This window comes from Salmo salar, chromosome 20 (genome assembly GCF_965601325.2).
Source record: "Salmo salar chromosome 20, fSalSal1, whole genome shotgun sequence".
NCBI classification, from domain to species: domain Eukaryota; kingdom Metazoa; phylum Chordata; class Actinopteri; order Salmoniformes; family Salmonidae; genus Salmo; species Salmo salar.
Window position 1 is genome coordinate 19,658,465 of NC_138310.1, and position 126,914 is coordinate 19,785,378.

Below are 126,914 nucleotides of genomic sequence, written 5' to 3' on the forward strand. Positions count from 1 at the left end.
TCTCCATAGAGGGCGCCATATACACAGGTTTGCATTTATTGTGATGAATCTTGTCCTGGAGGCAGCTCTGCAGAGTGGTCAACAGCTGGCCTATCCACAAAGTTATAAAATCTGATTATAAACATAATCACAGTACTAACCATAGGCCTAACCTTAAGACCAAAAAGCTTATTTTTGTTTCATGCATTTTTTACAATATGGCCAATTATGACTTTGTGGCTAGCCTATCTAGAGGAAACCGCTCTGTCTTCAGGACAAGATGATTAACAATGAACGTCAACCTGCACCATATACATTGAGTGTAAAAAACATTAGGAACACCTTCCTAATATTGAGTTGCAGCCCCTTTTGCCCTCAAAATTTGTCATGCACTCTACAAGGTGTCGAAAGCATTCCACAGGGATGCTGGCCCATACTGACTCCAATGCTTCCCACAGTTGGGTCAAGTTGGCAGGATGTTCTTTGGGTGGTGGACCATTATTGATACACACGGGAAACTGCTGAGGATGAAAAAGTGTTACAGTTCTTGACACACTCAAACCAGTGCGCCGGGGACCTACTAACATATCCCGTTCAAAGGCATTTAAATATTTTGTCTTGCCTTATTCACCCTCTGAATAGCACACATACAAAATCCATGTCTCAATTGTCTCAAGGCTTAAAATTCCTTCTTTAACCTACAGTTATGCTACGTACAGGGCATTTTCTTCTCTCTCATTCACTTCCACAGTAGCATCTGCCTTCATCACCTCTGACATAGTGTCTCAACCAAGCACTATGCTGTGTATGTATGAGCTCACTGACGCGGCGAACCTGTTCATGAAGGACTGATACTATACTGAAAAAGGAATTCTGAATTGGCACTCTTTAGTAGCTCATAGTGGATAGATGGGTCACCTCCCCTATCCCATATTTTTCCTTTATAAGTGACTTGGAAAGATTTTTATGTAGTTGTAATGTGCTGTTTTTGTTGAAATCATGTAAAGATTACATTTTTATATTGTTATTGTTATTATTTGTATTTTTGGATGTCTTCAGATATCATATTTCTTTTATTTTTAGAACTGTAATATGTCTCTTACATGTTACAAAGTACAAAAATAATAAAAGCTTGACTGTAGAAAGTCGAAAAAGTAAATCATTGAAGTGGATTTAACAGGTGGCATCAATAAGGGATCATAGTTTTCACCTGGATTCACCTGGTCAGTCTATGTCATGGAAAGTGCAGGTGTTCCTAATGTTTTATACACTCAGTGTACAAAGCAATCCTGGAGAGGAATATATTCTCATGCAGTTTTATGTTTACAGCTCCAAGTAGAATAAAAAACATGAGCTGGCGCTCACCCAGAAAAATTATTTTATGTAGAGGTGCTGACTAACGGCAAATAAACTATAAGCTATAAAAATAAAGAGAGTCGCACACTCTATATATAGTCGCACACTCTAACCCTGTCCCTAGACCCTAACCCTGTCCCTAGACCCTAACCCTGTCCCTAGACCCTAACCCTGTGCCTTCTATCACCCTAACCCTGTCCCTAGACCCTAACCCTGTCCCTAGACCCTAACCCGTGTCCCTAGACCCTAACCACTGTCCCTAGACCCTTAGCCCTGTGCCCTAGACCCTGAACCCTAACCCTGTCCCTAGACCCTGAACACCTGTCCCTAGACCCTAACCCTGTCCCTAGACCCTAACACTAACCCTGTCCCTAGACCCTAACCCTAACCCTGTCCCTAGACCCTAACCCTGTCCCTAGACCCTTAACCCTGTCCCTAGACCCTAACCCTGTCCCTAGACCCTAACCCTGTCCCTAGACCCTAACCCTGTCCCTAGACCCTTAACCCTGTCCCTAGACCCTAACCCTAACCCTGTCCCTAGACCCTAACCCTGTCCCTAGACCCTAACACTAACCCTGTCCCTAGACCCTAACCCTGTCCCTAGACCTGTCCGTAGACCCTAACCCTGTCCCTAGACCCTAACCCTAACCCTGTCCCTAGACCCTAACTCTGTCCCTAGGCCCTAACCCTAACCCTGTCCCTAGACCCTAACCCTGTCCCTAGACCCTAACCCTGTCCCTAGACCCTAACCATAACCCTGTCCCTAGACCCTAACCCTGTCCCTAACCCTAACTTTGTCCCTAGACCCTAACCCTGTCCTTAGGCCCTAACCCTGTCCCTAGACCCTAACCCTGTCCCTAGACCCTAACCCTGTCCCTAGACCTTAACCCTGTCCCTAGACCCTAACCCTGTCCCTAGACCCTAACCCCAAGCCTGTCCCTAACCCTAACCCTAGACCCTAACCCTGTCCCTAGACCCTAACCCTGTCCCTAGACCCTAACCCTGTCCTTAGGCCCTAACCCTGTCCCTAGACCCTAACCCTGTCCCTAGACCCTAACCCTGTCCCTAGACCTTAACCCTGTCCCTAGACCCTAACCCTGTCCCTAGACCCTAACCCCAAGCCTGTCCCTAACCCTAACCCTAGACCCTAACCCTGTCCCTAGACCCTAACCCTGTCCCTAGACCCTAACCCTGTCCCTAACCCTGTCCCTAGACCCTAACCCTGTCCCTAGACCCTAACCCTGTCCCTAGACCCTAACCCTAACCCTGTCCCTAGACCCTAACCCTGTCCCTAGACCCTAACCCTGTCCCTAGACCCTAACCCTGTTCCTAGACCCTAACCCTGTCCCTAGACCCTAACACGGTCCCTAGACCCTAACCCTGTCCCTAGACCCTAACCCTGTCCCTAGACCCTAACCCTGTCCCTAGACCCTAACCCTGTCCCTAGACCCTAACCCTGTCCCTAGACCCTAACCCTGTCCCTAGACCCTAACCCTGTCCCTAGACCCTAACCCTGTCCCTAGACCCTAACCCTGTCCCTAGACCCTAACCCTAACCCTGTCCCTAGACCCTAACCCTGTCCCTAGACCCTAACCCTGTCCCTAGACCCTAACCCTGTCCCTAGACCCTAACCCTAACCCTGTCCCTAGACCCTAACCCTGTCCCTAGACCCTAACCCTGTCCTTAGGCCCTAACCCTGTCCCTAGACCCTAACCCTGTCCCTAGACCCTAACCCTGTCCCTAGACCTTAACCCTGTCCCTAGACCCTAACCCTGTCCCTAGACCCTAACCCCAAGCCTGTCCCTAACCCTAACCCTGTCCCTAGACCCTAACCCTGTCCCTAGACCCTAACCCTGTCCCTAGACCCTAACCCTGTCCCTAACCTTGTCCCTAGACCCTAACCCTGTCCCTAGACCCTAACCCTGTCCCTAGACCCTAACCCTAACCTTGTCCCTAGACCCTAACCCTGTCCCTAGACCCTAACCCTGTCCCTAGACCCTAACCCTGTCCCTAGACCCTAACCCTGTCCCTAGACCCTAACACGGTCCCTAGACCCTAACCCTGTCCCTACACCCTAACCCTGTCCCTAGACCCTAACCCTGTCCCTAGACCCTAACCCTGTCCCTAGACCCTAACCCTGTCCCTAGACCCTAACCCTGTCCCTAGACCCTAACCCTGTCCCTAGACCCTAACCCTGTCCCTAGACCCTAACCCTGTCCCTAGACCCTAACCCTAACCCTGTCCCTAGACCCTAACCCTGTCCCTAGACCCTAACCCTGTCCCTAGACCCTAACCCTGTCCCTAGCCCCCCAGCCCTAACCCTAACCCTGTCCCTAGACCCTAACCCTGTCCCTAGCCCTAGCCCTAACCCTGTCCCTAGACCCTAACCCTGTCCCTAGGCCCCTGTGTGTTCTAACATCTAGCAACTCATATTCCTGTTGTCAACCTAGAACAAAAATATAGTCATATCCATATTCAAATCATAGTCAAAGAACAGACAAACACACTAATGTCATCACTGTGGTGATGATGATGATGATGGTGATGATGGTATTGATGATGATGATGATGATAATGATAATGATGATGCGAAGCTACTATACTGAAAAATCTTGAAGCAACGATTGTTTTTATACATTTATCTCGTATATAAGAGAAAGAGCATTAAATGAATATGGATGATTGAAGGCAGCTGCTTAATCCATGCCTGTCGGCCTATTAAACGTGTCCCATTCCTATGCTGTATGTAAAATAACAAAATATGGCGTTATCATCCTCAGCCAATGGGTGGATATTTGTAATAGTTTGCTGTTGACGTCAGCAACGTGGGGCGCGCATTCCAGGGAGGGAAGAAGGTGGCGCCATCGGGCTCGTGCTCTGCTCGAGTGGGTATTTTGGATATCTGGCACAGGCCTTATAGCTTCTGCAAAATGCCTCGGATGTAAAGGGGCCAACTATTATGGGGTACTGGGACCCCGCCGCAACGGGGTGGACAGACCGACCGCTGTTGAGAGTTCGTCAAGGCGGTTAACGCGGGGACAAAGCACGCTGGACCGACAATCTTTACATACAAGATAGCCAGCAACAGACATCAAGAGGCTTGTCTTCAACTCAGCTGCATAGGAGGCGGCACTGTTTGCAGGATTAAAGGGAGAGCTTGGTCTTCCGAGTGTGAGGGACGTATTAGTCAGACAAGTTAGCAATTGCCGTGATTTTGATACCAAGGAACCGTATCTATGGAGATATTATCTACAAAAAGAGGATCCGGTCATCCCGACCCAGTTACAGAGCGGGTTCAGCCGGAATAAATCAATTGGTTAATCTCTTTTATTTTTGTCCGCCGGGCGGCGATGTCAGCTTTCTACCTCGACCGGCACACATCTACCGCCGCGATTTCAGCACCACCCGAACTGGACAGCGACTGCATGGCGCACCTGCTAGATCAGGGCAACAAAACCCCACAAGAAACGGGAGGATTTCAGGGCCACTCGCTGCTACACACCGGGTCTGGAGGCCTCGGGATGGCGTTGGAAGAGGAATTAGCCATGCTTACCGGGGAGCAGGACGAGGAGGAGGAGGAGGAGGAAGAGTTATCCGAATTGGAGTCGCCTGTAATGGGACAGAATACAGACTTTTTGTTGCTCTTTCGTCAAAAGGAGAAGGACTTGGTTTTAGCTGCTAAACTCGGCAAGGCACTGCTAGAGCGAAACCAAGACCTGACTAAGCAATATGAGAAAATGAACAAAGATCTTAACGATAAACTTGAGGTAAGAAGCTAGTAGTACAAACACACACTGACAAATACTGTAGGCTACCATCATGCCAGATTCGTTTTTCAATTCATAGTTGTTTTGGTCATCATTATTCAATTAATGTGGAGTTAAGCAGTGTATGTAAACACGTTGAACTGATTAAGACTGTCCCCCATTATTGGTAATGCTGTTGAGCAGACTTCACTCTTTAAACAACTGTCTTGACAGTGTTTTCAGACGGTCTACAACTTACAGTACAGCTACAAACATCTCCACACAGTGTCATAACAGTCTAATGCCTCTCTCATGAAATCAGATTCTGGGAGCAAAACAGTACTCTTAAAGCAGACTGAGGTCACTCAATTCTTACAATGACTTTTTATTTCAATGATTTGGCTGTCTCACACAGACAGCACTGCAACAGTTAGAGAGGAGTTCACAACATCTTGCAGTGTCACTAAAGCCCTCAAAACCCATAGATGTCTGATTGATTTTTCATGCTGACAGCAGAGCTTTTGTCCTTCATATCTGAACCCTCTCACACCACTGCACTTGGCCTGGACTGGAACAAGTCTAATCCCCTGGAAATGTCCCATGGGCATGGCCTATTGTATCTACTGTAGGATACATCTGCTCACAAAACTGATCTCTAACAACACGGTACTATGCTATGACCCAGTGCACAATATTCATCAAGCTATTTCAAAGCTTTTTAGGGGCAGTTAATATTGTTCTTTATCCTTTTACCAACTTCGTTTTGCCAACCGTGTTTTACTCCCGATGAGGCCTCTTTGTTCAGGACTGATCACCCAGCATGCCCTGTGACCAGCCATGCCACCCATCCCATCCTAACCCCCCATACCCTAACCCCCTTGTGCTCTCATTAAAAGCCCACCCTCATCCCCTCACCCCCTGCCTCAGCCTTATCAAGCTATGGATAGAAAAAAAGCTGAAGCTTTGTGCTATCCTTTCAAAATCCAAGGACTAGTACTAGTCTCAGGCCTAACCTAGTCCCTTCAGTCCAGTATCACCTCTAACCCTGTCCCTTGTCTCCCATCACCCACAGCACCTAGAGCAGGAGAAGCACGAGCTGCGGCGGCGGCTGGAGAACAAGGAGGGGGAGTGGGGGGACCGCGTGGCGGAGCTGGAGACAGACGTCCAGCAGCTGCAGGGAGAGCTGGAGCGCCATCAGGTCCAGCTGAGAGAGGCCGACCGCGACAAGTCCACGGCCATCAGGGAGCTGTCAGAGCAAAACCACCGCCTGCTGGAGCAACTCAACCGAGTGAGTGGAGATAACTGTCTGTCTGTCTGTCTGTCTGTCTGTCTGTCTGTCTGTCTGTCTGTCTGTCTGTCTGTCTGTCTGTCTGTCTGTCTGTCTGTCTGTCTGTCTGTCTGTCTGTCTGTCTGTCTGTCTGTCTGTCTGTGGACCACTGGGACTCAACACTGGAGGTCTCAGTTTGCTGTGTTCATTTCTGGAGAGGGTACACCTATGTTCTCATATAGTATGCGTACATGCACATACATACACTCTGCTTCAATCTCTTCCCCCATGTCTCCATCTCATGCCTCCATCTCTCTCTCTCACACATCAATATATGCTAAGTCATGGAAATTAAAGTGGAACGTTCCCCTCTTAAACCCTGAATAATTTAGAATGATTGGGCTGGGGCGGCATACTCCTTATGCAACCCCCCTGTCAATATTGATAAGTAACTACAGGCTGTTGAAACAGGGTGACTGGGAGACTGGAGGAGGTAAAGGTTCATTCAGGACCACATCCACTTTGTAGAGAGTGATGGAAGTGTGAGGAGAAGCTGTCATTAGAACCAGGTATAAACAGGGCTATCATCCTTCCTCATCCTGATATTGTCCTGATCTTGTCCGTTTACACTTGTAAAATTTGATCACAATCAGATCACAATGTGTCTTTTAATCGTCTACACCTGTCTAAATATATGGGCACAATCCGAATGTGGACAAGTTCCGGACAAAGGACACATAATTAGCAGCAGGTATAAACAGGGCTATTGATTCGACTCTATTCATGGCCCGGTTGGATTGATGGAGCTGAGCAACAGCAGGTAATACTGTTGATTAGACTCCCCTAAGAAGATGGATTTACTACAGCCTTCAGTCAAATCACTCAATCCTTACTAATGAGGGAAGCATTGCCCTGACAGCCTAAATCCCAATGAAAACTAAACGAAACTTAGGTCAGGAGGGGAGTACACAGCGCTTCTACCAACTTGAGTCGAGGTACAGCAAAAATCCCATGACTATCTGGAAAAACATCTGGTAAAAACTATTTTTCAGATAAACAAATAGATGTAGTTGGTCCGCACTCAAAAATATATTGCATAAAGCATTTCAGCGTGTACTATCCCAGATGCAGTGAAAATAATTTTCAAAAATGTAATTATGAAGTAAGCTTTAATGCGACATCTTTTTGAGTGCGCACCCATTACACCTTTTTGTTTATCTGAATTTGCGGGTTTTACGCACCTAGTGGACATTCAATTCAGGACAAAAACACTCAATATTTCATGAATGTATTATCCTCTACGTCAACAGAGTGTTTGAAATGATTTTACTGGTGCTCATCTTGCCACTAGCCTCTCATACCAGTCTGAGGCATCCCTATAGGCATGACGTCAATACACATAGCTGTTACTAAAAGAGACTAGCTTTCCACTCACGTGTGTCATGCTTCTGTGTGTGCTGCAGGGATATATCGATACCTAAAAGCTAGAACACCTAAACCTTTGAAAGTTGGTTAAGGTTGTTAAATGGAGAAAGCTTTGTGTTGACTGCATTCAGATAGAGGACCAGTCTCCATTTTAAAGGCCCCAGGAGATAGGTGGGTTTTGCCTGCTTAGGTGACACCGGTGACAGTGTTGTGGGTGTGGGTAACACTGCCTGTGGTGTGGTGCTGTCTGTCCTGGGAATAGATGTGAGCTGCAGTCAGGCAGATGCTGCTTCCTTCCACAGCCCAGCAGGGAGAGAGCTAGCTAGCTGTCAACGGCTGTTTTTAGCCCTGGCTGTATGCAGATAGAGTAGCAGCACCACTGTGTCATACAGACCTGCTCTCCCTCTCATTTCCATCTCTGATCAGATTAAAGTGAATTACCTGTCATCCACCATCAGTCTCTGACCATGGAGGGGTCGCTGAACTGGTCTGTTGCTATGGATCCTGCTAGGTACTTAACATAATTAAGTTGCAGTTGATTTAAAAGCAGCCCTGGTTGAAATTAAATCTGGGTAGATCTTTTGGTGTAGAGACTTGTGTAGGGCTTGGGGAGGGGGGGGGGGGGTTCTGGACCTTTATGAGCTAATGGTATTCATGAGCCCCAATTGAGAGTATTGATCTGGCCTGCGTGATTCAATGCTGTCGGATTCCAGGGAGACCTCCTGTGTAATAAAATGAAAGGGGTCAGCCATGTTAGTCTCTCTGTTACTAAGCAATGGCCTGCTTACTCCACGGCTCTGAGTACACCTCCTCCTAGTGAACCCACACCACCCTGACTCTGGGAACCTCCCCAGTAGTAGAGCCACCAGAGACAGGACTACTATTAGGATCCAAGTAGGTTTGTGTGTATGGATAGCCCTAACCAAAGACATGGATTAGGAGATATTTTTGCTTTGTAATGACATTCTTTGTAGCATTAGTAGGGATAAGGATGCTAACAGTTCTATCGACAGACAGACCTTAGTCTGGTAATATTCACTGCAAAACAAACACCCATCCGTTAATTTTCAAGGTTCTTTAGGTTCTATTCTTTAATATATATTCTCAAGCTTTAGCTCCACTCCGGACACAGTGTGTCCACTGTCTTCCAGTCTAAAATCTAGCACCCTCCCTGTAAGTGACAGAAATAAGAGGTAATCTGTTGCAGGCTGCATTAGAGAGCCTATAAAATGGTTAGAATCCTATCATGTGGTTGACAGCTCTTCAAAGGGCCATTCTCAAAATAAAGCTTTAAAGATTACACTCACAACAACAATGCACTCATAAAAACAGATTTGAGAGAGGAACCAATTGTCTGCTGGAATCAGGTCTCTGATTGGATGCAGCAGAAATTAGCTTGTTGTGGAGGGGCTGGCCACAGGAAGTGATGTAAGACGCCGTGTGTAAAATGCAGCATTGAAGGGATTAGGTCATAATCCTGTGTAATAGCCTTTCCTTATGAATTAAATCAGCAGCCAGAACAACAACACTGCTCCATACTGTGCTCACAGCTAATTAAAAAACTGTCACTCAACTGTTTTGTTTGGGTGGAGAAGAGTCTGTGTGTGAGCCATTGCCCCTCATGTCAAAGGACAGTGCAAACCTGGCACCAATACACTAGGACACCATTCTCTATGAGCTAGACTTAAATCTACGAGAGCACACACGTCACTAACATACAGTGCATTCGGAAAGTATTCAGACCCCTTGACTTTTTCCACAGTTTGTTACGTTACGGCCTTATTCTAAAATTGATAAAATAAAAATGTTCCTCATCAATCAATACCCCATAATGACAAAGCGAAAACAGGATTTTAGAATTTTTGCAAATGTATTAAAAAGAAAAAACTGAAATAACTTATTTACATAAGTATTCAGACCCTTTGCTATGAGACTTGAAATTGAGCTCAGGTGCATCCTGTTTACATTGATCATCCTTGAGATGTTTTTACAACTTAATTGGAGTCCACCTGTTGTAAATTAAATTGATTGGACATGATTTGGAAAGGCACACATCTGTTTATATAAGATCCCACAGTTGACAGTGCATGTCAGAGCAAAAACCAAGCCTTGAGGTCGAAGGAATTGTCTGTAGAGCTCCGAGACAGGATTGCGTCGAGGCACAGATCTGGGGAAGGGTACCGAAACATTTCTGCAGCATTGAAGGTCCCCAAGAACACAGTGGCCTCCATCATTCTTAAATGGAAGAAGTTTGGAACCACCAAGACTCTTCCTAGAGCTGGCTGCCTGGCCAAACTGAGCAATCAGGGGAGAAGCACCTTGGTCAGGGAAGTGACTAAGAACCCGATGGTCACTCTAACAGAGCTCCAGAGGTCCTCTGTGGAGATGGGAGAACCTTCCTGAAGGACAACCATCTCTGCAGCACTCCACCAATCAGGCCTTTATGGTAGAGTTGCCAGATGGAAGCCACCGCTCAGTAAAAGGCACATGACAGCCCGCTTAGAGTTTGCCAAAAGGCACCTAAAGACTCTGGTCTGATGAAGATTCTCTGGTCTGATGAAACCAAGATTAAACTCTTTGGCCTGAATGTCAAGCGTCACGTCTGGAGGAAACCTGGCACCATCCCTACGGTGAAGCATGGTGGTGGCAGCATCATGCTGTGGGGATGTTTTCACCGGCAGGGACTAGGAGACAAGTCAGGGTCGAGGGAAAGATGAACGGAGAAAAGTATAGAGAGATCCTTGATGAAAACCTGCTCCAGAGCGCTCAGGACCTCAGACTGGTGCGAAGGTTCACCTTCAACAGGACAACGACCCTAAGCACACAGCCAAGACAACACAGGAGTGGCTTCGGGACAAGTCTCTGAATGTCCTTGAGTGGTCCAGCCAGAGCCCAGACTTGAAACCTATTGAACATCTCTGGAGTGACCTGAAAATAGCTATGCAGCAACACTCCCCATCCAACCTGACAGAGCTTGAGAGGATCTCCAGAGAAGAATGTGAGAAACTCTCCAAATGCAGATGTGCCAAGTTTGTAGTGTCATACCCAAGAAGAATCAAGGCTGTAATCACTTCCAAAGGTGCTTTAACAAAGTACTGAGTAAAGGGTCTGAATACTTACAGTACCAGTGAGAAGTTTCTTTATTTTTACAATTTTCTACATTGTAGAGTAGTAGTGAAAACATCACAACTATGAAATAACACATATGGAATCATGTAGTAACCAAAAAAGTGTTAAACAAATCAAAATATATTTTATATTTGAGATTCTTCAAAGCAGCCACCCTTTGCTTTGATTTCAGCTTTGCACACTCATTGTATTCTCTCAACCAGCTTCATGAGATAGCCACCTGGAATGCATTTAAATTAACAAGTGTTCCTTGTTAAAAGTTAATTTGTGGAATTTCTTTCCTATTTAATGCGTTTGAGCCAATCAGTTGTGTTGTGACAAGGTAGGGGTGGTATACAGAAGATAGCCCTATTTGGTAAAAGACCAAGTCCATATTATGGCAAGAACAGTTTAAATAAGCAAAGAGAAACGACAGTCCATCATTACTTTAAGACATGAAGGTCAGTCAATCCAGAACATTTCAAGAACTTTGAATGTTTCTTCAAGTGCAATCGCAAAAACCATCATGAGCTGTGATTGAACTGGCTCTTATGAGGACCGCCACAGGAAAGGAAGACCTAGAGTTACATATGCTGCAGAGGATAAGTTAATTATAGTTACCAGCCTCAGAAATTTCACCCCAAATAAATGTTTACAGAGTTCAAGTAACAGACACACCTCAACATCAACTGTTCAAAGGAGACTGTGTGAAAGCAGGCCTTCATGTTCGAATTGCTGCAAAGAAACCACTACTAAAGGACAGCAATAATAAGAAGAGATTTGCTTGATCCAAGAAACACGAGCAATGGACATTAGACAGGTGGAAATCTGTCCTTTGGTCTGATGAGTCAAAATTTGTGATTTTTGGTTCCAACCGCCGTGGCTTTGTGAGACGCAGAGAAGGTAAATGGATGATCTCCACATGTGTGGTTCCCACCGTGAAGCATGGAGGAGGAGGTGTAATGGTGTGGGGGTGCTTTGCTGTTAGTGATTTATTTGGAATTCAAGGCACACTTAACCAGCATGGCTACCACAGCATTTTGCAGCAATGCGCCATCCCATCTGGTTTGTGCTTAGTGGGACTATCATTTGTTTTTCAACAGGACAATGACCCAACACACCTCTAGGCTGTGTAAGGGCTATTTGACCAAGAAGGAAAGTGATGGAGTGCTGCCTCAGATGACCTGGCCTCCACAATCACCCGACCTCAACCCAATTGAGATGGGTTGGGATGAGTTGGACCGCAGAGTGAAGGAAAAGCAGCCACCAAGTGCTCAGCATATGTGGGAACTCCTTCAAAACTGTTGGAAAAGCATTTCAGGTGAAGCTGGTTGAGAGAATGCCAAGAGTGTGCAAAGCTGTCATCAAGGGAAAGGGTGGCTACTTAGAAGAATCTGTTTGTTTAACACTTTTTTTGGTTACTACATGGTTCCATATGAGTTATTTCATAGTTTTGATGTCTTCACTATTATTCTACAATGTAGAAAATAGTAAAAATAAAGAAAAAGTAGTTGTACAAACTTTTGACTGGTACTGTATGTAAATGTGATATTTCAGTCGATTTTTTAAAATATAAATTATATAAATATAAATTGTGGGGTATTGTGTGTAGATTGATTAGCAAAAAAAAAGATTGAATCCTTTTTAGAATTAGGCTGTAATGTAACAAAATGTGGAAAAGGTCAAGCGGTATGGATACTTTCCGAATGCACCGTATTCATCACCCACAGAACACAGCCACGTAGAGACACAGACACACTCAGTGTATTACTCATACAGACGTAAAGAAAAAACACCTACAGTAAACCCAGTGGTGTCTGGTAGGCTGGGCTGGGGTGTGAACATGGCAAATCATCTAGGGCAGGGTTCCTCAACTGGCAGGCCAAATGTATTTGATTTTATTGTTGGACATAAGACTGTAAAAACACCAGCAAATCAGTGATTTTAATTTTGAGAATCTGTTCCAAAGTATTCTCACGTGTAGTAGAGAGATTCAGGTAACTGGAAAAATAAAGGAAATACCATCACAAAGTGTCTTAATAGGGCATTGGGCCACCATGTGCCAGAACAGCTTCAATGCACCTTGGCAAAGATTCTGAAACTCTTCTGGAGGGATGTGGCATCATTCTTCCATGAGAAATTCCATAATTTGGTGTTTTGTTAGTGGTGGTTGAAAATGCTGTTTCTGGCACCGCTCCAGAATCTCCCATTAGTGTTCAATTGGGTTGAGATCTGGTGACTGAGACGGGCATATGGTTTCCATAGTTTTCATACACATCAAGCCATTCGGTGACCATTCGTGCCCTGCGGATGGGGGAATTGTCATCCTATGGGGGCACAGCCATGGAAGCCAAAATAATGGCCTGCCCAGCATTTTTATACATGCTCTAAGGATGCTGGGATGTTCATTTCTTAATAAACTTAGGAAACACACTTGTGTGGAAACAACACCTGCTTTAAATATACTTTGTACCCCTCATTTACTCAACTGTTTCCATGATGTTGGCAGTTACCTGTGTATGTGATCGTATTTGTAATTTTTATTAGGATCCCCACTAGCTAACGCCGTAACGCTAGCTAATCTTCCTGGGGTCCAACACCAATTAATAAGACATTACAAATCAAGACTTCACAAACATTCAACAAGTAGACCATACAGACAATTAAAATACCTGACAGGAAACACACTTAACATTCAGTTAATGCTTTCTATTTCCTGTCCAGTCATTTGGTCTATCACATTAGATGTTCCTTTATTTGGGATGGATTTCCTTTTTTTCCTGAGATATATGGATTGGTAAAGAGTTCTGTTCAGCTATGGCTCTGTATACAAATGTAAGCAAGGTTTGAAATGATTGTTTTAGTCAAAAATTATATATGTTTGGGCTTCTTGCAGTCTACATCAACAACAAAAAACTAACTGTAATGAGCTGACTGTATTACCAAGGGCCATGGCTCTGTTCTGCATCGTTCCTGTCACAGGTCTCTGTTCTAATAACCACCTGTATACAACACACGCGTCTCCAGGCCATCAGTTGTGATGAGGATCAGAAACACGTGCTGCTGCTCCCATACTCTGTCTGTAGCCATCAGGGATTCTGACAATAGAGCTTCACAGACAGTGATCATTGTTAATGTCAAACTGGAAGACTGACTGATGACATGTTTTAGTGGATTTCATCATCTACACTCTTAGAATTTGTGGTGTCGTGTCTGTGACTATCATTAAATGGAAAGACTGTTATTTTATCAAATCAATTCTCTATGTATAATTATTATTATGTGATTAAACTAATCGTATAAACTTTAATTAACTAGGAAGTTAGGGCACCACGGGAAAATGTTTATAGCGACTCTATTTCCCGAATCAACTCTTCAGATATTTTCAAATCTTATTGAGTACAGTCTTGTATTAATGTATTGTTATTACCTCATCAGTTCTCATTAGTGAACATCGCAAACCCTTGGATATCTGCACGAACCCTAGCCTCCATAATGAATCAGCGATATACAAATTGGCTTAATTATTTATTTACTAACTAACTAAACAAATCACAGAAATACATAAATGAACAATATGGTCATTGGTTACTAACACAATGCATTGATAAGTCCCTAGTCGACTAAACCGGTATGACGGCTTGGTAGACAATGGAAAGGGGTGGGGACAGATAAAGAGCGGGTGAGACCAAATGGATTCACTACACACAATTCATAATTATATTAATTGAAATGCTAATCCTTTGCACATGATCGGCCGCTCATTCAAAAATAATTACAATGTATATATTTACACCCGTATGTCATGGTTGTCTTCTCTGTTGGAATCGCCGTTAAGTCTGCTGGAGAGTCAGTTCATCAGAGAGTCTCTGGTTAACTTCCCCAGAAGTCACAATGTCTTTCGTGGTTGTAGCTTTCTCAGCGGCTCTGGATAGTGTCTGTTGTAATGGATACGTCAGGCGTACAGATGGTCGTTGCATAGAATAGATACTTCTGCAGTTGTCGGTATTCTCGTACTAGACTTACAAAATTTCCAGCTGTAGACTAGTAATTCTACATCTAGGATTTGCTCTTATTCTGTAGTGATCGATAGTCTCAGAGTTTAACCATTTCCAGCCGTGTAGCCAAAGCTCCACGTTGTATGGTCTTCGTTGCCGATAGAGTTGTAGTTCTTAACCATTTGACATGTAGCGTCAGCTGCATGTTTTCTAGTCTGATGGCCTATAGAGTTGCAGTTCTTAACCATTTGACATGTAGCGTCAGCTGCATGTTTTCTAGTCTGATGGCCTATAGAGTTGCAGTTCTTAACCATTTGACATGTAGCGTCAGCTGCGTGTTTCCTAGTCTAATGTACATTTGGTCAGGAGTGGGTTTTATACACTTCTGAGAAAGGGGCGGTCCATGACGCCTGCGTAATGTCTATACGCACGTGGGCTTGGCCACTGATTTGGTTAACTTGATATGAAAACCCATATTTTGTCATTTAGAAGGTTAACATCACATTACATCTTTTCACAAATAGCTTTATGTTTAATCACATACGTTTCACAATATTTAGATGTAAACCCCATAATTAAGAAGTGTACACAACCAAAGACACAGTAATGAGTGTTTCCTGTCCTTCATGAGATCACCAAATGAAACACACTCGTCATGACTGTCCCTTAAGTGTCCACGGACCACTCCCACATTCTCAAAAATAGAAATATTGTTTAATTATTCAAACTTTTGATGTCCAAGGGTCTCTCTGTGTTCCACAGTTTACATTCCAATCTCGAACACTACAGAGCACATTGGCAGCGTATTTTATGACCGCCATAAAACAGCCGACTTCCCGCTCTCCCCCTCTACGAGAGAGAGCACGCTGTAGAGCGGACCCACTGTAACATGATCCTTCAGATCGTCATAGGAGAGTTATGACAGTGGTGACTCGAGAAACCTTGGAGATCCTTAAGGAACCCCTTCAGATAGATATGTTTAGGCCACCCGTGGGAGTAAGTGTCATTCCTGTTAATCTGTTCTGTTTTATTGTCATCACATGTTAAGGTTGAACACTGACAGTTTTGTAGCTTTAATGTGGCTTTCATAGGTGTATGAGTTCCTTGAGCCTATGCAAATCCCAAAATTGGAATAGTTACCACTTTATTACTATGTGCAATCATGTTAATATCGAATCAAATTTTATTTGTAACACGCACCGAATAGAGGTGTAGACCTGACAGTGAAATGCTTACTTACAAGCCCTTAACCAACAATGCAGTTTTAAGAAAAATAAGTGTTAAATAAAAAAATAGATAAATAAAAATAACAAATAATTAAAGAGCAGCAGTAAAATAACAGTAGTGAGGCTATATACAGGCTGTACCGGTACAGAGTCAATGTGCGGGGGCACAGGTTAGTTGAGGTAATATGTACATGTAGGTAGTGTTAAAGTGACTATTCATAGATAATAAACAGAGAGTAGCAGCAGCGTAAAAAGGAGGGGACAATATAAATAGTCTGGGTAGCCATTTCATTAGCTGTTCAGGAGTCTTATGGCTTGGTGGTAGAAGCTACTAAGAAACCTTTTGGACCTAGACTTGGCGCTCCGGTACTGATTGCCGTGCAGTAGCAGAGAGAACAGTCTATGACTTGGGTGGCTGGAGTCTTTGACTCCTTTAGGGCCTTCCTCTGACACCGCCTGGTATAGAGGTCCTGGACGGCAGGAAGCTTGGCCCCAGTGATGTAGTAGGCCGTACGCACTACCCTCTGTAGTACCTTGCGGTCAGAGGCCGACCAGTTGTCATACCAGGCAGTGATGCTACCAGTCAGGATGCTCTCGATGGTGCAGCTGTAGAACTTGTTGAGGATCTGAGGACCCATGCCAAATCTTTTCAGTCTCCTGAGGGGGAATAGGCTTTGCCATGCCCTCTACACGACTGTCTTGGTGTGTTTGGACCATGATAGTTTGTTGGTGATGTGGACACCAAGAAACTTGAAGCTCTCAACCTGCTCCACTACAGCCCCGTCGATGAGAATGGGGGCGTGCTCGGCCATCCTTTTCCTGTAGTCCACAATTATCTCCTTTGTCTTGATCACTTTGAGGGAGAGGTTGTTATCCTGGCACCACCCGGCCGGGTCTCTGACCTCCTTCCAATAGGCTGTCTCATCGTTGTCTGTGATCAGGCCTACCAGTATTGTGTCGTCGGCAAACTTAATGATGGTGTTGGAGTCTTGCCTGGCCATGCAGTCATGAGTGAATACAGGAGGGGGGTGCAGGAGGGTTTGGCTGTGCTGTACAGGCAACCCAATGTCAGGTTGCTACACAGACCCCCTGACATGTACACACATTGACTTGTGAGTCATCTTCAACCATACGTGTATACTGTAGCTTGACCTGTACAGTATGTTATGTTCAGGGGTTCCTTGTTACCTACCCTCACCACCTGGGGGCGGCCCGTCAGGAAGTCCAGGATCCAGTTGCAGGGAGGTGTTTAGTCCCAGGGTCTTTAGCTTAGTGGGGAGCTTTGAGGGCACTATGGTGTTGAACACTGAGCTGTAGTCAATGAATAGCATTCTCACATAGGTGTTCCTTTTGTCCAGGTGGGAAAGGGCAGTGTGGAGTGCAATAGAGATTGCATCATCTGTGGATCTGTTGGGACGGTATGCAAATTGGAGTGGGTCTAGGGTTTCTGGGATAATGGTGTTGATGTGCGCCATGACCAGCTTTTCAAAGCACTTCATGGCTACAGACGTGAGTGCTACGAGTCGGTAGTCATTTAGGCAGGCTACCTTAGTGTTCTTGGGCACAGGGACTATGGTGGTCTGCTTGAAACATATTGGTATTACAGACTCAGTCAGGGACAGGTTGAAAATGTCAGTGAAGACACTTGCCAGTTGGTCAGTGCATGCTCGGAGTACACGTCCTGGTAATCCGTCTGGCCCTGCCTTGTGAATGTTGACCTGTTTAAAGGTCTTACTCACATCGGCTACGGAGAGCGTGATCACACAGTCGTCCGGAACAGCTGATGCTCTCATGCATGCTTCAGTGTTGCTTGCCTCGAAGCGAGCATAGATGTATGAATATTACATTAGAATATGTAATATGCACACACATTCAAGGGCAATTGAAATTTGCAGTGAATAAACTCAACAGGATGAACAGGAAGGACGTTTACTCTAATGGGTGGAAGCCACGCCTCCACTCTTCTGATAGGCTGCCTCCTCTACAATATATTATTAAAAAGGTTCAAAGTTCAACCCCTCCCATCACAAAAAGGTTCCTGTTTAAACCTTTACACAGGGGTTTCTCGAAGACTCATTTCAGAGGGGTTCCTTAAGGAACCTTTTGGAACTAGAGGTTTCCCCTGTGTGACAATTTTTAGAACCCCAAAAGATTCTTCCAGGCTCCTTTACTTCTAAGAGTGTGGGTCCATACACTAGAGTACACTGCTATGACTAAGGAAAATGCCAGAAATATGGCCACCAAGTCACACAGCTCCACCAGTCATTTCTCGCTCTCTCTGGTTGCTATGACAACCCGGGTGTCACATGTGAGATTCCATGTGTTGCCATGGAAATGTGCTCTGCATCACTGTGTGCTGTACAGCCAACCCAATGTCAGGTTGCAACACAGACCCCCTGACATGTACACACATTGACTTGTGAGTCATCTTCAACCATATGTGTATACTGTAGCTTGACCTGTACAGTATGTTCTGCTTCCTGAGGAGAGGGCAGAGAGAGAAAGAGGGAACAGATAAGCCATTGGAAATCCCTGACTTAATTAGCTATGTTAAAAAATAAGAGGATACAAGTGCCCTACCCCCTCTCAGTTTCACACCCATAGGCAAGAACATTAGACCGGAAACCTCAGAAAATCTGTTATGTTCTTGTATTATACATACGCTATGGATTAGGTATGTATGTAGCAAAGATATGTTTCCTATCAAAGACTAGTGTAAATGAAAAAGTTTTGAGAATCTTGTTATTCTCCCTTTGAAACAGAATGACTTGGCACACGTTACCTTTGTGTCCGGACTCTGGAGGAAGAATGAGCGTTACGCTTGTCTCTCAGTTGATTGAGCCTTAGTTTGTTGGCCTGGATTCTGTTGCAATAGTCCGTTTTCCCCCCATGTACTGATAATGCTTGATCTGGGATCTGAGGATTTGACGCTCAGATTAAGGGAAATATCAGTAAATCTGGCAAACCACGGTGAAATATCCTGTTTCTCCTGTGATCTCAATCTGCCAGGCGCAGTGTGATACTGGGTCAAATGTCACGTTCCCACTGTGACTGGGCTCTGTATAGACATCCACTGAGGAGAGATACATCAGTCAGGTCAGAGAAGAAGAGCTGTATGCATCATCCTGGCCTGGTTAGGAGAATGTGAAGCACATTCCGAATGGCAGAGTAGAGCTGGTGTCTTGTACACTATGTCTGAATGTCTATAAATGCATCAAAGTAAATATGATTCTGCATTTAGTGTAGGCTATATATCATTCATCCCATGCATCACTGGGGACAACAAGGTGCCATTATGAAAAAGGGGTACATGGACTTGGATGTGGAAGTGATTCAATACTTGTGAAAGAGCCACAACATTTTTTTTCCTTCTTGTTGTAAGCACAGTGCACGGACCAAACTCTTCCTGTGTTGGAGCAGTGGTATGGTACAACTGAAAGTGTCTAGTTTACAGATTGTTCTGCCCTTGGTTACCCAGACAAAATACGTAAATAATACAACCCCTCTCTGAGTTATTTAAGGACACAAGTGCATCAAGTGTGAATGGAAGTCGCCCATTTTTTACAGCAGACATTACAGAGTGGACATCTCTCCTCACCTTTAAAAGCGTTCCAAAAAACACTGCGCCATGCTGGTTTACAGACCTCGAACAGCTGTCCAATGGAGAAAACATTACCCTCTCACCTAAATCTTCAATTCACTTACAGTAGACTTAGTAGAAAAGATAACACTGTTTAGGACTCTGTCTAAAACACGGACATGGCATTAGAGAGTGGCTGTAGCCTTCTTCTGACCTGTCTCATGCAGTCAGTACTCACCAAGGCCTCACCGGTCACCACTGTGGCCAACACTGCAACCACTGACTGAAATAACCTATAAACATCACACTGCTACCTAGGTCCTAGAGGCAAACATATCGAAAATCCTGCCACGGATATTATCTTTGTAGCAAACCCATGTAGAGATTTGATTCAACCTGGTTCTTATTTGTCAGAGGTAGTATACACCTGACCTTTGATTGTGGACAGGAATCAACCTGTTGGACGAGTGTTCTCTAGAATCTCTAATGAGGACACAGATCTATTAGATTCTAGATACTGAAGTGCCATGATGGAGTGAAATACTGTAGTCAGAGAATTGTGTAAACGCATCGTACAGTGTGTACAGGCAGTTTATCATATCTCTATATTCTCAGTAAGATCTGTTAAGTTGAATTTGTCTCCAGTGAATAAATCAATGATTGCTTTGTTATATGGCATTTATATTTGTCAGTGCAGAGGCTGGAGAGGAGTGAGTGAGTGAGTGGTATCCCGGATTCCACCGTCCATTACCATGGCAGGGATGATGACAATCAGAGTCTGGGCTTCCTGAGTGCAGCCTCACTTATGCTAATGAAGTTCTGTCGGTCTGACTTTACGATCTGCACTTGGCCGGTAGGCAGTGGGGTGATCAGAACAGTCCAATGATCTCAGCCAGGGAAGGGGCTTCTCCTGCACTCTGCTGCACTCAGAAGGAGGGGCCCAGCTCCAAATGAAACATTCCAGATTCTAAAGGCCAAGAGTTAATCAAACCTGTGCTTTCACAGGAACAGTTATACTGTGCAGCTGAATGTACCAGTTCCGGGAACACTGGTGACTCAGAGGTAACATTGTGTCAAATCAAATAGCACTTGAAGCATTTACAATGTTGGTTACTCACTCAGAACGTGTCTCATCATGGGCTCCCGGTGGCGCAGCGGTCTAGAGGCATCACTACAGTCCCTGGTCCGTATCCAGGCTGTATTGCATCCGGCCGTGATTGGGAGTCCCATAGGGCGGCGCACAATTGGCCCAGCGTCGTCCGGGTTTGGGCGGGGTAGGCTGTCATTGTAAATAAGAATTTGTTCTTAACTGACTTGCCTAGTTAAATAAATGTTAAATTAAATAAAAATGTATAAATTGCGCAATGTGAACTATGTAAGGGGCATTAGTGTGTGTGGACAATATGTTGTGAACATTTCATTGTGTGTGAGTGTGTCAGTATTGTTGTGCATAAGGAGCGATGTCAGGCTGCTCTGAATCAAGCGCTGGAAGGATGAGTTATGTTCCCATAGCTGTGGTGAACACTAGGCTCCTTGCTGAGAGACGCACTCAAAGCAGCAACAAACAACAGGAGTTGCTCTACACTGAACAACAGACTGCATTATACTGAACTGTTCTGAATTAGGACTTTACAACACTACCCTTATGCACTTTGTATTATATGCAGAAGATGTTTATTTGTAATCTGGTAATGCCCACCATAAAGTTGAATTGTTTTAATAACATGTTATTCAATGATTTCTTAATGTCTTTTGTGCTAACACCCTATGTCTGGGGTGTGTTTCGTCTCCAGGCTACAGAGGTGGAGAGGCAGCTGTCCACTCAGGTCAACTTGTTACGGGATGACTTCAGAGAGAAGAGCGTCTCCACCAACCAGCACATGACACGACTAGAGAGCCTACAGGCTGAGGTGAGACTAGTGAGCCTACAGGCTGAGGTGAGACTCGTGAGCCTACAGGCTGAGGTGAGACTAGTGAGCCTAAAGGCTGAGGTGAGACTAGAGAGCCTACAGGCTGAGGCGAGACTAGTGAGCCTACAGGCTGAGGTGAGACTAGTGAGCCTAAAGGCTGAGGTGAGACTAGAGAGCCTACAGGGGTTACCGGCTGAGGCGAGACCAGAGAGCCTACAGGCTGAGGCGAGACTAGTGAGCCTACAGGCTGAGGTGAAACTAGTGAGCCTAAAGGCTGAGGTGAGACTAGAGAGCCTACAGGGGTTACCGGCTGAGGCGAGACCAGAGAGCCTACAGGCTGAGGTGAGACTAGTGAGCCTACAGGCTGAGGTGAGACTCGTGAGCCTACAGGCTGAGGTGAGACTAGTGAGCCTACAGGCTGAGGTGAGACTCGTGAGCCTACAGGCTGAGGTGAGACTAGTGAGCCTAAAGGCTGAGGTGAGACTAGAGAGCCTACAGGGGTTACCGGCTGAGGCGAGACCAGAGAGCCTACAGGCTGAGGCGAGACTAGTGAGCCTACAGGCTGAGGTGAGACTAGTGAGCCTAAAGGCTGAGGTGAGACTAGAGAGCCTACAGGGGTTACCGGCTGAGGCGAGACCAGAGAGCCTACAGGCTGAGGTGAGACTAGTGAGCCTACAGGCTGAGGTGAGACTCGTGAGCCTACAGGCTGAGGTGAGACTAGTGAGCCTAAAGGCTGAGGTGAGACTAGAGAGCCTACAGGGGTTACCGGCTGAGGCAAGACCAGAGAGCCTACAGGCTGAGGCGAGACTAGTGAGCCTAAAGGCTGAGGTGAGACTAGAGAGCCTACAGGGGCTACCGGCTGAGGCGAGACCAGAGAGCCTACCGGCTGAGGCGAGACTAGAGAGTCTACAGGGGCTACCGGCTGAGGCGAGACCAGAGAGCCTACCGGCTGAGGCGAGACTAGAGAGTCTACAGGCTGAGGTGAGACTAGTGAGCCTACAGGCTGAGGTGAGACTAGTGAGCCTAAAGGCTGAGGTGAGACTAGAGAGCCTACAGGGGCTACCGGCTGAGGCGAGACCAGAGAGCCTACCGGCTGAGGCGAGACTAGAGAGTCTACAGGCTGAGGCGAGACTAGAGAGCCTACAGGCTGAGGCGAGACTAGAGAGCCTACAGGCTGAGGTGAGACTAGAGAGCCTACAAGGGCTACCGGCTGAGGCGAGACCAGAGAGCCTACAGGCTGAGGCGAGACCAGAGAGCCTACCGGCTGAGGCGAGACTAGAGAGTCTACAGGCTGAGGCGAGACTAGAGAGCCTACAGGCTGAGGCGAGACTAGAGAGTCTACAGGCTGAGGCGAGACTAGTGAGCCTACAGGCTGAGGCGAGACTAGAGAGCCTACAGGCTGAGGCGAGACTAGAGAGCCTACCGGCTGAGGTGAGACTAGAGAGCCTACCTGCTGAGGCGAGACTAGAGAGCCTACAGGGGCTACCGGCTGAGGCGAGACCAGAGAGCCTACAGGCTGAGGCGAGACCAGAGAGCCTACCGGCTGAGGCGAGACTAGAGAGCCTACCGGCTGAGGCGAGACTAGAGAGCCTACCGGCTGAGGCGAGACTAGAGAGTCTACAGGCTGAGGCGAGACTAGAGAGCCTACAGGCTGAGGCGAGACCAGAGAGCCTACCGGCTGAGGCGAGACTAGAGAGCCTACCGGCTGAGGCGAGACCAGAGAGCCTACCGGCTGAGGCGAGACTAGAGAGCCTACCGGCTGAGGCGAGACTAGAGAGCCTACCGGCTGAGGCGAGACTAGAGAGCCTACAGGCTGAGGCGAGACTAGTGAGCCTAAAGGCTGAGGTGAGACTAGAGAGCCTAAAGGCTGAGGTGAGACTAGAGAGCCTACCGGCTGAGGTGAGACTAGAGAGCCTAACGGCTGAGGTGAGACTAGAGAGCCTACAGGCTGAGGTGAGACTAGAGAGCCTAAAGGCTGAGGTGAGACTAGAGAGCCTACAGGCTGAGGCGAGACTAGAGAGCCTACAGGCTGAGGTGAGACTAGTGAGCCTAAAGGCTGAGGTGAGACTAGAGAGCCTAAAGGCTGAGGTGAGACTAGAGAGCCTAAAGGCTGAGGTGAGACTAGAGAGCCTACAGGCTGAGGCGAGACTAGAGAGCCTACAGGCTGAGGTGAGACTAGTGAGCCTAAAGGCTGAGGTGAGACTAGAGAGCCTACAGGGGCTACCGGCTGAGGCGAGACCAGAGAGCCTACAGGCTGAGGCGAGACCAGAGAGCCTACCGGCTGAGGCGAGACTAGAGAGTCTACAGGCTGAGGCGAGACTAGAGAGCCTACAGGCTGAGGCGAGACTAGAGAGCCTACCGGCTGAGGCGAGACTAGAGAGCCTACCGGCTGAGGCGAGACTAGAGAGTCTACAGGCTGAGGCGAGACTAGAGAGTCTACAGGCTGAGGCGAGACTAGAGAGCCTGCCGGCTGAGGCGAGACTAGAGAGCCTGCCGGCTGAGGCGAGACTAGTGAGCCTACCGGCTGAGGCGAGACTAGAGAGTCTACAGGCTGAGGCGAGACTAGAGAGTCTACAGGCTGAGGCGAGACTAGAGAGCCTGCCGGCTGAGGCGAGACTAGTGAGCCTACCGGTGAGGTGAGACTAGAGAGCCTACCGGCTGAGGCGAGACCAGAGAGCCTACCGGCTGAGGCGAGACCAGAGAGCCTACCGGCTGAGGCGAGACCAGAGAGCCTACCGGCTGAGCCGAGACTAGAGAGTCTACCGGCTGAGGAGAGGCATTGGGCGGAGTCATTTTTAACTGTCTCAAAAATCAATACCTTCCTTAAAATGTATTTCAACTTAACAGATATTACCTATGAAATATATCCCCAGTCATTATCAAAAGTGTTGTTTATTTAAAATGTTCTTTTAAAATGCTGTGTGGGTTTGAAAAAGTATAATCCTGAGATATCAGAATATGCACACCTCAAGTTGTGCTTGCTATCAAACTAATTCAAACAGTTGAGTTAAGTGAACAAATATACAAATCTGTTTTTCCTCCTTTTCTATCAATCATTCCCTGTTCCCCTCCTCTAATACCGTGATTGAATCCTTCCTCTTGACTGGAGCAGCAAGGTCTGGAAGTGAGTGGTTATATTGGTTTGTCTGCATGCTGCATATCGCATGTGTGTACATGTCCCACTGTACTGCTATGGAGCGTGAGATACTGTAGCCTACCAGGGGAATACACAGTAATATCAGTAATGTGTAATATCAGCCATCTAGCTCAGGGTCATAGGATGATACCATGACATACATTACAGTATATAATATCTCTCAGCCTCCTCTTTTAAAGTGGATCTTATTGGAGAGGGATAACCCACTGCGCAGACCGCGCTGTAATTGGGTGAAAACAATACCGGTCTATATTTAGCTCAGATATACTGCAATGTCTGGGTGTTCGCAGGATTGCAACGGGCTTTCTTAATGTGACAAGGATGAATATGTCACAGTCCTGCTAGACAAAGAAAACCACAGCAATGTCAACCAAAATGTCTGAAGGACACACGGGGAACATAAAGCTACAAAGACGTCCACACGATGGCAAAGTCAGTGAGCTGAGCTGTACACGCAATGTCAGCCTCCTGCGTTGTGAAGGAGATCAACAGACGTAGGTCAAAGCATGGCTGGGGGAGAACAAGAAAGAACAAGAGCTGATTGTTTAGTGGAGTAAGCTGCTCAGGCGTCCACCGAACATATTACACACAAACTCACCTTGTATCTCTAGAAATGTGCGGTGTTCGTGCAATGTTAGCCTTCAGTCCACTGTACAGTATAGACTGATGAAGGAATAGACTGTTATCAGGTTTATTTGGAATAACAACTTATCACAGAGACATTCCTGTATGTGAGGGAGGCAGAAACCGCCTACTCCTAATCGCCTATGCTAGGCAACAAACATTCTTTGGACCAGGGGGAGTACTTTAAACTTCTGGAACATTTGAACTCTCCTCAGAGTCAGGAAGGAAACAGGTTAACACTAGAGGGCTAACACTGAGTGCAGATAGCTACCAAAACAGTTTCTCCTATCTGCCCTTGGTTCCCATAGCACAATGTGTAACTTGGCTACTGGGGTTATGTATTTTGTCAGATTAAGATGCTGTCGGAGCGTAAGAGAGAGCTGGAGGATCAGGTTAACGCCGTACTAGAGGAAAACGAGCTACTGCAGAACACTGTTGACGACCTGAGGGAAGGGACGCTAGTGCTGGAGAAACAGTACCACGAGAAGGTCTTACAGGTACCATCTCTGACAGTCTTTAGGGGTTTTGATAGAACTGTTCTACTGTGTCATAATATTCCAGTGTAATATGTGAGTGTGTATGTTGGTGTATAGATATCTGTACAGTACGAGTATTTCTCAGTGTGTTGTGTTGATCTGTATGGTATCAGGGCTCTGTGTTGACCACTGTGTTGACCAGTTTGTTGACTGCTGTATTGCTGTACATGTCCAGTTACGGCAGAGCCAGCTGGAGCTCCAGGAGGTCCGGGTGTCCCACAGACATCTGAGTGCCCGCTTTGAGGAGTTCACAGAGGAGAGAAGTCTCCAAGGCCTCAGCCCACACCCTGCCAGCCTACTCTGTGAGATAGAACAGAGCATGGAGCAAGAGGAGCAGGAACAAGAGCGGGAGCAGGTACACGCATGCACAAACACCGTTGATGAGATAGAGTGGCATACAGAGAATCCTTGTTATTCTATAAGTGATTTACAGTGTATCACGCAATGGTGATATAGTGGTGAGCATAGCTGTCTTCCAAACAATTGGCCTGGATTCGATTCCTGGCCATCGCAGCCAAACACTTTATGTGGACGGCAGGTAGCCTAGCGGTTAGAGCATTGGACCAGTAACCAAAGGTTGCTAGTTTGAAACCCTAAGCAGACAATGTCAAAAAAATTATTATTATCAGTGGTCTTTGCTAAGCAGCTTTCCCCCTCTGTCTCCAGCTGCGTCTCCAGCTGTGGGAAGCCTACTGCCAGGTGCGCTCTCTCGTCTCCCACCTGCGAGGCAACGACATCACAGACTCAGCCCTGTCCACAGACTCCTCCATGGACGAGTCCTCTGAGACATCGTTAGCCAAGGACGTTCCCATGGGGAGCCTGCATGCCAGTCTACTGGAGCTACGCAGACTCACACAGAACCTGCTAGACGGCAATGAGTCCACGGTACGGACCTTTCACACAGATATATGAAAAATACTGACCAGATATACTTTACACTGAGTGTAAAACATTAGGAACACCTTCCTAATATTGAGTTGCACGGCAGCCCCTTTTGCCCCCAGAACAGCCTCAATTAATCGGGGCATGGACTACAACATGACTCCAATGCTTCCCACAGTTGTGTCAAGTTGGCTGGATGTCCTTTGGGTGGTGGACCATTCTTTATACACACAGGAAACTGTTGAGCGTGAAAACCCAGCAGCGTTGCAGTTCTTGACACACTCAAACCGTTGCGCTTGGCACCTACTACCATACCCCGTTCAAAGGGCACCCTCTAAGTGGCACACATACACAATCCATGTCTCAATTGTCTCAAGCCTTACATTTTTTTATTTAACCTGTCTCCTCCCCTTCAGCAACACTGATAGAAGTGGATTTAACAGGTGGCATCAATAAGGGATCATAGCTTTCACCTGGATTCACCTGGTCAGTCTATGTCATGGAAAGAGCAGGTGTTCCTAATGTTTTTTACACTCAGTGTATAGTTCCTCCGTGCTTCTAGTAAAGAGTGTGAACTATTCGATACACACTCACAACAAGTCAAAATTACAACTGAGTGGAATTCACAATATACTGAACCTATGTGTGTGTTGTTGTGGTTGTGTGTGAGCAGGGTTCTCGGCGGAGTGACGAGGAGGCTCTAGAGGACCAGGTCCGAAAGCTTGGGGAAGAGCTGAGAGGAGTGAGAGAGCTGTACGAAGCAGAGCAGGACAGAACACGGAGCAGCCAAGAAGAGGTTCTGCAGCTCCATAATCAGGTACTACTGCACACAGAGCTTTATCATCGCTGTTGTTCTCCAACAAGATCACTTCAGCACAGCCTTGTTATTCAAGCAAGACACATTCGGTGGGATTTCTTATTGATGAGGCTGACAATGTGTCTGATAAGGGTCGCCTATGTCATTCCTCCCCTGTCCTGCAGATGGCGATGCTTTCTGTGGAGATGTGCTCTGTACAGGAGGAGAGTGAGCGTATGAGGGCCATGTCTGAAGCACGAGACCCCAGTGAACAGCTCCAAAGTGCTATACAAGACCGAGATGACGCTATTTCCAAGTAAGACCACACAACATAACTCATCATCTGGGCACAACCAAATTGTATGTGCTTCCTGTGTCAAACCACTACCATGTAATAGACTAGCATATAACAACAATTAGTCTTTTTACATTCATCTCCAAATAAGCAAACCAGCCATAAACTGTCATTCAGCAGAATAAGAGCAAAGAGAGGTGTGGTCTGTCTCTAAGCTGTGTGTCTGTCTGCCTAACAGGAAGAAAGTGGTGGAGATGGAGCTGGCCAAGTGTAAGATAGATATCATGTCTCTGAACAGCCAGCTCCTGGACGCCATCCAGCAGAAGCTGAACCTATCACAGCAGCTGGAGGCCTGGCAGGTGGGTCAGAGGTCAGGGTTCATCAGGGGGCACGCTAGGCCACTCATAGTGTGAGCTATTATTTGATTCGATTTAAAAACACAATTCAGCCACGTGTATACACTGTGTTTAAAATAATCGAGGGTAACGCAATAATGTTTAGCAACTTATTTCCATTGTTACTGAATGGACTGCCAAATTGAATGGGCTGTCAAACAGAGATATATAATAACAGATATGAATATGTATCTGAATGACAACATGTATAAATGATTACATTCACACAGTAATTATCATTCTTAATATGTACTGTATTTTATTCATTAAATAAGAGTATACTAGCGGACTGAAAATGTGTGTATGGTGATCTTTTCCACACCACATCCTGTCCTCTCCTCTAACTTACCACTGTCCTGTGTGTGTGTGTGTGTGTGTGTGTGTGTGTGTGTGTGTGTGTGTGTGTGTGTGTGTGTGTGTGTGTGTGTGTGTGTGTGTGTGTGTGTGTGTGTGTGTGTGTGTGTGTGTGTGTGTGTGTGTGTGTGATAACATGTACAATACTGTACGTACTCTGAGTCGTCAATTTACACGAGTGTCTAAGGAACTAATACACTCCTCAATGAAATCTCAATGAGTTTCAACCATGGGTTTTCATTGAACATACTGCAAACAATTAAGCAAGTAGGACGAGTAGCTACCTAACTAAATTGAGGACTCAGTGTATGACTTTCCCTTCCCATCTTCACCCGTAACTAGCAGCTCTTTCCTCTCTCTTTCCCTGGCTGCAGTTTGCATCCTCAGGGCTCTTTACTGTGTGGCTCTTGTGGTTTCTGATCTAGTGGCCTTTCTCAGCTTCCGTACCACCCTTTCTCCCCTGTGGTACCCCCCTCCTGCCTTAGAGGTGAGCTTAGGTGTGCCATCTCGGCCTGATCCTGTCCTGTGCCACTCTTCCATGCCATGCTGAGCCATTCCATGCCATGGCCTGCTGAATCAACAGAAATGCGCTCACCCATTCTAACCCATTTGATCACCCAAAACCAGCCACTTCCATGCCAATCTGTCACGCCTTCCTTCTGCCTTCTGTTTCTCTTCTCTAAAAACCCTTGTCCTCTTTAACATCCCCTCACATTCCCTTTATCTCTCTATCGCTCTACTGTGCTCACACCCTCTCTCTCTCGGTCACTCATTCATTCTGTCTTTCTCTCTCTTAGGATGATATGCACAGTATGATTGATCAGCAGCTCATGGAAAAGCACCAGGAGGAGTGGAGGGTGACCCCCTACTCCCTCGCTGGGTCCTCCGGGGCCCCCTCCGGCCAGTCCTCCAGACGAGCCCATCGCCTCTCCGATGGAGACAAGCGGCTCTTTTCCTTCTTCAAAAAGAACTGAGCGCCTCTGGACTGGCCCGAGTAAGCAAGAGAGAGAGAAAAAGAATCATTCAAATAGAGCGCAGAGGGAGAGAAAATAAAGACAAAGACCGAGTGGCAGTGATACACACTATTAGACGGGGGGGGGGGGCTAAAGAGGTTCAAGGGTCATTTTGCACTTTATCTGTCCCATCATGTCCTACCTTAAACATGTTGAAACAGAGAGTTAAGGCACTTAAAGAAGGAGTGAGCAACACTGTTAGGGCTCACTCACACCAGTAGCGCTTTCTGGCCGAGAGTACTTGGTACCTCCTGAACGTAATTTGAGAACCGAGTGCGCACCGATTTTACATGTGGAAAAAGTTGTCAGTCAGACGTCTATAGCGGGTGGTCCCTAAAACACACTGAACGATCGACAGATGAACGCTAGATCCACATTAGATCCACATTCAGTGTGATGTGTGCGAGCGTTTACACATGCAGAGGCCTTGGCTCCCATCCCATAAACACCCATTGGGCTTACATATATTTCAAAGAGGACGGTTCCCCAGTAGTGCCTCCCAGTGTCTCTACCCCACTTCCAAAACCCCAGACTGGGAGTGTATGTATACGGTAGGGCTGGCTCCTGTGCCCTGCCACATGCCAAGGTGTCTGGGGAGAAGGTGTTCAATAAGGGACTCACCAAGGCGTTGGGGTGGAGGGAATAGGACAGTGGGACAGGGATCTGGGTAAGGGAACATTAATTGAGGGACAAGAACCAGCCTCTGGTTGGGAAGCAGCATTGTTACAGCTAACTCCAACATGTTCTCAGCTTTATTCATATATTCAGGGATTTACAAAGAGGCCTTATTCCCAATCAATCCAATGGATGGATTTCTTTCGGTTGGTATGCACTTCACAATTATGGTCGTGCCATAGCATTGGTTATTAGAGTTAACACAACACACCAAATGTCCATCATTGAATATCACTGAAGTGTAAATGTATAGATCAAGCCACAGTAAATCCATAAACATAGCACTTTATGCATATCAATCATAAGTTTACCTCAGATACTCAATACTGACTGAGCAACCAGTGCATGACCAAGGGAGAGTTACATTTACCAAGCACTGAATGTATGAAAACCAGCTTATCTAAAGTGATGATAGGACTGTTTCAGGTCCATGGACATTTCTACACAGGCCTCTTGTTAGTCTCTGACGTCTGAATAAATCTCTGGGCCGCTGGCGTTAGCTGCAGCCTCTATCCAGGTGGACTTTTTCTACAGTTAGAATGTCACGTTTTGCGTACGTTTGACGTACAAAAAAAGTATTTTCAAACATTGTCTGTACAATGGCCATCATCATGTATATTCCTCCTAGCTGACCAAATCCTCCGAACTGTTTACATTAGCTTGAGAAAGGAGAAGTCTAAACGGTCTCTCAATACGTCTGCAGTGCCTAACTTTGGCAAGTCAAAGGCATCCATATTGCGCTACAGTTAATTGTCAAATGACCATTAATTGGAACACAAATGTAGATGATATTGATTTAGTAACCTACTCAGTCAGGTACCACCAATCCAGTTTCACAGGAAAACCTATTGACAGGGCCTACAGAGTGCTTTAGCTATAGTATCACAGTAATACTGCCATTCCCATTGGTTCAAAGCTTATGATAGTGGACACTTCATTTTCAAGCTTCCATAATGGCCAGACAAACAGTCACCTCCAAAATGATTGGCACCCTTGATAAAGATGAGCAAAAAAATACAGTATAAAATAAATAATACCAAAATTGTATGCTCAATAAATGTGAAAATTATATTATTTTATAGTAATACAATTGCTTAGAGTAAAATATTTTGTTCAACAAGTAATTAACAAAAAATCTCAAAAAGATAGGTGTCTAAATTATTGGCACTATTTTCAATACGTCCTCTTGTGAGGATAACAGCACTTATCTTTTTTCTGATATTTTATGAGATCATTCCTCCATACAGGATCATTCCAGAACCTTGAAAGATCCATCCACATTTTACAGTAGGTACGAGGTTCTTTTCTGCATATGCATCCTTCATTCGAGGCCAAACCCACCACTGGTGTGCGTGGCCAAAGAGCTCTGTTTTAGTCTCATTCAACCATAGCACCCACTTCCTATCCAAGTGCCAATGCCGTTTAACAAACTCCAGGCATTTACATTTGTTGGTTGCTCTCAATAAAGGTAGTGGCGTTTAATTGTAGATTTGGAGACTTGGTGACCCCAAGACGCAACCAAGTTCTGTCATTCTCCAACGGTGGCCCTTGGACTTTTTTTTTTTGCCTCCCGAACCATCTTCCTCAATGTGCGCGTAGTACAAGATACACTTGGGTCTTTTACCAGGCAAGTTTACCATTGTTCCAGTGGTTTTAAACGTATTCATTGTGTCCATAATAGTGGTAAGTGGTATATTGGAGTTTTCAGTCGTTTTATGTACCATTGCCTGATTTATGAAAGTCAACAGCCATTTGCCTTTCCCCATGGTGATGGATGACAAAGGGATTTTACATGTTTGTTACCTCATTTTTCTACCCCAGTAAAACAGGAAGCCATGGAAGGCCACAATACAGTTCCTTTAGCTGAGATTACCTTAAACAAGTAGAATGATAATGCAATCTTTAGGGGTGCCAATCATTTTGATACATATTTTTTTTTTTTTTTTTTACTTGTTCAACAAAATCTCTTTCCCTGAGCAATATTGTATTAGTATGTTCCTTTTTTGCATACAATATAGCTTGGTATTTGTATTATTTATACATGTTTTTTGCTCATCTTTATCAAGGGTGTCAATCATTTTGGAGGTGACTGTATCTGTGACTCCATATTTGTAGAGTGTGTGTAGATAAATGTGATGCGTCTGAACCGTCATGGCGTGTTTAAGAATGAGACTGGCACAGCCCTCTGACATCTGTCTATGTATGGAAAGTCATATCTAGAGCACCTGAGCAAACCTATGCAGATGTCTTCTCGCCATCTCAGTTGGTAAGGTTGTTGGTTAGGATCAACCCAAAGAATTATTATTTTTAAAGAGTTGAGAGTAGGTTTGGATGAAATCAATATATTTATAAATGCATACCTTTTTCAATGGAAATCTCATATTTTTTTGTTGTTTAAAAAACTTTAATTGTTCATGTATTTTTATTTGGTGTTTTGAGTTTTTACATACAAATTGGGATCTCTGCGGAAAGGGAGAGGAGGGTGAAGATTATAAGTTTTACATGTGACTGTTCAGTTCCATCTTTGTAGTAAGTAATTCTAACTTTCATGCAATTCACTGAATGTTGTTGAAGTTTGAGTTACACTCAAGTCTACCGATGTTTGATTCAGAGGTGTTCACCAGTGTTGGGTTCAATTCGAATTGAGGGCAGTCAATTCAGGAAGTAAACTACAATTACAATTCAATAATCGAAAAAAGGGCAGTTATGTTCAATGACTTCTCAATAAACTGAAAAAAAGTTGATACTATTTATAAAAAAAATAATTACATTTAAGAATTTGCAATTCAAATCACTTCCTGAATTGACTACCTTCAATTTGAATTGAGCCCTGCCAAGAGTGAGGTCTGCCTTTCTGTCTGTTGTCTAAGCAAGTGTGGGTCGGGGCAGGGGTCCAGGTGGGTCGTTGGCTTACATTTTTAGTGCATTGCAAAATTATTATAAATTATTTTTTATATATATACATTTTCGGGAATGGAAAAACGCTTTCAGTGTAAACTTTAACAACTAAAACCAAATAGAAAGTATGTAGAAAAGATAAGGGACATATATATTTTTAAATAATACTCTATAGTCTTTGAGAACTTGGAATCAACAAAATAAAAGCCCCCATTGATTTTGTTATAATGTTTGAGCATATGAACACAGCATTAGCCATGTCAAAATGTGTAGAATTGCAGAAGATTTTCATTAAAAACTGCAAAACATTTCTCTCAGCTCCATGGCAAAATGTATAGAATTGCAGAAAGATTGGCTTTAAAACAGCAATATTCGATTCAGCTCCATGAAGAATTGCAGGAAATTAGTTTTAAAATGCCATTTTATTTCAGCTCCATGGCAAGATGTATAGAATTGCAGGAAATTTGGTCTGTGTATATTTTTGCACTGCTCAACCCTTATGGTGGGTCACGACTCAAAAGACACCTCAATTAGTGGGTCATGAAGTAAAAAAGTTTTGGAACCCGTGTCTAAGCAGCTGTGGTGTTGTATTGATCTGAGAGGATGGTTAAGTGGGTCTAACACCAGGAGCCAGTCAGCTCTGAAAGGCACTGGCTAGCTGCATGATTATAGTGGACATAAAGCCAACCACACACAGTTAGACTGCAGCCTCAGAACTGAGTGATGAGAAGTTATTCTGCATGCTAAGTTAGGGTTGGTTGAACATGGATCAAACATTAACTTATATTACGAACGGGATCAAACAACACTTATCATGACCAGAATGTAAGTTTTCTCATATCCTTGTCTTTTTGGAAAGAAAAAAAGTGAATTCTGTAGTAATTTGTAATGTAACAGGCCAGAGGTCTTGAACTCAGCCTCATGGCCTGTTGTCACCAGAGGGGTATACTACAAAGTAAGTTCTATGACTTAGCCAGCTAACTTGGCAACCAAATATTCTGAAATAACTCAAACGAAAAATAGAAAGATGAGCATAAAATGGGCACAGTCTAATTAACTTATCCAAAAACACATATCTAAGATTTCCTTTCTTAATGGAGCAGAAAATCAATAGTTATTTCTGGTTGTTTATCAAAGTTAGTTGGTCACTTCATGAATCCTTCTTCGTAGTATAGAGCTGTGGTGTTCCTGGGCGTGGCCTCTGGTAGAAAAGTTTGGCCGTTCTGTTCATTCAGAGGGGATACGTTCAAGAGCTCTGGCCTGCTGGTTACTTACATCCATGTTATAGTTTTTTCAGTTTAATGTTATGTACTCTTCATGTATATGTTATGTCCAAAATGACTGTCAATTGTATTGTTTTCATTTTCTATTTGAATACTCTTTTTAAAGTCTGTCTCCTGTCCTCAATCTTACTGTCAATCAGCCTGAATCCTGTGGAAGAGTTGTTCTCCTGCGTTGACTGTCTGTGTGTGTGTACCTGGGGCGGGGATGTTGGGCTGTCTCTGTGTGTGTGTACCTGGGGCGGGGATGTTGGGCTGTCTCTGTGTGTGTACCTGGGGCGGGGATGTTGGGCTGTCTCTGTGTGTGTGTACCTGGGGCGGGGATGTTGGGCTGTCTCTGTGTGTGTGTACCTGGGGCGGGGATGTTGGGCTGTCTCTGTGTGTGTGTACCTGGGGCGGGGATGTTGGGCTGTCTCTGTGTGTGCACGTTGTGTAAAAAGCAGACATTCCATGGAGTGTGTCACCTGCTTGTCCTTACAGGTCATGTTCTTTGGAATTTCACTTCATCTCAGTGTTTGTCCTTTTTCATTCACCAATGACACACATTGTTTGGGTTGCCAAACTATTTGGAACCTTCGAAAATAAGCCATTGACCATGGTCATTTGGGAGAGTAAATGTGGGAATCTGTGGAAGGTCTTGGTATGGATTATTTTTGTATCAGTACACCCATTTCCCCCCTGACTCACCACCATAGGGTAAGAAACATAGCTTTCTGTCAACCTCATTATTGGACAAGCTTCAATAATGACACCATTGCCATTTAGCCTTCATAAATGAATGTTGTACTGAACTTAAACAGCTGCCCCTTTCTCTCCTGACACATTAAAGCTTTTCTGTAATGGTAAGGGACTACATACCCTGCTCAGAGTCAATTGAATATCGATAATACACACTGTTGTAAGAGTAATATTTATAAGGTCATTAAATAAGATGCCAACTTTAATGTAGTCTTGACACTAAAAGGCACGATCTCAGATCACAAGTGAACTTAGTATCAAAGACAGTTTGAAATGTTAAGTGAGAATGAGCGACTGAGAAATGACACACAGCTATGTGATTTGACACAGGTTACGTATGCATAAGTGGATATGCATTTATGCATTAATATGCATACTCGTTGAAATATTGTACATATATGACAAACTAGTTTTTCTATATTGATGACACTTTCATAAAGAGGTAGATAATGTTTATGATGGGGCTGGAAATGTAAATGAGTATGGTTTTATATTCATAGCAAATTACTATTTTTAGTATTGGGGAAAAAATATCCAAAACACTAACTCAGAATGGATTTTTATAGCAATTTTTCAGGGGAAAACATGCATCCAATGAATGTTTCTATATGTGAGGGCCACTGTGAGAAACAAATACACGGGGAAAGAAAGTATCTCGGTAGTGTTACTACTTACTTTGGCTTCTCTCTGTGTATTGAGAAAAACACCTTGCCATCTATGGACAAAACGCTATTTACCACGCCACTCATATTCTAAGTAAATGAATGATCTACACTGAGTTCATAGTTTCATTGTGGTCAACAACAAAATAAAACAGCTTTAAGACACATTCAAGTGGCACAATTCCTCCATAGTTTTATTCACAAAAAGTTCAAAACAAACCCAGGCTAAGCTTCAAATCATTGACAGAAGAGAGCAGTCGTTATGTGTCAAATATTTCTTTTAAAACGTTTATTGATTAAATTCATGTAGGGAAAATGAATAGTACATCTCTTTTCTCCAGTGTACAGCCAACCACAGCTGATAAGTGTGTTTTAACCATAGCACACGAGGCATGTCAATACATGCACAGTTGCAAATGTGTATGTTCTATATACTGAATATAAACACAAATATTTTTTTATATACACAATGAATAGAAATCATAGTCAGATTTGTTACCATTTCTCCACTGCCTGGCATGCGTCACCCAACACTCAGGTTGTGGCACTGTCATGTGCACCACACCAATGGTCATCTGGTTAGGGTCACAGACCTCCCAACTCCACATCATAACCACCTCAGCTATCCTCAAGCAGAGGAATAGGTATTCGGGGCCCGGATGTGTGTAGGAGAGGGCTGAGGCCAGGGATTCCATTTCTCCATCACTAACGGTCCCCCATAGCAGACCCTCAGAGAGGAACCCGTCACACCGCCCGCCACATACTCAAGCGGAACACTGGGTAGTAACACTTCAGTTGAATGGGTAACCAGATTGTGACAAGTCCTACATAAAAACATGACACGACCAGGCATAAACATGTGTTAACAGTTCAGAATATCTTGCAAGCTGAAAATCCTGGACAATTTATGAATACTACATGCATGTCAGATAACATATACATACCCCTTCAAACAAAGTGTTTCGTGTTAAACACACATGGCTAACCAGTTTGCAACGGTACATGGTTAGTGCACTGACTCCCATTTCCTGTCAACACAGTCCTGGCACAAACCAAATTCACCCTGTAATGATGATAAAGATGTCCAATATCATTACAATGCCCCACAAGTGACCAAAGCTAAGAGGGTTGAATCCATAGCTGTGAAGAGGTGCTGATATGAGGGTGTTTGGTGCATGGGAATAGGGAGGCCTGCAGCTGAAGTGTGGTTAGAGAGAGCAGCGCAGGGCTCTCCCCCCAGCCACCCGAGAGTTACCCAGGCCTTAACCCAAAACGACTACGCCCAGTGGGCCTCTATCACAACAGTCCAACAGGGAGAGCCAAAGAACTCACTTTTCATTCACATCACATATTGGCAGTATCATTGTTAAAAAAAAAAGAATAATCAAAAAAAAAAAGTGGAAGATTTTATTTTCTTTTAAAAGCAAACTTAGTGCACAATAAGACTGCAGTGAGTGGTAGATGGCAGAGCATTGTGTCCCCGGGCCATGGGAGTGGTTCACTGCTCTGACCAGCACTGAAAACAGGTCGTTGGCTGATCGATCGACATTACTGTAGGACAAAGGGGAGGAGAAAAAGCTTGGCAAAAAAAAATGAAAAAATAAACTAAGAAGATAGTCACCAATTCTGTCCATTGGATTGGTTGCTAAAGGGTGCCCATCAATCATCATTTTCCCCATTAAGTCAAAAACAAATTAGTTCATGATCAGTTGGTGTGAACCGTGGTAAATAAAGGTGTCTGAAAAGTCTAAATAAAAATGTACAAAAGGTTGTGAATCCCTTCCCTCATACCCCATCCAGTTTTTCCATTTAGACCCCTGTTCCAACAACTGACCCCCACTGCCCCCACCCCCCAAAAAATGTATCATCCGAAAAAGTGAGTCCTCCTCTTCAGGTGCAGAGTTTCACTTGACTCGTAATGTCCCGTGTGAAGTGGAATGACAAGGAGAAAATAGATACGGATGTCAGAATATTTGTATACACATATAGAAATCAGAGCATTATGGCCGTCAGTTTTCAGCTTGCAGATCCTTCAAGAAAGAAGGAGCTCTTAAATATTGCCCATCTGCTGAATTCCAAATAAAACTTGATCTGACTAATATAATCTGTACATTTTTAGTTAAGTCTTCATGATTTGTTTGTTCATTTAAAGGGGACCGTTTAAATTTCTTTCTTTTTTTTCATTGTATATTTATTAAATCTATCTTAATTTAGATGCTTGGTGTCCCATCCCGTGTGCCGTCTCTGAGGCAGACGCTGGTGGTCTTTGTGATTGGGGTTTGAGTTCGCTAGCAGCACTTTTTCTTTCGTTTACTGTTCTTGGAGAGTTTGACCACGTCGTTCTGTTGCTGCTGCTGCTGCTTGGCCAGCACCTCCTTCTTGGCTCTTAGCACTAACTCTGTGATGCAGTTAAACATCTGTGGGGAAAAGACAAAAAAACATGGTGAACACAATCAACTAACATTTTTAGGATGAGAGCTTGTTTTCTTTCCCTCCACTAAAAGCAACAACCTCGCCTTCAAGTCCATGTCCCATGAACAACTCCACCCGTTCAACTTTCCACTACTTATACCAGAGGACCCCTGACCCACCTCTTCAACATTGATGTTCTCTTTTGCACTTGTCTCAAAGAGGTTGATGCCCATCTGCTCTGCAAACTTCTGTGCGTCAGTCGTCTCCACCACCTTTGAGTTGGGATCGTCGTTCTTGTTTCCCACTGAGAAAGAATACGAATAGGAAGACCATTTGAGCTTTCTCAACTCCAAGTAGGGACTATAAAGTCTGTTTTATTACTTCCCAAACTCCTAAATTTTCCCCATTTTTTTTACTCTGAAAATGATGCAGAAAGTAAGAGAACCACATGAACCCACACATGCAGACAGGGTGAAACGTGCAAATTAATACATTTTTCTAATTACTTAAAAAAAAAAATAATAATGTTCTACTAAGTTAATCATATCTTTGAATATTTTGTTTTAATGTCTGGACGGATTTCATAAGGCCTTACGCAAGGGTCCCTGATGCAACAACACTGCACTGGGTAAAGGTCATTGAAACAGGTGGACTGGACTCACCTAATATTCGACACACATCATCACAGTTCTGGTTGATTTCATGTAGCCATCGTTTCACATTGACAAAGGACTCGGCACTCGTGACATCATATACCACTATGACCCCATGCGTTCCCCTGTAGTATCTGGAGAGAAAGAGAGAGAAGTCAGCATTTTGACATACATTTCATGTGCACTAGGGGGAGCCCAACTCAAAGAGACCTGCCAGAATAAAGGAAACACTTGAATAAATGACAGATAAAAGTATATTGAAAGCAGGTTCTTTCACACAGCTGTGGTTCCTGAGGTAATTAAGCATGTTTAGGGTTATGTATAAAAGATTGCCCGGTTGCCCATTATTTTGCCTAGAAGAGATCTCAGTGAGTTTTTTTTTGGGGGGGGGGGGGGGGGGTCTCAAAGAAGCATAAGCATTGTGTTGTGTCACCAGTTCAACCCAATTGAACACTTATGGGAGATTCTGGAGCGACGCCTGAGACAGCATTTTCCACCACCACTTTATGATGGTATTTCCTTTATTTTGGCAGTTACCTGTCTTACAAACACATGAGATTTTCAATCAATCCCAACAAACTGATGTTAACAAAGCCAAAAGTATGCTTGAAGGACTGCCCATTCTCACATGAAGTAGAAATGCTTCCTTTTGATCCCATAGACCAGGGTTCCTCCAGTAGATGGCCCGCGGGACATATTCAGTGATTTGTTCTTGGACATAAGACTATAAATCCCCAGTAAATTAATTCAGTGATTTTAATATAGGAAATCTGTTCCAAGTATTCCCACACATAAATAGAGAGACATATGTGATCGTATCTCAATGTAACCAAGGTTTGAAATTATTCCGTTTTTTGTCAAATACTATATCTGTTATTGCGGTCAATTTGCAGTATACAAATGATTTATATCTATGTTCCAGCCCATGACCATCCGCTGAAGGAATGAATCGTCCCACGGCTGAATGTAATTGGGGATAGACGCAGACCTGTTCCAATAAATGGCACAATATAACAATCTATTTCCTTTCGTCGCCCTCTAACAGCCAACATGACCTGAAAGCATATTACATATTCACTGACTCCACATGCTGCTAGGAGTTCAATAATCCCTATTAGTGACCTGAAATCATGAGAGCAGGAAGGGGCGTGTCTGAGGCAGGGTAGGGCAGCGGTCGGCAGGAAACCAGAGCTGATGCTTATCACAGGAATATGACAGACAGATATACATGGAGGGGAAAGGCAGAGATACAAGTAGAGGACAGCCACAGTATTCATGAAAACCTGCCACCCCCGCCCCACAATGTCTGAAAAGTAGGCCACAAAGAGAGGGGGCATCCCCCATCTGACTGCACCCCACACACACAATATACAGCTTTCAAAGGGGTGTGTGTGTGTGTGTGATTGCATTGGCCAGACAGAAGCGTTGTCTGTCACACACAGCCCAGCAGTAACGGACCAGTCAGCGGGGCGTTATGCACAGAAGAATGGAGAACCAGAAACACGCAACAGGCACAGGGGCAAGACTCCCAGTCCCTCCACCACACACACACTCCCAGTCCCTCCACCACACACACAGGCTGCTATCCACTACGAAGACATATGGCAGCTATGGACTGTGACTGACAGACATAAGGCTAAAACACACCCTGGCTGGACTGACCACTGAAATGCACTTAGGCCTAATGAGGCACCATGCCACTACTTCTCCACAATTAACAATCAGCAAAAACAACCCAGCAGCACTCACCACCCCCCTCCTCACACAGCCAGCCAGGTTTTCAGACACACTGACTGCATTCTGTAGACTTGTAGGAGGTTTTCCCACAGGAAAACCAGCAGCTCTGTTTGAGGGTAATTCGGCATATTTTCCAGAGGGTTTTAAAAAAATTCAAAAATAAACAAAGCAACAGGTTCAAATGCCTCCCTTTCTCAAAACCTTTTATTTTTTTTGAGTGAATGGCGGCAAGGTTTCTACTTTCTCCACTCTTTCATAGTCCTAGGCAATCAAAGCCAAACAGTGTCAAAGATCTGTACAGTCCTCGTCAAAGTCCAAAGGGGTGAATAGTTTTTAGACGCTGTGCTGTCCATGTCAAACTGATAGTAGTGTGAGTCAGATGGTTGTAAGGTGCTGTAATGAGGACTAGATCACAGACCTTTAGTCCACCTTCCTGAGTGACGGCATTCTTGTTCAGGAACACAGACTACTCATCACTACTAGTGGTCGACCGATTAATTAGGGCCGATTTCAAGTTTTCATAAATCAGTAAATCGGCTTTTTTTTTTTTACACCGATTATGGCCGATTACATTGCACTCCACGAGGAGAGTGCGTGGCAGGTTGACTACCTGTTACGCAAGTGCAGCAAGGAGCCATGGTAAGTTGCTAGCTAGCATTAAACTTATCTTTAAAAAATTATCTTAACATAATCACTAGTTAACTACACATGGTTGATGATATTACTAGTTTATCTAGCTTGTCCTGCGTTGCAAATAATCGATACGGTGCCTGTTCATTTATCATCGAATCACAGCCTACTTCGCCAAACGCGTGATGATTTAACAAGCGCATTCGCGAAAAAAAGCACTGTCGTTGCATCAATGTGTACCTAACCATATACATTAATGCCTTTCTTTAAAATCAATACACAAGTATATATTTTTAAACCTGCATATTTCGTTAATATTTCCTGCTAACATGACTTTCTTTTAACTAGGGAAATTGTGTCATTTTTCTTGCGTTCTGTGCAAGCAGAGTCAGGGTATATGCAGCAGTTTGGGCCGCCTGGCTCGTTGCGAAGTATGTGAAGACCATTTCGTCCTAAAAGACCGTAATTCATTTGCCAGAATTGTACATAATTATGACATAACATTGAAGGTTGTGCAATGTAACAGCAATATTTAGAGTTAGTGATGCCACCCATTAGATAAAATACGGAACAGTTCCATATTTCACTGAAAGAATAAACGTTTGTATTTGAAATGATAGTTTCCGGATTTGACCATATTAATGATCTAAGGCTGGTATTTCTGTGTGTCATTATATTATAATTATATTATAATATAAAAGTCTATGATTTGCCAGAGCAGTCTGACTGAGCAGTGGTAGGCAGCAGCAGGCTCGTAAGCATTCATTCAAACAGCACTTTCGTGAATTTGCCAGCAGCTCTTCGCTGTGCTTCAAGCATTGCACTGTTCATGACTTCAAGCTTATCAACTCCCGATATTAGGCTGGCAATACTAAAGTACCTATTAGAACATCCAATAGTCAAAGGTATATGAAATACTAATGGTATAGAGAGAAATAGTCCTATAATAACTACAACCTAAAACTTCTTACCTGGGAATATTGAAGACTCATGTTAAAAGGAACCACCAGCTTTCATATGTTCTCATGTTCTGAGCAAGAAACTTAAACCTTAGCTTTTTTACATGGCACATATTGCACTTTTACTTTCTTCTCCAACACTTTGTTTTTGCATTATTTAAACCAAATTTAAATGCTTCATTATTTATTTGAGACCAAATAGATTTTATTAATGTATTATATTAAAATAAGTGTTCATTCAGTATTGTTGTAATTGTCATTATTACAAATCTAAATATAAAAATGTTAAAAAGTAAAATCGGCCGAGTGATCGGTATCGGCTTTTTTCGGTCCTCCAATAATCGGTATCGGTGTTGTAAAATCATAATCGGTCGACCTAATTACTACACCTATTTCTCATGACAGAGAAGAGAATGGCTGGGCACACTCATCCACTTCAGCTTAGAAAGTCCTCGCTTGAGAGAAGATACCAGCCACAGTTCAAAAACTAATATGAATTCAGAGAGGAATGTCTTCCAATTCTGTTTTTGCTTGTAATTTGTGTCCACAATTGAAAAAAAGGCAATGACGTGACCATATTCCACTTGGCACATTACAAGAAAATAAAAGATGCATCTGACAGCCAGCTCAATACCGGTGTCCCAAGAAACCCAGACTCCACAGGAGTAATTATCTGTCAAACATGCAGCCAAGGTACACAACGGACAGAAAATGTGAACATTTGGACAGTGACGGCAAGGACAAGGAAAAAATGAAATTCCATTGGTACAAATGAAGAACATATAACAAGGTGAAGCAAATCAATGGGCATGACACCCAAGTGAGAGAGGCATTGAGCCCCAATCTTTACTGTCCTATAATTCTGTGTGACTAAAACGCACCTGTTTCTAAAATGTGTAATTAGGCTCTGTGGAGAATTCCATCAGTTTCCAAAAAGAGCACAGGGGTTATTTGAAATGTCTGAGAAGTACTTGCTCAAACTATCTTAAAAAGTTGGCCTCGTAAAATATCGGTTGACATGTTGCATGGTCAATGGGGCATGTGTGAGTCTTGCTAACAGCCCAGTGTGAAAGTGAGCGTTGCCTCTGCCTGTACTCACGTGGAGGTGATGGTGCGGAAGCGCTCCTGTCCTGCCGTATCCCAGATCTGCAGCTTCACCTTCTCCCCATTGATCACCACTGTCCGGATCTTGAAGTCCACTCCAATCGTGGTGATGTAACTACCTGCAAACACACACAAAAAAAAAAACAGGTTATAAGACGCAGTGTTTGATTTGCAAGGGAAGGACTCACTGTACACAGTGCGAGTTGGACAGTTGTTCAAATTCAACAGACCAAATGACTCATAACTTGCTAGGTGGGTTAGGAGTAACATTTACTCTTACCTGAAAATGTGTTGTCTGCAAAGCGCAGGAGGAGACTGCTCTTCCCCACTCCTGAAAAGGACAGGTTGAGTCAGGTTAAAAGGGCTTACAACAAGCTAGGCAGGAGATGTGATTTCTTACCACCCTTTCATTATGACAGTTAGGCTACACAGAGGTTTCTAGAAGTAAGCTCATTTGAAAGAAGTTTGGGTTGTTGTGTAAACATATGCTTGCCACTGCCACCAAGGAGTTCATATTTCCACAGCTCTTTTTCTCTAATTATAAATGGGCCAGGAAGAATAACAGAGGCACATAAACCACCTACAACTAGGCTGGTGTGTCTCCTGACCTCTTTGGTATAGGTAAATTAGCACAGTCAGACAGCCAGGCCTTGACAACAGGCACTCAGACAAATACATGTTATCTAGTATAGCCTTTGTATAAGGACAGTGATAGCTGAACTCTGCATAACCTTTAGTAGGTTAAAGATCACAATAACACAGAAGTATAGTTTTGATACAAATGATGCAGGTCAGGTACAGACCATAACATCCCGGGACGGTTTTGCTAATAACGTTGTACTGTGCACCAATAAGCAATGAGATAACACATTCAGCAAAATCCCCAAGAGGCACAGACAGGTGGCTAGTTAACCGTCAGGTGAGTTGGCAAAACTGTCAGAGCTGAATTGTGAGTCCAGGAGGAGGGACTAACAGCTCAGATCAGTTGCTAGCAGAAGGTAATGTGATCGTGTCTGGCTGCGGTTGATTGGTCCCGAGTTAAAAGCCCATCAGAAAATAAATCCCTCTGATCGCTCTCTGGAGTCTCGTTCTTTCACCAGACTCCACATTACTGGCAGCTAAAAGAAACAGAGATAGTGTCCTTTATGCGGGTGGAATATCATTTAAACAAAACTGTCAGGCCACTAACAACCACATCAAAGACGAGTACAACTCTCATAAGCCTAACATTCACACAGAGAGCATCTGGGGAATCCCAGGGCTCTAGTGCATCACACATTCCTCCCTGTTGATGTCCAATCAGGGGGATAATAAGAGTTCAGTCATGCTCTACCAGCTACCCAGACAAAGCAGAACCAGACCACCATATAGGCTATGTCATTATCATCTTTTAAACATCAGGCCGTTGAATGCCGGGAAAACCCATCTTTGTTTTGAATGATGGACTGGAGAGTCTAGTCAGTCAGTAGGGCCCGGACGACACCCGTATTGCGATACTCGTTAGTGTCATGGCAAGGGAACAAAACACAAAGCGGTTTTAAATTCTTTAAGAAAACAGCCTTAATGTTGGAAACAAATCATTAGGTTGTCGTCCAGAGTCACATTGATTTGTTTTCCAAGCTAAAGCACACAATATTTTCCATACAGCAGGTTGTTAAAGGACCAAAGAGTTATCTTATTCGTGTTGCCAAGGAAAAAAATAATATATCGCAATACTGGTATCGTCCCGGCCCCATCAATCAGTCTTGATAACAGAGAATCATAATCAATGAGTGAGTGAGTCGAGGGGAAACCCGTTGAAGCTCTGGTACCTGGCATGTCCACATCTGGTCTGACTGGTAAAACATCCCTCAGTGATACTTGGGAAGACTTATCAGTGCAGCCCTATCTTTGAAGGAGTACTTGGCAGTCATATTAGGTACCTGTGGTGATGATATAGGCCATTGCCTGCTCACTTGTAAAAACAACTGTCCAGGGCAATCAGCAAAAGCCACAAAATACAGTACATGTTATTCAAATCCTCAGTACTATATTTAGGCCTGGTAAAAAAGGTGAAGCACAGTAGCCTGGGTGGGAGCTAGTTGCTTTCTGCTTTGTTGTTGTCATGCAAAACACCTGCTACAGGTGAGGTGGACCTCTGTCAGTTCAAATACTGGTTTTACTTGACCAATTACCTGCAGAGGGACCAAGAGGGGCAGAAAGGGACCATTGAGCAGAGGTCCTAAACCCTGTATGTGTCAGATCTATCTGGGCAGCAATTGAATGTTTAGGCTCTCTGTCTGAGACGGGGCAGGTCAGGACTCTCATTTGAGCATTGGTTTCAATCTTCCCATAATCTCATAACAGCGGTACCAATACTGGTTCCAGACTGCAGCCAAGGGGACACAGCACCCTGTGTGTCTGTGGTAGTAAAAGGGCTGCTGTCTTGCCCACTATTGTGATCAGCCGGCTGATTGGATAGTGCCAGGACTGGGAGTGTCAATGGCTGAAAGGATCTTTACCTTCAAAAAGGATTGTGGAGTTGGAAATGCAATGTTGGTTGTAGATGTATGTTTTGACATGAATGCAGCAGTCTTTAGAATTAAAATAAACATGAGGTGGAAAAAAACTGAAAATTAAGTAGTAGTATGGTTTTTAATATACCTTATATTATGGAATTCAGTCACTTAGTTGGATCTTGATAGTAAACAATTTAAATTCCTTCCTTATTGGTCTACTAACGTTGGGCCCTTAGGGCAGATATATTCAACTCTTAACCATCAGGCTCCACACCGTTTAGGGTTTCTGTTCTACTTGATAATTAATTGCACCCACCTGATGTTCCCGCTCTAAATAAGTCCCCGATTCGAGGGGAACAATTAAAAAAACGCAGTGGAACTGGCTTCGAGGTCCAGAGTTGAGTTTGAGGCCCCTATGTTAGGGGGATCATCTAGAAATCATTCAGGGCTCATTGTAAACAACTCTGCAATCAGTATCACATAAATATTGCTAGTTTGTCATAGTTAACATTCCTTCACACAGGGAACACGCTGCTGAAATGTTTTTTTTTTCTTCTTCTAACTACATTGACAAACCACCTAACGTTAACTAGCCAGCTCACAGCAGGATAACACCAGAGTAGCTGGTTGTCAACTCAAGGGAGGCTAGCGTTCTACCTAGTAGTTAGCTAGCTCCTGGGCTAACAAAAAAAATAGTATCCAATAACTAACGTTGACTGGCAAGTTTGCTAGCAAGCTAACAACACTTGGCAAGTTGTAAGAAATAAGTCAAATATTTAGCTCCAATATACATACGTGCAACGCCATAATAGCTAGTTAGTAAAATATTCCGCTAAATAACAAAAACATCTTAAAATGGTTGGAATTCGTCCCAGTGTGGCAGTACTAGACGCTATCGTGCAATATCTGGCCTGATCGGCTGACATGCCCAGCCCTGCGATGCACACCTCGGCGCAAGTGTCACCGCTCTCTCCCCAAAATATTGATGTGCATTTTTAAAACTACACATAGTAACGTAGACGTTCACTTAAACATGAGTCCAAAATCACGCTAGGAACCTCGACCTAGTTTTCTGCGACTCATTGTGTAAATACCTGGAGAGGCCCATTTCCCGTTACGCATCCCCGGTATTCGCTTACCACTGTCACCGATGATGAGCAGCTTGAATAGGTAATCGTAGTCCCTGGCCATGCCGGTAGTTGGTGGGTTACCCCCGCCTTTTGCCGTTTACTATGCTCTTCTTATCGACTTGCTGTCCGAACCCTTGGCTTGTCGTACACAAGCACTACCCCCGATATGAATTAGAATGATTACCCCCCTATGCCCAATTGCTAGCCCCCAAGCCGGCGGCTTTTTTCTCGGGGATTCGAGGTGTCAGCAATACTTTCCCTACGCTACAAATAGCCGGAACTCCGTTTCCTTGTCTGGTGGTGGCTGCACCCAACCCTTACGCGACCCAGAATCACTGCGCAGACGCACGACAAGGTCGTGGGCCCATTGATGCAGGATGCTGTTGACTTCAGGTTGGCAGCTTTCCATTTGTTCCCGAATAACTCACTGAGATAAAACCAGATTCAGATTGGATATTCGCCTGTAGTTTTCCTTACTTCCACCAACAGCAGTTAGGGACCGTCAACATAGTGACAAATTATATTTTTCAAATTTCAATAGCTCTTTAACCATTACTCCTAAAACTTCCAAAACTGGTTCTAGCTAACCCGATGGCATAGACACACATTACACACACTTTTTCTTTGCACTATATTAAATTATTCATTTTAATTTCTGAAATTCAATAGAACCATGGTCATGTGACCCACACACCTCAAACATGGTTTATAATGTACACTTAATGGGCCTACACATTGTACACCCTTTTGTTTGTCCATTTACATCTCATGAGATTTTTCATGAATTTTAAAATGTTTCAAATTTCAATAGCTCCTTAGTCTTATGACCTACAACCCACAAACTACTTTCAGAATATCCACTGAGTAGCCTTATATGTAGCACAACCTTTTGTTTGTCCATTTTCAGCTCATGCGATTTTTACATTAATTTCAATAGCTCCATGGTCATGTGACCTACAACCCTCAAACTACTTACAGAACATCCACTCACTAGCAATATATATATATCGCACACCCTTTAATTCGTCCATTTTAATCTCAAGTGATTTTACAATCATTTTTCATTGTTTCGAATTGCAATAGCTCTCTGGTCATGTGACCTAAAACTGATGTCAGAATATCCACTGACAAGATTTATATATTCCACACCCTTTAGTTTGTCAATTTTCATCTCACACGATTTTACATTCATTTAGTCAACGTTAGAAGTTCAATAGCTCATTGGTCATGTGACCTACTGACCTCAAACACGGTTCAGAATGTACACTCAGTGGGCCTACACATTGCACATCCTTTAGTTTGTCCATTCCCCTCATTATTTTACATGAATTTTTTTTATTTCCATATGGCAAATGGTTGTCCCCTTACTAGACGTCCGCGGGTGTTATTAAAATAGGCCGATAGCCTCAGGTCACCCAAGGCCTGGTCTTCCAGGAAGTCAAAAAAGAACTGGGGTCATCAGGGAGAAGTCGGGGTGGATAACCAAGAGTTATTCTAGTTGCACCCGCCCGTTTATACAGTTTGACACATCCGAGTTTCTCCCTAAGAATAACATGGGTTTACAAGTTATGCTCTAACTCTGCTTCTGTGCAGGCAATTTTCTAAATTCCTTTTGCCACATGTACCTCTACAGATATCAACATGAAAAGATTGAATGGCCCCCTTCATGTCCTAAAGGGGAAGTATGAACTTTACCATCAAATAAGACTGAAATCAACAAATTGGCAGGCTGAAATCATCACAGAAAGGGAAACAAATGGCATCACCATAATCGCGTGAGATGAAAATGGACAAACTAAAGGGTGTGCAACGTGTAGGCCCACTGAGTGTACATTCTGAACCTTGTCGGTCAGTAGGTCACATGATCAAGGAGCTATTGAAATTCTAAAGTTTACAAAATTCATGTAAAATTGTGTGAGATGAAAAACGACACAAAGGGTGTGCAATATAGAAGGGTAGTAAGTGGACATTCTGAACCTTGTTTGAGTCCAGTAGGTCACATGACCAATGAGCTATTGAAATTAGAAAGTTTGAAAAATTCATGTAAAACGTGCGAGATGAAAATGGACCAACTAAAGGGTGTGCAATGTGTAGGCCCACTGAGTGTACATTCTAAACCTTGTTTGAGGTCAGGTCACATGACCAAGGAGCTATTGAAATTAAACTTTTAAAAAAGTTGGTACTTTGTTTACGCTCCCTAACTAATTCAACTAGGAATACAAAATGCTGTTTACATTTCCACGTTTATTAGATTTGGAAAGCAAATTACTATAGAAACCATGAAAATACTTTTCCATTCTTATAACTCTACACCACGTGTCAAACTCATTCCATGGTGGGCTGGGTGTCTGCAGGTTTTTGCTCCTCCCTTATGCTTGATTGATGAATGAAGGTCACTAATTTGTAAGGAACTCCCCTCACCTGGTTGTCTAGGTCTTAATTGAAAGGAAAAACCAGCAGACTCTCCATGGAATGAGTTTGACACCCCTGCTCAGGGCCCGATTTCCCAAAAGCATCTTATGGTTAAGTTTATCGTTAGAACAATATTCTAATGATTAACTTAGCCTTAAGATGCTTTTAGGAAACCGGGCCCTGGACTGACTGAAATTGTCTAGTTTGTGTATCAAGGCAAAAAGCCAAGTTCAGTGACAGGGTGCCAAAAATAATCGAGTTAATTCAGATTGTCAACCATTATCAAATCAAGTTTTATTTGATTTCTTTTTACAACTGTAATATTGATAAGAATATCAACTTTATCCTAAAGACAACTGGTTGCTTTCCCCACACAACTCACACACACAAAAGCAAAGAGGGATAAAACAGCAGAAAAGCAGGGGTATAAATTTAATTGCTGCTTTGTTACTGGTGTCAGTAATGTTCTAAATAAATTCAATAAAATAGGGGGACATTGAATACTCATTTAAATGTCAAAAGGGAATTGGCACAAATTACTTTCTTTATGCAGTGAGCAAACAGGAGTTTTACCTACACTTTGTGAGAGAACCAATGTTCTAAATGTTTATAGAGCCACTTAAATTGTCCAAAGAGTGGGAATATGAAGGAAAGCGAGTGTTCATACTCATCCTTGGTCCATGGATAACATGGAGTTATTGTGGATGAATGCGTGTGTGAGGGTTCTCTCCATAGATGTATGTATTTGTTAGACATAACAGCTGAGTTCTCTTGATTGCTGTTGAGGTCTTTTCTGAGTACAAGAGCAACAGTATGGACTTTTTTAAAACGGAGTTAAATCCTGTCCATCATGTGAGGATGGTGTCGTCAATCTCTTCGTTAGAGTCTGGAAGGCTGGAGATCTTCTTCAGGGAGCGGCGGTGACAGTCAGACAGCAGCTCATTACTAGCGGAGTCAAGGATGGCACTGACGCTCTGAAAGACAAACATAACATCACAGATTGTATTGTGAATGCACGCACAACTCAAATCCATCAGGCCAAGTATTATCTTCTTTATAATGAGTATTGAGACTGTTTATTTGTGCAAGTGTGTTTGTCACTGACTTGCATGGTCTGCTCTCCCTGACGCAGTCGGAGCAGGCTGACGATGGTGTGTTCGCTCTGGGCTCTGACGCTGGTGTTCTTGTCCTTGGTGTTGTCCAGCAGGCTCTTCACCAGCGGCTTGATGAGGGTGGGCTCCAGGGAGGGCGTGGCGTCGTCTTTAAACACCCACCACAGCACCCGCTCCGACACCAGCCTGATGTCACTGGACTGGTTCTGGAGACACTATAGGGGAAATGACAGGGGAGAGGTTACTGACAAATCAGAGGAGCACTGTCACAGTGTTCTTATTTCTTACATATGTCCATACCCATGCAGCTACAGTGCTTACGCCTCTTAAATGTAAAGTCCCCATATTTGGGGACCCTATTAGATTGTATTTTATTCAATTTAGTCTGGTATGAGAACGGTAGCCCCTATTTGCAAAAGCAGGGTGTCTGCAGAAAGCTGATAATCTTGGCTATTGATCTGTGCCTTAATATTTGTTGTGACTTACTACCATATATGGGAATACGAATGTATAAGGGCAGGCTGAGCCGATGACCTCATGAAATTAATTCGTAGGTTGGTAGGAACAAATATATTGTCAAGTTTATCTGATGATGTATGACTTAATGTCAACATCGAATGTCCACCGAGTGACTATCTTTGCGCTTCAAAAATATGACGTCGCCTGCTTACGCACCGTAGGCATCCATTACACGGGATTGGCTACTATGGCACCTTGACAGTCTTGTAGCTGATGAGATAAGCTTTCCAGTGATATGCAGCTGACCTGTGTGGGACCAAGCAAGGCCTAGAACCTTTTATGCGTAAAGCGAACTATTGCTACCGAGCACGCTACATTACATTGTAAACAGATTAAATTTGTTTAAATCGCTTTAATTTCATCCATTTAGTATAAAATATGGCTTCGGGGGGAGGATAGAAAATATAAGAATATCAAACAGGAAGCTAAAAAGAAGGCAGCTATGAATAAGTATACAGACATATAAGCTTTGACTAAAATACTGGTCGGACTCAGATCAGGGGAGCGATTTGGACAACGAGGATTTGGACCCGGCCGACAAAGATAGCTTTCTAGAAGGATTGGATCACTTTTAGATCTGTAATTAAATTACTTTGTATTAGAGGCCGATTATGATTTTTCAATACCGATTAAAATCGGCCGATAGATAGGAGATATATATACACTGCTCAAAAAAATAAAGGGAACACTTAAACAACACAATGTAACTCCAAGTCAATCACACTTCTGTGAAATCAAACTGTCCACTTAAGAAGCAACACTGATTGACAATAAATTTCACATGCTGTTGTGCAAATGGAATAGACAACAGGTGGAAATTATAGGCAATTAGCAAGACACCCCCAATAAACGAGTGGTTCGGCAGGTGTTGACCACAGACCACTTCTCAGTTCTTATGCTTCCTGGCTGATGTTTTGGTCACTTTTGAAGGCTGGCGGTGCTTTCACTCAAGTGGTAGCATGAGACGGAGTCTACAACGCACACAAGTGGCTCAGGTAGTGCAGCTCATCCAGGATGGCACATCAATGCGAGCTGTGGCAAGAAGGTTTGCTGTGTCTGTCAGCGTAGTGTCCAGAGCATGGAGGCGCTACCAGGAGACAGGCCAGTACATCAGGAGACGTGGAGGATGCCGTAGGAGGGCAACAACCCAGCAGCAGGACCGCTACCTCCGCCTTTGTGCAAGGAGGAGCAGGAGGAGCACTGCCAGAGCCCTGCAAAATGACCTCCAGCAGGTCACAAATGTGCATGTGTCTGCTCAAACGGTCAGAAACAGACTCCATGAGGGTGGTATGAGGGCCCGACGTCCACAGGTGGGGGTTGTGCTTACAGCCCAACACCGTGCAGGACGTTTGGCATTTGCCAGAGAACACCAAGATTGGCAAATTCGCCACTGGCGCCCTGTGATCTTCACAGATGAAGCAGGTTCACACTGAGCACATGTGACAGACGTGACAGAGTCTGGAGACGCCGTGGAGAATGTTCTGCTGCCTGCAACATCCTCCAGCATGACCGGTTTGGCGGTGGGTCAGTCATGGTGTGGGGTGGCATTTCTTTGGGGGGCCGCACAGCCCTCCATGTGCTCGCCAGAGGTAGCCTGACTGCCATTAGGTACCATATGCTGGTGCGGTTGGCCCTGGGTTCCTCCTAATGCAAGACAATGCTAGACCTCATGTGGCTGGAGTGTGTCAGCAGTTCATACAAGAGGAAGGCATTGATGCTATGGATGGCCCGCCCATTCCCCAGACCTGAATCCAATTGAGCACATCTGGGACATCATGTCTCGCTCCATCCACAAATGCCACGTTGCACCACAGACTGTCCAGGAGTTGGCGGATGCTTTAGTCCAGGTCTGGGAGGAGATCCCTCAGGAGACCATCCGCCACCTCATCAGGAGCATGCCCAGGCATTGTAGGGAGGTCATACAGGCACGTGGAGGCAACACACACTACTGAGCCTCATTTTGACTTGTTTTAAGGACATTACATCAAAGTTGGATCAGCCTGTAGTGTGGTTTTCCACTTTAATTTTGAGTGTGACTCCAAATCCAGACCTCCATGGGTTGATAAATTGGATTTCCATTGATTCTTTTTGTGTGATTTTGTTGTCAGCACATTCAACTATGTAAAGAAAAACGTATTTAATAAGATTATTTCTTTCATTCAGATCTAGGGTGTGTTGTTTAAGTGTTCCCTTTATTTTTTTGAGCAGTGTATATCCTTTCGGACAGAAGATCTGGCATTTCACCCTGTTTTCCCCATGAGTATTTTGTGCAATGCTTGCAGTTCATCCTTTTGTCTCTTGGTATGTGTGTTGGATAGTGGCGCTCACCTTGAGTGGGGTGTCTTGTGATGGTTGCTTTGGGCCCCCAATTCAGCCATTTCCAACACACCAGCTGCTCTCAGAAGGCCAACTAGGAGAGAGGGGTTTGACTTTTTGCTTTGGCCATCTACTTGTAGAGAGTGAAAGCATTTACTGTAACAATGTCCATAAAGTGGTAAAAAAAAAGGATTATACCACTTCCCGGTCTTGTGGAGTACCTGGTAGTATCCTATCAGAGCCTCAGATAGGTTGACACATCCCTCCATGCTGGCATTGTAGTTCTTCACAGGAATGGGGACATTCTTCCCTTTTCACCCTCCTTGAGACATGGTTGTTATTGAATGCCTTATGCTGTGTGGTGAGCATGGTTACTTCCCTAGTGTCCTTCCATGTCACAAAAAGCAGCTTGTTAGTCCTGATCCAACCTATGGTCCCCCTCCGCTGTCTTTGTCATGTCGTTTACCTTGGTTTTGGAGAAACCGATTCTGTTAGGACAAATGGTGCCACAAGCCCCTATTTTCTTTTTCAAGAGGTCTATGAAAAGTGGATGTAGAACCATCAGACGGGTGATTGCCATAGCGGGGGGGCACTTGCTGGGGAAGGGTTGCTCTCAAACCCCATCAAAATCATCTGCATCCTCCACTCTGAATTACAGTTGACTAAATTTACTAAATGACGTTACTGTAAAGTAAAAACACCAGTGACTCACATAGGTGTAATGCACACACACAATGCAAACTGTAACATTTAAGAGAGGAAGGCAGAGGTGTCAACCACAAATGAACAATGTTCTTGAGAGTGCAGTGGCCTCAAGTTACAAGATGGCACGTAGAACAGCAAACAGTGAACTAATATGAAACATAGAAAATAACTACTTTGGAATTATATAACATTGAAATGACTTGTTATGTAGGCCTATGTAAACTAAATCCAAAGCACAAAAAGCAGGCAACTTATAAACAATTAAATGCATATAGTGAATTAGCTATATAAAGTAGAGGTCGACCGACTAATCGGCATTTCAAGTTTTCATAACAATCGGTAATCAGCATTTTTGGACGCCGATTACATTGCACTCCACGAGGAGACTGCGTGGCAGGCTGACTACCTGTTACGTGAGTGCAGCAAGAAGCCAAGGTAAGTTGCTAGCGAGCATTAAACTTTTCTTATAAAAACAATCAATCTTAATATAATCACTTGTTAACTACACATGGTTGATGATATTACTAGTTTAACTAGCTTGTCCTGCGTTGCAAATAATCAATGCGGTGCCTGTTAATTTCTCATCGAATCACAGCCTACTTCGCCAAACGGGTGATTTAACAAGCACATTCGCGAAAAAAGCACTGTCGTTGCACCAATGTACATAACCATAAACATTCATGCTTTTCTTAAAATCTTTACACAAGTGTATTTTTTAAAAACCTGCGTATTTAGTTAAAAGAAATTCATGTTAGCAGGCAATATTAACTAGGGAAATTGTGTCACTTCTCTTGCGTTCTGTGCAAGCAGAGTCAGGGTATATGCAGCAGTTTGGGCCACCTGGCTCGTTGCGAACTGTGTTCAGACTATGTCTTCCTAACAAAGACCGTAATTAATTTGCCAGAATTTTACATAATTATGACATTACATTGATGGTTGTACAATGTAACAGCAATATTTAGACTTGTGGATGCCACCCGTTCGATAAAATCTTGAACGCTTCCGTATTTCTGTGTGTCATTATAATTATATTATAATATAAAAGTCTATGATTTGATAGAGCAGTCTGACTGAGCAGTGGTAGGCAGCAGCAGGCTCGTAAGCATTCATTCAAACAGCACTTTCCTGCTTTTGCCAGCAGCTCTTAGCAATGCTTGAAGCACAGCGCTGTTTATGACTTCAAGCTTATCAACTCGCGATATTAGGCTGGCAATACTATAGTGCCTATTAGAACATCCAATAGTCAAAGGTATATGAAATGCAAATGGTAGAGAGAGAAATAGTCCTATAATAACTACAACCTAAAACTTCTTACCTGCGAATATTGAAGACTCATGTTAAAATGAACCACGAGCTTTCATATGTTCTCATGTTCTGAGCAAGGCACTTAAATGTTAGCTTTCTTACATGGCACATACTGCACTTTTACTTTCTTCAACACTTTGTTTTTGCATTATTTAAACCAAATTGAACATGTTTCATTATTTATTTGAGACTAAATTGATTTTTATTAATGTATTATATTAAGTTAAAATAAGTGTTAATTCAGTGTTGTTGTAATTGTCATAATTACAAATATATATGCAATGTAATCGGCGTCCAAAAATGCTGATTACCGATTGTTATGAAAACTTGAAATGCCGATTAGTCGGTCGACCTCTACTTTATATAGCTAATTCACTATATGCATTTAATGGTTTATAAGTTGCCTGCTTTTTGTGCTTTGGATTTAGTTTACATAGGCCTACATAACAAGTAATTTCAATGTTATATAATTCCAAAGTAGTTATTTTCTATGTTTCATATTAGTTCACTGTTTGCTGTTCTACGTGCCATCTTGTAACTTGAGGCCACTGCACTCTCAAGACCATTGTTCATTTGTGGTTGACACCTCTGCCTTCCTCTCTTAAGTGTTACAGTTTGCATTGTGTGTGTGCATTACACCTATGTGAGTCACTGGTGTTTTTACTTTACAGTAACGTCATTTAGTAAATTTAGTCAACTGTAATTCAGAGTGGAGGATGCAGATGATTTTGATGGGGTTTGAGAGCAACCCTTCCCCAGCAAGTGCCCCCCCCGCTATGGCAATCACCCGTCTGATGGTTCTACATCCACTTTTCATAGACCTCTTGAAAAAGAAAATAGGGGCTTGTGGCACCATTTGTCCTAACAGAATCGGTTTCTCCAAAACCAAGGTAAACGACATGACAAAGACAGCGGAGGGGGACCATAGGTTGGATCAGGACTAACAAGCTGCTTTTTGTGACATGGAAGGACACTAGGGAAGTAACCATGCTCACCACACAGCATAAGGCATTCAGTAACAACCATGTCTCAAGGAGGGTGAAAAGGGAAGAATGTCCCCATTCCTGTGAAGAACTACAATGCCAGCATGGAGGGATGTGTCAACCTATCTGAGGCTCTGATAGGATACTACCAGGTACTCCACAAGACCGGGAAGTGGTATAATCCTTTTTTTTTTACCACTTTATGGACATTGTTACAGTAAATGCTTTCACTCTCTACAAGTAGATGGCCAAAGCAAAAAGTCAAACCCCTCTCTCCTAGTTGGCCTTCTGAGAGCAGCTGGTGTGTTGGAAATGGCTGAATTGGGGGCCCAAAGCAACCATCACAAGACACCCCACTCAAGGTGAGCGCCACTATCCAACACACATACCAAGAGACAAAAGGATGAACTGCAAGCATTGCACAAAATACTCATGGGGAAAACAGGGTGAAATGCCAGATCTTCTGTCCGAAAGGCCAGTTTGCGTTTTATTTCCTGGCAGAGAGGGACTGCTTCAAAGACTAAATCACAACTTATTTATTTAAACCTCCCTAATCTTACTACATTTGCACACACTGTATATAGATTTTTCTATTGTGTTATTGATTGTATGTCTGTTTATTCCATGTGTAACTCTGTTGTTTTTGTCACACTGCTTTGCTTTATCTTGGCCAGGTCGCAGTTGTAAATGATAACTTGTTCTCAACTGGCCTACCTGGTTAAATAAAGGTGAAATAAATAAAATAAAACGACATGCTTAAGCTACGGTGAAAGTGAAATCTAATCATCTACACCTGGGAGGTAAAACTAACACGAATTCCATTTGTGAATAGTTCAGCTTATTTCTATTTTTGCACCTTTCTTAGTGAAGGACAAGTGTGTTTGATAAAAAAATATTTAAAAAATGTCTTATGTACAGCACCAGTCAAAAGTTTGGACATACCTACTCATTCCAGGGTTTTTCTTCATTTGTACTATAATAGTGAAGACATCAAAACTATGAAACAACACATGGAATCATGTAGTAACCAAAGAAGTGTTAAATCAAAATATATTTTATATTTGAGATTCTTCAAAGTAGCTACCCTTTGCCTTGACAGCTTTGCACACTCGTGGCATTCTCTCAACCAGCTTCATGAGGTAGTCACCTGGAATGCATTTCAATTAACAGGTGTGCCTTGTTAAAAGTGAATGTGGAATTTCTTTCATTTTTAATGCGTTTGAGCCAATCAATCAGTTGTGTTGTGACAAGGTAGGGGTGGTATACAGAAGATGGCCCTATTTGGTAAAAGACCAAGTCCATATTATGGCAAGAATAGCTCAAATAAGAAAAGAGAAACAATAGACCATCATTATTTTAAGACATGAAGGTCAGTCAATCCAGAAAATGTCAAGCACTTTGAAAGTTTCTTCAAGTGCAGTCACAAAAACCATCAAGCGCTATAATGAAACCGGCTCTCATGAGGACCGCCACAGGAAAGGAAGAGCCAGAATTACCTCTGCTGGAGAGAAGTTCATTAGAGTTATCAGCCACAGAAATTGCATCCCAAATAAAATGCTTCAGAGTTCAAGTAACATACACATCTCAATATAATCGAGGAGGAGACTGCGTGAATCAGGCCTTCATGGTCAAATTGCTGCAAAGAAACCACTACTAAAGGACACCAATAAGAAGAAGAGACTTGCTTGGGCCATCAAACAAGTAATGGACATCAGAACGGTGGAAATCTGTCCTTTGATTTGACGAGTCCAAATTAGAGATTTTTGGTTCCAACCGCTGTGTCTTTGTGAGACGCAGAGTAGGTGAAGGGATGATCTCTGCATGTGTGGTTCCCACCGTGAAGCATGGAGGTGATGGTGCTTTGCTGGTGACACTGATTATATTTAGAACTCAAGGAACACTTAACCAGCATGGCTACCACAGCATTCTGCAGTGATACGCCATCCCATCTGGTTTGCGCTTAGTGGGACTATCATTTGTTTCTCAACAGGACAATGACCCAACACATCTCCAGGCTGTGTAAGGGCTATTTTACCAAGAAGGAGCGTGATGAGTGCTGCATCAGATGACCTGGTCTCCACAATCACCAGACCTCAACCCAATTGAGATGGTTTGGGATGAGTTGGACCGCAGAGTGAAGGAAAAGCAGCCAACAAGTGCTCAGCATATGTGGGAACTCTTTCAAGACTGTTGGAAAAGCATTCCAGGTGAAGCTGGTTGAGAGAAATCCAAGAGTGTGCAAAGCTGTCAAGGCAAAGGGTGGCGACTTTAACAAATCAAAATATTTTTCAGATTCTTTTAACACCTTTTTGGTTTCTACATGATCCCATGTGTTATTTCATAGTTGATGTCTTCACTATTATTCTACAATAGTCAAAATAAAGAAAAAACATTGAATGAGTAGGTGTGCTACACTTTTTACTTGTACTGTATATCTGTTGCTTTTATATTGTTTTGTAAACAGTTAATTTGTATGTGGGACCAATACATTGGATATGCCTAGGCTAAACGTTCAGGCACTTTGGAGAGGTTGAAAAAACACTTGGATATCACCACAATGTTTGAGAGAGGTTGGTGTTGTAGAAATGTAGTTATAGTGAACAATAGCTTTTAGGTACATCCAGTGTGCAAAAATAGTGCAATTTCCACATTTGGACACTTTGGAGAGGTTGAAAGGACACTTGAATGTACCCTGGATACCCTATAACACCACAATGCTTGAGTGAGGTTGATATGGTAGAAATTGTGTTTTTATACAGAACAAATAGCATTTAGGGATTGCAAATATGTAATAGCACTGGAATGACCTAATTTACAGACATATGCCACTTTGGAGAGGTTTAGATACACTTGGAAACGTCACGTGACCTCACCTGACACCACTTACTAAAACATCTGCCCATTTCTAGTTAGGTCTATCGGTCCCTTTTTCTTTCTCTGATATTGTTCACATGTTGTGGAAGCCATCTGATGTGTTTCCAGCTCTGGGAATCAATAATTCACTTATAGCTCGTCAATGAAAGATCACTTTCAAAATAAAAAAAAGTTAGTGTGTGCTTGATATTATGTATTCTGAACGATAACTCCCATCTTCTGATCATTTCCTCATAATCTCCCAGATGCCTTCTTTCCAAATATACCAAGTGTTTGCGTGTCAGAATCATGTAATTACACATGAATTGCAGTTACTTTTGGGTATGTCTATTTAGGCGGAAATCTACATTTTGCCATTACATTTAAGAGGTTAACAATATACCCACTTCAGTGCTTGATTTGAGAAACATTAATTTTGTAAATGGGGGGGAGAAAAAGTGACGTAACAGATTCCTCCTGAGAAAGTACCCCCCTGCCTCACCTTGACAAACTGTGTGATGATGCGCTGTGATGAGCCACTTGCTCCCTCGTTTCTGAGATGATGTCTCATCAGGTAGCCCATGGCTCTGATCCCACTGGTGGCTATGGGGATCTGGAGGAGACGACAGTACACAGTGTTCAGTCAGAGAGGAGAAAGAGGTATGGTTTGGCAAGGGAAAGAGTGCTTGACAAGCCAATCCTTCCACGGTCTGGGTGAACAGAATGAGTAAACTAAAGGGAGCGGTATCCACTTAGATCTGACCAGATGTATGAAGTTCCTACCCTGTCTGCGGTGGCACTGGCCAGGATGGCCTCAGTCAAGGTTGAACTGTACTCCTCCACACACAGCTGCTCAGGGGCAGACTTGACTGCGATGGCCAGAGTCATACTGCGACCATGACGCACCATCCAGTCCACGCCTGATATGTCAGCTAGGTGAAGAACATTTTTCATAGATTAAACAGAAGTCTTTCCTTACTACATTATAGTCTTGATAGTCAAGAGTTAAGTGTTAGAAATTATAAAGTGTTAATTCAATGTGTGAATACCTTTTATCATAAGTGTGAATGTTTGTGCTATATAAAGGGTTGTGCGTGGGCGAAGAGTATGGTGTGACAGTGTAAATTCTTACCCAGGACATGCTGAAGCAACACACTCCTCAGATCCTCTTCAGACAGGAAGGCACACAGCTCTCCTAAGCAACCTGCTGAGGACATGCGTGTAGCATCCTACACACAAAGTTAGAACTAAATTATTCTATATAAGCCTTTCATACACACTGGCTGATAAGGAGGCCTAAAACCCCTTTCATTAAGCCACATCCTGCCTTGACTGACGGAAGTCTAGTTTGATCAGACGTAAAACGAAACATTGCACTCTGAAAGATCCTTTCATTGAAACATGGAGCTGAATATGTCCTTATCAAATCTTATTGGTCACATACACGTGTTTAGCAGATGTTATTGCGGGTGTAGCGAAATGCTTATGCCAGGTTCAGTATTGCAGGTCTACGATATATTTAGCTAGCAAGATCAAACTGAAATAGTTTTATACTCAATTCTAGCAATTACCATTGAGAGAGCGGGGGGATATCAGTAGACCGCCTTAAAAACATCTGTTGCATTCATACATGCTTTTGTCAGTGTATCTGCTCGTAAACATACCTCATCATGACCCAGCATACTCAGCAATGTGGTGGTGATGTTTTTCCTGATGGCTGGGTCAACCTTTGACCCTGCTCCCTGGATGACGAATCGTAAGGCTTGTAGCATGGTCTCCCTGAAAAAAGGGCGCAAAACACTAGGCTGATTGATTGAATCTAATCAATCCCCCCAAAAATCCTAAATGAGAGGAATCCTATATAGAACTGATCACTACTCTTCACGTTGTGTTTCCCAGAATTCCCTGGTTTTGCATACCTGACTCCTGAGTCCTCAGCATTGTGGATGGCAGAGAGCTGCTCTGTAAATAGGGGGTCCACCTTGCTGTGGATGGAGACCAGCTGGCCCAGGGCCTCAGCAGCCTTCAGTCTAACCGCCCGGCTGGAGTCCTGCAGAGCCTTCAGGAAGGTGGTCTGAAGCTGGGGCAGGAAGGGCTTCAGGGCTATGCCTACCTGGAGACAGGGGCAGAGCAACAGGGTCAGGACCAGAGCAAGATACCAACCATTCTTCCAGCAGGGAGGAAACAACAGGATTGTGTTTAGTAGGCACAAAATGGGAAAACGTTAAGAAAAAAAATGAAAAAAAACACTTATTTTTGGATTATTTTATGTATTAACCACATTTCAAAATGTTTTTCCTGTCTCCCATGTTGTGCTTACCAAACGAAACCTTTAACCTCAGAATCAGCAGCAGACACTGACCTTGGCCAGCAGCAGGGTGAGTGTCTCTAGTAGAGAAGTCTTCACGCTCCAGGCAAAGCGGTCTCCCAGGATACGGATGAGCGGTCCAGTGATGTTGACCACAGACGGTCGGAGAGCCTCAGAGGAGGTCAGCTTGATGACTCCTCCCAGCGCTTTGGCCGCCTCCTCTTTCTGCTCAGGACTGCCTGTCAACACTCCTTCCCTCAACACTGGCAGGATGCAGGTCACACCCTGGGGAAGAGGGAAAGAGGAGGAGAAGAAGAGAGAATTAGAGGAGAGGAGAGAGCCAAAACTAGTCAGCTTGAGGATGTGACTGTACATGTCAAGAGGAGAGAGAGGCCTACCTTTTTGGGAAGACAGAACCCAGGCAGGTGCTGACCCTTGACGTCTACTGCCACTGACCGGATGTCTCTGTGCAGGTCGTCAATCAGAGCCAGCTGGCTGCCAGCGTCCAGTTTCTACAAACACAAACTAGAGTTTAACATTACCTCACACATCGAGACATACAGTGGCAAGAAAAAGTATGTGAACCCTTTGGAATTACCTGGATTTCTGCATACATTTGTCATCATTTTCGATCTGATCGTGATCCAAGTCACAACAATGGACAATCACAGTGTGCTTAAACTAATAACACAAATGTTATGTCTATATTGAATACATAATTTATACATTCACAGTGTAGGTTGGAAAAAGTCTGAACCCCTAGGATAATGACTTCTCCAAAAGCTAATTGGAGTCAGCTAACCTGGAGTCCAATCAATGAGACGAGATTGGAGATGTTGGTTAGAGATGCCCTGCGAGATGCCCTGCCCTATAAAAAAAAAAACTCACTAAATTTGAGTTTGCATTTCACAAGAAGCATTGCCTGATGTGAACCATGCCATGAACAAAAGAGATCTCAGAATTGTTGACTTGCATGAAGCTGGAAAGGGTTAAAGTTATCTCTAAAAGCCTTGATGTTCATCAGTCCACGGTAAGACAAATTGTCTATAAATGGAGAAAGTTCAGCACTGTTGCTACTCTCCCTAGGAGTGGCCGTCCTGCAAAGATGACTGCAAGAGCACAGCGCAGAATGCTCAATGAGGTTAAGAAGAATCCTAGAGTGTCAGCTAAAGACTTACAGAAATCTACAATACGTAAAACAAGAATGGTGTCCATGGGAAGACACCACGGAAGAAGCCACTGCTGTCCAAAAAAAACATTGCTGCGCGTCTGAAGTACGCAAAAGAGCACCTGGATGTTCCACAGCACTACGGGCAAAATATTCTGTGTATACATGAAACATAAATTTGTGTTGTTTGGAAGAAACACACAACACCATGTGTGGAGAAAGAAAAAAAAGGCACAGCACACCAACATCAAAACCTCATGCCAACTGTAAACTATGGTGGAGGGAGGGAGCATCATGGTTTGGGGCTGCTTTGCTGCCTCAGGGCCTGGACAGCTTGCCATCATCAACAGAAAAATGAATTCAAGTTTATCAAGACATTTTGTAGAAGAATGTTAGGCTATCTGTCCGCCAACTGAAGCTCAACAGAAGTTGGGCGATGCAACAGGACAACGACCCAAAACACAGAATTAAATCAACAACAGAATGGCTTCCTGGAGTGGCCCAGTCAGTCCTGACCTCAACCCGACAGAAAACGTTTGGTTGAGGTTATTGCTGCCAAAGGAGGGAACACTAGTTATTAGGTCCAAGGGTTCACATACTTTTAACACCCTACACTGTGAATGTTTACACGGTGTGTTCAATAAAGACATGAAAACGTATAATTGTTTGTGTGTTATTAGTTTAAGCAGACTGTGTTTGTCTATTGTTGTGACTTAGATGAAGATCAGATCAAATGTTATGACCAATTTATGCAGAAATCCAGGTCATTCCAAAGGGTTCACATACTTTTTCTTGCCACTGTACTATGTTAGTTAACCAATAGCCACTAGGTACTCTGGTTACCTATGAAATCAATGCTGCATAATGATCCACAACACTACTGTATGACTTAAGTAAACCCAGTCAAACCCATTCCCAGTTCCTGTAATGCTCTTGGTGCCAACTGCTAACCTTGGTGATGGAGTTGATGGCGTCCCAGCTCTGCACCAGGACCTCAGGGTTGGAGTCGTTGAGCAGGCGGATGAGGCCTGACAGCAGGTTGCGTGTGTGGGCACTGTAATCCAGGCGGGTGTGGGAGAAGTATCCGTTGAGGATGGTGGCGGCAGCCTGTCTGAGACCGGCATCCGGTGACCTGGTGGCCTCTAGCAGGTCCTCGATGATGATACGCTGACCCACCTCATCTTCCACAGACAGGATCACTGCCTGGCAGCTGGCCAGCTCCTGAAGGAGAGGCGCGGGGGGTAATATAAACCTGGGGACATACCCATCATCTACTGACCACAACCGCCCACTAACAACCACTGTAATATTATCCCAAGACGACTGTTAAGACCACGGCCAGTTAAAGTAGTGCCCCTGCACTTGGAACTGCTTTATAACCATCTTGTAATCAAGAATGCTGTTGTTACCTGCTGTCCCTCCTCTGTTCCCAGCTTGTCTTTCAGAGAGGAGTAGAGGGCGGGCAGGATGACCCCCAGGTGGCGCGTCAGAGCGTCTCCAGCCACAGCAGATAGGAAGGCCAGCACGCGCGTGTTCACTGGAGGAGCAGTGAGCTGACAGGGGAGGGGAGAGCATTCATACGCAGAACTACACTCAAACTATAAAAGACTTTAAAAACATTTAAGCATCAGGAAAAGTGGTATATAATCCAATACAATTATTATTGAGATGAACCATTGTCAGAGGTGTATGTTTGGACAGCTCACCTTCGGCACCAGGTAGGGCAGCACAGAGCGACTCTTCACTGCCATCACCTGTTTCAGACCGTCCAGAGCAAACTCCGCAGTCTCTTCATCATCCTGCACACAGAAACATTAACATCACTCTATATTCTGTTCCATGGTGGGTCCTCTGTCCTCTCCAGAGGGACAGGGGAGTGAGTATTACTGAACAAAATGTGTGGATACAGAGGAATGTTAGCGGTAAAGTGGATTCGTGTGTGTGTGTTTGTATGCGAGTGTGTGTCTCACCAACTGTTTGAGCAGGGCAGGCAGGATGTCGTCCAGGGCCTGGTGACCGATGGTGGCGTGGAGCTGCTCAAAGGTTTTGGCTGCAGCCTCTCGTACCTCCTCCAGGGGGTCACACAGAGCCTTCCTCACCGTGGGGACCAGGGACTCAGAGAATATCAGCACCTGGAAACATACACGCATTGTGACCTTGCTTCTCTACCATGGGATCACGTCACAACACAACCCTGCTATGTATAAGACGTTTAAAAAGGTTTCCTCAAACTGTATACTCATCTCAAGGGACTTCCAGGTTAAATAATGAATTAATAAAAAAGTGACCAGGTATGTGTTGAGGTACTGACCGCATCCCTGCTGGTGGACTTCATGATCTCACTCAGACCGATGCACACGCCCTGCCTCTCATCACTCTTGTCTGAGCGCAGACCCTCCTCCAGGATAGGAATGATCTCTGGGAGGATCTTCTCTCCCAGCTTACGGACCAGGTCTCCAAGTGTCCTCGCAGCAATCTACAACACACAGAGAAGCCCCATTCAGTAACCCAGGGATCAGAAGCAGGAGAGAACACAGAATCCAAAGACTCAGATTCAGGCAAAAGTGTAGAATACTATAATTCAGTAATAACAGAATACTGAATTGTCTTAGTGTGACTAATGTACATGACAAAAGAGAGATAGACAAAGGGGATCAAATCAAATTGTATTCATCACATGCTTCGTAATAAGGTGTAGACTAACAGTGAAATGCTTACTTACAGCCCTTCCCAATCATGCAGAGAGAAATAATAGAAAAGTGAAACACGTAATAAATACACAATGAGTAACGATAACCTGGCTATATATACGGGGTACCAGTACCGAATTGATGTGCAGCGGTACGAGATAAGAGGTAGATATGTACATATAACTAGGAATAAAGAGACAGATAATAACCAGTAGCAGGAGCATATGTTATGAGTCAAAAAAGTTAAATAGTTAACCATTGACCCATTTTGCACTAACTATTTAGCAGTCTTATGGCTTGGGGTTAGAAACTGTTCAGGGTCCTGTTTGTTCCCGACTTGGTGCATTGGGGCCGCTTGCCAAGCGGTAGCTGAGAGCACGGTCTATGACCTGGGTGGTGCGAGTCTGATAATTCTTAGGGTCTTCCTCTGACACCGCCTGGTATAAAGCTCCTGGATGGCAGGGAGCTCCGTCCTAGTGATGCACTAGGCCGAACGCACTAACCTCTGTAGCGCTTTGCTGTTGGATGCTGGATCATCAACTCATCCTTGACCGCTGGCTACGTCCCTTCCGTCTTCAAGAGAGCGAGAGTTGCACCCCTTCTGAAAAAACCTACACTCGATCCCTCCGATGTCAACAACTACAGACCAGTATCACTTCTTTCTTTTCTCTCCAAAACTCTTGAACGTGCCGTCCTTGGCCAGCTCTCCTGCTATCTCTCTCAAAATGACCTTCTTGATCCTAATCAGTCAGGTTTCAAGACTGGGCATTCAACTGAGACTGCTCTTCTCTGTGTCACGGAGGCTCTCCGCACTGCTAAAGCTAACTCTCTCTCCTCTGCTCTCATCCTTCTAGACCTATCTGCTGCCTTTGATACTGTGAACCATCAGATCCTCCTCTCCACCCTCTCCGAGTTGGGCATCTCCGGCGCGGCCCACGCTTGGATTGCGTCCTACCTGACAGGTCGCTCCTACCAGGTGGCGTGGCGAGAATCTGTCTCCGCACCATGCGCTCTCACCACTGGTGTCCCCCAGGGCTCTGTTCTAGGCCCTCTCCTATTCTCGCTATACACCAAGTCACTTGGCTCTGTCATATCCTCACATGGTCTCTCCTATCATTGCTATGCAGACGACACACAATTAATCTTCTCCTTTCCCCCTTCTGATAACCAGGCGGCGAATCGCATCTCTGCATGTCTGTCAGACATATCAGTGTGGATGATGGATCACCACCTCAAGCTGAACCTCGGCAAGACGGAGCTGCTCTTCCTCCCGGGGAAGGACTGCCCGTTCCATGATCTCGCCATCACGGTTGACAACTCCCTTGTGTCCTCCTCCCAGAGTGCTAAGAACCTTGGCGTGATCCTGGACAACACCCTGTCGTTCTCCACTGACATCAAGGTGGTGACCCGATCCTGTAGGTTCATGCTCTACAACATTCGCAGAGTACGTCCCTGCCTCACACAGGAAGCGGCGCAGGTCCTAATCCAGGCACTTGTCATCTCCCGTCTGGATTACTGCAACTCGCTGTTGGCTGGGCTCCCTGCCTGTGCCATTAAACCCCTACAACTCATCCAGAACACCGCAGCCCGTCTGGTGTTCAACCTTCCCAAGTTCTCTCACGTCACCCCACTCCTCCGCTCTCTCCACTGGCTTCCAGTTGAAGCTCGCATCCGCTACAAGACCATGGTGATTGCCTACGGAGCTGTGAAGGGAACGGCACCTCCATACCTTCAGGCTCTGATCAGGCCCTACACCCAAACAAGGGCACTGCGTTCATCCACCTCTGGCCTGCTGGCCCCCCTACCTCTGAGGAAGCACAGTTCCCGCTCAGCCCAGTCAAAACTGTTCGCTGCTCTGACACCCCAAAGGTGGAACAAGCTCCCTCACGACGCCAGGACAGCGGAGTCAATCACCACCTTCCGGAGACACCTGAAACCCTACCTCTTTAAGGAATACCTAGGATAGGATAAAGTAATCCTTCTACCCCCCGCCCCCCTCCCTAAAAGATTTAGATGCACTATTGTAAAGTGGTTGTTCCACTGGATATCATAAGGTGAATGCACCAATTTGTAAGTCGCTCTGGATAAGAGCGTCTGCTAAATGACTTAAATGTAATGTAATGTAATGTAATGGATGCCAAGCGGTTGCCATACTAAGCGGTGATGCAGCCAATCAAGATGCTCTCAATGGCGCAGCTGTAGAATTTGAGGATGAGGGCCCATGCCAAATCTTTTCACCCTCCTGAGGGGGAAGAGGCGTTGTCGTGCTCTTTTAACGACTGTGTTGGTGTGTGCGAACCATGATAGATCCTTAGTGATATGGACACAGAGGAATTTGAAGCTCTCGAACCACTCCACTACAGCCCCGTCGATCTGAATGGTGGTGTGCTCTCCCCTTCCGTTTCCTTTAGTCCATGATCAGCTCCTTTGTCTTGCTGACGTTGAGGGAGAGGTTGTCCTTGTACCACACTATAAGGTCTCAGTTTCATCGTTGTTGATCAGGCCTACCACCATTATGTTGTCAGCCAACGTAATGATTATGTTGGAGTCGTGCACGGCCACACAGTCCTGGGTGAACAGGGAGTACAGAAAGGAACTAAGCACGCACCCCTGAGGGTCCCCTGTATTGAGGGTCAGTGTGGCAGATGTGTTGTTGCCTACCCTCATCATCTGGGGGCGGCCCATCAGGATGTCCAGGACCCAGTTGCAGAGGTGTTCAGTCCCAGGGTCCTGAGCTTAGTGATGAGCTTGGAGGGCACTATGGTGTTGAATGCTGAGCTGTAGTCAATGAACAGCATTCTCACATTGGTGTTCAAGTTGTCCAGGTGGGAAAGGGCATTGTGGAGTGCAATAGAGATTGCGTCATCTGTGAATCTGTTGGGACGGTATGTTAATTGGAGTGGGTCCTTGGTTGATGGTGTTGATGTGACCAGCCATTCAAACCATTTCATGGCTACAGATGCGAGTGCTACGGGGGCGATAGTAATTTAGACAGGTTACCTTGGCATTCTTGGGCACAGGGACTATGGTGGTCTGCTTGAAACATGCAAGCAGACCAGAGAACATGTTGTTCTCATGCATGGTTCAGTGTTGTTCAGATTCACAGAGTTTAATAGTCACATGTACAGGGTTGAAGGTGTGATTGCAGGGTACAGTGAAAATCTTAGGCTCTGAGCTCCAACATACAGGACTTCGTTAAATAAAATAATGTAAATGGTAATAAAAAAACAATATAAATGGCACTATATACACAACTGTAGCAGCGATTAATAAATAATTGTCTATTGGGGCGGAGACAGAGTAAAGACTGTTTAGGGGTTGGGGGGGAATAACCATAGGGGGAGCAGCATGATCATGTGAAATAAAAAAAGTATTGTTTATATCTATAAATATTAACAACTGCAACAGTGATGAATGTCGTTGGGGTGGTGGCAGAGTAAAAGACAGTTGGGGGGTGGGAGGAAAATGTCCATAGTGGGAGCAGCATGTAAGGTAAGTGACCGTTGAGGGTGTGTGTGTGTGTGTGTGTTGTGGGGTGGGGGTCCATAGTGGGAGTAGCAGGGGGGAGCAGGTAGCTAACTAGTGGTGGCTATTCAGCAGCCTGATGGTCTGAGGGTAGAAACTATTGGCCAGTCTTCCAGTTTTTGCCATGATGCTCCTGTACTGCGTGATTGAAGCGGAGAGAACAGGACATGGCTTGGGTGGCTTGGGTGCCTGATGATCTTCTTGGCCTTTCTGTCTGACACCTGGTGTTGTAGGTGTCCTGTAGGGCAGGCAGTGTGCAACCAATGGTGCGTTTGGCTAAGCGTATCACCCTCTGATGCGCCTTGTGGTCCACGGCGGTGGAGTTGCCGTACCAGGCTGTGATGCAACCCGACAGTATGCTCTCGATGGTGCTCCTGTATAACACTATGAGGGCCCTCGGGACAGGCCACATTTCTTCAGCATCCTAAGGTTGAAGAGTTGCCGTTGTGCCTTCTTCACCACGATGTCCGTGTGGTTCAACCATTTCAGCTTCTCAGATGTGTACGCTGAGGAATTTGAAGTTATTGACCGTCTCCACCGCGGCCCGGTTGATGAGGATGGAAGTGTGTCCAGCCTCGTTCCTCCTGAAGTCAGCTTGTTTGTTTGCTAACGTTGAGAGAGAGAGAGAGAGGTTTTTTACCTGGCACCACGCCGTCACAGTGCCTACCTCATCCCTGTAGGCTGATCTCGTTGTTGTTGCTCATCCGGCCTACTACTGTTGTGTCGTAAGCGAACTTGATGATGGAGTCTGGGCCGGCAGCCTTGCGAGTAGGGCTGACCTTAATTAGTCGACCGGTCGATTGTTTGGTCGATGGGATGTTGTTCGACCCAGATATTTTTAGTCGAACAGTAGCAAAATATAGATATTTTTTTATGGCACATAAGACTTGTGCCCATCTCAGTGAACTAATCCATTGTGGAGGCAGTAGGGATGGCACAGTCCAAGAAGGGGAATGTGGCAGCACAATGCACAATCCAGAATGCGCTCTCTCCCACCAATTTGTGCAGCCGGGCGTCTGTAAGCTGATTTCGGTTGCCAGTTGTACGGTGTTTCCTCCGACACATTGGTGCAGCTGGCTTCCGGGTTAAGCAGTGCGGCTTGGTATGGTCATGTGTTTCGGAGGATGCGTGGCTCTCGACCATCGCCTCTCCCGAGTCCGTACGGGAGTTGCAGCAATGGGACAAGACTGACTACCAATTGGATATCACAAAATTGGGGAGAAAAGGGGGTAAAAGTACAAAAATACAATCATACTCTGATCCAGCGGAAACGTCATAAAATAGGTCTACCTGATAACTTCTTATCCCTTGTGCAATGGCCTACAGCTGTGTCTGTCCCGAGCTCACTGGCACCATGTTGCAAGTTTGCTAGTGCAGCGAGCTTCGGGTCGGACCTGTTAATAGTTGATACAATGTTTCAAGTTTGTTGCAGAAAGGCCATGCGCAGCCAATGTGATTTATAGGATATTTATTTTTAAAAACAGGATATTTTTCTACCTGCAGGCTGCAATGTTTTCATTTGTTGGCTTTATGGGCTATTTTTACATAGTTGGCTATGGAAGTTACTTTTTAGGTTTATATAATTTTCTTTTAGATTTGGATAAAATTTAGATTAACCACATGACAATGATTGAGATACAAAGACGTTATTAGAGAAAGAAATTACACTGTTCAACGAAGAAAATGCATTTGTAAATCATAACTGGCACGCAGATGTATTTTTATTTACCTAGGCAAGTCAGTTAAGAACAAATTCTTATTTACAATAACGGCCTACCTCAGCCAAAACCGGATGACGCTGGGCCAATTGTGCGCCACCCTATGGGACTCCCAATCACGGCCGGATGTGATACAGCTTGGATTCGAACCAGGAACTGTAGTGACACCTCTTGCACAGATGCAGTGCCTTAGACAGCTGTGCAACTCGGGAGCCCCATCGGTAGAATTGGTAAGATAAATTGGCATTCCAAATGAGAAAGCTTGCCGCCAACTCATGTGGCCTATTTACCGGCAACTTCCGGAAAGTAACGGCAGAATCTGCGAAAGCCAGTAGGGCGGGAGGAGGATGGTCGGGACAGGTTGAGTTTTTTTCCCTTCTGGTTATCATGATCTCTGGCTCCCTCTTATTTCGTCAAACAGTGAGCTTAAAGCATCAGACAAGCTCAATGCATATATAGTTGATTTTATAAAAAACACATAGGGTGTGTTTATATATGGAAAAACACACGTTTTAAAATGTCGACCAATTGGTTTGAAAGAACAGGCGACTTACGGTCTACCAAGATTTTTTGGGGGTCGGGGACAGCCCTATGGTAAAGTCCTCAATGTTATTGGATGAATTCCGGAACATATTCCAGTCTGTGCTAGCGAAACAGCCCTGTAGCCTAGTATCCGCGTCATCGGACCTCTCCCGTATTGAGCGTGGCACTGGTACTTCCAGCACAAAAAAAAAAAAACACTGAAAATAGCAGGATTGGTCAGAAGCCCGTAAAATGGCTGCTATCCATTGCAGTGCCAATCTCTCTCATTTAATAGTTGTGAGAGCAATAAGGAAACAGCTCCATACATACTAGACATCCTAGCAGTAGAGTTACCGTTCTCTTGTCGGGGCAGTCGGAGGCCAGGAAGCCCAGCAGCAGAGTGAAGAGGGTGGGCAGGATCTCCCGGAGGGTGCGGGGAGTGTTGGACACCACAATCTTCCACACGTGGAGGGAAGCCTGTCGCACCACCAGCTGGGTGTCTGAACGGCCCATGTAGAGGCCAGACAGGACCCGGTTACGCCGCTCTCCACCCAGCGCTCCGATGATAGCCTGGGGGAGAGGAGGACATGCATTCAATATTATTTACTTCTCATATCAACCATTATAGAACCAACAAGCTATACAGGAAAATCATGTCAGAATACCTTGTTGGACTGCGCTGTGCCAAAGTTATCATCCTCTGAAGCGGTTTCAGTGGTCATCTTGCCTGTGACTCCTGAAATGTGGAACAGTAGGTCTCCCAGCAGCTGCACAGAGCTGAATCTGTGGTCCAGAGACAACATGGAGGCTCAGTTAAGACTTACATTTACAAGAAAACTATTTAGTATACTATATAATGTTGCATATAATATCCAATAAAAATAAAAATCACATTTTGACAAAAAGTGTAGATAATCCTCTAAGAAAACAAATGGTCCAAACCTCATGTCTCTATCATAACCTGTTCAACATTTATTGGAGTTTTGACCCTTGTAGGATGGTCAAAATTAGGGTGACTAAATCAATGGAAGCCAGATACATTTTGGGGTCATAAATCAGGAAAATAGCATGGCGTCAGATAGGCTGGATGCTGTGTGAGAATTAAAGCTACCGGACATGCGTACCATTGAACTCGTCATCTTCTCAAATCCGGAGGACATAAAACAAGACGGATTTGAGAAATAGTATTTTCATATTTTAGTATACGCTGTTCATATTAATGCAAAGTTTGTTCTTTTCACAGACGTCTCACAAAAACAAGCGTATCTCTGAAATGTCAATGGAACACTCAGCATATTTCAGCCTTTTACATTTAATTCAGCCGGTGTCATGCTAATTTTCCCATTTGCATCTGCGGAAACAACTTGGAAGACGACGACCACAAAATGTAAAATCCTAAAAAGTTTTAGCCGAGAAACAAGCACCACTGTCAACGGAGCTCGGTGCTTGTTGTCAATACGTTACAGAAAGACACCACTGAAAGATTCAGAACATGAAGAATCATATTTGTCTTGTATAACACAAAGAAGCTCGTTTTCACCCACTGACACCTTATAATATCACATAAATGATGTTTGAGTAAATGTCTGACCTAATTCTCCAGAGGTCGTCAAACAGGCCCTGTTCCAGTTCAGGAAGCAGCAGGGCGATGGCAGTCTCAGCGTACATACTGATGATGCGCTGGCCGGCACGCAGGGCAGTGTCCCTCACATATTCATTCTCATCAGCCAGAGCCTGAAAACAGAGGAGAGGGGAGACTGATGAGAGGTATTCACAACCAGAGAGAGAGAGGGATTGGAGTGATGGTGAATGGAGAGTGCTCCATACCTTGAGGATGCAGGGGATGATGGGGCCAACGTAGGGTGTGAACCTGTCCCCGAAGGTGAGTGGCAAGTAGATGAACATCATGATGTAACCGTCGCGGACGTGGGAGGCGATGTCCACCTTGCTGGCCGTCTGCACCACATCTGGCATCAGCTTGTCCAGCTTCTCCACGCCCAGCCCAGCCATCACCTCAGCCAGACCTTGGGCAGCTCCAGAGCGGTCCACAGAGCTCTGCTCAGATGCCAGGGTCTCCATGAGCCAGGGAAGCAGGTCATCAAAGCACGACTCACCCATGCCCTTCACCATGGCACCCAGGGCCTTGGCTGACACGGTACGCACCTGGTAGAGGAGATGAGAAGGAGCGAGAGTTATCAGGTAACCAAATCACATTCACTTGTTTGTTGATGAGCTCTTCGGTACAAGCACATACCTCGGGCACAGGGTCCAGCAGAGAGGCTTTGAGTCCAGGAATGACACTGGGCAGGTATGGGGACAGGTCCTGTAACAAAGACGACACATTGTGTCAACCGTTAGAAACACACACATTATAAAACAGTAGAGCATTTTAGAAGATCAATTGTAGTACAATGCAACTCAATATCCCAGTGCTGCTTTGTACCTTCTGGTCGGTGAGGGAATACATGTTGCCGATGATCTGAGCGGCCATCTTGCGAGTGTCGGTGGAGCGGTCCTGGAAGGCCCTCTGGACGATGGGCATGATGAGGGCCAGGGAGGGGGCGTCGATGAAGTGGACAAACTTGGTGTCCAGCAGCGTCTGCAGGCAGTTCTGGGTCTTACGGGAGGGGTCAGTGAGGGCGTCCAGCAGGATGGGGGTTATGGCTGAGAGGGGGAGAGAAAATCTGTTAGTAACTATCCTAAAGTACAAATCTGAAATAAAATCCTATTCATACCGCTCTGAACTGAAGTTTGTCATTTGTCTAACTAAATCTCAGAGTTTAACACAGCCCTCTTTACCCAGGATCTCAGGGTTACGGATGACAGAGCCAATCTGTCGCAGGGCCTGCTGGCCGGCATTCTGCACTTTGACATGGGAGTCAGTCAGCACCTCGGTCAGCTTGGGCACAATGCTGGGCAGGCAGGAGGACAGCTGCTTAGGTGCACAGTATGCCATGGCCCCCAGGAGCTCCACAGAACCTGGAGGGAGGAGAAGAGAGAGGGGGGAGAGAGGGAGCAACAGAAGCAGTAGTGGGGTGCAGAGGAAGGAAGGACAGGATAAGAGGTATGGCGGTATCAGGAGTAACCAGCTGAAATAAGTCTAACAGGTGATTGATTTTGAATGGTTGTCCTCAGAGCTCTCTAAAAAAGGCCCATGATGCTGTGGGTTGACCCTCACCTGCTTTTGTCCTCCAGGATTCCTCCTCAAGAGCCACCAGCAGGGAGGGCAGCACCAGCTTCACCCCATGGGCACTCAGGTTCCTCATCACCGCCTTGGCACAGTCATCTGCCGCCTGGAAAGGGCAGGGAGGTTAGGCAGAGCGTAATGCACAACAAAACGTGAGTGAATGTGAGAATTATTAGGTGGAAAATGAGTGTTTGGTGTGAGAGAGAATGAAAGGGAGAGGGAGGTGGGATTGAAATGAGAAGCTGGTAATGGTCATCCTACCTCTCTGACATACTGGTTCCCGTCCCCGAAGCAGAGCAGGAGGTGAGGAAGCACGTGGACCACGTAGGGCTCAAACAGCTTCCCCAGCATGTTGCACAGCATCTCAAAGGCAAACAGGGCACCTGGAAAAGAGAGAGGGAGAGAGAACTGTATAAAAATCAGTCACAGATAGCGGGACAACCAACTAAACCATGGAGCCCAGCAGAAATTAAGCAACTGGCGAGGAGTCACCGACCCTCTCTGCGTCTGAAGTTCTTCTTGTCCTGGATGGCGTCGGTCAGGGTGCTCATGATGTCCTGCTGTTTGAGGGCCAGGATGCCCAGGCCTTTAACCAGGCCTGCCAGGCCGTAGGCCGCGCCCTTCCTCTCAGCGTACTTGTCACTCTCCAGCAGCAGCTCCAGCAGCTTCCGCACCATCCCCCCAGCATCCTCCCTGATGGCAGGGACCAGAGGGGGCAGGCAGCTAGCCACAGACTCCTGGACCTGAGGGAGGGAGGAGAGACGGACAAGGCAGCAGTTACTACAAGCAGGATTAGTGATGCTCAGCTGAGGCTAATGTAAAGGCATTTCGTTGTAAAGGTCAATGCATACAGGTTATAGAAATCAAGATGAAACATATAAAATAATAATGGAAGCGACTTTACCAGAGAAAGGTTGGTGGTCATATGCACATCCTTAAAAAACGGAGTTGCTGGACTAATGAAGGATACTTGAAAAGAACTGCTAATGTAATATGCTTCCAACTGCCACCTTCATTGACAACGTTTTCATCCAACATAGACGAAGATCCTTGTTGGAGCGAAACCTTGTCAATAAAGGTGGTAATTGGGACCATGTTCAGTGTGCGGGCCTTTCTGTCCGTTTCAAGGGATTGTTCCAGTACCTGCTGTGAGGGTGTGGAAAGGGCAGTGATGAGCTTGGCCACGATGGGTTTGACCTTGGGGTCACTCTTGTCCAGATGTTTGGCCAGAGAGCCCATTAGGATGACCACACTCTGGCGGACTGAGTCGTAGCTGGCGTCCTGGGGGGCGTCCTTCAGGAACTCCTCGAACACCGGGAGCAGGGAGCTCACATTGTCCTGGAACACAACAGGCAACACACTGCTCAGAAAGGAGCCACAAAAATGGATATACTGTATTGAGTTAGTAGGAGTCCATTGAGAGAAGAGCAATTGCATCGAGTTCCAGGAGATGGGTGTGGTTGTATAGAATAAATCAAATAAACCATGTTGGTACCTTTCCGTGTGTGTTGAGGGCAGAGAGGGCAGCGTCCAGCATGCAGCGCCGCACCTCAGGGTGACGGTCATTCAGGGCGTCAGGAACAAAGAACAGGAAGAGAGGAGTGACCTGGGGCTCATCCAGATACTGACACAGCTTGTTCAGAGCCAGGGCGATGCCACACCTGCAGACACCAACACACCCTTAGACACCATGCACAAGGTGGTCCCACATAAACACAGCAAATAAGGATCTAGAGAGTAGAATAAGAGTTGTATTGACATCGTCGAGTGGCAGAGCGTCCTCTAACCTGGCTTCCCACTGGTCAGGTGGTTGTTCAGAGATGACTCGTCCTAAAGCATCCAGGACAGGAGGAGGTCTCTGGAAAAAAAACAACAGTTTCACATTGACCATGGTTCTAGTCTACAATATTACACCGCTCCTGATAACCAGTGACTCGTGGCTACCTCTGAGCTGTGATAGGAGGGACACGGTGGAGGGAGACTCACGTAGAGTTTCTGGTGGTAGAGCTCATTGAGCTGGCCCAGGACTATGGGGGACTGGTCGCGGTACTCGCTGATGGCGCTGGACAGAGCCTCGGCCCCTGCAGTACGCACAGCTTCCTCGTGGTGGGTCACATCCCCGATGAGCAGAGAGCACAGCTCAGGGACCAGCTCCAGACACAGAGCCTGCCACAGCCTGGGGGAGAGAAGGGGGAGCAGAGTGGTACGGTCAGTCACAGCAGCTACGCAACATGATGGGGGACACGCTACTTCACAAAAGCAAAGTCACTCTGAAGAGGGGAGCTATATCCTATATGCAAAGTATTAGTATTATATGAAAAGTATTACATAGATGGGGCAACATTAGCTACTCACTTCTCAGCCAGAGTCCTTCCCTCCTCCTCCACATCAAACCTGGACACCCACAGCCTGCGGAGGACACTCAGACCACTGGCATCTGTACTTTCTGTAGGCAGAGCCATCTCCATCTCCGTCAGGCCCTGGACAGAGACAGAGAGGGACGTTAACACACATCCAAAGACCCACGCACAGTAATTACGCACAGTACACACACACTAATCAAATCGCATGTCACGTGCCGAATACAGCAAGTGTAGACTTTACCGTCAAATGCTTCATTACGAGTACTTTCCAAACAAATCGATAAAAAATAAAATAACAATAATGAGGCTATATACAAGGGGTAACGAGTCAGTGTGCTGGTATATGAGGTAGTTGAGGTGATTCATTGAGGTAATATGTACATGTAGGTAGGGTATGGAAAGCAGAAAGTCCGGGTAGCCGTTTAATGAACTGCTCAGCAGTCTTATGTCTTTGGGGTAGAAGTGGTTTCCTATTTCCTCACCCTGAGGGCAGCGTCTCTGACAGAGAAGCAGGGGGAGAGCAGAGCCTCCAGTAGGACGTCGATCTCATCCTGCTCAGCCAGAGCACAGCCCTTCTCTCCTCCTCCACTGGCACACACCGCTGTCAGACACTGGGACGCCAGCACCTGAAACACACAAACAATTACAGATCTACACACACACACACAGAATAAACGTACGCGATAGCTCTACTGATAAGTATTTGTCTGTAAATGTGGTAGAAGCATTGCCTGGCTACCCAGACTCCTTCCGGACGTTGGTTTCTTCTCCTCAATGAGTCTGGGTCCGTGTACCTCCTCAACCCTTTACCAAATGCAAACACATGCGGGGCTGTCTGATTGGTCCATAAACCGATGGGTTGGGCCAGAGCAGAAGTTAGAAAATTCGTCATTGGCTTTGATACTCTTGATTAGTTAGACGATCCAATCACTGTTTACTGTTTTGTACAACGCCCCTCTCGCTGCCACAAACGACTTCTGTGATAGAACATTTTACATTTACATTTTAGTCATTTAGCAGACGCTCTTATCCAGAGCGACTTACAGTAGTGAATGCATACATTTCATTAAAAAAAAATTCTCTTCTGTACTGGTCCCCCGTGGGAATCGAACCCACAACCCTGGCGTTGCAAACACCATGCTCTACCAACTGAGCCACACGGGACCATAGAAGTCTCAGACTAAAGTACGTAGCGGCAAATGACTGAGCAGCGGAAGGATTTAGAGCGTTGTCGTCAGGCTAATAGAAGCATGGTGTACCTGCAGTCTGGGTGCTGCTGTGGAGATGACTCTGGTCAGGAGGAGCAGCATACCGAAACGAGGGAGCAGCTCAGGTCCATTCTGAGACAGAGACAAGAAACATCACACAAACATAAGCCCTTTGTCTACGATAGAGTGGAGAGTTTAGGAAGAGAGGTATATATATATTGATAGAATGCCTCAGACAAAGGTAGGTGACAACGCTGCTAAACTCAAACTTTTATTTGTTTTTTTAGCTCTTTTTCTCTCCAATTTCAATCATGTCTCATCGCTGCAACTCCCCAACGGGCTCGGGAGGCGAATGTCGAGTCATGGGTCCTTCGAAACATCCGCCAACTTAACCCAGAGGTCAGCCGCATCAATGTGTTGGAGGAAACACTGTTCAACTGAAGACCAGGGTCAGCCTGCAGCCCGACACTAGGAGTCGCTAGGGCGCGATGAGCCAAGTAAAGCCCCCCCGGCCAAACCCTCCCCTAACCCGGCCTCCCGCTGTGCCACTCGGGAGGCCCAACTTGATCAACTCTTACCTCATCGATGAGTATGTCTGTGGTGTCAACCTCGGCACGGAGTTGAGCGTGCACATTGATGACCTGCAGGGCGCGGACCTGCATGCTCTCCGTCTCCTCGGTGCTGCCTGAGGAGTCCCTGAGCACGGTGTTTAGCAGGGGGAAACAGAAGGAGAAGGCTGGGGCAGACAGTGGAGCCATGTCTGAAACAACAGGATGAGCGCATTAGGACACCTGCAGGTAATATACTTGCACTATGTCCTTGATGTGTGTTTGTCGTCACTATTGTCTCGCCCTCTCTCTGCGTGTGTGTCCTCACCACCAGCCTTGCCCTCTCTGTGTGGGACAGTGTGCTCACCACCAGCCTTGCCCTCTCTGTGTGGGACAGTGTGCTCACCACCAGCCCTTGCCCTCTCTGTGTGGGACAGTGTACTCACCACCAGCCTTGCCCTCTCTGTGTGGGACAGTGTGCATGTGCAGCAGGCCGACAGTGCGCTGGGTGGCTGTATCTAGATCCTCCTGTCCCCAGGCCTCGTCCAGATCACACTCAGGTTTCATCAGGCGCAGCGTCACCTGGCCCACCAGCACAGCTGTGGACAAGGCCGGGAGTACAACATGCAGGAGGTTAGAGGAAGTTTCCTCACAGAAACTATTTCCCTCCACAGATCAGACAACTGGAGATATGTAATAAGCAACAACTCTACAGTTTTCATGTAAGCTAAGTGGAATTTCCACCATGTTGCTTTCTCCTATCCAGTCCTGTGAGATCTGTGAAGGTGTGTGAACAAGAACACAGAGAGGGAAAGTGAGAGAAAGCTCTCCCTAGTGTAGTAGTCCATGTACCCAGGTAGTGCAGCTCCTTGGAAATGAGACAGGCTCCTATGTCGAGGAAGGCCTGCTGCAGGCGTGGGGCGGCCAGGGGGGAGTGGAGGAGAGGCAGTAGGACCTGGAGGACCCCTGGGAGCTGCCAGGAGATCTGGGGAGGCTTCTGGATCAACGTTGCCTCCAGCAGACCCACCGCACACTGCAGCTCCATGTCCAACTGACAACCACAATCAATGATCAATCAAACAGGAATATTATCATGTCAATGTCCAGAATCTAAAGTTTGAGAAACAGGGTACGTGTTAAAATGTCAGGCAGTACCCCCTGTAGTCTCTTGCGAATGGAGGACTCTTTCTCCAGCTGGGTTTGCATCATCTCCTTCTGTTTGCTGGTCAGCTGCAACTCGTCTTTGATTCCTTTCTTCTTCTTGATCTCCTAAACCACAACATCAAAATCCCAGTGTATTTCAAAACTACTTTCTTCAATTAATAATGGTTCCATCCTAATTCAACCTACTAAAATTGTGATAAGTTAACAGAGGAGGATCAAACAGTTCCGATATGCTCCTGTATCTAGTAACCCACAAGATGAGGTAGGAGTGCGTCTAGTCCCCCAGTCTCACCTCCTGCAGCTCCAGTTCTATGATCTGTTCCTTATACGAGTAGGCCTTGTTCTCCCTCTTCATGTTGCCCTTCTTAGTGCTCTCCTGCTGGGCACTGCACAGGACAGGAAGAGAATGAAATGTCGAAACAAGCAACAAAGAAATCAACATAGCCAAGGTGTTTTGGATCAATAAGTGTCTACAATGGTAAACCTACAGATCACCTCTTACAGTAGTAATACAGTGTGTTCGTGTCCTACCTCTGGATGATGCTCTTGTCATACAGCTCTCCCTCAGGGGTGAGCATGATGGCGTACTCCACTCTGGTGACCTGCCGCAGCGCCGGGTTGGACAGCCACTGTTTCACATGCTCCATCACCCGCGGCAACAGCTTGATAGGAGAGAGACCGGACAGGGCACCAACCGCATTCCTTACAGCCTGGAGAAACAGGAGGACCGACCATCAGTCAGCCAATAAGAGAACAGGTCAAGTTGGACCATAGGCTTGTCTCAACTAATCACACGAGCAAAAGTGGGCCTGAACCAACCCTTGGCTGTGAGTGTAAGTATGTATGTGTATTGCAATGTGTACATCTGATATAAGGATGTCACTATGAGAAATATGTTCTGACCTGATTGTCAGCGTTGGCCTCCAGCAGCCGTGGCAGAATGTCATCCAGGTTCTTGTCGATGAACTCATGGGCTTTGATGTTCATGCTGGACAGCAGGTAAGGCCACAGCCCGGGTCGAGCTGCAACTGCATCGGAGGAGAGGAGAAAATACGTTAATACTAGAAGTGGGTTTATACAAACTGCAGTGTGAAAGATGCTATAGTGTAATCCAACAGACCTATTGAGGGATGGTGGGTGACGATGAGGATCTCCATGGCCATCTTGTCTGCCTCGGCCGGGTCGCTCCACTGGCCAGCTACAGAGCACACCACACACAGCGCTTCCAGCAGGACGCGAGGGGGACAGTAGGCCTTGACCACCTCAGACAACTCCCCTGACTCCGCCTGCAGCACCTCCTGAGGCAACACCTGGGGAAAGATAATGATGCAGTATTTAGTCAGTAGCTAGGTTTCCATCCAATTGGCCACAGATTTTCATGCAAATATTCTAAAATCTGCATAAAATCAATTTGCGCATTTTCCCCACCAGAGATGGTGAGAAAATGTGATTCCCATCAAATTGACTCGTTGCTGATAAAAAGCTGTGAGTGACAATGTAGTGCACATAAAAAACTTTAGCGGTTAAATTCCCATGTACCGAATAAAAAAATACAAGTAAATGGGTTTCCATCAAATTTTCACCTCTATTGACCGTTTTGTCACAAGAATGTTCGCATGATATAGTGAATGTGCCCACTCTGGTGTTGGTTTGTCAGCTGTACAACAGCTCACAGATACCTACACTCCTATTATTATTATTAGTCAAACGGCAGCCAAGCATCGATAATCATGTCACCAGAATAAGATCTTACATATTTATTGGAAAGCAGCATTACTCTGTGAAGTTCATCATAAATTATTTCATCTGCAGCCTAATAAACTGCATGTTTTCCAGAGCCGTAGTGGGAGGACCCCAACATATCACGTGACTCCATGTTTAATTCGATATGATGGTTATTATATCAATATTTGCGCAATAATGCGTTTCCGACGCCATTTCTCGCATAATTAATTTTACAGACACAAAAAGATCTCACCCTGCCTAGCGTATTTTGTTCTGTCAACATTTGGAAAGTTTCCATCAGGCCTGTCGTGACATTTTTATCCAACATGTACTTTACTCACATAAGAAGGTTGGATGGAAACCTGGTTTATGACAAACATAATGTAGAGAATAGAAAGAAAATAAGATCCATGTCTAACATCCAAATGTAATTATTCACTCATTACTAGTTTATAGTACCACTGAAGTGACACGACAAATCCATTCAAATGTGTAGCGCCTCCCATCGTCAACTATTCTTACCTTGTGTTTGTTGATGACCACTCTGAGTTCTCCCAGGAGGCCGTAGGCTAGGCCGGAGCCGCCCAGGGAGAGCAGCTTCTTCACGATCTGCTGTGCCCGCTTCCGCACACGCCAACTACGAGACAGCAGCACCGCCACAGTGGCACGGTGGTACATCCTAAGCAAAGGGGAGCAATGGAGTTACAGTTAAGAGGAGAATGGGAACAATGTTTGGAAAACCGCTATGCTTGACCAGCGTCAAAGTCACTTACTGTGATTTGCCATTGGTGAGTCTGTGGGAGTGGTCCAGGAAAAGTCTCTCACACAGCTGTATCACTGTGCACAGAGCTGGGGTGAAAGAAGCCAGGTTTACTACTCAATGTCATTCCATATTTTGACGCTTGTGTGATGACTGATTGTTGGCATATTTGTGTATTGTTTGTTTCTGCCTCACCTTCCTCACTGGCCTGGGAGAGGAACTTCTCTGTGGTGAATAAGGGTTTCTTCTCATCCAGGATCAGGGTCCAGAAGCCAGCTAACTTGGCCTCTGCAACAAAAACAAAAAAACACACAATTTTATGTCAGTCTCCAAACTGTGAACAAGGATGTTGTCCCCCACAGGCAACATCATTAAACAGAGTCAAAGATCTAGGCCTTCATTAATCTAATGGAGTGTCATGATCCTACTGTAGATTCACTCACCTGTCTGAGTCTCCAGCAGAGACAGTCGACTCAGGAGAACGGCAGCAGCCACACCCTCTGACAGCAGGGCATGCTGGGAGTTCTGGGCCGCAGCCTTCTCCACTGTCTGGAGGAGGAGGGGCACGAGGTCAGATGCCTGTCCCAGAGTGTCACCTGGGGAGGAGAGAGGGGTCACGACTATGACACTGTGCCTCCTGCATGCTGTAGAACTGGACATAAATAACAAAGTTGCCCAGTGCCTGTGATTAACTGACCTTTGAAAGCCCCCAGCATGGCCTGCAGGTATGCGTTGCGGACAGGAGAGGTGGAGGTCTTGAGGGTGAAGGCCTTCTTGAACCATTCCAGCAGAGCCTTGGGGACCTCCACTGTGAGCCGCCCACTCCACTGAGACAGCGCAGCCACCGCGTGCACCAGGGTCCCCTCATGGACTGACAGACAGAAACACATGAGCACCTCTCTCTTTACGGACGAAGGGAATGAGGAAGGAATGAGACACAGTTCTTACCTTCTTGTTGCAGATAAGGGATAAACAGCACAGTGACTGCAGAGCTGAGAGTTTGGCTGGAGGTGCCCGACACAGCATGCCGGCTGCAGCTGCCGATACCTGGGCAGAACAAGTCAAAACAGGGGTTAAAAGACAACATCCATCTGTCTGCAAGACGAACATACTAAGTGCGGGTTCTGAAAGACAGGACACTTGGGACAACGTTACCTGACAGCACACTCATCTTCTGGCCGAACGCTGTGAGCTTCCCCTCTGACCCTGAAAAACACACAGTTCTGTTAGTGCAAAAAGATACTTTACACTAGGTGCTGCCATATGCGCTCAAATGTTTCTTAGGTGACAGTACGTGTGCTGTCCTTGCCTCCCAGGATGCTGAAGAGGTGTGTGACGACGTCCTGTACAGCACTGGGGTCACTGCACTGCTTGGCCAGGTTCTGCATGGCCTGCACTGCCTGCTCCATCAGCTGGGGATTATTGGCCTTCAGCTGGCCTGAAACGCATAGCACAGCCTGGTTACTTACTTACACACACACACACACACACACACACACACACATCCTCAAATAGCTACATTTCTACATATAAAGGCATGACTTACTTGCAATGCCTTTTCCAATATCCATGGCATACTGACTGAGGTCAAGTGTCACTGAAGCCAGTAGACAGGAGACGGCTGAAGGAGAGGGGAAAATATATCTTGAAAAGGACAAAACTACAATACATAGTATAGAATATACACAAAAGTATGTTGTGGTATTGGTTATGACATTAGCTACTGTACTCACTCTGCATGGCGTTCTCTGGGCTGCGGAGCATGGCCTTCTGCAGGGCAGGCAGCAGCAGCTCCTTGAACTCAGAGTGGGAAACATGCCGCAGCAGCGAACCACTCTTGTCCTGCAGAGGAACACAAAACACATTACAGAGAAGAATTTTCAGCACCAACACCCAAAAGATATTTCACAATACACATCAATTGTGGCGATGGGTGGTCTTTAGGTTGTGAACACCAATCTTTTGATCTCCCTGAGAAGCAGCAGTCCAGCTTCACTCACCAGTATGTGTTGGTGTGGTCTAGTCTTGCTCATGAGGACTGCCTTCATATACAGGTCCAATATGACACTCTGAAAACAGAATACAGGCATGGTTAGAGATTTCAAATGTGACCATATGTGCTGACTAATCTGCAAAAAATATAGAATATATTGAATTCAACTAATATCAGACTCACCTTGTGTTTCTCTACAGTGGCCATGTCTTTGTGAGTTGTGCAGAAGTCCAGACACACCCCAAGCAGAGCCAGTGAGCTGGGGTTCTGTTCCAGACTCAAAATGGTGCTTATATACTGATCAGCCAGGCCAGGGTTCTGGTAAAAACAGCAGAGACAAGCATTCTAAATCACAGCAGAACCAATATAGTGATTATACACTGGACCATGGTGACGGTGCCCAAATATTTCTTATAACTGTCGGGTCATTCCTTGAACGCCAACTCCACACCTTCCTTACCTTTTTCCACATGTTGCTCAGGTGCTTCAGGGTTGACTTCAGCGCTGGCGCTTGAGCCCCACCCACCACCTCAGCCAGCAGCAAACTCTGGACCTCCACCTGTTAGAGGAAAGATAGTGAATCATGGATGAATGAACGCAGAAAGGTCCAAATCAAACAACTCCCACAAATGGTGTGGAACTAGAAAGCATACTGATAACTGACATGCTGAAATTGTTTCACAGTAGAGAGAAAGGCACGGCTTCTATAAGCATTGTCCTCGTTCACTTACCAGTTTCTTCCAGATGGGGCCCTCTCTTTTCTCTGGAGCCGAAAACACAGAGCGAACCAGCAGGCAGGTCCAGGCCAGCCCGGTGAAGGCAGCCGAGCCTGTACTCTTACTGACAACACATAACAGACGGACAGGGAACCAAAACAAGGTATTCAATATGTGGCTGAATTAGTACAATATTGCACATAACACACTGTAAATGTATATACAAATTGATACAAGGCATTTGGCCTCGGCCCTCTACCTTTCCTCATGTCCTACCTGGGTGCTCCATTCTTGCTGATTACACCACTGTTGAGGAGGCTGTGGAGGAGGCTGGTTGCTAGGATTTCAGGTTGAGACTCGGCCAATAGGCCAATGACAGAGAGGAGGGCTCGTCGAGATGCAGCATCCCTACAGAGTAGCCAACGTTTTCATTTTAACACAACACACACTACTAACAAATCACTAACTGGGGAATCCTGAAGAGCAGTAGGCTAATTGAGGGCACCTACCGGTATCTGTGTGGAGTGAGACAGAAGAGCTTGCATAGCCCTTTAATGGCTGTCTCTGGTAGCTCTGTAAAAACACACATACACACCATTGTCAATCACTGACACCAGTTTGCTACAATCTTGACCATCCATGCCAAATAATACACAAGGAGTGAGAGCAGAAAATAAAACAATTATGCCGACTGGGGGTATAGGTCTTCTCACCTTTGCCACTAATGCACTGCTTCAACTCGCCAATGACCTCTTTGCGCTCTCTTACACTGGCTGTGGTCACTTTCACAGCAAATTTCTTCAGTGTGTCCGAAACCTGTTGCAATACACAGACATCCGAAATAAAAAAATAAAGCTTTGTCTGGCAATGTGTCACTGGTGCAACGTCAATCATTTGAACCACTTGCACTGCATCTCTAAAAAGTATGTTTTAAGTTATAACTTTGCCAGACGTCTTCAATTGATCAAGATGAAAAACAAATCTTCTGAGACTATGGTATGACATCGGGCAGAAAATGATGAGACCACTCATAACAATGAAAACATTTTATTTTGCAAAATGTGGGACACTGAGGCGTTGGTCACCAAATGCAATATATGACATTCAGAAGACAATCATGTTTGGCTTCTTATAACTGGATAGCATTAACTAGCAATTAAGTGTAACTATGTTCCAACAAAAATTGGCTGTTACCAACAAAGAACAACTTCATGAAAATGCGTCATGCTACCTAACAGGTAAATTAGTTAGGCTGGCTAAAACTTGCTCATCTAGCTACAACAGTCGGCATTTCGATGCATCTCAATCAACGAAGTTGGTCACCAATATGAACAAGAAAATTCGCTTAGTAGTTAGGCAACAACAGCTAGCTGGCCACGTCTTGCTAGTAGCAGCCGACTAAACTCAACTCCCGATTTATGATGGGGTTGAGCGGCGACTAGTGTGGGCGGACTGGAGCTCCAACGTCACATGAAATGTTCTTGTGTAAATGGAGGCTATTCTTTGTTGCCGTTTTCAAATGCTAATAGGAACTATGAAACATGGACATTTCGTGTGCTCAAATGCAGTTGTTTTATTAACGTAATGTTGTGTGACGTCAGAACTCCAGTCCACACTATTCGCCGCTCAACTCCATCCCAAATCGTGGAGTTGAGTCGGCTGTGCTAGTAGTAGCTAACTTAGAGCTATGTGGGGTGTAATCATTAGTCCAAACAGTTACAAACGGAACATTGTCCAACGACAACGAGAGTTCATATTGGACAAATCGAGGTAGGTTCCTCCTGGTTTCGTTACGTTTGGTTCCTAGTGAATACACCCCTGGGGTATATTCATTACTCCAAATAGTGGTAACTCGTCATTGTTTTTCCAACTAAAACTAGTGTTTCTATTGGACAGTTGCAGGTACGTCCCACCCGGTTTGCTGAACGTGTCCAATAGAAACGTTTGGAGTCATTATTAAACCCCTGCACTCTCCGCATGTAACGTAACTACTAGCCAGGTTGCTAGCTAGCTTGCTTGCTTACCCACCCAGCTGGATAGACTGTTTACATCTATTTTTTTAACAGGAAAACACATAGACAGCCACAAAGTAATTATCCCTCATAACATCTTCATTGCAAAAGTAATTGGTTGACAAATTCTCGAGGAGGAATCTGCGCAATTTTAAACATCAGCGACACAAACCTGCGTGTCCGCTGCCATCTTGCCGGTCTCGAACTAGGAACTACTTGTCACTTCCGGTTCATTACAACGCATGATCACCACGTGGAGTGGAATCCTACAGGTGGTAGATATTTGCAATATCTTTGCAATTGATACACAAACTAAAACGTTAACTGTACACATATATAGTAATTTAGAAGGTAATCTCAAGTCTGTGTGTGTTTTCTTTCCTTCTCTAAACCTTCCACACTGCAACCAAGGGTCAAAATAGTTGGCTGCTAGGAGGTATGTCAAGGACAGATTTAGTCAGGACTTCTTACTTTCCTCATACAGAAACACATTTACCCCACTATTCTTACGAATATTGTTTGTGAATTTACTTTTCTATGCAAAAATAATGACATCTTTATTTCGCCACTGAGGCAGAGGCAGGTAGATATTTTTGTTAAATATCTAGTGTGCTAAATCCATTCTTAATTATTCCTAGATGGGTGAAGGTCACTTCTATGTCCTCAATGTACATTTTGGGGATTTTATTTAAGATGTTAAATTCACACTACAATCACCCCAGATCACACTACAATCACCCCAAGTATTTTAGCAACTTTTCAGATGCATTATATACCTCAATTTCACTGTTTTGCCCTTGTCCCTGACCCAGACTTTTGAGCTTCTACTATGTTTTTCTATAAGAAAACATTATATAATGTGTAATTATTCATGTTATCTACTAAAGAAAGAGCCAATTAAATAAAATGTATATCAATATTTATTGTGAGTATGCCTTTTATATTGTTATTTACACAAAATATACCTGTCCTTTGGTAGTGGTGTCATTTTCACCACTGAGGGCAAATTCCTCATTAATAAAGTTATGTCAAGAGAATGTTAATTTAGTTACTAAGGAAACTTATTGCAACACTGAAACACATGTCCAGACAGTTGTTCCAGATGTGATGTCCAGACATTTTAGAAAATCTAGGTAAATATTGCTTGTGTAGAGAATATTTTTCATGTCAGTCATTTCAAACAGGCTATAATTTCTTTAATTTGTGGTATAATTTTGAGGGGGAAAAAGGTGTATATTTTATGTATTTAGTGTAAACTCTATGCTAGCTCTAATACTAGCCAAAGCATGCTAAGCAGTCTAATTTTTCTCCAAAAACTAGAAGTGTAATTTCTATGACAGTCATTTCCATCACAAACTTAACTGCTGTAAATTACAGAAATGACAAAAATCCATGATATTATTGCTTTTAACTTTTTATTTTATTTTTTACCTTAGGCTTATTTAATGTTTTAAATGAATCTAGAAAATGCTCCAAGGTGTGCACAAGTTGAAAACCTAAGTAGTATTTATGTTTTAGAAGATGCCACATAAAACAGCACAGAAGTCAAAGACATAGAAGAAGAAAAAGACACGATTCCCCAAAGACAAAACAGCAAATGAAGGGGACTCCGAAGAACTCTAAGGATTTTATTGTTTCAAAATGCCATCATTGCAGAGGTAAAGCAAAAGTATCAAAAAATGCACAGTGCCATTGACAAACAAGTGGCTTCAAAAATGCTCAGAGGCAACACCCTGAGAAAGTGTGGCCTGGTTTAAAGAGCAAATGAAAACAGGCCAACAAGCCTTCAATATTCCAGGAAAAAGCAGTGTAACATAATTAGCACAGCCACTGAAGAGAAAATCACTAGAGGGAAAAGGGCACACTAACAAGGAACAAGACGAAAAAGCAGAAGCTCTTCTTGAGTGACAAAATTCAGAACCTTTATCAGAAGTTTAAGAGGGAATATTCAGAGATTAAAATGTCCAACTAAGAATTCTGCAAAATGCGTCCTTTTTGAGTTGTCAAGCCAACAGTCCAGGATAGGGACACATGTCTGCAAAACCCATGCAAGGCGGACAACCTCAGTATCACAGTGATCAGCTGCAGCAACATTGAGAACCTTATTGAGTCTTTGTGCTGTGCGAACCTGAACAAATCGTTCATGTAAACAGACTGCTCCCTTTGCCAAGCATAAAAGCTTAAAACATCTGACTTTGATGTTGGTGAGCAGACATGGTGGTTTGTGTGGAAAAAACAAAGCTGAAGAGAGAGAGAAGAAAAACAAAGAGGGAAACATGGAGAAGTTCACTGTACATTTGACAGTAAAATAAAAAGTGTGTGGCACACTGCATATTCTACTGGAGGACTTCTCCAAAGGATTGAAAGAGAAGTTAGGGAAACACGTGTATAACATTCGACATCAATACTCCAAACTGAGAGAATTAAAAGAGAACCTGCGGAGAGAGGAGATCAACATGTATATTGACTTTGCAGAGAACTACTTGTGTAAATACACCAGTGAAATCCAGGCAGTTCACTTTGGTGATTCTCACAAGCAGGTGACCCTCCACACCTGCGTTGGACATTCCACAAATGATACAGTTTCACTTTGCTCATTGAGCTCTTCTATGTGTATGACCCCTCTGCAATCTGGGCCCATCTCTCAAAAACACTGGCCTAATTCCTTGAACTCTGCCCAACCGGCTACTTTTGGAATCTTACTTTGTCTTAAATTAATTAAATGTTTAACAATAGTTGTTGTTCAAAATGTTTGCAATAAAATATTTTCATACATTTTTTTTTACATAGATGTCATTTCCACCACACCCATATTTTTGAGGTAAATTAGTATATTATGTATAATTTACATTGATTGATTAGATAGGGAAATCATATGGTTGTTATCATAATCTTACAAAAAGGTTGGGTGGAAATATCTTATTTTCATGATAAATAAATGTTTTCAGCTGTCACAAAGTTAAGTTTATACATTCAGGCATTGTGTTGAATTATTAATAGTAGGAAAACAAATCACTGAAAATAATATTCATTACAAGTTAATGTACACGTATAATAAATATGTTATAAATTAATTGTATGATATTTCATTTTTAACAAAAATTAATGTTTAATGGCGTGATGGAAAGTACATTTGTCTTTGGCTATCTGAGAATATATACATTTCTGAATAGTACGATCGCAGGCATTATCAGATATTATTTCTAGGCAAATCAAAGATAATTATAATACTGGTAAAATGGTGTTTCAATATGTTTTCTTTTCTGAAAGCTTGCAGGGCCAAAGTGCCCGAAATTGCAGAATCACCCAGATATTATAAAAAGGCAAAAATATCAGTAGCAGCTGATAATGTAATTTTAGGGCAAGTCAGTTAAAAATAAATTATTATTTACAATGACGGCCTACCCCGGCCATACCCTAACCCGGACGACGCTGGGCCAATTGTGCGCCGCCCTATGGGACTCCCAATCACGGCAGGTTGTGATACAGCCTGGATTCAAACCAGGGTCTGTAGTGGCGCCTTTAGCACTGAGATGCAGTGCATTAGACCGCTGCGCCACTTTATTAGTAATAGCTACTAATAAAGTAATAACTTTTGCATTTATAATGTAATAAATGCTGATAATGTAATAAATTGCCAATAATGTAATACATTTGCTAAACAGATAACATAACACTTTTGCACATAATGTAATAATGATTACATTGTGTTGATTATTACATTCTGAAATGGGTAACTTTTTTCCTTGAATAGTGTAACTTAAACAAATGTAATATTCACTTTTTTTTGTGCATATCAAGTGTCATGCTTCAGTAATAGCTGACTACACACCAAACCACGTTCCTGAATCCTAGCTCTAAACCTGACTTTAGCAGTAAGACCCACAACCCCAGTCAATCAGTGATTGTCAATCAGTCTGTCTAAATTAGGGAGTGAGAGAGTTTGTGCCTGGGCATGCAATTTTTGTTGTTCATATAACCCTGCAAACAAAAATGAGTCGTTAGGACATCCCCTGAGCGTCACAAAAGGGTCACCTAAAGTGTTTTGGACATTGTATCATGGTCCCCTGGAGGTTTTGTCTAGTTCCCGGTTTGTTAGAGTGGTCACTCGACCATCTTGTCAATATAATGGATCATTTTTAACCATACCCCTCTCTGGCGGTCATAGGGGTGATGTTGTGGAAACGTCAGCCGTTGCGGGCGGGGCTACACGAGTCTGGTTCCATCTCCACTCTGTAAGGCAAATTGGCCCGTTATAAGGAGGGAAACTCCTATTTGTGTGATTAGAATTTGGCTAATCACATGACTGCAAGGTGGGTCTTCAAATTGAGTTTATTTTCTCTTACTACACTGGATATTTGCAATAGTATCCCCCCTCCAAGTCTGTTGTGGCAATGGATGCAAATAGTTCAAGTGTGACACTTCATAGCGTCCGCATGTTTCCCATCCGAAACACTTTATGATATAAAGACGTTGTTAGTTTGTCTTCGGCAATGTTTTTTGGGGGTGGCTGATTGTGCACACGCCATTTTTTCCCCTCGAGGCAAACTGAAGTCTGCGCCCCTTCGTCGGTGATTGGTCAACAGTAGGGATCCTTCAATGAAGTGTTTTTTTTAACTTGAGAAATACTGCACCAAACATCGTAATGTAAAATTGCGCGACTATTGTCCCCTTGGCAAAAATGTCAAAGTTAATGGCCGATTTGAGTTCTTTGATACATTTTGACTATTGAGGCATTCTGACTGCTGGCTACAGAATCTCAAGGTGGACAAATGGTACGATTGCAGATTATTTTTCTAGATTTTCCAAACGAAGGTCTTTTAACGAGCAAACTTGTTAAATTCGCTTAGCAGAGTTCGGCTAGGCGGCCGAACCGAAGCATTCCGACGCCTTTAATAGGCATGCCATTAAATAAAGTGGTTTTATGGTGTTACATTATTGGTTTACGTTATTACACCATTATAAAAAGACATCATGTAATAATCACATTATGCATAAAAACATTTGTTATGCATATTTACTACATTATCAGCATTTATTACTATAGCAGTTGCTACAGGGTCTTGAAAGGTAAACATGATCACAAAGACACACTTTGGTACCAAAAACAGATTTTATTTGAGTATAGCCTATATGAAATGAGTTGGATCAGTATTCAGTACTGTGACATTTCAAATGAAAGGAGGGGGGAAAAAAGTTGCTTTGATTAAATAATAGCCTTCTACAACAATTCTGTGTAGACAAATGGCTAAATGATTTTCTAAATAAAAACAGAAAGGCTCTGGGTGTAAATCCCTGAACAATATACAGGTCCAATAAAAGTATGTAATGCAACCATTACATGATAAAACTACAAGCCCACAAACCCAGCTGGTGTACAGTAGATGCAACTCAGATGCTTCTCTAAATAAGCCATTTCCTCCATAGCTTTAGAGAGTTAGACCAATATCAACACATTATCCAGTGGACTCACTGACAGAGCTCTGAAGAGATAGTCCAGGAATCACAGTCTATAAACAGTAGGCTACCTTGCTGGTCTCCCCAGTGTAAAATACATTGCATTGATATATTGGCACAAAAAAATAGGCATTTTCCTTGAAAGCGTAACTTGGATAGAATCAAGGGGTTGTTGAGTTCACCATACAATGTTTACAGTTGCATACAGTATTGTTTGCATTTAAGCTGTGTGTACTTACATGAGGGCTTCACCTTGTGCAGTATTTATTTAATTAAAAAGTGGAATACAATGCACAGTAACTTTAAGGACATTAAACGTTTAGAAGTATCTCTGCTATGAAATGTCTTAGAGGATTTCTCTTAACGAGTGGTTATTAAAAATATTAACTGACCAGCACTTTGTATACAATGTACACAATATTCTCACAGTAAAATGTAACTGTCTTCTGTATGCAGAATACATTCTAACGTTTATCATGGCATGCTCTTTTATACTGCATGAGCCGTTTCTGAACAGAAGACAACTCCTAAACCAGTCCAGCTAAGGTTTAAGCTCTAAAAAGGACTGGGTAGGCATTGGCGGTGGCAAAGTTACAATATTACCAATCTGTTGCATTATGAGACTCCTATTTTTCCAAACATTAAAAGGGAGTCAAATATTATTTGTTGTAAATTAATCTCACATACATTTTATAGAAACGTTCAAATACATAAAATCAAAAGTGTAACATGTCAGCATTAGTATGTTTGTCAAAGGCAACAAATGCTTGTTTGGGAGGGGGGGGTTTAATGATTGTGCGTCACAAGGCTGAAGGGGTCTGATGACAACTGTCTGCGTCACAAGTACTAAAATAATGACTGACCCACAGCCTTCTGGCAGTCAATGCTACAATGACCATTTTAACCATCTGTCCTCAGTTACTCAGACAGGAAAAGAGAAAGAAATATCACCAAGGCCTTTGCTTGAGCATTTGAAAAAACAAATACAAATGATAAAAAAAACACGACAGGTCAACTGCTCCCTCTAACATGACACCTTTCAAATGGTTTCAGAAGACACACTCAACCAGTGAGCAGCAACCTCACACACTAGTCCATGTACGTATATTCCTTACAAAAGCAAAACTATTTGGGCTTGAAATCATACGATAGTCTGAGCATCAGAGAGTGCAGACAGGCCTAGACCTGATATGGATGTCCATAACACTTCAGGGGCTGATAGAAGAATGCTGGAACTACACACACCATCAGAGTACAGAAAATGCACTCAAACAGACTCAATCTGATTCGCACACACACTACCTGAGCTACACAGACACTTCCCCCATACACACACACAAATCTCCAGGCATAGACAATCTACTCCTTAACTGAAGAGTTTCACAAAGCAGCCCTGGCAGTAGGGCTTGTCATTCTGCTCCTTGAAGGTGCCCTTGTTGAGCTGCTTGAGGCAGAAGGCACAGACAAAGTGCTCAGGGTGGAACTTCTTGGCCATGGCCGTGATGCAGCGGCCCGTAATGGGCTTCTGGCAGCCAGAGCAGAGGGAGCCGCGGCGCTCGTGGTAGTGAACCTCACAGTAGGGCTGCCCATCATGCTCAAAGAAACTCCCGTTCACAAATGGGGTGAAGCACTCCTGCATACACAAACAGGGAGTAATGAGTAAGTACACGAGTCAGGACTAATAACAACATGAATGCCCTTATGTAAAGGGAATAAGGCAGAATACAGACCCTGCAGACAAAGCACTCTGGATGCCAAAGGGAGTTCAGTGCAGAGATGTAGTTCTCCAGGATGGCTCGGGCACAGCCGCCACATTTAGGCGCAAACATGTCAAAGTAGTCCTTCCTACAGTACGCCTTCCCATCCTTCTCATGGAAGCCTTCAAGAGACACAGATCATGAGTTCTGCACCTCACTATAAAACTGGTCATTACAAGTGAGCTCCAAGAATAGGTCAAACTCACCCTCTGGGCCAAAGAATGATCCACACTGAGCACAGAAGAAATGCTCAGGATGCCATGTCCTGTCCAACGCAGTCACAACTTTCTGTAAACATGAACATTGGAACAGTTACTCACTGCTACACCATCTGTCCACTGCCTTAGTTGTAATAGTTATTTTTGTAGTATATGGTGTTTACTTACATCCAGAATAGGTCCGTTGCAGTAGTGGCAGCGTGGGGAGAACAGGTTGTGGTAGTCCTTCTCGCAGTAGGGCGCTCCGTCACGCTCAAAGAAGTTTCTGGAACCTATCTCCTCCTGACAGTGGGTACACACAAAGTGCTCCGGGTGCCACGTGCGCCCCATGGCAGTCACCACCTGGACACACAAAATCGACAATTTATGTAAATTAACCATGCCAACAAAGCTTACCAATTAAATGTAATGTAATGAGAGACCATGATCTTAGAAAGGCCACCCAAGCCTAATCTCAGGCCCACCCAAGCCTAATCTCAGGCCCACCCAACCCTAATCTCAGGCCCACCCAAGCCTAATCTCAGGCCCACCCAAGCCTAATCTCAGGCCCACCCAAGCCCCTTACCTGTCCCACGATGGGTTTACAGCAGGCCCCACACACTCCCTTGGCCACAGTCTGCACACCCAGTTTATGGAGGTCAGACTGCAGGCTGCCGAGCATGTTGTCCAGCTTGTTGACCTGCGTTGGGGGGCCTCCAGGGCCACCTTTCCCCTGGGCCATGATCTGTCAAAAGATGGAGGGCGAGAGGATAGGATGGACACCAGAGCACAGTGCATTCTCTCATAAAAATACATCTGTACAAATAATTAAACAGTGGGTTTAATGAAGGAAACTGAAGCCAGTGAGAAAGAGAGAAGGCGTTCTGTTATAGAAATAGAAAAGGTAGAGAGAGAGAGCCATGCCTGCATTGGAGGTAAGATTGGGTCGTATTCGGTTTGACAGCCAACGGACACCAGGACTTTGGGGGGAGGTGGTGCAGGCTGCACTGGTGGACAGGGCGCTGGCTTTGGGGCAGGGTCCTGCCATACTGGGACAGGTGGGGATGGAGGTTGTACAAGTGGAGGTGGGGGAGGTAGAGGAGCAGGGGTCTGCTTCATAGGTGGGGGAGGGATGGGTTCCTGGGGTGGAGGAGGGGGGCAGGGGGGAGGGGCAGGGGTCTGCTTCATAGGTGGGGGAGGGATGGGTTCCTGGGGTGGAGGAGGGGGGCAGGGGGGAGGGGCAGGGGTCTGCTTCATAGGTGGGGGAGGGATGGGTTCCTGGGGTGGAGGAGGGGGGCAGGGGGGAGGCGTAGGAGGTAGAGGAGCAGGGGTCCGCTGCATAGGTGGGGGTCTACTGGGTTTTTCTATAATCGGAGGGTGACGAGGCGCTGTGGGAGACTGGGGTGGGTAAATGACCCTCTGAGGTAGAGGGGACTCTGGGGGAATAATGATCTGAGGAGAAGAAGAGACAGGGACAACCAGAAAGAAAGACAAAATGAAAGGTAAAGAACTGAAAGTGAAGTAAAATTTGAGTAAAATGTATGAGAAATGTGCAATAGTATCTGGGATGGTGGGAGCCTGTTGTGATCGTATCCAGGCCAACCTTGTCCACCTCGTTCGCGGCCCCGTCGCCACGAAAGCGCTGTGGCTTGGACATGACGATGATGCCCTCAGTGAGCCAATCGTCCGGCTGCTTACGCCGGCAGTCAGCCAATCGACCAATCCCCAGCTTCCCCTGCAGCTCCTCTATGAGGCGGTCCTGGGAGCTGCTCTTGTTGACAATGATGGGGCCCACCCGCCCCCTCCGGGGGTGACCCTCTCGGTACATGGGGTGTACGTTGGAGGTCTCCTTGGTGCGCCTAATCACTGATTTAAGCTAGAAGGAGAACGAGCATCAGGAATCCACTGTGATCCAGTTACAATACCGCAGGCCAGGTGAGTGGTTCAGTTCAGAGGAAGCAGTCCATTCAGATCAAGCACCATTCCAGTTCACTCAAAGCCAAAAGCAGCAACCTCCTCAAGCGTGTGTAGCAGCAGTGGGTAAAGTCATCCAAAGGAATGTGTCAGTCACACTCATGTGGTCTCACATGCGCAGACCCCATCTGCTCCCTGACCATTTAGCAGAACATAGTTGTGCAAGATGGGGGCGTCATGCCACACTGGTGCAACAAATGAGGTAGTCTAGGATGTGGTCACAAATTGTGTGGTTTAAAAGAATAACATGCCAACAAAGGACACAGCCAGGCAGTGAACAATTAGCCACTATGCAGTAGCAGCAAACATCCTGGTGTGCAGATTGTAATGACATTATCTCAACAACAACAAAAATAACAGATGTTTTGGTATCAAAACAACCAGCTTTCTGAGATGGCAGAAAACGGTTATGCTATTGTATGAATAACATTTAACGCTGACCAGGGTTGGGGAGTAGCTAGTTACATGTAATCGGATTACAAAAAACCCAGAATCAGTTACGTTATCAGCAAAAATATTGTAATTAGATTACAGATACTTTAAAAAAAACTTGATAATGTTTAAATTTAGAAAGGATGTTTGCAATAAAACGGACACCTTTCTGTTTTCAAGTCGGGATTGAAAAAAGGTGCTAGTTTAATTTTGTTCCACGTGAGCAAGCCTGGAGACGACTACGATGACACACCAAATGCTTTTGGAAGAATCCTTTGTCTTCTAATGCCTCTTAAGGGCAAAGTAATCCAAAAGTATCAGATTATGTTACTGATTACAATTTTGGATAGGCAAGTAGTAACTAATAGATTACATTTCGAAAGTAACCTACCCAACCCTGACTGTTGTTTCTGTGTGTGTTTGTGCAGATCCAAAACAGTGTGGCGGCGAGGGCAGTCCCATACATGTCCAGATGCTGAGACCCTGTCCACAGTGGCATGCTGCAGCAGAGGCAGGTCCAGGGAAGCATCAGGAGTCCCAGGGCAGGAAGAGCCATCCAGGGACTCATCCATCCAGCTGGCCTCAGTCATCGGGGTCAAGCTCCCATCTGTATAAGGTCTCTCTGTATTAGGAGTCATACCACCATCCAGTCCATCTTGGAGACACATGTTCAGCTCCACATCAGCCCAATCCATGAGCTCCCTATACCCATCAACATGTCCACTTATTACTGACCCATCCCGGGTAAATGTCCCTTCATGGGTACTTGCCTCGTCCCAGGTTCTTGCCCCGTCCCGGGTACTTCCGGTGGTGTCCGGCTGCACCTCCCTTCTGTCTAAGGGCATGATGCTCTTCTCATGCACCACCTCCTGCTTCAGCCGAGGTGCCTCCATAGGGACTCTATCGTTCTCAATCTTGGCGAAACCCATGGCCAGCAGCTTATCCAGGGCTTCATCCAGAGAGGGCTCAGCTGCAGGGACTGGCTCCAGCACTCTCCTTGAGATCATGGGGCTAGTGAGAGCTGGGGGAGGGGGAGCCTTGGGATATGTGACCAGAGATGGTGAGGGGGCTTTCGAAGCAGTGAGAGGAGTAGGGGACTTGGAGTAAGAGAAAGGAACAGGACTAAGGCTCTTAGTAGTAGTTGGAGTAGATAAACTTAGATCCATGTCAGTTAGGGGACTGGGGCTTTTGGTAACAGAGGGAGGAGTTATGCCACGTTCCAGAGAGGGACTAGGGGATTTTAAGGGGTTCTGGTCTAGCGTGGTGCTGGCTGAGGTGAGTGATGGTTTAGCAGCATTGGGAGGACTGGGGTCTGCGCTAGGTGAAGGTTTGGCGTGGTTGAGGACTACCAAGGACTTCTGATGAGAGGACAGCATGGTGGCAGAGACGTCGATGAAGGCTGCTGGTTCACTCTCTGCAAAGAACAGAGGGCTCTGGAAGGTTACAGTTGCTGGGGGAGGGCTTGATAATGAGGGATGTGGAGAGGACACTGCCCCCCCACCTTCCTCCTCTATGTGCAGCTCCCAGTCAGGCAGTGAGAAGAGAGGGGAGTCGCAGGCAGGTTGAGAGGGAAGGAGGGGGGAGGGGGCAGCTGCAACAGGGGAGGAGGGGGTACGTGGATGAGGATGGGCCTCCAGAGTGCTGCTGGGGGAGATTTCTGCTTGATCCAGCTGTGGATCAAAAGGTTCATAGACCCCAAGGAGCCAAGAACAGGACAGGACAGGCAGGAGAGGAAAAGGACACCACAAGAGCAGGAAGATAAAAAGAAATAATCAGATCAGAAAATATAGAATTTAAGCAATCTAATAAAGGATTTCTTTCATAAAAGAACAAGTGTAAGTCCTGTCAACACACACACACTGCTGTGCACCTTGAAGTCGGACAGGGAGGCCATGAGCTCGTCAAGCTCGCGTGTAGCACAGGATGCTGAGATTCTGGCCTGCTGCTGAGAGGGAGAGTCCAACTCACTGTGAAGAACAGAGGGGCTGGGGATGCAGAATACACAAACAAAGCACATGATCAAACACAATCCAACCTGGACCCCCTGAAACAAGTTATTATTCATACAATCATTGCATGTGATCAGATAGAGCACCACAATCCAGGCTACAGTAGATTATTACCATAAGCTCATTGCTAGTTCGCACATATCCTATAATTCAAAGTTATGACAAACTCATCCTTGTCCATCTGTGACTCTTGAGTAGGAGTAACTGCCAATATCCTGACCTGGGATTGGGTACAGAACCCTCCAGCTCATCCAGCAGACTCTCCACTGTGGGCCGGCCATCCTCCACCGCCCTGGTCCCATTCTGTTTGGGCTTCTCCTGAACGGGAGGGCTCACCATGATGTCAGGGGGCCCCCCGTTTTGCTGCACATAGTTGGTAATACTGCAGGATGGCAGGGGTGGGGCGGTTTCCTCTGTGGGTAGAGAGGTCAGCGGGACATCGTTCATCATCACAGTAACATGCCGTAAACACATACTGCAAGAACAAAACCACCTATTGCACAGTTGATGGCAGAGGTAAGTACCACTTTGGTAATATAAACAGCAAAACCTAGTGAATATTTCTGTAGGATGTGGTTCGCTGTCTGTCTACCTGTGGTGGGGAAAGAGGGAGAGTTCTGCTGGACAGCATTGAGCTCCAGGAGCAGCCGGTCTAGCTCTGACAGGTTACTGCCTAGCGCGGAGCTCATGGCAGCTGCAGATGGGTCAGCAGACTTCTGTTTGTTGGGGAAACTGACAGAGGCAGAGAGACAACGGATGTCAATTGTGTGTAAAGTGTAAAACAAACAGAGTGACAGACGGTCTAGTAGTCTCCCAGTGGAAGTCCCTTCCTAAGGATCTGTTCCTATGGCCCTTCCGCCTACCTGTAGACATGGTCCTCTTCAATGTGGGACAGGGGTGGGCTGCTACTGTCCCTGGACCATGAGCTCTTCGGAGCTGAACCCAAGGACTGCAGAGAAGAGAACAGTCACTCAATTCAGTCTTGAAAAGCCATTTACTGAATGATATGCGTGAGTGTGAGTCTGACGTGTGACTGACCTGTTGGGAGGAGTGGAGGGAGTCGATCACAGAGCCATTCAGAGCCTCAGCGGAGGGAGGGGGCGGCACCGGGGGAGGGGCTGACACATCCTGGTAGGAGTTTCCCCCAGTGGGGAAAGAGTAGGGGGTTTCCTCAGACAGGAACACAGGCCGCTTGGAAATATGGGATGTTGTGGATTCCAGGTCCGCCAACAAAGCGTCTGAGGTGGTAAGAAATGCTTCCATGGTTAGACACAGTTTAGAGCTCTGACACTCCTAAATATCTGACAGAAATACAAACCCTAATGCTGCCACAGTATCGTGACATCACGAGGGGAGGGCAGACATTGGGTCGTCACTCGAACACTATTCTTTCCAGAACAATCATTCACAGAAGATCAAGATGCAACAACTTTTCCTATGCTTAGTATGAATGTCAATAGTTTGCAGATTTAGTTATGTTGCCTCCGTTAGAATGTGAAAAATGCCAGAGACATCACAATACGGTATGTATTGCGATTTGATGTTCCAAACATATTGCATACTATACTGAGTGTACAAAACATTAAGGACACCAGCTCTTTCCACAACACACTGGCCAGGTGAAAGCCATGATCCCTAATTGATGTCACTTATTAAATCTACTTCAATTAGCGTAGATGAAGGGGTGGAGACAAGTTAAAGAACGATTTTTAAGCCTTGAGACACTGTGTGTGTATGTGTGCCATTCAGAGGGTGAATAGGAAAGACAAAAAGGTTTAAATCCCTTTGAACTGGGTATGGTATTAGATGCCAGGTGCACTGGTTTGTGTCAAGAACTGCAACACTGCTGTGTTTTTCACGCTCAACAGTTTCCCATGTGTATCAAGAATATTCCACCACCCAAAGGACATCCAGCCAACTTGATAACTGTGGGTAGCATTGGAGTCAACATGGGCCAGCATCCCACCAAAAATACTGGAGATTTGGTGCAGGTACAGCGCAAAAATTACATTGTGATATGAAACGGTCTCGATTTACACCCCCCCCCCCCCACCACCACCAGTAATGTGTGTAGAGACCTACACATTCTTCACCCAGCTTATTGGGCTCTCAGGCTGGAGTCTACCAAGTGGCGGGTGTCTAAACTGACAATTCCTAAGTGTATGAGTCAGTCCCTCATTCCAACCGGTCACTCAGCCTCATTCCAAAAAAAGGCCAGCTCCCCAGGGCCCCTCCACAGTAGTCCTGTCCTGTCCTGCACCAGGAGCTAAGATTAGGCCACCAGCATAGCGCCACAGACACACAAATCCCCAGTGTCATTCCTAAACCCACTATGTCTGGTTAACATTCTCTCCCCCGTCCATCAAATCTTTCTATTGGGCCCTAAAAATATATAGCTCCTGTCAGTAAGTACCTGGCTATCGGTCTTGGCTTGTCCGTTGTTCCATTTGTCTTCAACAGAAAAAAAAAGTTATTTTCCAAGAAGATTTGTGTGAGCATGAGACAGACAGCATATCTCCTCCAGGGTAATCAAGTGTACACTACAGCATTAGTGTCCCCTAGAACACCAGAACAAAATAGACCCTGACATCACCCACTCCATCCATCCATCCATCCCTCCTCAGTCAGTTAAGAATAGCCTGTTAAAATGTTGCACATACTGGGATGATGGCACAGGGAATCCTCAGTCTAGTTTAAGTAAACAAGCGTAAGACCTAGAGAACATTAAATAGGTTCAACTAAATTATCTGATAAATAGAAAGTCTAAGATCCCAACTTTACAACAACAACTTCATGAGGTGAAGCACAATAGTCAAATTCAAGTGGGCATCATACATACTGCACCTAAGACCACAGTCAAAATGTCCATCTTAGGTCATACACACACACACACACACACACACACACACACACACAAAATCTTCTTTAAGTCAAACAAAGCAAAAACACACATGCAAGAAACTAAGATGACATTAACAGTTAGAGAGTTATAGTTCAGAGCAAATTTTAATCTTTACTGGGCAAAATGCCCCCCTTACTATTACTCCCGGTATGCCACCTGACGACCCAAGAGTATGTGTGAGTGCGTTACTGCGTATACAAAACAGAGGGACTGAGATGAGACAGAGAGGACTACGACTAGCTAATGTCCCATCTGCTAAGGGTGTGGTGGCAGGGGAAAATCAGAAACAGACACTGGATATTATTACAATTCCTTACTCGAAGCCTCTCCCTCCAACTCACCCCGGGGCTTCCTTTCTCTCATAAAGAAAAAAAATGTATGTCTGTCTACTTCTGTTAACCGACTGAAGTTTATAGCTCGTAAAAAAATAAAAAATAATCTCTATAGAACCTTGACTTTATTTGAACCTATTCTCTACCACAACTTCCTTCCACAGTACTTCCCCCACTGTTCATTTAGACCAGAGACCCCAACCAGTAGCTAGATGTTAAACCACATGGGAGCAAAACCTATTTAAAGCTGTACTCTCAGCAAGTAAGTCAGTGCAAACGTGCTGAACTATAACTACCAGCCCAAAACGAGCTGCACCTGGTGCCGACAAAGGTCTTAAAGTTCACTTCATCACTCTTACAATAAAGCCTAATGAAAATCACTATCCTCTCTCCAAATGGTCATTCTTTTGTGAATATCTTTCATGGTGTGGTTTCCCCTTTAATAATAAATAACCCTGAAAGTCATTACTGAAACACTAAATCACACATAGCCAGCTAGGTATGATATACAGTATAGAGTACACAGAATAACATCGACCTTACTCATGGCAGTGCAGGCCAGCCTTACCAACCCACTTTGAGAGGAATGGACACGCCGCCAAGTTCCTCAGTATGCCAGACCGGGATTCTCTTAGTATGACTAGATTTACCCCCCCCTCCCCCCCGCTGCTACTACATCTGACCCTGGCCAACCCCTGTGGTACTGATCAGTTGGAGATTCCAGTCAAAATCTAAGTGTTTCAATCATGCCTTTAATGGATATTTGGGTAATGTATGGACTACTCAAGGGTGTACCTAGTAGAAGCTGTAAAGGGATAGTTAATTAAACTAAGAGCAATGAGTGGAGGATATTTAGTCATAGCTAAAGGTCTGCTGCAATACACTCCTGTATAGTGCTTTAGGCCAGGGTTACATTGACATAAATGTTTACTGGAGTGTGCTGGAGGAAATGCCACTGGAATAAATTCATTCATTTGTGTTGATTGTCCCTCCTGTGGAGGGCGGCGTTGAGTCTGAAACGTTGATGACAAAGGGGCTGTGGCTTGAGTTGGGGGGAGGGGGTCCTTTGCTTCTTAATACAGCTAAGTACTGTAAGCCAAGTAACACATTCATCTTTGAGATGGGTAAAGTCCACTCTTTTCAGAGCAAATCCTGACTACTTCTGAGAAAAATGCAATTATAAGACAGCTCACTTCTATGGGAAACGCATTCATTCTGCCATTTGGGGATTCTAAGCAGGCCATTAGCAAAAGAGATCAAGTCACCTGACTTTGTTTATTGCAGCTTCAATGACTTAAATAGATTAGCAATACATTCCGGTTGTGATTCTTTCAACAAAAGGGTCTCATATAAAGTCATGATGTTCAAACATAAGCCAACAGTCTAGTGTTGTGTGCATACTGTATGGGCATTCTTTGGGTGGTGGGTGTACGTGTATATTCTTGCTGCAGTCTGTAGCCCCCCTCCTCCTGCCCGTACCAAAACCCTGCAGTCTTTATCTGATGGGCGGGAAGGTGCATTCCACACATTCCACTGTCTGCCTCAGAGAGAAAGCAGCCAGGGAAACAGAGGAGGGTGGCAGAGGAGATGGGGAGGCATGTGATGGAGGGCAAGGTCAAAAGAGGGATGATTTGTAATAGGGTTGCAAAATTCCAGGAACTTTGAAAGAATTCCCTGGTTTTCCATAAATCCTGTTTGGAGGATTCTGGATTTCTTGCTTGTTCCCACCTGACTCCGGGAAACCTCAAACCGGGATTTCGGGAAAAAAAAGGAAATTTATTGAAAGTTCCCAGAATTTTGCAACCCTAATTTGTACTATAAAAACCGTAATATGTAACCTACATAAAAGTAGCAAAATATGAAAAGAAAACAAAATACACTGAACAAAAATATAAAAATGCAGTGTTAGTCCCATGTTTCATGAGCTGAAAAATAAAAGATCCCAGAAATGTACCATATGCACAAAAAGCTTATTTCTCTCAAATGTTCTGCATACATTCGTTTACATCCCTGTTAGTGAGCATTTTTACTTCACCAAGACAATCGATACACCTGCCAGGTTTGGCATAACAAGCGGATTAAACAGCATGATCATTACAAAGGTGCACCTTGTGCTGGGGACAATAAAAGGCCACTCTAAACTGTGCAGTTGTGTCACAACACAATGCCACATTTTGAGAGAGCGTGCAATTGGCATGCCGACTGCAGGAAGGTCCACCAGGGCTGTTGCCAGAGAATTGAATCTTAATTTATCTACTATAAAGCTGTCGTAATAGAGAATTTGGCAGTACGTCCAAGCAGCCTAGCAACTGCAGACCACGTGTAACCACGCCATGCCAGGACCTCCACATCCGGCTGATGAAACTGTGGGTTTGCACAACCGAAGAGTTTCTGCACAAACTGTCAGAACCCGTTTACGGGAAGTTGGGGTTATGGTATGAGCAGACATAAGCCACCCAACAACGAACAAAATTGCATTTCGTCGATGGCAATTTGAATGCACAGAGATTCCGCGACAAGATCCTGAGGCCCATTGTCATGCCATTCATCCGCCGCCATCACCTCATGTTTCAACATGATAATGCACAGCCCCATGTCACAAGGATCTGTACACAATTCCTGGAAGCTGGAAATGCACAGCCCCATGTCGCAAGGATCTGTACACAATTCCTGGAAGCTGGAAATGCACAGCCCCATGTCGCAAGGATCTGTACACAATTCCTGGAAGCTGGAAATGCACAGCCCCATGTCGCAAGGATCTGTACACAATTCCTGGAAGCTGGAAATGCACAGCCCCATGTCGCAAGGATCTGTACACAATTCCTGGAAGCTGGAAATGCACAGCCCCATGTCGCAAGGATCTGTACACAATTCCTGGAAGCTGGAAATGCACAGCCCCATGTCGCAAGGATCTGTACACAATTCCAGGAAGCTGGAAATGCACAGCCCCATGTCGCAAGGATCTGTACACAATTCCTGGAAGCTGGAAATGCACAGCCCCATGTCGCAAGGATCTGTACACAATTCCTGGAAGCTGGAAATGCACAGCCCCATGTCGCAAGGATCTGTACACAATTCCTGGAAGCTGGAAACGTCCCAGTTTTTCCTGCATACTCACCAGACATGTCACCCATGAGCATGTTTGAGATGCTCTGGATCAACGTGTATGACAGCATGTTCCAGTTCCCACCAATATCCAGTAACGTCGCACAGCCATTGAAGAGGAGTGGGATAACATTCCACAATCAACTCTATGCAAAGGAGATGTGTCGTGCTGCATGAGGCAAATGGTGGTCACACCAGATACTGACTGGTTCTGTGACCAACAGAAGCATATCTGGATCCCCAGTCATGTGACATCCATAGCTTAGGGCCTAATTTATTTCAAATTGACTGATTTTCTTATAATGAACTGTAACTCAGTAAAATATTTCAAATTGTTGCATTTATATTTTTGTTCAGTGTATAATGTTTTGTAATACAGGATATGATTGGCCAGACAGAAACCATCATTCAATCAGTTGTACAACCACATGTTTCCAGCTAAGAGAAGAAAAAATATAAATACATTTGTCAGTTTAAAAACAATGAAAGTACTATGCTATAATTAGATAATAACAATAGGGCCAGATCAAAAAGTACAATATACTTGAGTCCAGGATAAGAGAGATGCCAATGTTTTTATTACCCATGGCAGGCCCAGGGAGCCATGCTTCCCAGGCGGGCAGGCAGCAGGCAGCCCGGACTGGCCAGTTCATCTTTTCATCTGACACATTGGATACAGTGATGGGCCACCAGGGTTCACAGCTCACATGTTAATAGCTGGGGGGCAGAGAGCAGAGCTGGCCAGAGCCACATGTAGGAAGAAACACTATCCCAACGGGCCTACCCAACATGATATTTATACCAATCAGGAGAGACTGGGGCCAGAGAGGGGTGGAGGGAGAGATACCAGAGAAGAATAGGGGGCGGGGGGGTTACACCACAGAGAGAGTAGGGGGGGGGGGGGGGGGGGACAGTGAGCTTAGACATACTGAAGGGAGCAGGGACAGAGTGGTGTGGTGCTTCAGAGAAAGACAGAAGGATCTTGAAGCAAGATCGGGTCAGTGGCTTCAAAAGAAACATCACTAAAAATACCCGCCCAAGCAGCTCCATATCCGAAAGATGACACTCCCTGAAGAGAGCGCTGGACCAAAATAAAAGCGCTTCCCTACAAGTCAGTAAATCAGACGACAGCGAAATCTAAAGACCATTCTGACACAGACAGTCACACTGTCTGAGGACAGAGATTCGCTCCGGAATACCTGGGATAGGATTAAGTAATCCTTCTAACCCCCCCCCCCCCAAAAAAAGATATAGATGTACTATTGTAAAGTGGTTGTTCCACTGGATATCATAAGGTGAATGCACCAATTTGTAAGTCGCTCTGGATAAGAGCGTCTGCTAAATGACGTAAATGTAAATGAGGACAAACTCACACCAACAGATGTGAGATCGAGCAGCTACTGTGAATTCAGAGTAAGCGTCTGTTGGGGGCAGGGGTGTGAAAACATCAAGAATTGACTGTTTGGTTTCTCTTCTCAATGTTCAGCTCTGAATCACACCAACCAAACTCCAAAAACAGCCAGCCAACTTCCTTGTACTGCGGCCCTGTGGAGACCTCCACAGAGCCGAGTGCCACAGCCACACTGAGCTCTTTGAACAACATGCCCTGGGGTGTCCCAGCCTGAGTAATGTGGGAAAAATCCAGCGCAAACTGATTCCTGCTCCATTAATCTGACCCATCAGGAACTTAATCAACACTGTTCTCAGAGCCAAGAAACAAGGCCAGAGTGAGAGGGGGGAAGAGAGTGACAAGAGGGAAACAGCTTAGGAAATAAAGGCGAGGGAGAGGGGACAACGACTGACTTTTATTGGTCAAAAACACATCCTTAACAGCGGTGGCAGAGCCTGTATCTCCTGCTGCGTTTCCTGAACCCTGAATGCTGATTCTGCTCATTGTTTTCTTCTCCGTTTCCTCGGGATGTGAGGCAGGGTCTGTTGCCTAAGCGATGAGGTCAGCCATGCAGCTCCCCTCCCCAGACTCAGAACAGGATGGGTGTGGACAGAGCACAAGGACTGGACTAATTTACAGAGAAGACCATCCCATTAGTACAGAAAGCAGGCCCACTCAAACACACTGGAGGGGTATGCATACAGTCAGTAACACTACAGGTCCCTAGGGGTGATGACTAGCCTGGAACACTTCCTCACTGCTGACACACTGAAATACATTATCTCATTAAGGATCAACTGCCAAAGTTGTAAGGATGGCTATGTGTCTAACTTAAAGTGCGGCTGGTAAAACATGGTAAACATTTAGAATCACCCCATTTAACATCCTCTCTTGAACTAGGGAATATTTTCATTTTTCTATAAGGTAATCAACTAATGCAGTCCACGTCTCCTCAAAGAGGATCATTGTTCAACAGATTGCAACATTGCCTCTCCTATAGTGTTGTCCTCTTGACCTGCTGCCAACCTACACACCACCCACACACTGCACTCTATCCTGATGACCAGTCATAACATAACCGAAGGCTGCTTCAGCCCACTGGGTCAGTCAGCCAATCTGTGTGTTCCCCCAGCACTGAGTCTGAATTTCACAGGCTCCTGAGGAATTTACAGAGAGGAGAGTGGTGACTTCACACATCCAACACACCAGTAAGATAGGCCATCTGACACTGACTGGCACTGTGTGGGTAAAGAGTCATCAGGATGAAGGCTCAGCTGCACTGCAGCCAAATCAGTAATGGTTCTGGGCCTGGCCACCACCTGATCAGAGCAGCGTGAGATGGGTCGGAGTCTCCGGAACGTTCACAGGTCTCGTCTAACCTAGGGTTACTCACACGGCACTACAGAAACCCCCCTTGAAATGGGGACATATGTAGTACACTGAGCCAGGTAGAGAGGATGGGATGGGATGATTGGGTTATGCAGCAGTAGATCATCCATGCAGAGACCAGGGAATAGGGTTTTACTAGAAGGACGTAGTAGGACTGACTGAGGGTCCCTGTTTGTAAAGAGCCCTCTATTTATTTACAGGGCCAGTGGAAACGGAGTGGTGGGAGGAGGTGAGCCGTGACCCAGTGAGTATTTGGCCTTCGACCCTGACAAACAATGATGTTAGACATTCCACAGCAGCCTCTCCCCCTCCCTCAGGCCTGGCTTCCCGACTTAAGTGAGACGGCAGGCTCTCCCTCAGTTAACAATCAGTCCTTTCACTGGGCCAGAGCAGCTAATGAGCCCTGGAGGTATTCTCAGGTCAGGCCAAGCTCAAAATATGGCTCCTCATCCCTCTACTTAAACAAGCCAAAAACATATCGCTGAAACTCAACATAGGCTAATTCAAATAGCTACTGGACTATTTTTTTTATGAAGATTACTTTATTGTCCATTTTCTTAGAGAGAATGAAAATGTGTATCACTTGATCAGTTCAATCAACTGAGACGCTGGCCCACATCCTGAGGAATTGAAAGCACAGGAGAGAGAGTCATGCTTTGGTCGCTGGACTGCCTCTAGCCTCTTGGCTACATGCCACCACCCTTCTGTGCATGAAGATGAAAGCAATTGCATTTATTCAATAACACACTTTCTAATCTGGGAAGGTTTAGTGAATTGGCCACCTGATGAAATCTATAAACACACACATACATACATACATACATACATACATACATACACACACACACACACACTTTTTGATTTCTAAGTGTAGTGCCAGAGGTCAAGGGTCAGTGAACTATAACAGTTGACTGGTCAGCTATCTTGTCACGGAAAATAGACTGATGGGTAAATGGTGGCATTGGGGGGTGACCTATCCGCCAGCATGATCAACCAGACACTTGGTGCCTAAAATGCACTGATGCATGTAACCATGGAATATGATCTGTGTGCAAGTATGAACGGTGCAGGTTGGTATATTGCAGGTTTGGCTATTTGAGGTATGCCGGTTCCAAGTGTTTCTTTGTGTAAATATCTCTGGTGCATTTCCGTGTGAAAAAGTGCTCTATTCTTTTGAAGACCCATATTACTCCAGGTCTGTAGGTGGCTACTCTGTCTGAGTATGTACTCTAAACATTAGGCTTTGGACAGGGGTCACGAGACCCATAAAATAGGCCTACTACTTCCACCATAGGACTACCACTACAAATAAGAGATCAGCTAGTCGGGATCCATGGGACGTCATTCCCAAAACCAGGGTCCCCTGATAGCATGGACCATCTAAGTAGGCACCCAACAATTATATAATAACTATTTACTTTCACCTCAGGTATGCCATGAGAAGGTAGCAAGTCAGGTAGCAAGTCTGCTAATTACAGCATTTGGGAGAGCTTCCATCCTGCCTGTTAAGGAGGCACAACATATACTTACACCTCATTGCCTCTAACAAGTCAGACTTTTCCCTTTCCATATTTGACACACAAGAAACGACAATGGGCGTGATGATAAAAATTAAAGAGGGATAGACATACACTATTTGTCATGTAATTTCACGTGTTTCTTATATGGAGCTGGTGTCGCCATTTAGAACGTTTGGATAACATGGCATGACTAACACTGAACCTAAAGGCTATAGTGTACCGTGTTACTGTGGACAACTTCAAAGCACCTATATGAACTGTAATGAGACGAACGTTTTAGTGCAAAACAAAACGCGGATAACTTTGCGGCCTATGAGGGTAAAGACAATTAATATGGGTGGTGCTGGAACCTCGTTTCCATATAAACAAACGATGTTGATACATCATCGGACAGACTTATGCCAAAGTGTTATCTAAAATAAAGTTAATCATTTATGCAAGAGTTAACCATTGTCATTGTTCCATTCAAAGATGAAAAACCTGACATGAAAAGTGGATAAACGGGGTTAAATTCGAAGCTATTGAATGTAGTTTAGCCTACACTTTTGTCTGTTGAGATCAGATATTAAAACAAATCTCTTAGCCGTCGATTATCCCAAGATCTTGGAGGAAATCCCCGCTTCCTTGAAATACATGACTTTTTCTCAACCCATACTTTCCGCTATGCTGAATGGAAAACGGCTGAGATGAGAAAAGGACACGGTATGAAATTTACCTAAATCGTCCATACTTCCAGCGTTGGCTTCACCAGTGAAAAGTTCCTGTAAAGGTTTAACAACTTTTCGGCGTCCGTGGTTTCCTTTCAAAATCTCAATAGTTTACTCTGCTGAAGTACGTTGTGAAGTACAGTACAGGACCGAGCTGCGATGTGCATGTGTACTTCACATCGACGCGCATTTATATATCCTACGCAACAGCCGACATGAAAGTCAACTTAGCAGGCGTGAAAGAACCCGGGCCGTGTGAAGGACTTTCCTTTCATAAAGGGCGGCCTCTAGCGAGGGATAACAGCCTACTGTAGCAGACAAGCGCGACTGATGAAACACTGTTACAAATACATAACGTACTGCAGCTACTCCTACCTATATTGTTATTATATGCATAGTAGCCTATTAATTGGACCTTACAAGGCAGTGTGGAGGTAAATCCCACATATTTTCATACATTTTTTTTTTTCTTCAGGTAGGGTTTTTCCCCCTCCAATTTGTGAAAAAAGTAATCCTAACACAAGTACGTGTAAGAAAACTCTTGAAGAACGTGTCAGAGAGACTAAATCAGAAGAAGCCATGGAAAGGTTGAATAGCTTTAATATACAGTTACCATACAAAATACACTTGTATTTCAATCATCAGCTGACAGAAGTTTCATAATGTACTGACTCACTGACCACATAGCTGAATGTAAATTGCATTTGGATTCCAGAAATTGCAAGAAAGACATTTTTAATCATTCTCACTTCCCCATTTAGACCCGATCCACAGCCTGCTCAACCTCTACCCTCTAGAACAGAGGTTTCAAACTCATTCCACAGAGGACAGTGTCTGCAGGTTTTTAGTTTCAATTATGCCCTAGACAACCAGGCGAGGGGAGTTCCTTACTAATTAGTGACCTTAATTCATCAATCAAGCACAAGGGAGGAGCAGAAACCCGCAGACACTCGGCCCACCGTAGAATGAGCTCAACACGCGCTCTAGAAGGCGGAGACAGTACAGGTGCATCAAAGCTGGGACCGAGAGACTGAAAAACAGCTTCTATCTCCAGGCCATCAGCCCGGTACCCTGCCCTGAACGTTACGACACTGTCACTAGCCGGCTACCACCCGGTACTCTACCCTGCACGTTAAAGACTGCAGCCCTATGCACATAGTCACTGAACACTGGTCACTTTAACAATGTTTACATACTGTATTCTAGTCATGGCTCATCCTATATAACTACTGCTGTACACACCTTTCTATTCATATACTGTCTATACAGATCATTTACAGTTGCAGCCAAATATACATTGGCATCCTTGGACTTTCCTTAAATTATTCCCCATTTCAGATCTGGACTTTGCTGGCCACTCCAGAACAGTCCAGCATCTTTTCTTGAACCATTTCTGGGTGCTTTTTGTTGTGTGTTTGGGGTCATTGCCCTGCTGGAAGACCCACAACCTTCAATGCAGAGACAGCTTTTGGATGCTGGGTTGTACACTGGACTCCAAAACACCTGATAATCTGCTGATTTTATGATGCCTGCACGTTCAAGGTCCCCAGTACCTGAGGCAGCAAAGCGACCCCACAGAACCATCAGACCTCACTCATCTTTGATTGTAGAGTTCTTTTCATTGAATGCTTCATTTGGTTGTCAGTAAAAACACCACAGAACATTTTCCCCAGGATTTTGCCTTGTTTGGAGAAGTTCCACCAGGCTTTCTTGTCTCCCAGCAGTCGTGTCTTACTGTGTTTACCAATGACCAAAGCATTCAAAGAAAACAACACCCTACAATCAAAAATTGGGGAGGTTCGAAAAATGCTGTGGGGTTGCTTTGCTGCCTAGGAAACTGGGGGCCTTGAATGTGTGCAAGACATCATGTAATCAGCAGATTACCAAGGTCCAATAATAATCATCCAGTGTCCAAAAAAAATCTCTCTGTTAAAGGTTGTGGGCCTTATAGAAGGACAACAACCCCAAACACACATCAAAAGTACCCAGGAATGGTTCAAGAAGAGTTGCTGGGCTGCTCAGGGCCCGGTTTCCCAAAAGCATCTTAAGGTTAAGTTCATAGCTAGAACTTTCGTAGGAGCATCGTTAAAATCTCTGAGCAGTTTCCCAAAACCATCGTTATTAACGTTGCATTTAAAACACTCGTAATCTAATGCCTGCCTCAGACCACTCGCAGGACCGCTAAGTTTGTCAGACGCTTTTTTGCCCTCCCGTTATACAGAGGATCTCTGCTAAACCTTAAATCCCATGGTTTATCCGTCGCTCTGTAACCACCGATAACTTCAGAACAACGTTGACTACAAATACAAAGTTGCCAATGTCTTTGCGATTGATACAAACAATGGACATATAGAAAGATGCTTCACATTACAACCAAGATGACTGCATCCCAATAGAAATACACTAGGCTATAGGCCTCTTTCAATCATATTCAAATACATTCCATGTTCAATTAATTCACTTCTATTTTGCTACTTGTACACTACTGTCCATTTTTTCCCTCAATATATTTCATGATGTGCCAAATCTTGATTTAGTGCATTATTATAGGGTGAGCATTAGAATAAGCCTCAATATTTGTAGCCTTAGGTGATATGTCTCCTAAGAGCTGATCCGTTGTCAGTATTGTGGAATAATTCTAATGTTAAGGTCAGATTTGAATGGAGAATTCTGATCCGAGAGCAGCGTTACCTTTTCTTTTGATTCTATCAGTATCGTCACATGCCTCAACGATGCACTTAGTGAGCGTTCTCTCTGCGTGGTGTTTTGGGAAACTCATGTTACGTCTGGGACCGTTGTAGGTAAGATGCATCGTTAATATACTCGTAAGCCTAAGTTCCATCGGGAAACCGGGCCCTGGAGTGGCCCGTGAAAAGAAAAGATCTGAATCACATCCATAACCTATGGCGAGAGCTGAAAACAACAGTTGGTGGAGGGCACCCCTCAAACATTGAAGAATTAGAGCAGTTTGCTGCTGAAGAGTGGGCAAATGTGCTAGTAGGAAGGTGCAGCAAGCTCATTGATAACTGTCAACTATGCTTATTGTAGCTATCTGGGCCTAGGGCAGTGAAACCAAGTACTAGCTCCAGGATGCCAATAATTTTGTCCATGCGTCTTTATTTTCTAAATTACAATTGTAAACTTAAGTTAACAAAAATAAAATTGGTTCTGCAATGTTGAAATCCAATAACAAGGTGTGGATATCTGTGTACAAGACCAATAACTTTGATTTGAGTGGCTGACAAGGGAAAACGCTGGCCACTCTTTCATTAGAGGCAACGTAACATCCCTACTTCAACTCCAAGCTGAACCTTTAAAACAACTCAACATCTGGTTGTCATCTTGGGTCACTCATTTCAAAGTGTCACTTAACAGAAACAGTGGTGGTGATCCTGAGATGTTCTGCCTATTCACCTCTCAGAAGTCCACAGCCTTGAGCTTCCTCTCCTCTTTCTGGGTCAGAGGCTGCTGTGAGAGGATCTTCTCGTGGAGACGGTGGTGCTTTCCGATTCCTAGTCTGGGCAGGCCGCGGTTCAGGCCCTCCAGCAGCACACAGGACTTACACAGAGCCTGGCTGGAGATGTAGCCACAGCGGCCGCAGGTCCCCTGAACGGGCATCTTCACACCCTCCCTCACTGACAGGTTCTCCCCAGAGTGGATGACGTCCATGATGGCGCTGGGCCGCACAGCCTCCAGGTCTTTCAGGAAGGTGCGGGCGTGGCCTCTGTAAGCGTTGGGGGAGTAGATGCACTCTGTGGAGAAGTAGTCCAGCTTCTTGAAGTAGGCGTAGAGGACAATCTCCTTCTCGTAGGCGTATTTGAGGGGCTTGCAGCGTGGCACCACCCCCTCGCCCTCGCTGGCTGTGCTGATAGCAGTGCAGCGACGCAGACGGGCGATGTCTCCTCGGAGAACATTCATCAGAACTGTCTCTGCCACATCGTCAGCGTTGTGACCTGAGAACAGAATCAGACACACACAGGAAGAGCATTTTAAAATCAGTCCCTCCAGGATTTCACAGTGATTTGTTGTGATAGTCGCAGGCCAAAATGCATGATTTTGCTGAGGCAATGATTACATTTTGCACGGCAATTTGTGCTAGTTTGATCGAATTTGTCACGAAAACGCACTGACGAAGTTGACGTGTTGCTTGATCAAACCATTTTATGCTGTAAAAGTATAAAATGGTTGATGGGTTAAAATTGAGAGCCCCTTTTTGTAGTGCGCTGATGGAAGAATCGCAAAATCCCAGAGGGACTATTTGAAAAAGTCCACCTCATCTAAAATAAGAGATGAAATAAGTTTGATCAATGAGAATACTTTTGTTATATATTACCTGTACAAATCTTATCAACCTTCAGCATCATGGCTCCCCTGTCCAGCGCCTGTCTTCTGAACACTCCACAGAAAGTGCAATTGTTCTTCAGTCCAACCTGCTTCACTATGGCATCCATGGTCCAGCCATACAGCTCCTCATAGGACACAATCTTCAGAGGCAGCTCATACTGCTGCTGGTTCCTCTTCACCGTCTCCAAGGAGTCGTCACGGTAACCTGTGATGCCCTCATCCACTGACAGTAGCAGTAGTTTCAGGCCATAGTTATAGCGCTCATTTAGGACTTTCATGACATGTGCCAGCACAGTGGAGTCCTTCCCACCGGAGGCACCGATGCCCACAGTTTCTCCATGTTTGAAGAGCTGCGCTGAGACTATTGTCTGATGCACCTCCTCCTCAAAGGCCCAGAAGAAGCATTCTTTGCACAGGGAATGGGCCGTCTTTGGACGTTTCAGCACTGCACGCTTCTCAGCACAACTGCTACAGAGGACTGGCATCTTAACTGTGGATGACAAGAGAGTTTGCTATATGAAGGCAATAGCATAAAAGACCCCTTACAAGGTTGAAGTATTTATCTGTGTTAGATGTCAACAGACTACTAGATTGCTAAGGGTTCTGCAGAATATTGGACAACCTGTGCAATTAACAGTTATCTAGCTAGCTAGCAATAATATGCCCGTTTCGGTTAGTTATCTAGCTAGTATCACCTACTTTGATGAGCGGTTTAATAGATACAGTAACGTCAGCTTGAAAGTTAGCTAAATATGCTAGCTAGATAGCGGTTACTTAAACGGTTCTAAAAGTATCGAAATGCGTTACCAAACTCCAATTGAAAGTATGTAAAGTCTCACCCAGACTATCTAGCAGTGATCGTTGCTCTGTGTAATATGTCTAAACTTACCGACGCTACCTCATGTTCTTCTTTCTTTTCCGGTGTTGTTTTCATTACAGGAAATGATGTCAATGCTTGGCGGGTAACCAATCACAGCATACTATTATAATAATACACTATGTCCTCCAGTAACTGGATTCCTCTGTAGCATTTTGTTTCATATAATAATGAGGTTCGATATTATCTGTAGACTTTTAAGGAGCTCATATGAAATTGGACCGAGTCACATATTCGGTTTTAAATTTGATACCATTACAATTATTCATCATCCAATCACTCTCCCACCTACATATTTTGGTCTGGAAAGCAATAGATGCGGTTGTGGCTCAGTAATTGTAAGGTACACTTTCTGTTCAGATAAACAATACAGGAGAACAAAGTTGAGTCCCACGACCACTTGAAATGTAAGCAACAAGGATTTATTAGTTTGCTTTAAAGGATGGTGCTATGGAAACAATGGCAATGGGCATCAAATGCAATTTTGAGTAAGTGAGGGGGGAGAAGTGTGTGAAGGAGCAGGGTTGCAGGGGTCAGGGCTTGGTGCAGGAAAGAGTCATTTAAGCTTAGTTGGCGCCGGCGACAGGGTGAAAAGCTCCCCTCTGGTGCCACTGCATGTCTCGGATGCGCCTGACAGACTGGATCTGAGGGAACTGGGCACCAAACTCAGCACTGTCCTTGTATTCACCCTTTTCAAACAGGTACTGATAGCCTCTGTAGCCAGGATACTGGTACCCCACCCAACTGGTACACAACCAACAGAGGCGTAAGAGTCATGGAATGGGAGAGAAACAAAAATTAGAAAAGTATTTAGAGAAGAAAGCCGGGGAGATAAGATCAATACATGTAATTAGGAGAAAATAGCAATATGGTAATGTTGGGGCAGATATAACTGCTGTTGGCGGGCAGACTCACGTGCCACTCTGAACTCTGACAGAGGAGACCTTCTCTTGGTATCCGTGTGCATGGAAGCTGGGGACATCATCATCTATGATCTCGATCTTCTTCCCCGCGAAACTGGGGTTTTCATAAAGGACAATCTTGTGCTCCTGGCTGTCCTGTGAAGAGAATAGAAAACACACCATAAGAAAAAGTCATAGAGAATCTACAAAGTGGTTGATTTGTGTTGTAGTAGCGAAGGGGGTGCTGTGTTACCACTTTAATGGGGCGGAATGCAAAGATGTTGTCGCTACGTCTGCTGTTGGTCCAGGAATCCCAGCGAGGATACTCCCCCTTCTCAAACACATACTGCTCCCCCTTACAGTTAGCCTGCTCGTATCCCACCCATCTGAGAAAACACAGACGAGTAAAGGTGAGGAGGGCACAAGGTGATGGAGGGGGAAAGGGAAGGATGATAAAAAAAAGATTAAAGGTGAATGAACATACAGTGCCTTGTGCACAATGCAGTGACTATATTTGTGTTATGGAATGGTTTGGAAGTGTTTGTTTTCCTGTACAGAACCATTTTAATTTGTCCAATCACCAATCCCTTTTCTTTTTCTATTGTTTGATAATCACACCATATCTACCCCCCCCCCACCCCCCACCCCCCACACCACACACACAGACAATCACACACCTCTATCTAACCCGCTTTGTTTGCGTCCGTCTATCATTCTGTTTTTTTTTTTTACTTTAACTCATACTTTCTCTCTCTCTTTCCCTCTCTCTATCATACTATCTCTGAGCCACACTTACGGTCCACACAGCACCAGTATGGAGCCCACTTTCTCCACGCCTGCTTCCTGGAGGTTGTTACAGGGACCAGTCAGCTCATGGCAAGGCCCCTGGAAGTTCTCCTGTTCATAGATGATCAACTGTGGAAGACAGGGAGATACAAAATGTATGTTTAGGTCTCCTTGCTATGCTCGGCCTGTCGGGATCTCAAGTTGTATAGGGAAATTATGTTGAGTACTGTGTAACTTTTGCTTTGAAAAATCTTGCAGTGTGTCATTGTCCCTATCATGCTCTGCCCCACCATTACCCATCCTTCTTTCCTGCCCTCCTCTGCCCTGCCCTGCCATTCCTCTGCCTCCCCCTCTCCCCCTCTCCCCCTCACCTTGAAAGCACTAGTGCCTGGCTGCTGCTGCTTGGATGCAGGGTTCTGGTGGTCTGTGGCCATAGTGAACCGGATGGGTTATGATGAAACTGTACAGAGAATAACATATTTTTAGGGTCCAGTAGTTTGCAGTTTGATAGTACAGTAGTAAAAACATTAAATAATAGTGCCAGAAAACCTGCAGTTAAATTCTGCACGAAGCTGGTTCTCTCATGTATGTAAAAAAAAGTCCCCTCCCAAACAATATTCCAACAAAAACAGTTAAATTGAAACAGTCCCCATGTTAATCTATTTGTTTATAAGTTAAATAGTTTTATGTATAATGACAAAGAATTATGTTATCCCAACATGTAAAATTATAAACTAACCTGTTTGTTTAAAAAATCTAGACAAAGTTGGATCAAAATTATTTAAAAAAAAGAAATAATGTGGAGAGCGATGGATGTGAATCTCTTACCAGTACGTGTCTGTGCCAGTGTGTTTGTGATGGCATGCCGAGCTCAATATATACGGCGCGCTCAGGGGTGGAAACTCTGCCAACACTCCTCTGCATCCAAGCCACCCTCCAGATCAGCCTGCAATAGGCCGAGCAGACGGGACTGTGGGGTCACCGCTCTACCTGGCCCCCCTTCTCACTCCCCCTCAAAGTTATTTCATTAGTTGTCAATTTTGTCCAGCCGGTCATTGTTCGATATCCACATGATTCAGCACAACCAGTGCCAAGAGTCCCACACTTACAATGAGAGCTGCCTGTATGCCTGGACCACCAGAGAGGGAGAGAGTAAGAGGATGAGATAGAGAAGGGAGAGTGCCAAATTGATAGAAAGGGACTGATTTAACTCACAAAACCTGGTATTTCAGTTAACTCTTACATAGGAATAATGGTTAACATAGTAAACAGTCATTGGGTCGTTATTGGCAATCATTTCTATTGGAGATAATTTACTTTATACATTTACATTTTTGTCATTTAGCAGATGCTCTTATCCAGAGTCACTTACAATTAGTGCATTCGTCTTAAGATAGCTCGGTAAGACAACCACCTATCACAGTCATAGCAAGTACGCTGAACAAAAATATAAATGCAACATGAAACCATTTTAAAGATTTTACTGAGTTAAAGTTCATATAAGGAAATCAGTCAATTGAAATAAATTCATTAGGCCCTAAACTATGGATTTCAAATGACTGGGAATACAGATATGCATCGGTTGGTCACAGATACCTTAAAAAAAAGTAGGGGCATGGATTAGAAAACCAGTTAGTATCTGGAGTGACCACCATTTGCCTCATGCAGCGTGACACATCTCCTTCGCATAGAGTTGATCAGGCTGTTAATTGTGGCCTGTGGAATGTTGTCCCACACCTCTTCAATGGCTGTGTGAAGTTGCTGAATTTTGTCAGGAACTGGAACAGGCTGTTGTACATGTCAATCCAGAGCATCCCAAACAGGCTCAATGGGTGACATGTCTGCTGAGTGTGCAGGCCATGGAAGAACTGGGACATTTTCAGCTTCCAGGAATTGTGTACAGATCCTTGCGACATGGGGCTGTGCATTATCATGCTGAAACATGAGGTGATGGCGGCGGATGAATGGCACAACAATGGGCCTCAGGATCTCGTCATGGTTTCTCTGTGCATTCAAATTGCCATTGATAAAATGCAATTGTGTGTTTGTTGTCTGTAGCTTATGCCTGCCCATACCATAACCTCACCGCCACCATGGGGCACTCTGTTCACAACATTGACATCAGCAAACCACTTACCCACACGACGCTATACAAGATGTCTGCCATCTGCCTGGTACAATTGAAACCGAGATTCATCCATGAAGAGCACACTTCTTCAGCGTGCCAGCGGCCATTGAAGGTGAGCATTTGCCCACTAAAGTCGGTTACGATGCCGAACTGCAGTCAGGTCAAGAACCTGGTGAGGATGAGGAGCAGACAGATGAGCTTCCCTGTGATGGTTTCTGAGAGTTTGGGCAGAAATTCTTCGGTTGTGTAAACCCACAGTTTCATCAGCTGTCTGGGAGACTCGTCTCAGACCATCCCGTAGGTGAAGAAGCTGTGTGTGGAGCTATTGGGCTGGTGTGGTTACACGTGTCTGCGGTTGTGAGGCCGGATGGTCATACTGCCAAATTCTCTAAAACGACGATGGAGGTGGCTTATGGTAGAGAAATTGCATTCAGCATGCCAATTGCATGCTCCCAAAAACTTTGTGGCATTTTATTGGCCGCAGCACAAGGTACACCTGTGTAATGATCATGCTGTTTAATCAGCTTGTTGATATCCCACACATGTCAGGTGGATGGATTATCATGGCAAATGAGAAATGCTCACTAACATGGATGTAAACAAATTTGTGCACAAAATTTGAGAGAAATACATTTTTTGTGCATATGGAACATTTCTGGGATCTTTTATTGCAGCTCATGACACACGGGACCAACACTTTACATGTTGTGTTTATATTTTTGCTCAGTATACATTTTCCCTCAAAAGTAGTTATCAGCAAAGTCAGTGTTAGTAGGAAAAGACCAAAGCTGGAAGGATGAAGTGCTCAGGTTTGGGTGTAGGGTTTGAGCATAGCCTGAAGGTAGGGAGGAGCAGTGCCTCTTGTTTTACAGTGAACTGGACATAGTCCCGAAATAAATAAAGGAATTTACTCCAACAAATGTTAACAGAAGTGTGCAAAAATAGATACGATCTTGCTACCATGGAAAGGTAAATACCTGTCTATTTGTGGAGAAATCACCCTGATTAATTATTTAATCATATCCATCCCAGTTGACCTATTTGCTTATGGTCATGTCTACGCTGAACGATTTGTATTTGAAATTATTTGAGCAAAATATATTTCACTTTATTTGGAAGGCAAGCCAGACAAAATAAAACATGCTTATTTTTATAATTAATATGAGTTCGGGGGCTGAATTTCATAAATATTGAAGCATTAAACCTATCACGAAAAGCATCAGTCATACAAAAATGATATGGTTCTCCAGTAGATTAGTACAAATGTTTCATCCCTTCTTCAAAAATGGCCTATTTCCCTTTATCCAGATTACAAAATAGTTGGAAAGATATTTTCGATGTGCCGATTCCATGGTACATGGTTTATGAACTGATATGCAAAACAACGCTTGATTCAAAACTTAGAGTTTTTCTATTGAAATTATTATACAAAATTCTTGTCACAAAAATAATGTTATGTTTATGGGGCATACAACCATGTCAGCTTTGCAGATTTTGCTTTGAAGCGACAGAAAAATTAGATCACTTATTTTGGTATTGCTTCTTTGTAGCTTGTTTCTGGTCACATGTTTAGTAATGGCTGAACAAAATCACAACAATGATCTAAAATGAACCTTACAAATAGCACTGTTGGGAGATTTGGAAAACCATAGTCAATCAATCAACAATGTAATAATACTTTTAGTAAAAATATTTATCTTTTATTTACAATCTGTAGATACTATACGATTAGACAGCTTCAGAATATGTGAAACATCACAGCACATTTGAAAAATATATGGCTCATGGCAATCATATGAGGGCAGTTTATGGGTGGGATAGACTGAGAGTAGCTGAGGGATGGGTTTAAAAGCTCATGATCTATAAAAGTTATGATGACTGAAAACACGATGTATAAGTACTATCTATCTAGATGTAATGTACAGTTGAAGTCGGAAGTTTACATACACCTAAGCCAAGTACATTTAAACTCAGTTTTTCACAATTCCTGACATTTGATCCAAGTAAAAATTCCCTGTCTTAGGTCAGTTAGGATCACCACTTTATTTTAAGAATGTGAAATGTCAGAATAATAGTAGAGAGAATGATTTATTTCAGCTTTTATTTCTTTCATCACATTCCCAGTGGGTCAGAAGTTTGCATACACTCAATTAGTATTTGGTAGCATTGCCCTTTAAATTGTTTAACTTGGGTCAAACATTTCGAGTAGCCTCCCACAAGCTTCCCACAATAAGTTGGGTGAATTTTGGCCCATTCCTCCTGACAGAGCTGGTGTAACGGAGTCAGGTTTGTAGGCCTCCTTGCTCGCACACGCTTTTTCAGTTCTGCCCACAAATATTCTGTAGGATTGAGGTCAGAGCTTTGTGATGGCCACTCCAATACCTTGACTTTGTTGTCCTTAAGCCATTTTGCCACAACTTTGGAAGTATGCTTGGGGTCATTGTCCATTTGAAAGACCCATTTGCAACCAAGCTTTAGCTTCCTGACTGATGTCTTGAGATGTTGCTTCAATATATCCACATAATTTTTTTATGGCGGGTTTGGAGCAGTGGCTTCTTCCTTGCTGAGCGGCCTTTCAGGTTATGTCGATATAGGACTCGTTTTACTGTGGATATAGATACTTTTGTACCTGTTTCCTCCAGCATCTTCACAAGGTCCTTTGCTGTTGTTCTAGGATTGATTTGCACTTTTCTCACCAAAGTACGTTCATCTCTAGGAGACAGAACACGTCTCCTTCCTGAGTGGTATGACAGCTGCGTGGTCCCATGCTGTTTATACTTGCATACTATTGTTTTGTACAGATGAACGTGGTTCCTTCAGCCATTTGGAAATTGCTCACAAGGATGAACCAGACTTGTGGAGGTCTACAATTTTTTTCTGAGGTCTTGGCTGATTCTTTTTTTCTTCCCACGATGTCAAGCAAAGAGGCACTGAGTTTGAAGGTAGGCCTTGAAATACATCCACAGATACACCTCCAATTGACTCAAATGATGTCAATTAGCCTATCAGAAGCTTCTAAAGCCATGACATCATTTTCTGGAATTTTCCAAGCTGTTTAAAGGCACAGTCAACTTAGTGTATGTAAACTTCTGACCCACTGGAATTGTGATACAGTGAGTTATAAGTGAAATAATCTGTCTGTAAACAATTGTTGGAAAAATTACTTGTGTCATGCACAAAGTAGATGTCCTAATTGACTTGCCAAAACTATAGTTTGTTAACAAGAAATTTGTGGAGTGGTTAAAAAAACGAGTTTTCATGACTCCAACCTAAGTGTATGTAAACTTCTGACTTCAAATGTATATCAAAATATCAAATTACTTTATTCTTGCTATTTAACTACTGTAAAAAACAAAATTCTTATTAAAGTGCCATGCATGTAAAATGTGTGTAGAATGTACATGTAACAACACAAGAAAATCTGTAAAAACAACCTGCGTTAAAGTAAAATGATGCAGAAAAGGAGAAGAGTAGGTTCGAGGCGTCAGTAGACAGAAGGGAGAAGGATTTAGTAGAAGGGAGAAATAATAGGATAGAAGAGGAGAGAGTAGTGGTACAGAGAGAGCGAAGGTTGCAATGGATTGTGATGGCGCATGACCATCATTTACTCTAAGTTCAAGCAATGCATACTATAACAGTTTTCCTTTTATTACCAAAGATGGAAAGCTTTCAATTCCAGGGGTCATCTGTAACAAGCTGACAAAAATGTTGACTTGACAAGCCAGCTTTCTCCAGTTGGCAGAAGGGAAGAGCAGAGTTGCACACCAATGTGAGCTGTCAACAAGAGGGTTTAGTGTTTCACTGGTTGGATGCAGTGACTGGAGGAAATTGCATGTAGATATTATTGTCAATTGGTAGAAGTTAATATAGTTGGTAGAGTATTTATAGTTGGTTGGAGGTAATAAATGTGACACAGTGGTAAACTGGAGCAAGGGTAGGCCCATGGTTGGAGAAATCAGAGGTAGACCTAGTGCTGCAATCTGGTCTCAGAGCATTTCGTATTATTCTGCAGGTAAATTGGAGTCACTCCATTTAGTATGATATGTTACATTTCTTAATTTGTGGATGTCCATCACCCATTTTTTATGATATGTTATGAATTACAATTCATAAGATATGTTATGAATTTGTAAAATGTACAATATGTTACTAATTTGCAAAATGTACAATCATTACCAATTTTAAAACGTATGATATGTTACGAATTCTGGCTAGGTGGCTAACGTTAGCTAGGCTAGGGATTGTTGGTTAAGTTTAGGAGTTAGGTTAAAAGGTTAGGGTTAGGGGAAGGGTTAGCTAAAATGGTCCAGGTTAGGGTTATGGGAAGTGTTAGCTAACATGCTAAGTAGTTGCAAAGTAGCTAAAGGTAGTAAGTAGTTGAAAAGTTGCTAAAATGCTACAATTGTCTGTGATGAGATTCTAGTCTTTGCCTTAAGTAACAATCTGTCTTACTCTTATGTAACCGTACCAAATGTAACATATCATACTCATTTGAGAATCTCTGATTTACATTTACTATGTTACGTCTAGTGTATGAGACCAGGCTGAGTGCACAGATGGAAATTGTGCGTGCTGTGAATTGAATCAAATGCATTGCACTGGATAAACTTGGCTTAGGTTAAGGATTTGTGTGGTTGTGTCAACATGCACATGTTGGAACTGGGAAATTAATAGAGCAGAATGAGATATGTGGTTGAAATGTAGTTTTTTGAATAGTAAATATATTGGCACTCAAAGGTATTTACACAACCCAAGGCCTGTATGGGCTGAATCCAAGATGGAGATCCTTGACATTGACCACCTACCTGAACCATAGCCCCGTCTCTGTCTTCACTTGGAATACACTTTCTGATCATTTTCATCTTGAGTTAGTTTCATCAGCCACTTACAGTATTTCCTGACATTATGTAGGGTGATCAGAGGCAACACCAAAACACATCACTCAAACAACTTTCAAAAGAGAACTTCATACTTTTCAGTCGAAGGTATTTGACGAAGGAGAAGAGTTTGCACACATCCAATATACTGGACATTTTGTCCGAATTATGCACCAGATGTAAGAGCTGGCGATTGGCTGCTCCTACGTATACAGTCGACTCCTGGTACTGTAATTAGGACATGTGTATAGACTGTTTACATGGGCTACATCGCAATTTGCAAGTACCAATTTGAATAGATTCTCTTTTATTACGTTGGACAACAGTGTAATACACACGTTCATGGTGGCAGGAGTTGTAGTGCAAAGATGGCGGGACCATTTCCTCCCAGGTGTCTTCTTGGCCTCTGACCCTCATTCAAGATTGTCACTGTGTGCAGTACTCTAAAATAGCAATGTTACACCTTATCTTTCATATGGATCTAGACAGCACTGACCTGAAGGCATGTACAGTATCGGCAACCAAAGTAAATGGGAGTGGGAGTAATCCAATATGTAAAGTGCACGTAGAGGGGTTGAGCGATGAATTGAGGGATACCAATATAACAAATGGATATTCTTGCATATTAATACTGTATAGTAGCACATGCCCACAATGTTATTATAGTAATGTGTCATCTACTCTACCATAGCACATTTCAAACAGACAAAACTATTATGGGATTTCATTGAAACCTGAACATTTCACCATGATGACCATCAATACTCTCAAAATAAAGGTTTCTTTTTTACACTGTATCAGTGTCAAGTTCTGCTTCCATCACAGAGAGCAGAAGAGCACATTGATGCAAGCCTCACCTGAGCCAGTTACAGAGAATGAGAAGAATGACCCACCCCTGAGGGGCTGGTCTACCCTCTATGAATAGAGGCCTCTATTCAGACCCAATACGCATACATCTCTCCCTGTCAAGTGTTTGACCATGATAGGACAATACCCATGTTGAATTGATAGTGGATATGTTGTTCATAACCATTTAAATATGACAAGTAGTCTAAGAACTTCCAAGCTGATCTAGGGTGTAATCATTAGTCCAACAGTTGCTTCCGTTTAAGAAATAGTTTTCAATAGAATCGGCGGAATGAAGACACCCCTGGTCACATGCAAACACAGTTCACTTTCATAGCAGCCACATACAAACAGCATGATCATTTTGCTCAATGTAGAATTCCTTCTCGCATCTACACACTCTCCTCCTCTCACCTTTTCCCTTCACATGTGGACTTCAGAGCACAACACATTAGCTGTCTGTGAGCAGGCAAAAATAACTTTCCAAGCCAAACCTTAAATGATAACCGCTAACCGCCACACACAGCCTACATCGTTTTCACCATATTAGCTAATGTCATAGTCGCATTAGTAAACCCGCTACAATCATGCAGTACAGTGTACAGTCAGCAAGCAGTTTAGCAGTTACACCGGCGGGCCCCGGCGGCAATAAATTACAACAAAATATAGCTAGCTCTCTCTCTCTCTCTCTCTCTCTCTCTCTCTCTCTCTCACTTGTCCTTTATTTTTAAATAAATACATTTGTTAAAAACTGTTAAATTATTGCCTTTCTCTTTCTTTGTGTCAACTACTCACCACATTTTATGCACTGCAGTGCTAACTAGCTGTAGCTTATGCTTTAGGTACTAGATTCATTCTCTGATCCTTTGACTGGATGGACAACATGTCAGTTCATGCTGCAATAACTCTGATAGGTTGGAGGATGTCCTCCGGAAGTTGTCATAATAACTGTGTAAGTCTATGGAAGGAGGTGAGAACCATGAGCCTCCTAGGTTTTGTATTGAAGTCAATGTACCCAGGTCCGAAACTAGCTGTCCTCCGGCTACACCGTGGCGCTACCCTACAGATGGCTGTTGAGGCTACTTCAGACCTTCATTGCAAAAAAGGTTGAATCAATTATTTGGTGACGTGAATAGATTTTGTATACTTTTATCTAAAACCTATAACTTTTAAAACTTTTTTCACATCTTTTATGAAATTCCCTGAGGAAGATGGTCCTCCCCTTTCTCCTCTGAGGAGCCTCCACTGGCCAGATTCGAGTAACTTACATTGTGGTGCTGAAACTTGTAGCAGCAGCTGTGGCACAATCGGAAATGGACAGTACATGGTGCTGAAAGTAGACACATTTGAGTAGGCATAATACATTTAAACCATCTTCATTTTAATGAGACTTTACTAAAAATAAGAGGGCTTTGTGTTGGAGCCTATTTTGTACTATTTAAGAAATAAGAGGAAGGCCTAACTGTTTGACAGATGAAATTAGGCTATAGGCTGCTATGTCCATAGATTTAAATAGCCTACCTCCTTCCATGTCAGTGAAGGGCAGTTAAGTTAAAAGCAAGACTTGAATTGAGGGGCCATAGGCCATAGGCCTACCTTTTTATTATAGAAAATTGCAAAAAGTACAAGCCTACTCTTTGTTAGTTTAAGATTTAAAATAAAATAAAACAGATCCAATTATATAAAGCGATCTACACTGAGTGTACAAAACATTAAGGACCTTCTCTTTCCACAACACACTGGCCAGCTGAAAGCTATAATCCCTAATTGATGTCACTTGTTAAATCTACTTCAGTCAGTGCAGATGAAGGGGAGGAGACAGGTTAAATAATGATTTTTAAGCCTTGAGACAATTGAGACATGGATTGTATATGTGGGCCATTCAGAGGGTGAATGGGCAAGACAAAAGATTGATGTGGCTTTGAACGGGGTATGGTAGTAGATGCCAGGGGCACCGGTTTGTGTCATAAACTCCAAAGATGCTGTGTTTTTCACACTCAACAGTTTCCCGTGTGTATCAAGAATGGTCCACCACCCATAGGACATCCAGCCAACTTGGCACAGATGTGGGAAGCATTGAAGTCAACATGGGCCAGCATCCCTGTGGAACACTTTCAGCACCTTGTGGAGTCCATGCCCCAACGAATA

At 44.4% G+C, this 126,914-nt stretch overlaps 6 protein-coding genes across 10 annotated transcripts; 1 reads left to right on the top strand and 5 right to left on the bottom strand.

The window, feature by feature from the left end:
- Positions 1-4,173: 4,173 nt before the first annotated feature.
- Positions 4,174-33,530, top strand: LOC106579948 (BICD family-like cargo adapter 1). The gene is made up of 10 exons (XM_014160375.3): positions 4,174-5,102; positions 6,154-6,369; positions 21,479-21,595; positions 25,727-25,873; positions 26,088-26,267; positions 26,579-26,797; positions 27,468-27,611; positions 27,776-27,906; positions 28,124-28,244; positions 29,432-33,530. The coding sequence occupies exons 1-10, from the start codon at positions 4,686-4,688 to the stop codon at positions 29,606-29,608; spliced, it is 1,869 nt and encodes a 622-aa protein (XP_014015850.3). The 5' UTR covers positions 4,174-4,685; the 3' UTR covers positions 29,609-33,530.
- Positions 33,531-36,174: 2,644 nt separating this feature from the next.
- Positions 36,175-47,401, bottom strand: rab35b (RAB35, member RAS oncogene family b). Of its 2 annotated transcripts, none has more exons than XM_014160050.3 (6): positions 46,988-47,401; positions 43,676-43,726; positions 43,391-43,514; positions 38,975-39,099; positions 38,492-38,616; positions 36,175-38,317 (listed from the first exon to the last, which is right to left on the bottom strand). In XM_014160050.3, the coding sequence occupies exons 1-6, from the start codon at positions 47,082-47,084 to the stop codon at positions 38,189-38,191; spliced, it is 651 nt and encodes a 216-aa protein (XP_014015525.1). In that variant the 5' UTR covers positions 47,085-47,401; the 3' UTR covers positions 36,175-38,188.
- A 2,303-nt stretch (positions 47,402-49,704) lies between these two features.
- Positions 49,705-87,084, bottom strand: LOC106579947 (stalled ribosome sensor GCN1). The gene is made up of 57 exons (XM_014160373.3): positions 87,008-87,084; positions 85,537-85,639; positions 85,333-85,396; positions 85,100-85,231; positions 84,839-84,947; positions 84,568-84,666; positions 84,291-84,425; positions 84,115-84,183; positions 83,848-83,956; positions 83,661-83,735; positions 83,424-83,552; positions 83,270-83,320; positions 83,063-83,161; positions 82,812-82,985; positions 82,558-82,710; positions 82,310-82,402; positions 82,128-82,203; positions 81,877-82,033; positions 80,750-80,939; positions 80,533-80,657; positions 80,161-80,339; positions 79,922-80,015; positions 79,621-79,734; positions 79,318-79,516; positions 78,912-79,064; positions 78,496-78,677; positions 77,969-78,049; positions 77,192-77,335; positions 76,702-76,826; positions 76,333-76,522; positions 76,134-76,204; positions 75,842-76,007; positions 75,490-75,684; positions 74,843-75,089; positions 74,608-74,729; positions 74,338-74,452; positions 73,959-74,138; positions 73,603-73,823; positions 73,414-73,482; positions 72,987-73,322; positions 72,751-72,893; positions 71,825-71,942; positions 71,514-71,729; positions 65,016-65,180; positions 64,675-64,836; positions 64,411-64,503; positions 64,114-64,257; positions 63,656-63,925; positions 61,935-62,048; positions 61,591-61,821; positions 61,148-61,341; positions 60,893-61,007; positions 60,361-60,457; positions 60,012-60,160; positions 59,731-59,841; positions 50,541-50,762; positions 49,705-50,409 (listed from the first exon to the last, which is right to left on the bottom strand). Exons 1-57 carry the CDS (start codon positions 87,023-87,025, stop codon positions 50,284-50,286), a joined length of 8,013 nt encoding a protein of 2,670 aa, XP_014015848.2. The 5' UTR covers positions 87,026-87,084; the 3' UTR covers positions 49,705-50,283.
- A 4,845-nt stretch (positions 87,085-91,929) lies between these two features.
- Positions 91,930-110,286, bottom strand: LOC106579946 (paxillin). 2 transcript variants are annotated; one of them, XM_082966268.1, is made up of 11 exons: positions 110,015-110,286; positions 99,700-99,899; positions 99,525-99,610; positions 99,254-99,393; positions 98,882-99,074; positions 98,523-98,637; positions 94,833-94,991; positions 94,436-94,609; positions 94,256-94,337; positions 94,023-94,171; positions 91,930-93,925 (listed from the first exon to the last, which is right to left on the bottom strand). In XM_082966268.1, the coding sequence occupies exons 1-11, from the start codon at positions 110,025-110,027 to the stop codon at positions 93,659-93,661; spliced, it is 1,578 nt and encodes a 525-aa protein (XP_082822394.1). In that variant the 5' UTR covers positions 110,028-110,286; the 3' UTR covers positions 91,930-93,658. The 2 variants fall into 2 exon arrangements, with proteins under 2 accessions (XP_082822394.1, XP_082822392.1); XM_082966266.1 differs by lacking the exons at positions 91,930-93,925; positions 94,023-94,171; positions 94,256-94,337; positions 94,436-94,609; positions 94,833-94,991 and adding exons at positions 95,000-95,698; positions 95,850-96,122; positions 97,117-98,322.
- Positions 110,287-110,589: 303 nt separating this feature from the next.
- ctu1 (cytosolic thiouridylase subunit 1 homolog (S. pombe)) lies at positions 110,590-115,297 on the bottom strand. 2 transcript variants are annotated; one of them, XM_014160370.3, is made up of 3 exons: positions 115,240-115,297; positions 114,340-114,840; positions 110,590-113,959 (listed from the first exon to the last, which is right to left on the bottom strand). In XM_014160370.3, the coding sequence occupies exons 2-3, from the start codon at positions 114,833-114,835 to the stop codon at positions 113,424-113,426; spliced, it is 1,032 nt and encodes a 343-aa protein (XP_014015845.1). In that variant the 5' UTR covers positions 114,836-114,840; positions 115,240-115,297; the 3' UTR covers positions 110,590-113,423. The 2 variants fall into 2 exon arrangements, with proteins under 2 accessions (XP_014015845.1, XP_014015844.1); XM_014160369.3 differs by having other exon boundaries at positions 115,190-115,271.
- A 330-nt stretch (positions 115,298-115,627) lies between these two features.
- On the bottom strand, positions 115,628-117,877 carry crybb2 (crystallin, beta B2). 2 transcript variants are annotated; one of them, XM_014161075.3, is made up of 6 exons: positions 117,744-117,877; positions 117,287-117,375; positions 116,926-117,044; positions 116,383-116,515; positions 116,143-116,285; positions 115,628-115,971 (listed from the first exon to the last, which is right to left on the bottom strand). In XM_014161075.3, the coding sequence occupies exons 2-6, from the start codon at positions 117,347-117,349 to the stop codon at positions 115,794-115,796; spliced, it is 636 nt and encodes a 211-aa protein (XP_014016550.1). In that variant the 5' UTR covers positions 117,350-117,375; positions 117,744-117,877; the 3' UTR covers positions 115,628-115,793. The 2 variants fall into 2 exon arrangements, with proteins under 2 accessions (XP_014016550.1, XP_014016551.1); XM_014161076.3 differs by lacking the exon at positions 117,744-117,877 and adding an exon at positions 117,655-117,729.
- Positions 117,878-126,914: the final 9,037 nt, after the last annotated feature.

Coding starts and splice junctions, on each gene's coding strand:
- LOC106579947 (XM_014160373.3), bottom strand. Junction 82,986..83,062: donor CCCTTATCTGCAACAAGAAG/GTAAGAACTGTG, acceptor TCTGTCTGTCAG/TCCATGAGGGGACCCTGGTG. Junction 60,458..60,892: donor GTATGCTGGGTCATGATGAG/GTATGTTTACGA, acceptor CTTTGTGTGTAG/GATGCTACACGCATGTCCTC.
- LOC106579946 (XM_082966266.1), bottom strand. Junction 98,638..98,881: donor GGTTCTGTACCCAATCCCAG/GTCAGGATATTG, acceptor CTGCATCCCCAG/CCCCTCTGTTCTTCACAGTG. Junction 95,699..95,849: donor CCGCGAACGAGGTGGACAAG/GTTGGCCTGGAT, acceptor TCTTCTCCTCAG/ATCATTATTCCCCCAGAGTC.
- rab35b (XM_014160050.3), bottom strand. CDS start 47,084: ATGGCCAGGGACTACGATTACCTATTCAAGCTGCTCATCATCGGTGAC. Junction 38,617..38,974: donor TGATGTGTGTCGAATATTAG/GTGAGTCCAGTC, acceptor ATTCTTTCTCAG/TGGGAAACAAGAACGACGAT. Junction 38,318..38,491: donor AGAACATCAATGTTGAAGAG/GTGGGTCAGGGG, acceptor TTTTCCCCACAG/ATGTTTAACTGCATCACAGA.
- ctu1 (XM_014160370.3), bottom strand. CDS start 114,835: ATGCCAGTCCTCTGTAGCAGTTGTGCTGAGAAGCGTGCAGTGCTGAAA. Junction 113,960..114,339: donor GGTTGATAAGATTTGTACAG/GTAATATATAAC, acceptor TTCTGTTCTCAG/GTCACAACGCTGACGATGTG.
- crybb2 (XM_014161075.3), bottom strand. CDS start 117,349: ATGGCCACAGACCACCAGAACCCTGCATCCAAGCAGCAGCAGCCAGGC. Junction 116,286..116,382: donor CATTCCGCCCCATTAAAGTG/GTAACACAGCAC, acceptor TTCTCTTCACAG/GACAGCCAGGAGCACAAGAT. Junction 115,972..116,142: donor GTCAGAGTTCAGAGTGGCAC/GTGAGTCTGCCC, acceptor GTTGTGTACCAG/TTGGGTGGGGTACCAGTATC.
- LOC106579948 (XM_014160375.3), top strand. CDS start 4,686: ATGTCAGCTTTCTACCTCGACCGGCACACATCTACCGCCGCGATTTCA. Junction 5,103..6,153: donor ATCTTAACGATAAACTTGAG/GTAAGAAGCTAG, acceptor CATCACCCACAG/CACCTAGAGCAGGAGAAGCA. Junction 26,798..27,467: donor TAGACGGCAATGAGTCCACG/GTACGGACCTTT, acceptor GTGTGTGAGCAG/GGTTCTCGGCGGAGTGACGA.